Source organism: Cygnus atratus, chromosome 7 (genome assembly GCF_013377495.2).
Source record: "Cygnus atratus isolate AKBS03 ecotype Queensland, Australia chromosome 7, CAtr_DNAZoo_HiC_assembly, whole genome shotgun sequence".
Lineage (NCBI taxonomy): Eukaryota > Metazoa > Chordata > Aves > Anseriformes > Anatidae > Cygnus > Cygnus atratus.
The window spans coordinates 27602554-27724449 of NC_066368.1; the positions used below are offsets into that span (position 1 = coordinate 27602554).

Below are 121896 nucleotides of genomic sequence, written 5' to 3' on the forward strand. Positions count from 1 at the left end.
AATACATACTGGGCTGCTTCTTAAAGCAGTTTCTGCCACGACTGCCTTCCAAACATGTTAGCAATGTTCACCTTAGGAGGTTTACTGACTCAGTTTTACTTTAGAAACTTTGAATTTCTTTAAACTAGTGTTGCTAAAAGACTGTCTTGACAAATTTATAAGAAGGAAAAGGCTGAGGAGGAATTCATTCCTTGGTTATACATTGTTTCCTTCGTATTTTTCATAGAAAGAGATGAAACTTAAATTCCAGAGTATGATGGTAGTGAAAGCGATAGTCTAGTCACGAAAGGATTTTTTCCTGACGGTGTCTCTCTCTTTCCAATCGGTGTTTATTTGTGTTGCTGTCTGAATTGGTTTTGGACACTGACCTTAAGATGTTTCCCTAACTTGAGACCTCACGATGTGAAATACGGTTTCCTTAAACCCATGAAGGAAAGAAATTGGATGGGACTGGTTATTTAGATCACATTGTGCAACAAAACTTAAGGGAAAAGCCTTTGGAGCAGTTCCAGGCCAGCTGCGGCTCGTCGGATGTGGCTGACTCAGAGGACATCAGACGGTCTGTGCTGGACGGCGCTGTGCTTGCTGACACAGTGGCTTGGAAAAGGCTCTGGGGATGGTTTTTGGGAGGGAAGGAAGGGGAAAAACATGGCCTGTCCAAGGCACTTCTCGCATTGTTGACAATAACCTGTGCGATGGGTAGCCCCCAGGTTGAAATGAGCAGCAGCCTCTGCCCAAGCCGCGGTGGCTGAAGCTGTGCGCGGACCCGTGTCGGGAGCTGGTCTGTGAGAGTTGCTCTGGCTGATGGAAGCGGCGGTCTGTTGTGTGTCCGTTTGGAGCTGGCTGAAGCTGTCCCTAAAAATAGCTGCCTGCCTGTGAGTCACAAATCACCAGTCTGAAAAGAAATCGGATGAGTAGCCCTCAACCTGGAGTATCCTGGAGCCTGCCCAGATGTGTTTTGAGGAGAGGGGCCCTGTCCTGGCCACATGCAGGTACCTGTGGCCTCGGAGATGAGGGGAGACTGAAGCAGCCATGCCCTCATCAGGGGCTTAGGGACTAATTGGCTACCAGGCTGTTATCGGCAGGAGAAAGTTGTGGCGTGGTCACAAGTGTACTGGTAGTCACCTCTAAGAAATTCAATGGGCTTCACCAGGACTTATCACTGGGGGCAGCAATGCTTGCGTGTGGTTTGTGGTGGTAAACATCAAGGTATGGCAGCTAGGATCCTCTCGAGTTGATCAATTATTTCACTTTGTGCATGTTGAAGTCTTCAGTTGCCACCTGAATGACTGTGGTGGCTGGTGGGTTGCTGGGTGCTTTGCTCAGAAATAAGTTATCTTGTGCAATCTGCAACTTGAGTGAGAGCATAACCCCAAGATAACAAAGATCGGAGGCTGGTCATGAGGAGCAGCTGCCTGCCTGTCACCAGTTCCTCACCATGGTCACCACCTGTGTCCCACCATGTCTCAGCCTTGCTCTGTCCCAGTGTGATGGGTACAGTGAGAGGGGTATGGAGGGAAAATCCTTATAGGTGACTGTTGGCATCTACAGCTTCCATTCCTTTTCTCCTTAAGGATGCAGCCTGAAGCCCTGGTTTGGCCAAGAGTTATAAACCATTTCTTTGCTTAGAAAATTGTAACTCTTCAAGAAATCCACCTCTGTGTCATGCAACATCCTTTTGGTAGAGGATCTAAGAGTGTGAGTGCTTTCTTTCATTAGGATCATGGGGTTGATTGAACTATTAGGTACAAATAAATATTGCTACTAATTTGTTCCACCTCATTTAAGAAGGATGGTGGAGGGGTCAATTGCCTTGTCCCTCTCAGGTGGAGCCCCTCCGTTGCCCTGGGCAGGACCCGTGACTGGACAGGGGAGGTTTAGCTGATGGAGTAACTGCACCGTTTGCTGGAAGAAGTTAGTGTGAAAAATATTTAGCCTGAGCCTCAGGGTTGCAGAAAGAAGCCTGGCTTTTTCTGTAGGGAAACAAGTGCTTTCTAAGAACAAACAGAAAACCTCCAACCCCCTTATCTTCCAATAAGTAAAAATATTGGTGACCGTGTTTTGAAGCCTCCCTGCTCATGTAGTTGCTGGGATGACCAAGGAGAGGACAGGTGGCGGTGCTTACGGTGGCCGGCGTCCCTCCTTTCCGGTGCGGTGGGAACAGCCCCAGGGATCCAGGTGCCTGCTGCAGAGCACTCGGCAGACTCACTGCTTGGCAGAGCCACAGCTTGTGTGGGGCCTTCCAGGGCATCCCAAATGAGACCTGCTTGTATGATTCAGATCTGGGGTGTGACCTGCTTCTGCTCATGCTTATTTCAGATATCATGTAAAATAGCTCGTGGCTTAGCAGCTTTTATTGATTTTTCTTTTCTGTTTTTGGTCTATGTGTAAGACACTCATTTCAAGTCCTTCCTATCAAAGCTATCGGTGCATTTCTGAAGTTAAGGTGTTCAGGAAGCCAGTTGTTTAGCTTGGATACCTCAGTACATCGGTTTTCCCATCACTGTGTTAAGCAACTAGATAAAGTGAAATATACGATCAAATTGTAAGAACACATTTTTCTTTCCTGAAGTTGCGAGGATCTTCTCTTTACCTTCGTATGCAAAGTGACACCATAGCTGGAATTTATGTTAAAGGAAACATCCAGCAGCATAATCCATTTCACCTCCACAGACGTATTTACCAATCTTAATAATAGTGGTTACGTATCTGTGGTTCAGTTTTGCAGTTATCCACATATGTTAAGCATACAATTTCCTGTTATACTTTTGTTGGCAGAAATAGAACTGACATTTTTCACACAACTTGGTTTTTATTTGCTAATATCCATATAAAACACTAGATTTATTGACAGAAACTTTCAGAAGGACAGCCCGCTTCCCCAGACCTGACGACTATAGAAATTTCAGGCACTGAGGAAAGAGATCTACATCACTCTCCAACTCCATGACACCTCCAGCACGGTCAGTAAAGCTTGCTGGTTGCTGGGCTTTCATTTCCACCTGGAGCAGATAGCAAGAAGCAGGGCACACCCTAGATGCACTGAGTAACCTTGGGGCAGCAGCTGAGAAATCACCACAAACACTTTTATCTGAGTAGATCCCATCTGGCTGTCCCACCTTGCAGTAACCAGTTTGCCTTGAGAATTTCCGGGTCATCATTGCAGGTTTTGAAAGAGGACGTGGGAAGCATGGCAATGTTTTTGTCTGCTAGACCCTGAGAAAGCATGTTTCTGGACTTCCAAAAGTCCAGCTGCTGTTTGAGAGCTGCAAGAGGAGGAAATGAAGTCAGGGACAGACACCAGCCTGTGGATGAGTCTCTTGCAAGGGAAAGTGGGAACAGGACAGAGAACGGAGAGAAGAGGTGCAGCTGAAGCTGCTTCCCATCCTATTCACAGCATGGCCCTCCTAGCTGTGCTCACTCTGAGGTTTGGTGTTGCAAGGAAAAATTCCAGACACATTACTCATTTATGTTAGAGTCTGTTGACCTGATATTGTAAGCTGGGAAAACAGACTTGAAACAAAGAGGCCAGACATGAGTGAACAGAATGGTAATGACTTTACAGTAAATTGTGTCATTTTGAAGAGGTTAATAATATGCTCGTATTTTACTGAATGTATTAAAACTCTTAGTTAAATATTGTATGTTACTGGAAGGGAAATAAAATTTTATTTAAGTGGGAGCATTTTAATTTTATCACATTTCCTTTGATTTCCTTGAAGTCTCCAAAATTGATTTTACAGGATTTTCAAAGTGGATGGTGTGCTTATAGTTTTGCTACGTTTGCTGCTGAAAACAAAGAAAGCAGTGCTTCAAGATTAACATGATTAAGAACTAGACCCTGCCAAAACTTACACATGTGCAATTGAATGCATGCAAGTATTCTCCATGCACTAATTCAGACTACTCACATGAGTCAAGTTAAGAGCCTAATTGCATGCAGGTATTGTTTCCTCAAAATTAAGTAATTTGGTTTCTGAGGCTGTGAAGACCTGGTGTTATGCAGCTCCCATGACCCCTGAAATAAGAAAGCATTGTAAAGACTGCATAAAATGACTTCTTTTGTTAAAATATTACTGAGACGAATGCTCCCCTCTCAGCTCCGATCGATATAATCTGAATGTTGCATCATTTCATCTAAAAGAGCTGCAGGTTTATATACTTTTTCTGTGCAGAGCCACATGAAATGAAAACTAATGAGGTTCAAAAGGTTTCTGAACGTTTCAAAAAAAGAGTTTCATTTCAGTTTCCCATCTGGAAACTGCCAGAATTGAGGGGGGAGGGGCTCCTTATTTCTTCCACAAGATCCTCTTGAGATCTTTTGTTAATGTGAATTTGCCCTCACGAACCCACAAAGGGTCCATTCCCAGATGTTTCCCCACCCGCTTTTTGGGGCAGACCCGCGGGTGTTTTCCCACCCGCCATCCCTGTGGTTGGCACCAGTTAGTGCAGGGCACAGATCCCATCTTGTGGACGTGGCTGCGTGCGGCTGGGTCACAGCAGCGATGTTTGTGGTGTGAGGCAGCAGCGAGTTCCCATCTCCACGCTGGGCGTTAGCAGCTGGCCGGAGCTGTGCCCCTTCCCTCCCCAGCCCCTCTGCGCTAGGCATCTTCTGAGTCGTGCCTACTGAACGCATCCTGGTGGGAGGGCAGAGCTCTGTGCCATCACCCTGCTCCTTGGCTTCCCTTTGTGCGCCTCTTGGGAAGTAGCCTGTGGTGCCCCAAGATCATTGCCCTAGAGATGCTCCCATCCTGCCTGCTCTTCAGGTTCATATTGCTCATAAAATCTCAGTGTTAGACTCCTTGCAGTTGTTTCAGCTGGGACTATATTTATCTCTCTCCAGTGAAGCAATTTTCTTCTGTAAACGGTTGCAAATTCAGTTTGAGGCTGCCTTCTTTCCTGAGTGGTGTTCTGACTGTTCTTTAGTTCTCCTGCATCCTTTCCTGATGAGAAGCATTTTCTCAGACACCTCATAAGGCCTTGTCCATCCCCTGCTTATGGACTGCAGCTCTCTGATGACAGGGCTCTCCCTTTTCAGACTGAACTAATTACTCTATTTAACATCTGCTAGCTCCCTGGAGCAGTTAACTTTTCATAACTCTTCCCACTCTCCCTAAGATAGCTGTTTTTGTGCCACAACGCTGGCTTCTGGGAGTCTTTTATCTTTGAGTCGTGACACCCAGGACTCTCCAAGCAGTTAAATGGAGGGTGCTTGTGATCTGCTTCTGACAGCTGCCCCAACTTCAGCCAAGATCCCTTTAAGTATATATTTTAAAGGATGATTATTGATTTTTGAAGTAGCTGGTTTTGGCCTTCGGACTTGAGATATCTTAAAGTTGTTCTGAATTTTGGAGTTTGGCATGAGTTCCTCCTCCAGGGATCACAGCATGCCTTGCACATCCTAACTCTCTTTAAACTAAACGCTTAAACATGAATTCCCCCCTCAAATTATGAGACACTTAAAATGAAGCTAAATCTATCTTTGGTGCAGGCTGCCCTAGCTAGTGGCGTATTGAAGTACCTGAAGTATAAGTAAGCATTGTCCCAGGCCAGGAAAAGTTGCTTCTAGACTTGAAGCAAAGTGCTTTCCCTTCCCACATCGTGTGGACCTCCATGCAGAGTGTGTGGCGGCAGCAGGAGGAGGTGGGAGATGAGCGAGGTGTAGGGGGACTACAGGGTGCCGTGGGACTTCTCCCAGCTCACCTGTGGTGGAGCGACTCGCTCTGCCTGCCCCCCTTCTCTGCGCCGAAGAGAAAAAAGGCCGGTGCTGAAAAATGCATCTCTTTGCAGGTACTAGCTAACTCATTTAAATGTCACTTAGCAGATGTGTAGACACAACCCTGCTGTTTAAAACACACTATCTGCTCATAATCACTGCAGGGGGAGTAAAGGCAGCTGTAATGAGCCTGTGGGATCAATAATTACTCTTAAGAGTCTGGTTCTGCCTGGTTTTAAGCACTAGCAAATACAGAGTGATGCCCGAGTTAGAAAGCTGGAGTTTGACGGCCCACTTTGCCAGTGCTAGTGCTGTGAAGAGCCAGAGGAGCTGCTGCCGCAGGAGATGGGCTCCAGGTGCGTGTGGCAGTGGCTGTGGGCAGGGGAAGGTACAGACCATCCCGAAACCCACATCCTGCTCCATGGGGCAGCAGCAGTCCCAGCTGGGAGCCACGTGGCTGTGTGGCCCTTTTCCCTGAGGCAGCACAGTTCAGTTTGCCTTGGCATTGTGTGGCTCCAGAGCTGTCCCCTCATAGCTGGCACATCTACAGGTGGCAGCCGCCTCTCCTTCGTGCTCCCAACATGTGAGCCTGGCTGATTGTGCTGTGAGCCAGCCTGCCCCACCTGGAGGCTCTGACACCACCTTTGTACCCCGCTCCCATTGCAGCTCCCGTCCTGTTGTTCTGACAGATCTCCGAGCTGTTTAATTCCTCTGTGTTTATGACGTTTGGCTCCTGCATTCGATATACCTCTTAGCTCCCTGTCATTCACAGGTCACGGTCAAGTTTGCATATTCCACTCATAAATAACACAGAATAAATAATGTCACTGATAAATATCTGAACAGCATTCGCCCCAGTGCCGATGCCGGAGGAGCTGGCCTGTACCTCTCGCTGGCCTGCTGCAGCACCTGCTTAATGACTTGCTGCTTCCTGCATGTCAGCTGGTTTTACGCTCACCGTTACTGGATTAATAACTGCTAGTTCCTTGCTTTCTGTGAGCCACCTCTGTGCCAGACGTTTTGTTAAAACCTGACAAATGGCTGCTTTTCCTCCTCAGAAGTCTTCAGTTTTACTGTCTCTGCTCAGCAACTGCTAGGGCTAAAAGAGAGTCGTCATTAAAGTAATAGGTCCTAAACACGGAGCTGGCATTCGCTGCACAAGTGAAAGCTGCAAACAAGAGCCATAGGTGACTCACTAAAAGGCTTTGGCGTGATGTGTTTCCAGTGGCTCAGCAGCCAGCAGAGCACAGTGGATGGCTCAGCACATGACTGCAAAGGAAAATAAATTAAGGAGCAGGAAAGCCGGAGAGGCTTGAAGCAAGATGCTGATACAATTACAGCAGAAGTGAAACCCGAGCACTCTCTGAAGGGCTGAGTAACGTGTATGGTAGAGCTGTTGATGTACCTGACACAATACCTTTAAAAACAAAATCCTGTTCATTTCCTCCAGCACGTTTGTTTCCTACCAAACAGGATGTGTAGCAGGAACGTAATACTCAAGGCAGTGCAGTCTGCACTGGCACGTGGCCAGTGGCAGCCACTGTCTCCTGACTGGCCCAGCACAGGGGCCGAGGAGCTTCTCTCTGCAACCTGCAGCAGGCAGGACTGGCTGCGAGGTGGCCATGGCCCAGGAGCCCCCAGCCTCCCCACGGCTTGGCAGCAGCCAGAGCACTGAGAGCACCCAGGGCTGGGTGGCTGCTAGCCAGTAGCATGCGTCGTGTCCAAGTGAGATGAGGAGCAGCTGTGTGATGCTCCCTGGGGCTTGTTTCTTGGGATGGTGCATCCCTGCGGGTGGCAGGGAGGAGTATTTGGCAAAGGGGCCCCAGTGCAATGTAAGTGTGAGTACAGTGGCTGCAGTGTGAGGAACCTATGGGCCAGTATCAGCACCGAGGCGCTGCTGCTGGGCTCAGTGTAGCAATATTTCATCTAGTGTTAACCAGAAAATAATCTGCTCCTTCAAAGCTCACAAATGCTTTGGACTGAGTTTAGAGACCACCAAACAAATGGATATTTTGAAGTACTTTGGGATATTATTTGTCCCAGCCTCTCCCTTTTCTGGTACAATTGCTTTGAAGGTCTGTGGCTACTTTGAACCTCAAATTCAAAATGGAATGTCCATGGTGGGGACCCATGTAACTCAAAGTTGCTGTGAGCTTCCTCCTTTTGAAGCCACCAGGTTTTTTGCACCTCTGGCCATGAGACTGACAGCATTTGGCTGTGTTGTGCTGTCTGGCTGGAGGGGTAGCACAGGCCTTGGTCCCTGCCTGCCTCAAGCGTCACCCGTACCAAAGCTGTTTCACTGGCCACAGTATCACCCATAGAGCCGTGTCTGTCATTGGCCCGTGGTTGTACAGCCTGGAGTTTTACACTGCAATCGTATTTGAGCGCATAATTGCTTTCTCTTGTAGTAACAAATCAGGTTGGAAAATGGAGACCAAATGATAAAGTATCTAATAAAGAAAACTGAGAAATCAGATTCCAGTACATATTGGGCCTTATTAACTTAAGGAGCAGTATTAAGGCATCTATTCTCACTGTTAGTATTTTTTTTCCCAGTGAAAGCTGGAAAGTCAAACCACAGGTACTGTCAGAAGCAGGTATTGCAGCCATTGGGGAGAGAGAAGATGGAAGAAAAAAAAAAGGCCAGCTATGAACAGCCAGCTCTGGACTGTCGGTGGCTATCCTAAGCAGCAGTGGCTGCAAGCAGCAGTGATACCGAAGAGGTAACCCTGCTGCTGGGTGAGGCTGTCGTGTATGACAAACACACATCACCAACAGGGAGAGAGCTGGGTGGCTGTGGTATTTTCCAGTAAGAAATTTCAGAGAAACATAGGTGTTTGTACTGACAAAATACATCCTGGTTATTTAATTCTCGATGCAAACTGTCTTCTCTAGAAGTTGCCACTCTGAAAGTTTGCCCTCCAAATTGCATCCCTGAGTGCTCCAGGAGATGCAAAGGCACAGGCTCTCAGCAGCAACGCAGCATTGCTGCTCCCTATACCAAGCCTGAGCGCCCAGCTCTGGGCAATGTGGCACAAACGCTCCCCATGAGGTCTTGACTTCCAAAATATTGGGGGGTCATGAGCACCAGTGACTTTTTTCTGCTCTATTTGGTGTAAATAGTGTCACTTGGAGGAGGTGTCCACTGTGTCTCTAGCAAATCATGTCTTTAGGCATGGAGATCTCTTTCTGAAGGGTAGGTAAATATCACAAACATTCGTTTTAAATCTTGTGGTTTTATTTTTAGGCTTAGAGCATTAATGAGACAAAAATGTCTTTCTGATTTATGAAAGCACTCTTCCTCTTAAATGATATGCAATGTACTGATAGGAAGTAATACAATGAAGGAAAACAAGTAACAGCAAATAACATTTCTAATTGGTCCTACGTATATTTGAATATAAGTGGGAATTAAGTGCTCTGGAATATTTTTAAAGGATGATACTGCTGCTTTCTGATGGTACTTTTATATTTGTCTGTAATGACTTGTTTGTCTATTTGGCAAAGCCATTCCTAATGGGACTGAGTCAGGCCCTTCGGTAGACCCCCGACATTTTTCCTGAAAGTGAGTGCACAAGGAGACTCCCAGGGACTCCCCAGCTCTATGTTTTCTCAGAAACCAGGTTCCAGCAGGGTGCCTTTTGAAGCAGAAAAAAAACCACCTCAGGTTAAAATCAAAGGCTCTTCTCATCCCACGGGGTCCTCGGAGGACAGGTCCATCCTCCATTCTTGTTTTCAAGTCCAGCACCTCCCATGTTTTTACAGCCCTAGCCCACTCCCCCATGCCCCCAGGCAAGCCTCCATCTCTCAGTCACCTCCGAGGCTGGTTTGGGGATTCTTCCCGCTCCTCCTGGGGCACACCAAGCCCTGGGGATTTGCAGTCATCTGGTCATCTCTGCCCCTTCTCATGCTCCATCTCCAAACCAAGGGTGCCCCAAGCTCCCTGGGGAGAGAGAGACCCTGCCTCCTCTCAGGAGGCTCCATCGCACCCCAGGTGCTGCAGGAGGGCAAGGCGCGTAGGCAGCTCCCCTCCCTGTCTCTGCCGCAGGCTGGGACATGCTGAACGCCCACGGGAGACAGCAAATGTGGACCAGAGCCAGGCCACCAAATGGGTTGTGTGGAGGATTCCCTCTTTTGCAGAGTTACTGCCTGATGCCTTTTTACAGCCAAGTTTTAGAGCCTCCCCAAAGGAAGGGCATGGAAAAAGCACTGGGAGTGAAGATGACGCTGGGCAGCTGTGCTGGGTTCACACTGTGGTGCCCATTTGTAGTAGGAGATTCGTACTGGGCGTAACTATAAACTGTTGTCAATCTACTCTGGAAACTTGAGACTGCTCGGTAATATCCGGCTTTGCAAGGTTGTTTCTTTGCAAGTTTATTTACATTTGTTTCATAGTCGGGACCATGCGGAAGTTGCCACGGAAGGCAACAAGAACAACTCTCAATTTGCTGAGTCCCGGCTGAAAAGCCTAGACAGCAAATCACATTCCTATTTTTTCTCTAAATAATTCAAAGGGGGAAAAAAAACCTAGCATCTTTGTCTATAAAGACTTTGTTTATATTAAGGAAAGTTTACACAGCTTGTAGAGAATTAATCTGTAGGAAATGACATCTCTGTATCTTCTCCATCTTATATACATGGTCACCACCTCACTCCAAATCACACCGCCGCTTGGGTCAGGACTCTGGGGTTATCAGAAAGATTTCAGGTTTCAAAAAGAATTACTTTTAATGTTAGATTGAGAAAAATGAGCGGAAGGAGCATGTGTAAAGTCTTGCTTTGTATCTTCTTCAGAGGAGCTAGGCTTGGTTAATATCCTGACCTGAACAGATCCTGGGAAAATGCAGTAGGTTCGGTTTGCCCTGTGTTTTCCATCATGGACCACAATCTGTATCGGTTCCACCAAGTGCAGCTGGGAATAGGACTGGGCATCAGTGAGAGGTGGGAGAGGGCTGGCATGGGTCTCAGCCAGCCACAGCCCTTCTGCTGAGTTTGGTAGGCAGAAGCTTTAGAAAGGCACAGCTGAATTGTGGGAGACATTGATGCTTTGCGGGCACGGGAACCAAAAGGGCTGTCCGAATTGCAGAAAAGCTGGATCAAGGTGATGGTCAGGATCTGACTCCTGCTTCCCTATGGCCTGAAGGAGGGGTCAGGAAAAAGTCAAACCTGGTCAAAGCCGAATGGAGGGCTCCCAGTGTCTGGGGTCACTTTAAAAATGTAAAAAACACAGACTCCTGAATGAACTTTTCATGTCCGCTGAACCTCGCCTCTGCACATCCTGCTCCCATGGGCAGTGGGAATGACAAAATTGTGAGCTATACTTGTAATATTTTTAGCCCAGACTGCAACAAGAAGTACTGGACATCTTATGGGAGAGCACGTTTCCGCAGGCCTTCAACAATATTTGTTTTTATCCATAAAGCTTGGGTAAAAGTTAGCTGTCATCCAAGTCTCAAACATTGTGTGTCTATCAGCTGAAACAAGTATGTCCGTGCATGTGAAAGGTACTTGTTATAAATGAGCACTGTACCTAGAATAAAAAAGTACCAGAGGGCACTTGGGATCTGTGAGCAGTGAAAGCATTACAGTAAATGTGAAATTTGAGGGTGCAGAAGAAGACTGAAGCACACGGGTTAATATTTCAGCAGCAGCCATGCCCAGTAGGCTGGAAGCTTTTCTGCACAGCTTTGGGAAGCTGCTGGGATGCGAGCTGCTGCAAAGCCTTTGTGTGTAACGCTGGTGGCATTTGGGCCTCCAGGGGAGGCCAGTTTGCCATTAGCCTCCAACACTTCCTTCATGGTCCCAAGTGAAACTGCGTGTTGGTAGAAACCTTCTTCACACCTGGAAGTAAATCCCCAGTTGAGTTTGTCTGATAAACAGGAAGGAAGCAGAAGTGTCACTCCCGTGTTTTCCACAGATTTCCCTTGCCTGCCCCAGGAATTCAAGTGCTCCCGTGGACTCAGTTGGCCTTTGTAGCTCTCTTGGCCTGCCTTGTTTAACCTGGCACGGCCCGAGGTTTTCCATTCAACTGTTAGCAGGCGTTCTTGGTAGCATGCACTCTCCCCCCCACGAATCCCTGAGTTGTGGCTATCTTTTAAAACCAAAATAATAGCAATGATAAATAAATAGTGCAATCCAGGAGTCCTGTGAGAGAGGAAGATGAAGCTCTAGTAATAACTAAGGGTCAAAACATAAAGGAAAGACCAAACAGGAAATAACGGTGGGGTTGGGACACAGTGGGGACTGGATGGGACCGCGGACACTGCATTGGCAGTTGTGTTGCTGGCTGGTGGCCAAAAGAGCTGGTGGCCTCTGCCCCGGGGTGGATTGGATCGGGGTGCGCTCGGCATGTGGCCTCTGTGTGCTGGGATCGGCAGGGACCGTAACACTGAAGAGGAGCCGATGTTGTGCCGCCGTGGTGGCCCAAAGGGGCACCCCCAAAAGCGTGGCCAAGCGGTGTAGGCAGGCCCACGTGGAGACTTGCTGTCCTGCCGACCATGCTGGAGCCCTGCCATGGATTCAGTCCAGCACATCTGAGGAGTACTAAATTCACTACATTTTTTTAAGAGGGGAAAAATTAGATTTATTTTCAAGATGGATCATGATGTCTTTAACTTCCTTTCATTTTTGGAAATAAAGACTGGTGCGTGGAAGGAGGGACCTCTACCACACAAAATCAATATCAATTATGATGCTGTAAAAGACTAGGCCGTGCATACATGCTGCGGCAATGACAAAACCGCGTCCCCTTTGTGTAGGGAGTACTTAGCTCTTTCATAGCATTTGTGGCTGTAGTGGTAGTTGAGCTATTAAAGGAACAATTGATGAGGCTAGCTGACGTCAATACTTGAAAGGAACTTCACCTGTTTTAGAAGCAAAAATAAAAACGGATGTCTGTTAAAAAATATAATTTAAGGTAATCAGAATGCCATATAATAAGAGCTCTGCTGCACATAATTGGTGTTCCTCTCTTATTTAGCATAGCGGTTTGTCTGTATTCAATTTGCTCACATGGGTTGGTTATTGCTTTTGGTTATTACTATCTATATCTAATGACAAGTAAACTTCTGTTCTTTTTTCTCATTCCTTTCAAAATGGCCTCATGTCATTTTGCATTTAAAGGGAGAATACACATGTATCTGGCTGGACCAAAGTCCTAGATAAGTTTTGCAGTTGCAGAGCACTTTATTCAAGATTCAGAGAGATTGTCTGCCTTGCTTCAGTTAGCAGCTGCATGTGAGCAGGGAAGAAGTGGGATTTCACTTCAGAGGTAAAGCTCCTAAAATGCACTGGCAGCTCAGTGCTTCAGGGTTAGCGGTCTTCTCCTGGAGGGCAGGTTACAATTCAGCCTTTTGGGGTGAGCACCTGAGGCCCCGTCCTGGTTTTCTAATCTAATCTATGTCACTCTGAACTTCCCTGAGTCTCCTGAACTTCACTAGCTCAGTGTCACAGAGACACAGCGGGGCTGAGGTAGGGAGGGACCTCAGGAGGTCATCTGGCCCCGTCCAAGATAGGACTCCAGACCTGAATGGTGTTTGACGTGACAGTAAAATATAAAAATTCACAGAAGCATGAGCTGAAATGACGGGTTTTAAGTTTCCAGTTAATGGGTAAAAAGCTTCCTAAAGCCCTAAATAAAACTATCTTTTGCCCTCATTCCCTGTGCTACAAGTGTTTGGCAGGAGAAGCTTGCTTTTATATTTTCCCTTGGCCAGAGCTCTCTTCCCACCCAGCCCCACTGTCCCTGCGCTAGCCTGTTCATGTTATCAGAGTTCACCCCCTAGATGATCTGTTACCTGGTTCTCTGTCCAGGATATATTAATTTGAAAAAGAGGATCATCAAGTTTAACAGCTTTCCTTTTCTGTGCCAGCTGCCGTAATTTCTCCTGTCACCTCTGGGGATTTTAGCTGAATAGTGAGACAAAACCATGCAGGAAAGGTAACAACGTCCCTCATTTAAAGTGGGCTTTTCACGAGGAATGTTCCCCCTCCCAAAATAAAGGCTGGATTCTCTCCTCTGATGTGTAGGAAGGGCCAGCTGAAATGTATATATCCGAGTACTATATTTTGCTGAATGTTTACAGTTATGAGATTTCTGATGAGATGACTAGATGACCTCCTAAAGCCCTTTCCCACCCAATTATTTATGATTCTGGGCTGCTCTAAGTTCTCATAATGGCTCCTTTATGACTCCTTACATAGTTTACTCGCTATTGAAGTTAAATGAATTGGTTAGTAAATTCCTGGATGCCCCTTTTTATAACTCAGTTGAGTGCTGTATTTTGTTGCTCTGAAATCCTCTGGCACCTCATTTGTTCTCCATGAACTTTCAAAAATCTCTGCTCAAGGTATCGCGCTTGCCTCTATTAGCTCTGTTAGCAATCTTGGATGCTGTCATTCAGTCCTGTGGGTTTATAAATACTTCCCCAGGAATTCTTTTCATCTTCCCCTTTGATTTGCTCATGGCTCAATCGAATCACTGGTAGAATCCAAGCCCCACAGTTCTCTTTTATTCTCTTTGATTACAAAAAGGCAGCAGTAATTGGCAAAGAGACCTCAGTTTCCCAACATGGGAGAAACAGTCTTGGCTAAGGCAATCAGCTGAGACCCTGGAAGGACTAATTCCTGGTGTACATCAAACAGCTCTGTTTGTGATTGCAACCAACACACTGGTTGGAGAGCATGTAGATTATCCTTCTATAAGGGGCAGTTGTTGGTAAACTATGAGCAAACATTCGATCTGAACATCGAAACCATCATTGCTTGAAGAGCTGACCACACCTTGTTAAGTATTTTTGTTTCAAAATTCCAGTTCTGGCAGCTCAGCAACAGATCAGATGGGGTATAACAAAAATGAGATTGAAAAAGTTAGTGTTGTAATCAGAAGAATCCAAATTAGAAGTCCTTAATACCTGTAACAATCCACTGACCTTAAGTGTCCTGATAATGACATAAATCTGATCAAATCTTGACTGAACTGGGCTTAGTAAGGAATACATAGGCAAAAGCTCCCTTGAAAGTGTGAACAATTTTAGTAGTTTGGACAAAACCTCAGTAAAACAAGATAAGTAATTATTCAGATTAGTTTTCAGTGGCTCCCCTTTGTTACAAACTAATCTGTAGTTGAGTCTAGATGAACACTAATTCACCATTATATAAAGGTACAATTAAGCAGATGAGAAGCAGCGTTAGCAGCAATCAAAACATTAGAGTAAAGACAATAATAGCAGTAGTTTCCTGCTTATCAGAGGCCTTTCTGTTCAGTGAATCTCACAGCAGTAAGCCCGCTGTGGCTGGACCAGCCGTGTGTCTGGGCATGGGTTGCTCTCCAAACACTCAGCCTGCAGGAAAGGCTGTGCAGGTAATGCTGCCCCAAATCCCTTGTGTGCAGTGCAGTTGTAACAATTTCAATGTGATCCAGAGAAAAAGAGTGCTAAGGTCCTAAATCTGCGCACATGCATATGTTTACAGCCACGGGTTAGATTGGGAATGCTCAAGTGCTGAAAGCGCAGTGTATGTGTTGGTCTCTGCAGGACTGAGGTGCCCAGTCCTGGTGCAGATCCTTGACAGCTTGTTTTCCTGCCAAGTGTTTATCCTGGGCTCTGAGCGGGCCAGCGCTCCCTCCCTGCAGGGCGTGAGTTTCCCCCACAGCAAGCTCTGAGATTTCCCACAGCAGCTCCAAAAATATATCCTCTAATGAATTGTTTTTCCCACCTTCTGCAAGTGTCAATCCATGGGACAATAAACCATTTCTCGTATGTCGTGTCCCTTCTTTATAGGAGAGAGCAACACTGGCTGCTTTTCCTCTTGCAGGCTTCTCCAGAGGTGCACTCCTTGTATTTCAGTAGCTGTTCAGAACAGCAGTCTCTGTCCATGGATGTAAGGCGCAGCAGAGCTCTGTGTCATCCATCTGTACTCGCAGACCTTGAATCTTGCTCTGCAAGTGGCAAGAGTGGAGAGGGGCTTTTGTAGAAATAAACAGCACTTATTTAGCCAAATATTGTTTAGGCTTCTGAACTCCAGTAGTTACAAGCAGCGAGAACTAGATTATTAGATTTCACTGAATTGAGACAGTATCTTGATGAGTGGGTGTCTGTTGAAAAATAGTGTGTGATCTTTAGAAGAGTCAGTTGCATGGTATTTGCAAACAGCCCAAATCCACATCATTGTAGAGCTCTGCTCCTGTAGATGACAGCTCTGTCCACATGCTCCCTGATGTGTCCCTTCTGTTTGAGTCTTTCTGCTGGGACAAATGCTATCTAGTAACTATATTTTGCCGAGATCTTCAGTAAAGCACTCTTTGTCCTCCCTTCTTCCTCCCCCACAGTTTCATTTGCTTTCACACTTGCAAATGTCCCTTCTACAGCTGATGGCTTACCTCCTGTTAAAGAAAAAATAACAGAAATCTAGCTGGGAGATTCATCTGAGGGAGACTGCTGGTGCTTAAACATAGCCGTTGTACCCAGAGACCGTACTGAATGTGTGATGCGCAATTGTACCAACTGGTGTTTACAGCTGAAATATTTTCTGTGTATGTGAACAACAACAAGCTGTCCTTCTCCTGTATAAACACAATCCTGTACATCAGCAAGCAGAGACTATCCATATTCATGAACATAATTGAAGATTTCTTTCAGTTAGCCATTTAAATGGTACTTACTGCAGAAATTGGTGCTATTGTTGAAATCTGGGCACAAGAAAATGAAAGAGGGTGGATACTCAACATACTTAAACCGCTGTCATTTGTATTCCTAGAAGTATCACATTTTCTAAGCTTCCTAAAAGTGTGAAGTGTATCTCTGTTTCCCACACACATTACTCCAGAGACATCAGTCATCTGTTAAAATAGGTTCTGTAATAGTCTGAGAAATGCCTCTGTATCTCCCGTGTTTGTTTTGGCATTCATGCTCCAGGCAGATGCATGGGAGATGGGACGGAGGCAGGAGGGTGTGACGGCTGTCCAAGGGGCCTGGGATAGCTGGGGACAAGGAAGGAAAGTCACAGAGTTTGTGAGAAGAAAGTCAGCTCTCCCAGTGCTCTCATTTCTTAGAAAGACAAGTGGATCAGCAAATGTGGGGGGACGGGAATATACATATTTGTATGTGCGTGCATGTATGCATATATAGGACCTCAGGCCCAGGACATTTGCATTGGCACTGCCACAAGCTTCCCTGCCCTCTTCTTAAGCAGCTGAACAGAAGAATTACTTTCAAGGTGCCCAACAGCAAGCCCAGGACACCCAAAATCACAGCCCTAGCCCCTGGATTCGTCTGAACCAAACCAATACCCAGTGCTGGGGTAAGCGAGTGCCGAGGTGCATCCCTGAGAGCTTCGCTTGTGAACAACCAGAGCCAGGCTGCTCTGTGCATGCAGCCCGAGGGGATGCTGCGGGTTGCTGAGCTCAGCCCTGGTGTGCGGCTCCTGCTCAGCCTGGGGGCTTCTGAAGTCTTTCCCTTGAGGGTAATAGTGCAGTTAACAGGAGGATGTCACACAGGGATCAAAAGGGAGGGATTCTCAGAGTATTGTGCTCTTAATTTAATCATCCTGTGTTTTTTCCATTGAGTAAAACAGCACGTGCTAGATATTCAGTTCATTATTACTTAGAGGAACTAATAAAGATCTTGTCTGATCCTGGCCTGAAGCCTGGTAGTATTGCAGGGATTGTAGCTGGACTTGGGTTTCCCAGCGGGGCGAGTGGCTGGTGCTGCTACTTGCAGATGCTTTGTGCTGGGGGCGAAGCAGCCAGGAAACATCTCCAAGCACACTCTGTCAGTCAGTTCAGCAAACTTCTTAAAAAAATATGAAATCTGGTTTGAGTCTCAATCCACACAGACCTATCAAAGCCGTGTATGGAAAGGATGATGTTCCTATGTAATTCAGTGAAAACAGAAAGGTTAAGTAACGGGATGCACACTGCATGTGCATTTTCAAAAAATCCAACCCAAGCAGTGGCAGTATGGGCTGTGAAATAAGGTAATGGCTGTGTCTTTCTGTTCCCAGATGGCCTTTGGCTGATTGGTGCTCGGGTGTGCATGGATGGCAAGGTGCCCTCTTCTACCTTCTTTCAGTTTCATCTAACAGTGCAATTTGTAGCAGCAGCAGCAGGAGTTGGAAGCAGCAGGGAATGGCATAGTTCAGCGTGCTTCTGCTTCAAGAGGGTGCTGTTGAATTACTGCTTAGCGATCCAGAGGCCCACTGCATCACCAATATTTAACATGTCCAATTACTGCAATCTTTGTATTTTATGATAGGATATTATTCACCAGTAACGTACCTGAAATCAGAGGGACAACAAAGAAAGCAGTGAAGAGCTCTGTAGCTCTCATTTTTCCTAATGAAAGGGATTTTCTGTGCATGACAGCTTGTACACCTGATATAAACTGTAGCAAACAAACAAAATCCAGGTCTGTTGCTTGTGGTAAATCTCTGTAGATAGCATGCATACACCAAGGCACAGATCTTCTCTGTAAAAGTCCTCAGTGTTAAGAAGCACTTCCTGCAAAAATGCTTCTTTTTGCCTTGTGATAGTCCCACACATTGAGTTCTGCAGACATTCCAGACATGAAATTATCTGAAATTGGACAAGTATCTACACAAAATAAACAGCCGGAATGCACAGAAAGAGAAAAATTTGGGAGGTATTTTTCAGTCTGCAACAGTCAGCCCTGAAAATAGCAGGGGCTGGAAAACATACCTTAAGATAATGGCTTCTCAATTGTAGGCTTCAGAGAGGCGCAGGCTCTTCTTTCTGAAAGGGCTAAAGAGGAGTCGCTTCTCCTCGTGCACCCTCCAGCCACACTGTCATGTAAGTGCCATGGCGGGCTGCACTCCCTCTTTACAAGTGGACCGTGTTAGCAGAGCATATTCATAAGAAAGCAGCAGAGAGACAGCATTTCATTCAGATGTTCCTCCTAATGGAGTCTCATGGCTTGCTTTGCTGTACCCTCCTGGCTTTTTTGATGAATGCAGAGACCAAAACTAATCAGTGAAAGGAAGTGGACTTTTTTTTTTCTTTTTACTTTGCATTCTTACTATTGACTCTTCATTCTGTTAGCTGCTTCCCTCCTTCCCCTCCACAGCCCTGCAGGTGAAGGCGTGCTGCCGGCAGGTGGCTGGCACCACCAGCGAGACCCCGGGCACCGCTCCGCCAGGCAGGGAGGTGCCAACTCCTCGGCAGCAATTAAACAGAGATACCTGGAGCAAAAGGAGACGTCTCGCTAAAGGGTTCACATGTGGAAGGCTTGACCCCTGCTTTTGGGGCAGGGAATTGTGTGAATGGAAAACATTTGTAAGCTTTTAGAGATTTTTCTTTTAAATTTCATAGCTTGTGATCTCAGTGTCCTCTGTGTGTGTTATAGGGAGTGCAGGGCTTCAAATGTGCACACCCATCAGCCTGGCTGCAGGGTTACTGAGATGTTCTTCATGACTATGAAGAATACACAATATCGTGTCGTAAATGAAGGCAGTCAAATAACAAACAATATTTAGGTGTCTGAGGAGAGAATCCATCTAAGACTACCTGGGAGCCTTACTGGTGCATTAACGTGTATCCAGGATCGCCAGGGATGGTATATGCCACCAAATGGGAGCGCAGAAATTCAATACTTCGTGTGCTGCTGTAAATCCGAAGTGTGACCTGGTCACAGCCACAGAAACAAATACATGTGATGCCTGGCAGATCTGGGAGCCACAGAGAAGTGTCCCGTTTCACTGTTAGCCATGCAAACTGCATTTCAGTTCTGGCTGTGTTGTTTTGCACAGCACTGAGTAGCAGGATTTGTGCCAAATCATCCGGAGTCAGGAGGGATGAAAGCCTGGCAATCCAGGCAGGCTTGTTTCAGAGGTAAGCGCCATCTCCAGCACACTCTACTTTGAGGGAAAGCATATCATTTTGTCATAAGGCAAGAGGATGCCTCAATTTGGTATGGTGTTAAGAGTTGAGCTGCTCTAGGGGAGATCTGGGGATGGAGGAGCATGGCCCGGAGCTGGTGTTGAGGGGAGCTGCTGGCCCACGAAGCAGAAGGGGAATGCCTCTGCTGTCACTGCATGGTGGGGCGCATGTGACGTGGTGGAGAAATGAAAGCTGCCTTTTGGTGGTCTTGCCTTCAGCCTTTTCTCTGAGTGTGAGGTGCGTTGTCACTGCAGGACTTGCACACCCGGGGTTTGTGCTGGGTTGCTGATTTGGAAGCTATCCATACAGTTATTTCTGCTCATGCCAGGGCAGTGACTCAGCCCATTCACAGAAAAATGCTCAAAGATGAAACCAAATATTTGTTTGTGAAACTTGGGAGGAAACAGAGCCCCCTGCCCCTCCCCCTCCCCTTTCATCTATCACTGGTTTTAACCATATAAATGAGTTGTAATGCCAGTTTCAGCAACACAGATGTTTGCAATAAGCATGCAGTTGGGAAGTGTAAAGTAAAGATGAATGTATCATTATTATGCATAAGTAAACTTTTGTGGCCCATTTGTCAGATCAGGCTGAATTGCGTTCTGTCTTTCCAGATTACAAATGGCTTGCATTAAAGCAACAGCTTTTTAAGAAGGCTGGGAAAATGTCCTACTCCGATTGCTCATTGTAAATACTTTAGTGTAGAAACTTTGCCCGGTCTCTTCTCTCCCGGCTTTGGAAATAAAAGCTTAGGTAAAAGCACTATTATTTCCAGTCCAAGATCCTGGTGTGTGAGAGGCTGCCAGATCCTTTCCTATCAAGGAGAGATTCTCATAGCTATCAACTATTGCATCTATGACAAGATGCTCCAGTGATATATAGATGCATTTCTCCATTTATTTTTAAGTTGCTCTTAAACACATTTTCTTTGGAGCAATGTTTCAGCCAAACAAGACAGGAAGGTGTTTTTTTTTTTTTGCCTTTAAACTAGTGAACATTTTTAAAAGTGAGCTATGCTTCAGTGTTTTTTGGCACACAGAATCCATCTTAATGTGGAGTACATGACAAAAAGTGCCATGCTTTCTATAAAGATCTTAAGGAGAGTGACTGAGCCCCAGTACCACACTGTAAATTAACTATTGTCCTTTGTCAGCATCAAGTGTGCCCCGTCACGTCAAATAACCACAGTTGGCATTCTGTGTATGAGCATGGCCCATTCATTCCACCCAGCAGTGAATAATTCATATAGCAAGTTTTACCCTGGGCAAAATACACTGACATCAAGAGTCACTAAACTGTAGTCATTCACTGAACAAAATAGTTATTCATGCTTTCAATGTGAACCATTAAATCTTGCCAGTTAAATTTAAGAATGAATCAAATTAATTCATTTAACATCTTCTCAGCTCACAATAACATTGTTGCACACTTGCTGTGCTTTGCTTTGCTTTTCCCTTATTTTTTTTTCTCCCCCGAACTGTTTGTACTGGAAAATGAGATGCTGTGCCAAGCACCTTTCAGTAAGCCCTGGCAGGGGAGACCTCAGGAAAGAAGATGACCATTAAGGCCTGACACAGCACCCTCAACTTACAGGGCTTCTTGCACCACAAACCATCAGCTGCTAAATGGGGAAGCGGGTGCTGGTAGCAGGAGGCAGTAGCAGGAGGCAGAGCTGAGCCGGCCGTGACACCTCCTGGACAGCCGGGAGCTGCAGAGCAGGGCGAGCTCCAGCTACGTGATCTTTGGGGTCATCCCTGGAAAAAGAAAGGATAGCTTGGACGAGTGGAAGCATGGAGATGAGTCTTCCTGGGGTTTCTGTACAGGAAAGAGATTGGCTCTTGCATGGCAGCTCCATGTTGCGCCTGTGGCAATTGAAGAGCAAGGGTCGGAGCCCTCCTCACCTCCCATGGGTCCCTCCTTGCTGAAGGGCACTGGCAGGGTGCTCCTGGGGCTGTTGCAGGGGCCTGGGGAGGGATTTACGAGTGATTTTTCAGAATGCTGTCACGGGCTGGTGGTGGGGGAAGTCTCTGTTGTTCCTTATTGGAAGTTTATCAGAGGATGGTAAACAGTGGAAGTGAGTTTTTCATCTGCCACCACCAAGAGGGCTGGTGGGTGGGTGGCTGATGGTGGTACGGTCCCACCTAGTTGTGCGGAGTGGAGATTGCATTGTTAGAGCTGCAGGCCTGCCAACTCAGCCCTTTCCAAATCCCAAACACACAGAGGTGGAATGGGAGTGGTGCCTAATTAGGGAAAGTTAATAATTTACTCTTTTGTGAGTGAGGGACGTGATGTTTGCACTGCGGGCTCTCTCCCTGCTGTAACCCGTTGGGTGCTGGTCATTTCAGAGGTCACGGGCACCCTCGGCCTAGCCAACACCACGTTTTCTAGTCAGGCAGGGATTGATGTGGATTCATCTGCCCCCTGGCTGACCAGGTTTTCTCCCCAGCCTGCAGTACCTCTCTGACCCCGTGCATCCCGTGCTATTGCAGCTAGTGCTCAACAGCTATTTCATTTGTATTGCACAAGCTCCAGCACATTTTCTGATTACTTGCTTAATTTTCTTCCCAGATGTGTTTAAGTTGCTTCATTTGGAAAAGAGTGATGAAAAGATGCAAGGGAAAAAAAAGTGTGGTTGGCCACACGTTGGCTGTAGGTGAAGCTGCAGCTCTGGTGCAGGCTCACCCGATGCAGGATGCATGCCTGCTGCCATCACCCATCCTGCCCCAGGGTCATCGTTGAGCCTAAAGTTTTGTGCAAAATCCCGCCTGTCTTGTGAGTTGACGAGTCCTCCTTGGAGGCCATTTGCTTTAAAGCAGAATGGTTTGGTGCAAAATAATTAGCTCAAAAGTATTTATCACATCCTCCTGGAAAAATAGATCATATTCCCAAACACCTGCTTCCCTCGTAGAGATCGCGGCTTCTGATCTGTGTAACTTAACCCTGCCAAGCCTCGGCTGCTGCTTTTACTGCGATTAAGGGCGCATGTGCCTGGCGGCTCAGACTGCGAGCAGCGCTGGGGTGCAGCCGGGCTCGGGGCAGGCACGGCCGGGGCATGGCTGCTCTGGGCTGCGGGGGCTTCGCTACCACAACACGGCCAAGCAGTGTTGTGCAAAACAAGCCCCACAATTTCCGTATCAGCATTTGAGAGGTTGTCTGTCCTCGGTAGAAATGTGCTTTCAGCTATACAAGCCCTTGCTAGGAGCCCAGCTACATTTGCTGCCAGAACACAATGGTGTAGGTACAGGTTAACGGGCAGGACCAATCCGTCACGGGCTGCTTTGGGTTGAGCTTCACCTGGAAGAGCTCCCACGGTGGCTGCAGAGCAGCGGGATGTGGGTGCCGGGGTGGGAAAGCCAAGCTGTCTCTACATCCCATCCAACTGCCCCCTGTGGGAGCTGGGGGTCCTCTGGGGCCAGCTGCACCTCCTGTTGGGGGCTCAGGAGCACTCTGGGGCTCCTCGTCTCTCCCAAAGACAGGAGCTCCTCATGGGGCACTCGACATGGTATGTGCAGCCCATTGTAAAACAAAGAAGAAAATAACTCCCTCTCCTCCGGTGATCCAGTCCTAAAGTGCGATATATGCCTGAATGGGAAGCGCAAGGGGGGAGTGCAGTTTTGGGTGGCTTATCTGGGGACATGGGGTGTGGGGGGTCTTCTTTTCAGGTGCTCCTGTTTTTGAGGGTGCGAGGTATATCAGGTGTAGATTGTTCTTATCGAAAAAGGGAAATTTCCACTGAAGACATGCTCATGTTTTAGTAACTTGGCTTTCTGACCCCATTTCCTCGCAATTGCTGTGGCTTCCCTCCAAAAATCTTGCTGGTGGAGGGCAGCAGAGCCCTCGTCCTCTCCCATAGCAGTTACCAAGAGGCGGCCGAGGTTGGGGGCTGTTGAGCTCCATGCTGGCAGGAGGCAGCCCTCGGTGGCAGTTTGTCTGCATGCGGACAAATCTCTTTGGCTTGCTCTCGATTTGTTTATACCTTAGTCCTCCGGCAGCTTCAGGACCAAGTAATTTATTTCTGATTGCTGGTGATTTTTTAACCTGGCAGAAAAAGGCACGGGAACAGTCAGTGAATAAACATTAAAGCCAGACAAATTTGGGCTTGGTAGAAGGTGAACATTTTTCACAGCGGGCATAGCTAACCATCAGGGTGACTTGTGTAGCGATTTAGTGGATTTTCCATCACTTAAAGTCTTTAAATCAAGACTGCATGTAATATAATACGCTTTAAGCAGAAGTTGCAGACTTGATTCAGAGTTGCCTGGGTGAGATTTTTTGGTCTGTTTTATGCAGCTGGATGGAGCAGATGGTCAGAAAAGCTATGAAAATAACTCCCCGCAAGAGATCTGTGTTTAAATAAGCAAACAAACAAAACCCTTGAAAACGATACCCACACATACAAATGGATGAAAATTACACGTCCTCAGCAATACTGGAAAAGGAAATGTTTGTGTCTGCTACAACTGACCATTTCTGCTGCTCCAGACACGGGGTAATTCGCAGGGAAGCACTGCGCAGTGCTCCTGCTGAGCGTGGGAGGGTGACCCCACACCTCGAGCCCCGTGGTGGGGATGGGGCAGAGCCAGCGCAGCGGATCCGTGCCCCTGGCTTCTGGCTCCCTCTGGGGCCTGAGACCTTCGGGTCTCTGAGCAGCACCACCGGGCAGAGCCCCAGGAGGCGTGCAGGGCTGGCGAGACATCAGGTGGGCACCAGGGGCCTCTTGAGAGCCACCTGCCCGGCTCTGGTCAGCCTGTGTCGCCCTCCGAGCGCTTGGATCCATCTCCCCTAACAGCCAACGTCAGGAGGCAGCAGGCCTCCCGGAGAATGTCAGTGAACAGTTGGAGCTCTTCATTAGAGAGAATCTAATTAGACATTTATTATTTATGTGATTTTACATTAATGGCCTGGCAACAAGATTTATTTCTCAACATATTTGTTTCACAATGTGGTTTCTTCAGCAATCAATTGATATTTGGTTAGCTTAATAACTATCTTGTTAAAATTAAATTAAATGCTACTCTGATTTAACTGCATTAAAATAAATGTTGTCATTGTTAATGAAATGCAAATAACTATTTAAATTGTGGCAGTGCTTCACTGAGTTGCCACTGCTGGATGGAAGGAGGCTGAAGAATGTGCCAGGTGGGCGCAGGAGGCGCTGAGCGCTGGGACCCCCGGCCAGCACCAGCAAGGTGAACGGGAGCTTCCCTCCCTCGCAGCAGGTCCCAGTGGCTAACCACAGCCACACGTGAAAGCAAAGTTTCCGTATAGGAAAGCAAAATCCCCTTATAGGAAATAGGAAATCTGTTCTTTGACTTTCACTCTTTGATGTGTCCGCTGGGCTAGAAAACTTGAAGCTGGCGAGGGACTTGTGAGAGCAGAAGGGGTCTGTCATGTCTGGATTGGGTTTTATGAACGCTGAATTAAAGCGAGTGCTCTGTAAGCTTTCTCTGCAGTGTGGGATGAAGCCTGACAGAAAGGTTGTCCCCAGGTTTATTTGTTTCTGAGCATGGTGAGGTCCCACAGGCAGAAGCCTGAGCACCCTACCTCAGCAGGTATGGACTGAGACAGGCATTTATTTGCCACTGCCCACTACCTCACCATCACACCCCACTCCTCTGGCAGGCAGTGAGCATCTACCTGGAAAAAGTCTTCGGTCTGGGCTGGAAATACCAAGCCACCAGCAGGCCAGCAGCTCGTTTGCCATGAACATTCCCTGCTCCTCAGGTCTGGGGAGGAATTGCTGGGGCAGGTGGTGGGTACCAAACGCCAGCGAACTTGGCTTCTTCAGCACGTTGGGCTGTGGTAAGGGGAGGGCGTGGATCACTCCAAAGTGTGGATGGAAAGAGTGATGTGCATACAGCAGTCAAAATGTGTTACCAAAACTTTTAATTTATATGAGTGCTAAATGAAACAGGAGAAACAGCAGCTGGAGTCTTCAGGAAAAAGTCTTGACACATTGCCAAAGCTCTGCGCTGAAGTTATGTAATCTAAATTGTGTGGTGCGTCGGGCTGATCCAGCTCGCCTTCTAGTACTGGTAGCTTGTGTGGCTGTCGTGGGTGCTGGAAAGGTCTGGCCTGGGGAGAGGAAGGGGGATACAAGCCTGATATTCCTGTGTCCCAGTGTTCGGAGGGGTCTGTGCAGTTCCCAAAGCAAAGGAGAAGATGAAGACGTGGTCCTGCATGGGGACTGTTTTTCAGTCTGTGTGTGTGTGCGCGTGCAGATATCTCCTTGGTTTGTTTCCTAAGTGGCCGAGTTTGTACGCACAAGTCCTTGTTATGGAGCTCCAAGTACTGCAAGCGCAAAGTTGCAGCAATGCTGACAAAGAAATCCTGGAAATAACTGGCTGCAACGAGGATCGGTGAGAGGGTGAATTCCCACTCCTCCTCTCCAAAAGCGTGTGCACATCAGGCGTTCTGTGTTCACACAGACTGTTAATCACCCGTGCTGAGCAAAGAACAGCCCCCTAACAGAAAGCACGCTGCAATTTGTAACATTTATGTTTTGCCCACATGTATTATCAGTCTTGACAAAAGTGGAAGGAGCACCCTTGTGATGCAGAGAAGTTATGCCAGATGAAATGCAGAACTGCACCCGTATTCCCTCCACAATTCAGACACAGCCATTTCATCACACATGTGATTTTTTCTTTGCATTTCAGGATATAATGATGCAGTAGCTCAAAGCCTGGGTGATATAATAGACAGGATGAAGAAACAGGAAAGAAAAAGGAATGAAGTTCAGCTCAGTATGAAAGGTCTAAAGATTTAAACTTGGCGGGGTTTTAATAAAGTTAGATGAACAACACATGATGCCTTGTGCTATATTCATCTTCCAGCGCTTGATGTTTCACATGATTTTCCAGAAGCTTTCATTTATTGAATTTCCTGCTTAGATTTTTAGTGAAAAGCAAGGAAGATAATGAAACGTCCCCATTTTAATTATAACTTAATTGCATACAATTAGCTAAATACATCACTTGCTACAACTACAGTTAATGCGTTGTTAAATATTATTTTTACAATAGTGTGCCAAATGAGATATTAATAATATTTGGTATCATTAGCACTAGATTACAAAAATATTTGCCTACTGCATATTAGGGTGTGATATGATGCATTTCCGCATTGGGTGACTGTATAGGTGACTAAGGATTATGAAATAGCTCTCAACCCATATCCTGGATTTTAAAGCTTCCAGATTTGTTTGCTTATTTTAAAAAAGAGGTAAAGTCAAGTTCTTGATACTGTTTTTATGGCATGGCTTTCTAGAATAAGCGCATTCACGCTTACTCCTGAGCAGACATGCTTTCATAGTTACACTTAGCCTGCCCCAATTCCCTGAAGTTCAATTTCTTGGTTCCTCTCTATTCCTATCTGCCAAGAATGATGAGGGGAAAATTGATCCTGCCTTGAGGATGAGGGCTGCACTAAATGACCTCCATGGGGCCTTCCCATCCCTATTTTTCCTCAATTCTGTGTAGTCTGGAGCTGTCACGCATCCAGCCAGCTCACAGAGGAGTCCGGGCAAGCCGGTGTCTGCGCTTTGTGCACCTTCTGTGCTGAGAAAATCAGCGTGGCGCCGCTCCAGCTGTTACTCGGTGGCTTTCTGTTGTGCTGGCGTGATGGAGAGATACGAGGCTCCCTCCAGGGTTGGGCATTCCCTCGGTGCTCTGGCTGCCCTGGGCAATGTGGTGCCAGGTCAGTCCCGCAGCCTGCAGGCTTCTTGTCTGGCCCCGGGACCCTGGCTCCTCCTGGCTCTGGGGCTGCTGTGGTGCAGGACGGTGCCAAGCACCCTTTGCCAAGGGGCCAGGGCTTCGTCGGCACACCGTGTGCGCCAGCAACGCGCTGCGGAGCGCCTCAGAGGTCGCTGGAGCACAAGAGAGACTCGAGGCACCACATTTCAGCCAGGGTTCGAACTTTGCCTCTCCTGACCCTGGGGACGGCTCACTCCAGGGTTTTGGTCTGGCCCAAAAGTGATGACAGGAAGCGTTTGCAAACTTGAAATGACATTTGGCTTTCCAGGGCCACCCAGTATCTGGGCTTGCCTTTCCAGGGCTACAAGTACTTCCAGGTGTTTGGGGAAGAGCCATGTGTGAAAACATCCTTTTGGAGACCAATAGCTCTCTGCCACTTGCGCTGGCCGTAACGTGGAACCAACAACAAAAGGGAAACCCTGGAGATGGACAGACAGAAATACAGGTTCTAGGGACTAATTGGAAGTGTGGAAGATGGGTGGTTAATTCAGAAAAATAGAAGGAAGATGTTGCTTTAGTCGTGGCGAAGTTCTGGATGGGCTGACCGGGGGGCTGAAGTTGCTGGGTGCGCTGTGCAGGGCGGCAGCTGCCGTGCAGCAGTTGGATGCAGTGTTTACGCAACACTCTGACATTTGTGATTTGCTTTGAAAATAAATACGAGTAGCTGCAATGTGAGAAATGCACAAGCTCTGCTCCAGAGCTGTCTTTGGTCTTCACAAGGATCTCCTCTGGCAACAGGGGAGTTTTATCCGTGTTTCTTCTGCAGTTCTTGGGCTGGGTGGAAACCCCGGGTGTGCAAAGAGGCCGGGGAGGCTGCTTTATGATGAGCTCACACTGAAAGCACAATTACTTTGGCTTTTATGGTGTCCTTCTGTTCTTTTGTTCAAAAGTAAAACTTGAGGATGCTTGGTAGAGGGTTTCTGTATTTCCTCCCTTCTTCCTCTCTCTCAGCATCTCAAGACAGAAGTGTTTAACAACAGATCTTATTAGAGGGGAAAGTAAGGAAGAGTAGAGTGAGCAGAGAGAGGTGAAGTGAACATGAACTTGTTTCTGCAGCCTTTGACAGCTCATCTGGTGGGAATAATGAGTAATTTATGTAGCATTCCCCATTCGGATTATTGAGTGGCTAGACTGAAGCTGGGACACGCTCCAGGTCCAAATCAGATACGACAAAGGGGATATTTGTAGTCTTTTGTGTATTCCTGTATTGTATTCATTTTTATTAATTTCCTGATACTGGAAGCATTTGGGGTGGGGACAAGACGGTCTCACTTCCCGCCCTGTCCTCGTAGTGGTCGCTGGGGGTTCTGGGGCCAGCACAGCTGTGGTGGGACTGCCCTGCTGCATTCACATGAGGTCCCTGCATATCCCCACTGTGCCATCCGTCACCTGCCTGAGCCCAGCACTGCCCTGGGAGGAGAAGCTGAAGAAAGCAAGTGTTTCAGTGTAGTGTACCAGTGGGGAAGGGTGATTTTAAAGTACTGCCAAATCGTTCGCTGATGTACAAGCGAGTCACTCTGCCTCTCTGGGTCTGTCTCTGACACTCAGCTCCTCCTGCTTTTCCCCAAAACCCAGCTACTGAGAGATGTCCTGCTGCTCAGCCACAAGCCCTGCAGCAAAGCGCAGACCCTTTCCCTCCAGCTGTGAGGCTGCTCTGCTGGCAGACAGCCTGAGCGTGCAAGCCGGGGGTCACACGTGTGGTCCTGATCTTACCCCTGCAGCCAGCGCTGTTGTAGGCACCTTACCCTGTCCTAGGAGAGGATGAAGCTCAGAGAAGCACTTGGGCAGGGGTTTGGCTTCTCCAGCTCACCAGGGCACGCAGGAGACGAATTCGTTCTCCAGACAGCTCAAAGGGAGGCTGTAAAACCTTGGTAGGTAGATTCAGGGCAGAAAAGCAGTGTGCTCCCTGAAAAGCCCCAGCGAGGTGCTGAGGAGTTGGCTGAGGTGCATGGAGATGCGGCCCCGGCAGCTCAGCTGCTCTGCGAGCAGTCGCACTGGGGCCAGGGAACTGTGTGCGCAGTGCTTGCACCTAGAGCGGGCTTTTGGGGGGTCCTGCGCTGTGACCTTTCTCATTGCTCCGCTAACGGTGGGCGTCCTTTTGTGCGCTTACGGAGAAGAGATGCGCAGCAGACTGGGAAATACCTCCCATTCTGTAAAAACAAACAAGCGGAAAGAACCAACAAAATCCAAATAAACCCCTGAGAGGCCTTTTCCTACGGCAGTGACTCTGGTGTAAGGGTTTGGGAGAGCTCTAGTTAGAGAGGAAAATAGGAATTTCAGCTTGCAATATATTGTGCCTGTTTTGCTGCTAATGAAATCATATGCTACCCATTACACTTAGGGGCATATTTGCAGATTGCAAACAACCTTTTTGGGTAACTATTAAACAAATTTAAATGTGTCCTAATTACATTTATTCACAGCAGCTAAGATTCTTGAAAGCAATGTTACTTTTCCACTGTAGATCTTTATAGCCAATTTAGCATTTCCATTAGTTTCCAAACACGTATGTCGTTGAAAAAAATATACCAACAATTCCTCTGAGCCAGGTTCACTCCCACTGCAATCCTTTTACACCCTTGCATCTGCCTTTTGCAGACGTTACTTCGGTTTTATACCAGTGCAGCTAGAAATAGAATTAGGTCTCCTACCTCCAGCCAACGTTATTCAGAGTAAATCCTCTTTGACAAAGCAGCAGCCAGCTAGCTGCCAGCTCTTGGCAGGCTGTTGCGGAACCCTGGAATTGATATCAGTTTTAGAAGTTGAAAATGCACACGAGGCTTAACAGAGAGGTATTATGCATTTCTTTAAAATGAGTGAGCACACTTAAAACCTAAGGCAGCTGTCAGGATGGGCCCTCCACAGTCCCCTGAGCATTTGGTAGCTGCTAAGGAAGGAAACCGAAAATGGATCACCTATTTTTTCCACACTGATGCTAATTTACTACATGAGTGTCTCAGTATCTCAGTTTATCCGTAAAATGGGCAAATTGCTTACCTGGGCACTCCACCACAGAGCAGGGAGGCTTATTAATGTCCAGCAATAGTAGCTGTAATTGTAACAACCTCCATCAGAAGGGCTCAGAGTGTTCAAAGGAGGACCCATTACCCCGGTTTTGTGAGTGGGGTAAATGAAACCGAGAACTGAAGTGACCTGTTGGAGCTGGCTCATGGCAGCAGCCAGGCTCCCTGGGGCGCGAGGCACACGCTTGAGGCAGCCGCTAGAGACACGTTGGTGGGACAGGTGCCTTCACATGCATCTCCAAATGCACCAGGTCCATGTGAGCCTACAGCCCTAGGGAACCACCTCGCTCCCTGCAGAGCTTAGCGGGGCATTGCAGGCCGGATTGACTGCGGTCTTCTTGCAGTTTCGGGACTGGTTCTCTCTGTTGTCTTAAGCAGAGAAATATCCATAGCTCTCCCTTGCAGTATTTAGTATTAGGAATTTTGTAATGCAATTGCTTATATATTCTTCCTGACCCTGTTCTCCTTGTATCAATATGAATTTGAATTGTTTCTCCTTTTAAGCAAAAGGCTAATATTTCTTTCCATCACCCACTAACTAAACCTAGAATACCTGCAATTAACTTAAACACCACTAACAAAGCCTCTATGTTTTGCAATGAGCTGGAGTCAAGACGATGTAAAGTGACTCATGGTTTATATACACGTGTATGAAAGCCAAACTAGCCTTTGGATAGCTATGGATTCTTTCCATCCCATAAAAGACTGGTAGTTCATACTGTTTCTCATATTTTAGTTGCTGGGATTTCATGCTGATTGTGGTATTTACTTAAAATAACAAGCTATGTGAGTCTGTCCAATTCCCAAGAACCCCATTGCCACTTTTCGTTACAAGCTACCATTAAGTGACAGAATTACATTGTTCATGTCCGCAGGTATCCTGAACATTAGACCTGTATCTTGTGTGTAGTTTTCCCTCATTGTTACCTGGCGGTTGTCTGCTTGTATTCCCTCACCTCAAATCTCTACCAACCAGAAACTATACACTTGTAGAAGAGGCGTGCTGTTCTGTTACAGTGACTCAATGGCTTTGCTCGCAGTCCTCTTTTTGTGCGTTAGCAAAAATCCATTTTTCTACCTGCAGCATGAGTGCTGTTGCTGATTAAAACTTTGTAGTAGATTTTGAATTGAATCCATAGTACCAGGGTGAAGGTTAAGTGTGCTGACAGCTTGCGGCTCCCTTGCGCATTTCTTTGAAGCTGGAGGCAAGAGGGGGCATGGTGGTCGGGTCTTGGTGTCCACTTAGAGAAGGATTGGATGATGGACTAGAGTTCAGTCTCCATTTCATCTACAGAAGACAGTGTCTTACTTGCTAATACAAGCTGCTGTTGGCTTCGACCACATTCAGGTACTCAGATGAATTCTTGGCCAACTTGTGATGTAGATCTACTGTTTAGATTCATCTGTACCATCCCTAGCATGTAACTTAATTTTCTCGTTGGCCTTCACTTTTATTTAAAAAGCTCATATATTTAAAAGGGGGACTCAGCTGCGGCTTATGGCTCCAGTTGCAAATCCTACAAGAAGCACGTCCCAATAGCAAGAAGCCAGCAACAGCCACGTTGGCTGCAGCTCCTTGGAAAGGTAGGACAGCCCACACAACCACCCCACAGTTGCGCACGCTCAATAAACTGCAACACTGGACTCGCAGTCCCAGAGATTCTGTAGGTTAATTCAGATTAGAAGTGCTTTGGGGTTTAAGATGTGCTTTGGGGTTACAAGATGCATGTATCCTAGCACGGGGTGTTTACCATTCTCCTTAATGCTGCCTTCGGGAGCTGTGCACTGCCCTGTACATGCCGTGCATGGTACAGTTTGCTGAGGTGGGAAGGGCTCTTGGTGGTCTGCAATGCTTTTTTGGTGTGTCGTAGCAAGGCAAGTGGTGCTCGCCACACTTGTAGCACAGTAGTCAAAAGACAGGTTCAAGCTGTGTCTGTCAACCAAATATACTTCCATGGGAAACCGACCGGCAGGTAATCTAAACAGGATGCTTGCGGAAGATTGTAATCTCTATCAGTGTAAGAACAAGGCAGCTTGAGCTGAAGTTAAATTTGAAAGAAGCCTTAATTCGGAGCCCCGTTTTAACATGTTCTTCATTTCTTTCTTTCCAAGTTGACCAAGCTGAAACCAATCTGCCTCTAATTTCATAGTCAAGATTGTGTGCCAAGATTATGTATAAAGTGGGTCAGCTATTCAAAGCTGGTAATTTATTTGAATACTGGATTTGTACTGATTTGTTGTTATCTAAACTGACTAATGTTTCATAAAAACAGATTTCTGCATGTGGATTGCTCTGAAAGTGGCAAATCCTGCATTTGTGCTGCCACGTTGCTCTGAGGCGCTCCTCGAGTGCTGCTGGGCACCCCAGCCAGGTGGGCTTGCCTCCCCCCTGGGGCACTGCTTGTTGAAGCAGGGAAGTGCTTGAGAAGAGAGGGGGAATCATTTCTGGCATGAAAGAGGGGCTGTGCCAGCTGGGTTGAAACATTTTTAGGACATCTTAATGTTCTTCGGGAGGAGAAAAAAAAAAAAACAACACAGAACGACAACCTTTTTAATACATATTTGCAATCTTCAAGCTCCCTGAAGCTTTCTCGGGGCAGCAAACAGTTGTTCATCAGCACCGTATGCATATTGCACTGGCAAATGCCATAGTGCTGGGCGTAACAGGTGCATTGAGTTCCTGTCTGTGCCTCGCCCAGGTGTGGGTCATCTTAGCTGGAGTTTTTCTGCACCCAGCTGGGAGCTGTGCAGCAGCCCCCAGGCAGGGGACTGCAGGGAAGTCCCCTCCTGCAGCTGCCACCGTCCTGGCCCTCACCTTTCTGCCCCATAGCAAAGCCCTTGTGCTCTGGGGTGGAGGCATCTCCCTGCAGAGGGGATGTGTGCCCCGCAGCTCCCGTTTCAGAGGTACCTCCTGACTGACTGGGATGTTCCTCAGCACAGACCGGCACACAGGCTGTGGCAGAGCATGAAGACGCAGGTGGGTGCGCACTAAAAGCAAAGGGCCATTTGGCATGTAGTCATTAGCTGTTGCTGAGTGCATTAGTCCTCTTATGTCTTTCAGAAAGTCATCGTTTTATAACAGAAAATTGCCGTTTTGTTCCAAGCAGACTTAATTTCTATAATAAGAATAAAATGCCTTAATTAGGGTTAGGAAGAAGCAGACTCATGCACTCGGCAGGAAGGGTGGGAGCTGCCAGGCTCACAAGAGGATGGAGAAGGGGTGCTGGGGCTGGCTGTGGCTGCAGCATGGTGCAGGGTATGGCCCTGTACTGGGGCAGCTGCGAGGGCACCCCACAGCCCAAGGAGTTTGTCCTGGGCACCTGGTGCCGCAGAGGCGGTTTGCATGGAGGAGAGGAGCATTTGCCCTGTTTTGGCAGCAGTGCTTTTATCTTAATGCGTTAAAATCCCAGCACATCACCAATGTGCTCTACCTCAGCCTTTGGCTGCCGTTGTGGAAAACTCTGCTTTTTGCCCGTGGCTGCTGTTGTACAGCTTTGGCTCTATCCAAAAAAGAAACGTTGGTCATTTGTGTTCTGTTCGTGTGGTCGTGAAACTGGCACAGCTGATGCTGTTTGCGTTGCACGTGACCACTAGTAACACATCGTTTACTAGGCTCCTCCTCATTCAGCATCCCTGGCTTTTTTAATTAAATGGTGCTTGCACCTGTTTGGTGAAGTCCTCTCGTCAGTTTGTAGCTCAGCCTGAGGCTAGGCGCTGCAGTGTCTCTGGTGTGGGCAGAGCCTGCTGGGGTGCAACAAACGCAAAACCCCGACAGGGATGCGAAGCCCCAGGGTCGAGTGAGCTGGTCGTGAGCCGTGGGACACGGAGATGCTGCATCAATTCGTTATCAGCCATCACCACCTAGTGGCAAAAAGGCTCGGTCTGGATTCATCTGCAAACTCTGATGTCTGTTTCAAGTTTTTTTCTCCCCCCAAAAGAGAATTTTCAGACTGGGCTCGCATTTGATGGGCTGATTCTGAACTCAGAGCAGTTTTTAGGACAACGGGAAATGTCCTTTGTTGCAGCTGAATCCCACGGGCTGCCTCTCGGGCACCTCGATGGCACACATGGATAAAGTAGAACTTATTTTAACTTTTGCTCAGGTGAACAGGCCTTTTCAACCATCCAGATTTACATGTAATGTAACCCCAGTCCTGAAATCCAGGAAGACGGGGATCCACAATGTAGGTTTTCATCTACTTAGAGCAAAAGGAAGAGAAGCCCCTGTCCCTAAAATAAAAAATAAGCTGGTTCTTGTGAGTCCTTTAATGGTGTAGGTTGGAAAATGGGGTAGGAATGTTGTGTGGGATGGGGGTGCAGTGGGCACCCCTGTTCCCTTGTTGAAAAATTGTAACCAAAACTACAAAGTTGCTGAAGCCCAGTGAAAGAATAGAGGGGGACAGAGGCTGTACTGGTGCCCCGATTCCTTCTTCTTTAGCGCATGCTGTGTTCATCTGTTTTGAGTGCACCAGTTGCATCTTCCTTTCCATTTTCCCCACCTACGGTTCTGGAAACTTGAACTTGTGCCTGTCCTTCAGCAAGTGTCCTGCCAGCCTCTCTGGGACCCGGGCTCTGCCTTTTGCTTGCTACCCTCAGCTGTCCTCCACAGAGAGGAGGCTTTAGGTGAAGCCCCAGTGATGGCTGCTAACAAATTTGTCTTCCAGCGGAGCAGGACTCGGCAATAAAACCTGTTCTTGATGGTTCAGTGTGGTCACCATGGCAATTAAATGAACTGATAGAGGAGTTGCGGCTCCTTCATTATAGCTCTAATTACGATTTTAGTTTCTTTATTTGCAAATGCTTGAAGCCTGTAGGAGTACGTCTGCGGGGCTCTGCTGGCAGACCAGGCTCCCCCTGCCCTTCCTCAGGGCCCCTCAGCTCCCAGTGGGGCTGAAACACTTCCTCTGCCCGTGGGGACGGGTGAAGGGCAGGGGGAGCCCACGTGTGCACCCAAATGGCTGTAAGTCGTGTTTTCAGGGCTGCTGCATGCAGTGGAGTTTTTCAGTGTGCTTGTGTGCCTCCCGTTGCCCCAAATCTTTTGCAGGGCTGGTGGGAGCCTGAGCAGCCGTGGGAAGCCAGAAGCTGTGGTGGCAGCCAGAAGCATGCTGAGGAGCTGGAGCTGTTTGTCTCTTTGCACAGAAATGAGTTCAGTTCCTTTAAAATCCGGGTTATTTGGGGTGCTCACACCAGGCTGTAGCTGCTGATGGGTCCTTCTGCCCCAGGCTGCTCCCTGCAAAGTGGCCCTGGCCAGGGGTGGCCCTGCCATAGGGTGGCTCAGCTGCCATGGGATAGCCTGGCTGTGGGCAGAAGCAGTGCTGTCACCTGCTCCTGTCCAACAGGTGCCTGCACAACCCTTCACAGAGGGTGATAATTAAACCACCTCGTTTTTAGGAGGTCACCTCTGGACAGCTGGTAGGCCAAGCAGTCTGGCACAGAAACAATTAATGTCGTGCTGCTGTGCTTGTTTCTTTGCTTGTCTCTTATTTCTTGAATGAATACCAGGGATGCAATCAGAGGTGTTTCTTGCAAAACTTCATCCTAAAATCTATTACTTTGAAATCAGTAATTAGGCCTCAAAACATAGGTCTAAGGCATGATTTAAGGAGTGAATGTGCCAGGTTACATATGTTCTGGTAGGTTGCAGGGCACAAGATGTAGGAAACAGCCGGCAGCAACAAGCCCCCGTGCCTGCATTGCTGCCGTCCATGTGGCTCTGATCTCCTTGCCTTGCCCCAGAACACAGCAACTTCCCAGGCTTCTGGGGATCCCTCTGTGTCTTCCTTCCTCTCTCACCTCAGAAGAGCCCCTTCCTCTTTTGTAACAGGTTGTAAGGAACCTGCAATCTCCTGTGTCTGTTCTTTCACCCTTTATGAAACTTTCAAGCCAACGTTTACCTGTCCACAGTGTGCGTGGCTACAACAGATGAGGGGAAAAGGGCTTCTCCAACCAGTGACTGCACTTAACCTGTGCAGCTTGAGCCTCCTTGGAGGGACACGCAGAGGACAATTCAAGAGACCATACTGCAAAAAGTGGCTGGCTAGAGGGTGGCAGCATTAGCAACAAAACGGGAAAGGACATTTTGTTCGTGTCACAACAGGATCTATTTTTAAGAGCTTGTTGCATGTTTCATGTCATAAAATCACTTCTGGGATTATGTTTTCTGAAAAATAAATAAATAAATGCCTATGCCTACTGCAGAGAGCACTAAAATAGTCCACTCCAACCACTTCAGACAGGATGTATGGAAATAATCAGCATTAGCCTGATGTAAGAACAAATACAGGCAACTATTTGGTGACGCAGAATAAAGAGAGAGAATAGCAGGACTTCACTCAAGGAGACTGAAAGAGCTAGTGGCTTTGGAAGAGATTATTAGGGATGATAAAAGTGGTAATTTGTTTGACCTAGTACCTGGTCTAATTGGTGGCCATCCCGTTGAATACAAATACCCAGTTGAATATTTCCAGTAACTCTCCTGGAAACAAACCAAATGTGTTTAATCTCCTCTGGCAGGAGAAGGTTGTTTTTACTGCCAAGGCAGAGGGGGGTCAGATACTATCAAGTGCTTTAAAAACATGTGCTCTCTTCAGCTGGCAGGAGCATCTCAAAAATAATTGTTTTTTTTTTGTATGAAGTAGTCTAATTAAAGGTCTAGGTTTCAATTAGTCTCTTGTTTTCCTGGCCGATAATGTTACGTGTCAGTCAGAACATTTTGTTTTAAGCAAAGGTCACCTGTAAGGTTCCAGCCTGCATACGTAATGCTCTGCATACGTAGTGCTCTGAGGTGTTTTTAGTTTTAGACGAGGTGTTATTTTAAAATGTGTGTGAACTAGGCGGCCAGGTCCTACTGCATTTCACTTTGACGGGAGCATACAACACACCTAGATGTCTTCTAAGTGTCTCAAAGGGCAAAATGTGCTTCAATTTAATCTCAAAGATGAGTGGTCAGCTTTGTCAGAACATTTTCAGATTTTAGATTTTAAAATACTTTTAAACGGACATTTTCCAATTCCAGCATTATCTGCTCCCAAAGTCGTCCCAGGCTAACACCAGTTACACAGTCTGGTGCCTGGACACATTTCTCTGAGGTGCTGCACCTCTCTGAGTGGGACATGACGTGTAGGTGGGATATGCACCTTGCAGTTGTGTCCTCTTGATGACCAGGCATCCACCTTATAGATGGGCTAGTATATCACGTAAACATGACTGGGGCTGCCTACATTTCCCAGTAGACCTTCTGCCCTTAATTTTCCATGGCTGCCCCTTTCCCTCCCCACCCCTGATGCAGGCAGGTTGTCTGACCATGTGGCTTACCTTAGGAATTATTTTCGAGCACCATTCCAGTAAGAGGGGCAGGTGGCACGACGTGGGAGCTGTGTGGGGCCAGGATGCTGCAGGTGCCTCTCAGGTTAATTTGTAGTGCTCTGAAAGTTTACTGGCATTTTATCTGAGGAATAAACAGAAGCCCAAATGGGGCTATTATTCATTGTCTTTTTCTCTGCTGTTGAGTAGGCTTTTGTAAGAAACGTTTCACAAAGTTAAATGTTTGTATTTTCACAAAGTTAAATGACACAGTAACTGAGAAATATATCTTTATTATTAGAATGTTTATATTCTAAAAACCTTTATGTGGGCTTACAATCTGAACCAATTTCTCTCTAATTAACTAACCCAGCATTTGTTCAGCAAGTAACTGTAACTTAAATTGAGAAGTTTAAGAACATGCAGTGTCTTTCAGCCTTTTTTTTCTCTTCCTCCCCCACATACAGTCAAGATTTTGGCGCAATAAATAATAAAATAAACATCTCATCTGTGAACTAGTAGTTGCACTTAACTTTGACTAATAGAGTAGATAGTCATTTAAAAATAAAAATATTCTTTCAGTGTCAAGTGGATAAAGGAACATATTAATGTATATATTTCCATTCTTAAGATCACCTTCGTTATCATTTCTTCATGTTTGTAGGATGTGGGAAATGGAAAAAAACTGAAGGTTGTTTCTATGATATGGTTTTCCTAGGCAAGTTCTTGTAACACACGATCCCACCAAAACCCATGCAACACAATTGACAAATCCTCTTCACCACACAATGGCAAGTGTAAGGCCAAGTGTTGCCTTGTGACAGAGTTAAATATTAAAATGTCAGTACAACCTAAATATCCGAACTGACTTTACATTGTGACTTCCTATCGTAACAGTGTTGAGAAACTTTAAACATATATCTGATAGTTCCACATCCACTTGTTAAAATAAAAGTGAGGAATAATACTCTTTCTTCTCTCTGCTACTTTCGGGGAGCTCTGTGCACTGGCAGATGTATGACACCTGTCGTTACCTGATCTGAGCTGACTGACTGGTCCTCTTCTGCTTTAAAAATATTGCAACTCGGGTGCTTATTGCAGCAGTAATCATAGTGATACACTGTCTTTTAATACTCGGTTCTGCTTACAGTCATAGTTACAAAAATGAAAAACATTTTTCACAAATCTTTATACACATACTGTAAAAATCACCTTCCACAAAAACAATTTACATCTGTTATGAGCATTTAAAAATAATTTACGCAGACTTGTCTCATCTATTCTCTCTGTTGCTTGAGAAAACAAATCTCTTCAGTAACATCAACAAGATGTTCGTATTTGTAAACATGGCATGAGGATTCAGGTTACCAAAAAACTGTACACATGGAAAAATCATCTTAATAAATACTCTGATGAATTAAGGATCCTTTTAATTGGCACAAACCACTGTAAACACCCGTACTCCAATCCTGCGGTCATCTGTCTTCATTACTCTTGGGCTTTTAGTTGAAATTTGAGGATCCATCTCCCCTGAAAGGACTCTTCATGGAGACGAAGATTTGAAGGGGTTAGGTTATGATCACAGCCCTTTTAGGTCTTTCCCGACCAACCCAAGGGCAGGCACTGCTCAGGGCGCCACGCGCTGCGGCGTGCTGCTCCCCGCGGCTGGCTGCCTGCTGCTGCTCACTGCTGAGCTGCCTCCTGGGGTCCGACACGCTCTGCCCTTGCTGCCGAGTGACACCAGAGGCCGGTGCCAAAGGAGAAAGCTGCTGGGGTGTGAAAACTGTGCTTGAGACGCTGCAGCAACCCAAACTTGCACCAGCAGGGACCGTGGCTGCTGGCAGGACTGGGCCGCTTAACGGAGGTAATGAAATGTAGAGATGTGCCCAACTGGGCTTCCCGATGAAAATCCAGGGTAGCAATCTACTGCTATATCAGCCTTCAAGCAGCTTGAGTAGGCTTTTTGCATCCAAGTATGCTTGCACAGGTAACAGTCAATCATTGATCTTACACCTACCTAAGCTGGAAGAGTGACTATTTGGGTGCCAATTAAATGGATTCTTCTGAACTTCAGCAACAGCATAGATGGAAAATAAATTACCAAGCTACATGCTGCCACTAAAATAATTAAACGTACAGCCACAGTACTGCCCAGCAAGATAACTGCAGTTGTTTTAAATAAGCTCTATAAATAAATAAATAGATAGAAAACCCTCTGTGCAAACTTAATAAAATGTCATTTCTCTAATAGTGCCCAAAGAGGGAATGGCGTTGCTAAATAATATAAAGATTCCATATTGTATACATTTCTATATATTATCTGTTATGTTTTGGCATGGCCAGATGGATAGGAAAAAGTGGGATGATTAACTTCATTCAGTATTTGTTCTGTTGAAGCCAAGCTCCTGTGTTACTTTATATTGTTAGCCATTCCTATAGCTGTTTGCTCTTTTTACCCATCTTGGATTTTGCACTCACTTTCCTGGCAGAGCAGACTGGTTCACCTTTCTTTTGGGCTCTCCATATTTCTCTTGGGCAATCAACAGGTTCGTAGAAGCATCTGACTGGCTGCAAACTGTTTTTTTCTTCCCTTGCTTTTTTCAGCAAGACTCTTCCTTTCTGAAAGGAATGAGGCTTTGTGTCAGGGATGTTATATGAGGCATGTTGACTTCCTCGGCTCCTGAAATTAATAATAGTGATTATTAATAATTATTATTCAGTCTTGCAAAGTGAAAGCTGCCCACCAATGTCCCAAACCCATATATTTTTGCAGGCAGAATAGCCTTGCTTTACAGAACCAGGTTGAAAGTTAAGAACAGTTGCAATATAAATTACATTTCTTCATAATCAAAATCATCCCTCGCTACAGGAACTACACGTGTTACTGATGGACTCTTCGTGTACATTCATCTACATTTTAATTCAGGATATGATTCTGCTGATTTTAGAGCACTGTCACCTTGCTCAGGTCTATATCCGTGTTAACTTATTAATCTAAAGAGATTTTAAAGATATGCATATTCACAGCAACCTTCTGCAGTGAACAATTGTCCCCATGTCTTTGGAAGACCACATGGTCCCAATGACAGCAGAAAGTGGGTGCAGGAACTGTGGGGGCTTCTGGTGGGATCTGAGCACTGCCTGGGACTCTGCCAAGTGCTAGGGGACCGCAGCTGCCAGTAGCCAATAGCTCAGGAAACTCGGCTCTGCCTCTGTGCTGGCCACCTGGGACACTTTGGCTTTGCTTTAGGCTGCAGTTTGAAAAGGAAGAAGAGGAAAAGGGAACAGAGAAATTGGTGTGAAGAAGGGAGCAAAATCTTAAAGGCCAAAGTGAGCTGAATTCTTTGTTCTCTGTGCGATGGTTCAGGCCTGTCAGGATTTGATGATACTGGTGAGCTCAGGAGGAGTTACTGCATGGTGCTGTGCGGGCTGAGCTGTGCCCTCTGCTCTGAGACTTTTATTTTGAAACCTCAGTTCCACAGTTTAGCTAAGTCAGACACCTTTTAACATCATCTCAGAATGTTTTATGGCAGATACATGTAGTGTAACAGCAGCACAATGGATGTCAGACACCAGCTTGTGTTTGCCCAGATGCTGTGACTGAAGTGAAGAACAGATGTGTGTACTTGTGCGTCAGCCTCTTAAGGGTTCCCACAGGTCTATTTTCCAGAGCTCGTCATTTCTGGAAACCTATCTGTGCTGTTGTCCTGGGAGTTGGACGGTATTGTGCACTGATAAGGCCAGTTTTGGAAAAAGCTGCAGTTGTGCAAGTGCCACAGCACGAGCCCTCTCCCGTCAGGATGTGCAGCCTCACTCTGTTCTCCCTGTGCCAGCCTCCCGGCTGGTCCTGATTTACAGCAACAGCCATCAATGTTGCACTGTTTTAAAGCTACCTGATAACTTGTGCATTCTCCTCCTCCTCTCAGACTTGCAGAGACCTTCCGTTTGAATCACACGTGGTACCAGTGTGTTCCTCTTCACGTGTCTCTCTCCAAACCTGCCCTCATTTGAAGCCTGCTCTTTGAAAGACCTGCAGGGTGTGAGGTGAAATGTAGAGGTGAAAACCTCTACATTTGTTGGTATGAGGCAGTGAAAGCCAACTGACAGCACAGGAACTGAGCCTTACCAACAGAATGGCTTTACCTGGTGGCAGCTTTGTTAAAACCAGATCAGGTCATGGTTAAGATGACAGGAGGGGATTGCCTAAAAGAGCTGAACTGTATTTAAATTAAACCAGTTTGTGGCAGAGGAGATGGATTTCTGCCCCTAATTAGTAGTCAGGGTGAAGAAGGTATTTAAGATGGCTGAAGATGCAGGCCATCACACGCTGAAATGCAATGCTGCTGGCTCTCTGTGTGGGCAATGTTGCTTCATGGAGAGTGGCAGCTCCTCAACAGAGGTGACTCCGAGATGCTGAACTTTGAATCACGGGGTTGTGTGGGTTGGCAGGGACTTAAAGCCCATCCATAGGCAGAGACACCTCCCACTGCATCAGGCTGAGATTTGCTTTCATACCCAGAGCAGACAGAGCAAAATAAACCCTCCCGACCCCACTGAGCATCTTCTCCTCCATCCTCTCTGCTTTGTAGGACAGGTTGGGCTATATTTAATCTGATAATTCCAAATAAAGGCTACCACTGAATGCTAGTTTTGCCGGTGTCTTTTAAAGGAGAACTGTATCAACAGGTAAACAGAAACCTCTAAACAATTTTACATATGCCTTTGAACTCCCACTATTTGTCAGCAACTAATGGATTTTACCAAACTGTGTTATACTCAGGCCAAAGACTTTACCTTGACAAAACAGCCCATATTAGTTCTACTCCCAGAACAGCTGCTTGAGTAACCTGAGATGTTGCTAGCAGCCGTACTTTCTCAGGACACTTGTTTGCTTACATGTGATTTTTAAGTTGACAGTGTTAGCGTCAGTTAGGAAATGACAACTGTCTCTCTCCTACCTACAGAATGTTAAAGATATTTTCAGCTGAAGCTTGACCTGCATTTACCGAAGACGTTCAACAACTGTAGCACTGCAATAGGCTATTAAAGTCAATCAGAAAGGAATCATTTATTTTACACAAAAGTATTCTTCATTTTCCTTTAAAGAATATCTCATTTTATTTTTGATTTAGCAGAAATCTTTTGATGGAGCAGAAATCTTGATTTAGCAGAAATCTCTTTTTCTTCTGTTACATCTCATAAATACAGACCCCACTAAGGTACAGAATTTGATCCAAACCCAACCTGATTCAGGCTTTTGGATCAATTTGAAATGCAAAAGCAGCAATTTAAGCATGTCAAGTTACATCTTTAAGTAAGAGAAAAATAAAAAGACATACATACAGGCATCTGGGTTTCTTATTTAATGAAATGTCTGTAAACTGCAAAGAAAAAAAAGAAACAGGTGGTAAATATTAATATTAAATTACCAAGTAATTAAAGTATGGAGATAAAATATATGCAGTCTTCAAAGTCACATTTCCATTCTCACCTGCTGTTAGTACAAGAAAAATGTTCATGAAAGAAACCTAAGGAAAAAAACCTTTTTCAGATTGTTATTCCTCTAACTTACTTAGTTTTTAAAATTTGTTGTTAGTCGTTGGACTTTTCCCTGTTATTTTTGTCATAATTATAATCACAGTAAATTGCTAAAGAAGTGTGGGTTGAACAGAGATGCTTCACTTTAGATTAAACAATATGGTACAATGAGAAGTAATTATTGTGTTTAAGATAATTAATAAGGGACAGTGCCTGAATAAGCTGTATTAAATTAGTTTTCTCTCAGAGCCTTTAATTTTGCAGTGATGTGTTTCCTTTACACGAGCAGCTAGAAAACCTCCACTACCAGCTCTTGTCTCTGCCTCCAGCAGCACTCAAGGCTGGAGGGCAGGAACACCAGTGTTTCTCTCCCTCCTCACCCCAAATCTCAAGACTAGCTAGGAATAACGTATCCTCAGTGCCAGCAGCGTGAACTTTGCACAACTTCATTTATTATGACTGCCTGATTGACAGCTTGGAATCACTTTGTCTCATCCCTCTTGTAGTGGAGGTCAGGAAAGGAGGCATTTGATGCCAGCTCAGCCTAAATCGGTCTGGGTACCTACAGGCTTCTTTGTATTGATCTCCCATCAGTGTCACTAGACCGAGCCTTTGAATATCATTTAATGAAGTCACTGAGCCAAGCAAATGTTCCCTCTGTCCCTGGTATTGTCCGTGCTTTGCAGATGGACTTTTGCCCAGCCTGACTTTGCTTGTCATACGTCTTGGATGGGAGTCTGGAGCCATCCCGTGCTGTGCTCTTCTGTAATTACCCCCTGAAGGTCAGGCTGGTCAGTATTTGGATGGGTGACCTTAGAGCAATGCTGAAGTCACTCAGAAAGCAGGGCAGTTGCCTCAAAAACTACTGCCTTCCCTAGGGGACAGTGCTGAGCCAGGGACTCCGGTAAACACATCGAGAGCATTGGAGATTTAATACTGAGGCCCATCTTTACACCCCCCTCAGCGTTCTCACAGACACTGTTTGAGGTGTCCTACACTACATGTCAGTGCATTCACATTGATTTGGTTCTTGCCTATAGGTCTTTGTCTTCCACGTGGCTACGGAAACCTTTGCTTTCTACCACTACAGACCTCTTTAGTGCTGTGCATGATGAAATGCCTCTCATCTCACCTCCATGAGGATGAGCAATTACTTAGCATAGGCAGTATGGGGTATTCACTGAAACTGGAATGTTCTGGAGAAGTCTTGGATAAAACTTGCCATATAAGTGTAATGCTTTGTAGGGAGTTTAAGTAGTAATAATGAGGGCTTTTAAAGAAATAATGTTATTTTTAAAAGCGTTGTTCAGACAGCAGTGGTTTCTAGTCTGTGGAGTCTAGTCTGACAGGCCTGTGGGAATCCATTCACTCTTCCTACACGTCTACTGATAGGGAACTACAGAAAGCAAGCTGAAACCTGCTAGCAGGTTTACGTGTCTGTTACAGGGATTCACATCCTTTCTGAAAATCTTTAGGGATCTCCAGAAAACTGCCAAGTCAGTAAATGACACAAGGGAAACTGTTTCCAGCAAAGGTAACATCAGCAATAGCCAAAGCTGGAAAAAAAATAATATCTGGCAAGTATTTCATTATTTTCTGCTCTCCTTTTCCCATCTTTGATTACTGCTCTCATCCTTTCTGTTTCTTTGTTCAAAAGGAAATAAAGTCTGGCTCAAATGGAGTCCAGATGGGATGAACTGAGCTTCTACATGTTGTTCCTACACCCTTTTCCATGCTGCTGCAGACCTGAGAGGTGCCCAGAAAGTGTTCTCTGACCAATAAGACTACCCATTTGGCCGTCCCAAATCAGTGCAAGACCTACCCCGCTTTTCATTCCCAGTTTATCACTTGCAGTCTGACCGCGTTAGTCGAAGTTCCACTGCTGGCTCTGCAGGAAGCTATGACAAGCAGAAGGAATGGGTATGTCTGGTCACCAACAGCACTGAGGTTACCACAAGGCACAGTGCCTTGGCTCTGCTTTTACCTTTCTCTCCTTTGCTGGGTTAGCTGTCCTGCCAGGGTCATTTTTTCTGCTGTACAGTCGCCAGGGCCCATGAACAGCCAGCTGCAGCATCCTCACAAAGGAGGAAGGCAGCACCAGCCTTGTTTTGTGTGGCTTCGGGTACCAGCAACGTTTACAGCCATCGCTGCTCTTCCCATCCCCAAGGCAGCGGTACCTGACTGCAGCTGTAAGGGCACAAAGCTGGAATTCTCGTCTGTCTGCTGCCTTTGTTCATTACCCTATGATTTGGTTACAACTGCAGATTGTTTTCCACACCACCCGTTACAGTGAGGATCGAGAGCTCTAAGCTGCAAATAAAATTCATGTGAGTGAGACCCAGAACTTTTCAGGTTTCTATAATGAGACTCAAAATTGTTTGAAACTCACCTTTTACTACTTAACACGCTCTGTGTGAGGCATGACAAATATGAGAAGTGGCGGTTTAAAACATAAACAAAACATAAGTCTAAAGAAGCATTTATAAATCCAGATCTGTCTGGAGTAGCAATTAGCCTGTCCCACTGAGCCTACTCATACTGAAAGTCAATCACTTTCCTTCTGATGGGGGGTGAGAATTAACGAAAGGACTGTGCTGGCTTACCACGTGGTTGCTGACATCCGTGTGGTTGCAGGCGATCTGCTGGTTTTGGTAATACTCTAGCTGTCTTTCTGCCAGGTCCACGCGCTGCAACAGGTTCTCAATGAAGTGCTGGAGCCTGGCTTTTCCCCGCACTTCTTTTTCTGCCGCTTCTTCAAGGAAGTGGTTGAAAGTAACAACTTCTCTGTAAGACAAAAATATCACAGAGAGGCAACATGTAAATAATGGGGAGAGCCCTGGTCTCACTGCTGTCAGAAAAATACTGATGCTTCTTCTCTTCTTCATGGTGCTATCCCATGGTAGCTAATTACTGTCTTTCCCCTCCATTAAGGGATTTCAATCTTTTTATGGACACTGACTAAAGATCTGGAGCCCTGAATGCTGAATTTAAGTTTATGGGCAGTGGGTTTGGTTTTTTTGTTGTTTTTTTTGTCACACTCAGAGCTCTTGGAAATAGTCCATAGATCCCGTCAGTCCACAGACCGCAGGGCAGAAACGGTGTTATCATTACGCAAAACCATTCGCCACTCAAGGTACCTGGGCACAGCCATAGCTAGTTACCCGAAAACAGATCCACCTTCTCTTTTCCTATTTATAAATGTGCCTATCAGTCCTGAAACATGGAGAGGAGTGGATGAAACCCCAAAATCATCTTCCTGGTTCATCATAATCTTACAGTGGTAGTTTAAAATAGCTGCTGTGGTAGTTCCTAACTTAAAAGAGCTACTGTGGCCATTAAGCTCCATTTTGGCTGCAATCCTGCAAGTACTTCAAAGTGCAGCGCTATGAGCTGGAGCTAGTGGGAGCACAGGAGATAAAGGGAGAATCTAGAGATCATTGAGCAAGGAGTAAGTGTGTGGGAAGACCAAATTTTAGGTCAGGAGTTTAGAAATGCTTCTTGTCTGGTAGCACAATTGGAAGCAACAGATAGCGCTGCCGACTGTGAAAGGTCCCAGCTATGTATGGAGACGGAGCTCATTCTGAAGGGCTCTGCATACTCGTGGTGGTAAGTGAGCCACTATTTGGGCCTCTCATTTCAGGAGTTCTGGGCAGGAAACATTTGGATACAGCCAGCCATGTATTACAGAAAATGGCAAATCTGAGCATGCAAGATTTCCCCAGTTACTAAATGCCTGGATAAACAGTTCCTGCTCTGCCAGTGAAGCCATGTTAATTTTTGCTCTGTACAAAACTCAGGGTGTGGGAGTTGGAAGAATCAACGCTTGCCAAATGAAACAGGGCATGATTGTTCGGTAGAAATACAGCGCCTGAGAAAAAAGCATTTTAAGCCGAAACTAGGAAACATTTTGTAGCAGTAATAGCCTTTCAAAGCTTTGCTTGTTTATAACAAATCCAAATGTTCTCTGCATTTCATCAAAGATTGTTTTAACTCAGCATAGTTGTAGATAATTATTTTAAGTGAGCTGGTTTTGTCTTACGAAGTTAGGCCTAAGTGGTCAGCTATGGAAATCTGCCACTTAAACTTCAAGCTGCATCTGCCTGCTCTAAGCCATAGCAGAGTGCATCAGTAGGCTGTTTACATGGCTGATCCTAGTGGCATGAATGAGCTAAAGACCAGCACGTATTACTTGGATGAGCACATTCATGAAGGTTAGTTTCTATGAACTTACCCACGAAGTCTGGCTGAAGAAACTGAGAGGTACCTTGTTTGTTAAACCCCCATTTCAAGGCTTTGTAGTTTCTGTGACTGCTCAGAGTGACTTGGTAATAAAAAGCCACTGAAGGATGCCGAGGAGGAAGCAAATCTAAACTCAATAAGGTCACACTGAGGGCTTTGTTCTCACATCACTTACAGCACTAACTCCTTTAACTTCATGAAGCTACTCTGGATTTACCAAGCCCATGGCACTGCCACAGGTTACTCTTTTGCAGTGGACAGGAAGCTCAAAGGACAGAAACTTACCAGGTTGGCTCTAAATGCCTCCTTTGGGGAAGGAAGGTGAGCTGCACGCAGCCTTCTAGCAGAAGCGCTGGGGCAAAGCAGGGACTGGCGAGCCTGGGACACCACCAGCACGTCCCTGCCATGGCCATGCAGCCAGCTTGTGTGCTCCGCTGTAGCTGGAGGCCACAAGCATCACATCAAGGGCCTGGCATTTGTTTTTAGAAGGCTGATAGTTTCATGAATGCTAATATTTGTAATGGCGCCAGTAAAGGTAATTAAAAAGCATTCATTAATCTCCTGCTCCATTGCATAAATATATCACCCATGAATTTTCCTTTCCTACAAACATGTAGTTAGTGAGCTGCACATAGGGAGATGGGGGTAAACAGGATTTTTTTCTGGAAGACTTGGATCACTCTCAGGAGAACAGGCACATAGACTCAATAAATTCCCTAGTATTCTCCTTGCTTTCTAGACTACTCAAGGTAACTTGGAATCCTACAAGCCACTGTTTGTAGGAACTGTTACTAGCAGCAGTTGTACCATTTTGTTATCCGTAGGATAGCAAGAAAAAAAAAGGAAAAATGTATCCATCGTTTTTCTTTGTTTGTTCAGATGCCTCGATACAATCTATGAATCTGCCTTTAATAACTTTTATATAAAACTTTTCCTTTGTGCTGAAATTGTACAACCACTCCATAAATTCCTTCTGTGAAGACAGGAGCCAGAATACGGCCACCCACTAGGGCTCAGTCTCACGCCTTGTTCTGGTAAGCAGCACTTTTGTTAGTTCAGGTACTTTATTTGTTTCCACTTTATTCAAATCTCTCCGAACACCACCAAGACCCGAGGAGCAATTGCTAATAAGCCTACTTGCTCCACAACCTCTTCCTCAGAGAGCTCACTCTGCGCCACTGCTGTGCCTTGGTTACCCGAAGGAAGCTCCCAGAAGAATTTTTACCCTCCTCCCCCCAAGAACAATAGGGAAATGGCTCAAAGAACTTGTGCAGCTTCTCTGCAGCCACTGCTTATCCGTTTAATTGCCTTTATTGTCTTGTAGTGTGCACAGACGTTTCCTACCAATAGTGATAACCCTCTCTCTCCAGTCCTACTTCTAGTATCTATTTTTAATAGATGTGATGATTTTGTGCTTATCTTATTTACTTTCAATTTATTTCTCCGGGCCTCTGCCAAATTTTGGGTGAATGTTATGCAATGATTTCCATCTTTTACTTTGTGCTCTGATATTGTGGAAAGATGGATCTTCCCAGCAGGTCAGCTAATGACTCCTAATGAAGTTGAGGGAAGGTGGGCATGCGAGTATTACAGGGCCCACTTGGTGGAGGTATAAAACAGAGAGCACAGCAGCACAGGCCTGCTGGGCTCAGTATCTTTACAGAACAGCCTCATCAGCAGCACTCACCTGAAAGAGGACTCATTTATTAAAGTCTGGCTCAGATTGGAAGCACTGCTCTTTCTGTTTGGAGGTCTCTGCTACCCTATGCTGATCATTCTACATCTGGAGTGCTGCTGCTATATTAAGGAAAGGTTATGCAGAGCTGTTAGTTCCCCTGGAGCCCCTCTGCTCTCAGAAGCACTTCTTTCCCACTCTCCTCTGCTCCCGTTTGCTCTCTGCTCTGTCAGCCTGCAGCCTCCTGCCTCTTCTCATTCAGCGCCACCCTGGTCCTCGCTGTAGCACCATAAGCGGTAGGTCCTGGCACTGCATCCTCTGCGTGGACTAGATGATGCTCAGTGCAGCTCGGACGTCTGTAAATTTCTGTAATGGGCAGCAGAGTGATTTATCCTGTTTGCTTACAGTATGCAATACTAATATTAACATACGTTGTATAGCATAATGGTCTGTTGAAGGACTATGACTGGGCAGCAGGGAGAAGCGGCAGCTCTGTCTTGGGTGCTGCAATCTCCATCATGCAGAAACTTTTAGAAGGAGGGACGACTGCTCCTTCCCAGAGAGCACATTTAACTGGCAGCAGTTTGTGGCATCGGGGAGGAAGAACTGGAGAGAAAGACAAACAGACAAGGGAGATGTCTGAGAGGAGCAGGAGGTGCCCAGACTGCCAGACAGACAGACAGAGAAGAGCTCTTCCCAAACGCAGTGTCAGATGTGGTAAATAAAGTTGTAAATCATAGCAGCCTAGGTGAAATTTATTCTTTTGCCTTCACCACTAGATCACAGGGTGGTCCCTGCAGAACTAGTTAGCTGCAGTTCCTGTTTACCAGGGCAGTTGCTGGCGTGTGGACCCTGCGGATGCCCTTAGTGTTCGCCTGGCTTTCAGAAGAAAAACATGTGATACACGGAGTAGATGCAGAGGTTGGGACAGCTCCAGCTCCTTAACAACTGACAAGGGATAATGGTTTCACACATTGCAACCAAACCCTCCTACAGATACATATCGCTGGTCCCAGGACTATTTACAGCAACTTTGACACCTGCAACTGCTTCGTAGGTGGAGACAGGCATGAGGCTCTGGGCAGACTCTGCACCCAAGCATCAAATCCCTTTACAGAACTGCACTTTGCCTAAAATGGATAGAGAAACAAATTATTTTGTTATTTACCTAAAGACGGGGAAGTTCCTACCAAAGCAAGTTTCCATTTACTTGAGAAATTATTTAAAATATGAACATTCATTAAGTATTAAGGCTGCTGACCGGATCCATCATCCCTTTGGCTTCTCTGCCTGAAGGCTGGTATCTGTTGCTCATTAGGCTGTGGTTTCACATTCCTACACCACTACCAGCACATTTGATTTAAGAGGTTCACACCTCCTCCTCTCAGAAAGTTACTGTCCTATCAGTTGCACCCATTTGCTGGGTTGTGGTCTAGATCTGAGCCCTGAGCTTACTGGGGTGACACTGTGAGGATTAAAATGCTTTATTTCCCATACCCATTTTGTGGGCTAGTCATGCTACACTTGAACCAGTGCAGCTGAGGGGGGAGCAATGGCTTGAGTGGGAAGATAAAAGGACATGGGGAAGAGGGAGCAGGACCCCCTGAAACCAAGGGTGGAAACCCAACAACTAGTTGTGGTCATCAAAAGCAAAACTGGTTTGTTGTACAAGTGATACTCATATTTAAAGGCAAGCTGTTATTTTAAAGAAGCACAAATTGCAGTGATCTTTAAAAGCCAGCTCTTAATCCCACTGTCAAGCTGTTATTTGAACAAATAGTTCCAATAATTGCAAATTTCAGGTGAAGCCAGTGGAAAAAATAACCACTCACCACAATAGCTATTCTGAAATAACCCTTTTATTGCAGGCTATGCCAGAGCAAAGGCATGACCAGACGGTCTTAAAACAAATGTAATAGATTGATTAAAGAAACTACTGTCAGAGATATTGACAACTTACTACATGTATGCTCTTGGCCTATAATTAGGAGGCAAAGTGAAATTAAGTCACCACTGAAGACTGTAACTTCAAATACCCTGTTTAGACCTACTGAAGAAAAAAAAAAAAAAAAATCAAAGTCTGCCATGTCATTGTTTTTACATGACTTCCAGAAACAAGCCTCTAGGTGTCCTCTAGAAGGAGTTCATAACTGGTTTTATTTTCAATGGTTTTCTTGCTATCTTATTCAACACAATCTTATTCCCTTTGGGAAGGCTCCTGTGTTAGCTTTAACATCACAGTGCTCACACTGAGTTGCATTCTCCTTCATCAGACATTGAATAATCCCTTTCAGGGCACATTTTCTAATTAAATCATTTGTTTGCTCAACAGCTCTGCTGAAGGCTTGACGCTGTGGCCATTGTTCACCAAAACTGTTCAGGGTCCAACTAAGGCAGATTGGTAAACTGGGACTTGTCTTTAGTAGCTGTGCTTGCTTCTCTAGGACATCCTCTGCTCCCCAGATAATAATAATAATAATAATAAAATAAAAAAAGCTTTGGCCGTTCAACTTTCTAAGTTTGATGAAAGTAAGTGACACAACAGCACCCGCTCCAGGACTTTTCTGTGCCTAGAGTACTACTGCTTTAACTATGTATTACTATAGTTAGTGTGGTACCTCCACCTGTCCTACCCTTCACAACTCATCTCCATATCAGTTGCTAACTTTTTCTCTAGAAAAGCCTCTAAAGAAGAGTTTTTGTGACCTTATCTAAGAGTTGGACTAGAATTTCTTTCCTCTTTACAAGATTTCTTTTTTAAACCCACAGACTGATCTCGAGTAGCCCTATCTCAGTCTCTGAGATCCGTAAGTGCATATTGGTAATAACCCTTTTCTGGTTTTCACATGCACCCTATTCCTGATGTCTGATAGTAGGGACAACCGTTCAGAACCCAAAGGAAGACTGCTTTCCTTTACTTCCTTTGAAAAAGGGTGACAAAGATATTTCTAGGAAGAAAGTGTTTTCTTTTTCCTCTTTCAAAGAGGACAGAGGAACAGGTTTTCAGCTATAGCGGATCAATATCAATACTACTTCTGGAAAAGTTATCCATATTCACAAGGTTGCTCATAGAAAAAAAAATACAGTTCAAAGAAACTGGTGAAAGCATTCGTTTCTGAAGGTCAGCGAGTATCAAAGCAGTCCCTAAGGGCTGCCTTTGACTTTTCACAATCTGCAGTGAGAACTCCTGCTTCTGCAATTTCCATTAAGCAGTCTTGTTTGGCTTTCTAATCATCTGGACTTCTTCCAGAAATCAAAGCCAAAGCTGAGATCCTCCTTTTTGAAGGAGAAAGTCATTTCAGCACACCAAGTAAGTAAGTTTCTGAACACACAGAGGGATGAATATATAGACAGGTCTCAAAATTTACCAGTGGTCCAAGCGAAAACCAAACAAGTGACACTGTCACTACCAGAGCCATGAAGATCCTTTCTTTTCCCCCCTCTACCGCTACATACCATGAAGAGCTTCCCTGCTATTGACACAAAACTAAGTGTCCCGGACATTTTTAGAGACTCAGAGTCAAAAAGCTGCCCATAGAAATATCAGTCCTGCTTTTACAAAGCATTATTTATATCTACCTTCCTTCTCAATTTCCTAATTATACAATGATGCTTGAATTAGGATGCCGTACCGTACAGTTTTCTATGGCTGTATCCCTTGCTATCCCCCAAGATGGGAAATGCAGAAGCCGTTAGAACAAGAAAAAATCAGTTTTTCTGTGAACTCTACCTGTTCTCACACCCTGCCTGATCTCCCAGCCTCCTCAGAGTGCCTTGACAGTGCTCTGTACTGAAATGGCAACGCAAGGAGCCAAGAGGTCAGGGCACCCTCCCTTCTATCCCCTTGCCTCACCCCAGCTCCAGATGCAGGGCAGGGAGGGGGCGAATGAGCCCCAGCCAGCGCTACAATGAGGTGCTGCTGGTGTTGCACGACTCCTCTCCCACACGCATTCTCAGGGATTTTGTGTGGGGCACAATTCGTGCCTCATTTTAGATATCCCAAGTTCAGCATCTTGCCTACAACATCTGCTTACCTGAGGTCCCTCCCTAGGCTGCAGAGGGAAGAAGGACCTCCACAGAGCAATTCCTCCCACTCTTAGATACTCTTCTAGAAGAAGTAGGATGAGTCACGCTGTGACAGAGCCCATAGGGGGAATTTGGCTAGATGGGAATATCAAAACTACTTCAAACTGTAAGTTACATGTCTTCACAGCCTCCTTCCAGCATCTCTCTCTCAGTTCCACTATTACCTTTAGCTTCATCTTGAGTCCTTGAATCTTCTTGTCCATGAAGTTGACCTAATATTTCAGAAATCAGAAGTGCTGAATATCTATCCCCTCTCCTGGATATCAGTTGCACTGTCTCACTGTAGATGACTCCTACTGATGGAGGAGCCATCAGCATCTTTTCTTTTTAGTCCTTAGACTGCAGGAAGGAACGATGTAAGCCCTCCAAACTTCCTACACTGAACTCCTACACCACCTTCCTTATTTCTTCTAAGATCAGCGTCATGGCAACTAGCATCTCCCTTTGTAAGCTTGTGAATTAGTTTGGAGGCACTCCATTACCAATGCTCTTCATTTGCATTCCTCTAAAATAAGTTGTGCTGCTCCAAAAAGCCTGAAAGGTTTCAGCAAGTGCTGAATAGACTAAGTAGTTCATGTATAAATAATATATTAGCTATCACTACATTTTTAATGGATGCATCATGAGCATATTTTTAAGATGGGCTGGGTTAGTCAGAATGACTCTGGCGGCTGGTTCCCATGCCCTCTAAGTGACTCCAGTTTCGTAGTGCTGTGTCTACCTCAAACACCTACTTAGCATGGCCTTTTAGCACCATCTCCAGCAGGGCTTTGCTGCGGCACAGGAGAAGGCCATCTGCCTGCACAGGCACCCCCTCAGGCAGCGGGGTGATTTCAGGGAAGAGGCACTGCTCAGTTTTGTTACATATTTCCTCCAGCACTTATCCAACCTTCTTTAAAAGGTAAGAGATTAGAGGTGTCAGTGTAAATCAGATTACGTGCTGATGATAGCTTACACTTGCTTCTACCCCATGAAAGCAGGGTCGCAACACAGGCATAAGAAAATGTAAAAGTTAGTGATCAGAGAGCTGCTGCTCCCCAAAGCCACTGCTCAGAGGAGCTGTGCCTTACCTGCTGGGGACACAGCCACGGGGGCTACGTCTCTAGAAATGGAGTCACCACCCGGGGTTGGACGCCAGGCCCATTTACAATCAGCAAGTGACTGAACCGTCCCCTTTCTGCTCCCCCCGAGGCTTTCACTGCCCCAGGAGCGTGGCAGGCCCGCGCCAAGCCACCAGCTCTCGCTCTCCACTTACTCCTCTTTCCTGTGCAGCTCCTCCTCGGACTCGGTGAGGCGCTGCTTCAAGGCCGCGATCATCTCCACCGCCACGTCCACCTGCCTGCTCAGCGCCCGCTCCCGCCGCTGCACCTCCTGCTTCTTCTGGGAGAGCTGCACGAACGCCGCCCGCACCTCCAGCAGCTCCGCCGTTTTCTGGGCCAGCTCTTTGGTAAGCTTGTCGATTCGCTTCTCTATCGTCTTGTCCACGGCTTCCACCATCCTGTTGAACTTTTCCCTGACGTGCGCCTCGAAGGAGGCTTTGGGGTCGGCGGCGGGGAGGCCGGCTTTGGACGCCTGCTCTCCGGGCGAGCCGGCGGGCACATAGCCGGCGAGGCAGGGGACGGGCCTGTCCGCCTCCGGCTCCAGCCGCCCCTCGCTCGAGGCGTCGCAGAAGGCGGCGAAGGGCGCCTTGCGGCTCAGGGGGCTGCCCTGGGCGCAGGGCTCCGGCGGCGAGCCCGGCCCCGCGTCCCCCAGCGGGAAGAGCAGGCTGCCCCTGCCCGGGGCTCGCCGCTCCTCGTAGCCGTGGCCGTGCTGCAGGTGCGCCCGCAGGGAGGACAGGCTCCGGAACCGGCTGCGCTCCCCGCAGCGCGGGCAGCGGAACGGCAGGCACGGGCTGCCACCGGACAGCGGCTCCGGCCACGGGAACCCGCCCTCCTCCGGGCCGTCCTGGTGCATCCCTGGCCAGCCCCGGCGGGGCGAACTTGGGAAACTTCGGGGGGCGCCGCGGGGCCCCGGCTCCGCTCGCCTGGGCCGCCCGGGCTTGCGGGGCCGGGCCCCGGCCGCGAGGTGGCCGCCCGCGGCCGCGCTCCCCCGGCCGGAGCCGGAGCCGGGAGCGGAGCCGCTGCGGGAGCCGTTTGCAGCAGAGCCGTAAATCAGGCCGAGCGCCGCGCCGCGGGGCGGGGAGGGGCGGGGCGGGACGGGACGACGGACGGATAGACAGACGGACAGACCGCCGGGCAGCCCCACAGACTCCCCACGGACCCGGGACGACCCCTCCCGCGGACCGGTCTCCCGCCCGCTTTGGGCAGCCGGCGCTGTGCCCGGGGCGCTGCCGGCGCTCTGAAGCCAAATTTAGCAGCCAGGAAGAGTTTCGCGTCTAACGCTGCCCCGGGGCGCTCTCCCGACTCAGGGCAGTGCATTACCGGCGGGTTTTCCGTGCCCAGAGCGAAGAGCTGCTGTGGGTGGCAGCCCGAGCACGCTGCCCCGCAGCAGGGGCATGTGCGTGCTGCTCGGCTTACTTTTCTGTACCACCGATGTGTGCCTGTTCTTAGAAATCTCCAAAAACATGAGCAAGGCTGACTGACTGTAGAGTGACAGCCTTTCTGAGGGAATAGTGAAATACCGCTCTGCTAAAATCTAGTGCTTCAGGCCATGGTGGTAACATGCTGCAGACTTTTCTTACTACAGTGGGAGAAAGCATGGCAGCAAACTTTAATTCTGTGCTAATGTATCTGTTCCTTGAGTGCAGCGTGCAGGAGGAGTCCTAAACACTGAGAAAATCCACTGCATTGATAGATGCCTTTGATGTGATGAAGACGTTCCCAGTAAATGATTCACCAGATGGCACCTCAAAGGAAGTTACTCGAATTGCATTTCAGAGCTTCAGTTAATCTCTAAAGTGTGTGGGCTACCATCCAGGCTGCAACTTTTTGCACAAGTTATTTGTCCTGTATAACCTTGTCTGAATGTGGCCATTTTCCCTTCTTTTCTCATTGTACCTTGTAGGTTGCTACCTGAGGCACCATGCAGATCCAGAAGAGCTGATTTCTCCCTGCCAGCTGACAATAATGTGAGCCCTCATAGAATCACGGAATGGTTTGGGTTGGAAGGGACCTTAAAAATTGTCCAGCTCCAACCCCTCCCACCAGCCCAGGCTGCCCAAAGCCCCATCCAGCCTGGCCTTGAACACCCCCAGGGATGGGGCATCCACAGCTTCTCTGGGCAGCCTATGCCAGTGCCTCACCATCCTCGAAGTGAAGAATTTTCTCCTAATATCTATTCTGAATCTCCCCTCTTTTAGCTTAAAATTGTTCCCCCTTGTCCTATCACTATATCATGGTCCTGGGGATAGAAAATGTTGATGGCTTTGAGGGAGCCAGGTGATATTCCCATCTGGATGTGTGGTGCAGTCATTTTCTGAGTACTCGTCGAGGAACAATCTCCCTGTGATGCATCAGCAAGTGTGCATTTTGCATTGGGGGACATGCATCATCCATTACATGTCTGAGCTTCATTCCCTGTGATTTAAATCTGGAGTGGGTAGAACCCAACACTATCACTCACACAAGCCCAGATTTACACAGCCATAATGTATGACTCATCTCTGAAACTTTGCCAAGTGCTGGGGGAGCGTTATCCAGTTTATTTGTATGCATCTCTTTCTTTCAAGATCCCTTTAAACACTTTTCAATAAGTCTTCCAGAGTTATAAAAGTTATTTAAATAAAGCTAGCATGTAACAACCTGCCTGGTGCTGCATGGAAGGTGGGAGTATTGAGAATATACGGCTTTTTTAGGTAGTGATCTGTACCAGCCATGCCTGGTCCCATAGTTGCTGATTTTGGCTGGAAAATTATATGTTGACCTCTTCCTATTTTGAGGGTGCTCACAAGGTTAAAAATCATATTTCAAAGGTGAAGTAAATTTTGTTTGGCTGGTAATTCCACTTCAGTGAAGGTGGCTGAAAAAAAACAGTTTGCTTTTCAAGAGTTACTCTGGTTGTTTATCTTGCGATTTTTTCCCCATCCTAGATGTGGAGAATAGGTGAGTCAGTTTTGTTTTTATTTGCAGCCACTTTCCCCTTCAGGCTCACAATGCTGAAATGTTTGCGGGGGCTTTTTCTTGTGGCGTAGAGCTGGATTCACTACTATCAGTCTGGCTACATTCATCAGCCTCTGCTTTCCCTTGTTTGTTTACAGCTTTGCTTTGAAAAGGGTTGTCAGGAATTTTTGTCTCTCCCCGGCATGCCCACACTCCCCTCTCTGGTCTTTATGGCGTGATCCAGCCGGTTTGCAGGAGACATGAATCCGTGCAGCGTTTCCTTGTGGACGTTTTACTGAACTATACGTAGGTATGCAAAGATGCACGCACACAAGGACACATCCGTTACCACTGCATACAGATGGGATTTTGAGTTTGGCTCTGGCAAGTACCACAGTCGCCTTGTTCTGCTGTAAAAGCTGTGCTTGAAATAGGTATGCCTTTTCAGTTCAGCTAATTTGTATGCTGGAAAGTGCAGTGTTTTTCGTGGTGTTTGAGCATGAACTACAAATGCACATGTTACTTCGAGATGCTGAAATTTATCTGCATTTAATATTTATCTCCTCTCTCTGTTTGTTGAAAGGAAACAAAAAGTTAGTCTAAGGAAAGACCTTCGACACTTGTATGAATTATTTTAGTGGCCTTTACCGTAGTGGTGCCTTGGACTGGGATTCATATTAGCTTTGTGTGCAGATAAATTCAGGATGTATCAAACATACAACAAGGTTTATGTTACTGCCACAGGCACTCATACCACCTAGTAGGAAAAAGACTTTCTGCGGTGCATTTCTAGCATAAGAACTGGGGGGCGCAGCCCTTGCAGCAAAAGTGAACCAAAAGGAAGAGAACGGGAATGTACACGTGGTTTTGTATGGCTGCTCAGTGCTGGCCAGTTCGTTGCCTTCCCCTTGTTAGGGGAGCCTTAGATCTGATCATTGAAAGTCAGTTTACTTTCTTTTGATTTTTTTTTTTAAAGTAAAATCTGTGTTTCCAAATGAGTTTTGCTGTCACGGCAACAAGAGGCCACATGCTGTGAGGGTGCTCTCGGTCTGGTAGCAGTTGTCAGGCCATGCTTGGCACCAGCTTCCAGCCTTTCTGCAGAACTCCTTAGCGATCCCGTAGGCCACCCCTGGCTGGAGCTGAGAGTTGTTTCACTTTGCTCTTCTCTACCCGTACTGATTCATGCTTTTCTGGTTAAAAAATGAAACAAAGCATTCTCTTGTGTGTTGATTTGCACTGCTTCGTCCATACCCAGAGTTGTCAGGTCATGGTGGTTTGGGTTGCCTTCCAACAGGGTTACTGTGTATTGTGCTCATTGTAACACGGAAGATTTGTATGGGCTCAAAAGCTACAGCTGGCAAACTATAGATGCAGCACCAACTTGTGAGCCTGTTCCTGGCTGTGTTGAGGCACTGCTTGGTTTTTCGCAAAATACTTCCCCTGCTGGGGCCTTCTTTCCCATGTGAAGACGGGGACATCCTGCATGAGCGGTCCCAAACATGCTCCAATGGGCAGCACATGCTCTTTGATGGCAGCTCCGTGCTTGAACCTGTCCCCATGCTGGAGGCTGCTCCTGCTGCAGGCAGAAGTCCCGGGGCACTTGAACCCTGGGGAGGAGGCCCTCGAGGACAGGAACAGCCACAGTTTGCATCTCTTTTTCCTAGGGGGATGAAAGTCTGAGCTGTAAGTTGCAATGTGCACCAGAACGAGCTGAGCCTTTTAGCGAAGCTACCTCTCCCCTGCTCCCCATGCTGGTGCTCTTTTGAGATCCTCAGCAGTGCAGCAGCACCTCTGGCTGCACCAGGAGACCTCAAGGTCTGGTCTGCGGGCACAAGTAGCAGCAGCTGCACAGGGTCAGAACATCCCTGGTGGCAGTGAGGGACAAACCTCACATGGCTCTCCAGCCGGGACAGGATGTTTTATATGGCCACAACACGCTGGGCTTGCTTAAGCCAGCTCTGAGCAGCAAGAGAATTATAGTCCAGGTACTAATTGTGGGATTAGCTAGCAGATTTATGCATTGAAAGTTGGTGGAAGAGAGCCAAAAGGTAGAGAGTAATTGCTGTTCCTAGAGCTCTTTCGAAATGAGAGGCAATCTGCTGCAGGAAGGGGGTCATTCCTTTTTGGTTGAAGCTGCCCCACTCAAAAAAAGAGAGTGAAAGACAGCAAAAAACATGCCAGGGTATCATTAAAGAAAGATTTCTCCCTACAGCAAAGCCTTTCCCTCATTGGGACTTATTAAAATATAGACATTTTCTCCAAAGAAGAGTACAAAGCACAGCATCAAAGTGGAATTTCAAGCTATTTCATTCTGATGGTGTTCTTTCTGCAATGGACACCAGATGGTAAGGAGCACTGCTTTTAAAAGTTCATACCAAATGCCTTCCACGTTTGAGGAATTACACGTGAAATAAATCACATTGATTTCCCAACTGAAAAAAGTGTCCAAAAAGGCCATAAGAAGGACAGGGAATTGCCATTAATACCTAATTAGCTCACTTTGGTGCCTAATCCTATGCACTGGGATTTTAAAAGTTTTCAGTTTACATAAGCAGAGACATAAAAAGAACAGCGTTGAAAGGCTGCGGTGGCAAATTCAGTCCTCTGCCATATCCAAGCGCGTGGGAGAGCAGTCCTAAGCCCTGCAGGAAGCAGTGGGTCTGTGCTTTTCTTTCCCCTGTTCTGCCGCATCCCCAGCATCTGCACTGCAGGCAGAGGGGGCTCTTCGCCTTCTGCAGCGATGTCTGCTGTCCAGGAGGTGAGAGCCAGCTGCTTTTAAAGCAGTGGTATTCCCTTCTCCTTTATCGGCATAGAGAGGAAGCGCAAGTGCCTGTGTTTAGGGGTGGTTCCTTTCTCGTACTTGTTTAAGGATCCCCTTGTGCTGTGGAAGGTAATGCTGGGGTGTTTTTATCTGCTTACAAATGCAAACTAGGGAATTGTCCTGGTGGGTGGCAATGTTATGCTCGTGCATCTGTATCAGATACATACCCTGGCTATAGAGAACATGCTGAGGAAGAGAAAATTACATTTCTCCAGGAGGGAGAAAGTGTGGCAGAACTATGTTTCACCTCTTTTATGGACAAAAGATCCATTAAAGATCATGTGATGGCAGCTCACATCAGAATTGTCAGGGATCTGTCTTTAAAGTAGAGCCTAAATCAACAGATCATGAAAACAGAGCAGAACAAGCTGACGACTGACACTGATTCAAACACGCAAAGCCTCCACCTGGCCCTGCAGAGATAGACATCAAATATCACATAGGAATGCAGAAGATAATTCAGACCTGTGTCTTTAGTATCATTGGAAAGTATATTGATTTTATCGGATGCTTATGGACAGCTTTTTTCCTCTTTTCTCCTCTTTTTGGATATTATACAAGCAATTCATTTTCTAGTTTGCATTCCATGTAAAGGTCTGGGGGGACCTACCATTGGCCTGCTGGCAGGAGGACGGGTAGGCTGGAGGTTCCTGCACCTGGGCAGGACACTGAGTGGGGGGACTTAATGGGGCTTTCAAAGCAACTGGAGAGGGGCTTGTTTAAGCCAACGGGCTTCCTATATGATGGAGAGAAGGAGGACGTGATCTACAATAAAGGGGTGGACTTAAAAGGAAAAAGGAAAGTACAGAATGCTTGCTAGTTCCTAAGCATGAGTGAGATGAAAAGAGAGTGCTTCTCTCTGGTGTGTTAGCTTTGCTGGCAATGTTCAGTATTTGTGTTGTAGTCAAGCAACAGCCCAAAGTGGGCGAGAAGAGCAACATGGCTGCACGGCTGGTTTGAAGTGCTTTGCCACTTCCACAGTAGACTGCATATGTTATTGACAGAAATTTGTTAGACACACAGGGTGAAATTCACCAGGGCACATGGGGCCAGTGTGAAGGCATGTGTCATTTGTCTCTCATCGCAGCCCTGCTCTCATCCAGCCAGAATGTATTGTGGGAGCATTAGGGCTCTCGCTTGCTGCAGAAATGCGCCTTTTCTTACTTCTGATATATGTAAAAATAAAGTCTTGTGTAATGCAAAATTAGTTCATTGTCTTTCAAAGGACATTTTTTTGTTATAATGAATACTACCTTTTGTGGATCCTAAAGCTGCAGTGCTCAGAGCAACGTGAAACATTACCTTTAATACTTACCGCTTTGAAGGCATGGACTGTGGGCAAGTGAGTAGGTTCAGCTAATGGTTTTATGCACAAAGCAGATTCTTTTCAAAAGAAGGCTCTGAAGGCGATGACATTCTCATTCATAAAGGTTAAAAAGTGCAATGAACTTCTGAGGTCTAAAAATAGGGCAGGTAGCAAACAGGCAACACTGTGCTCTAGCCAATTCTACAAGAAAAGTATCCTTGGAAAAATTGTATAAATAAAAGGTGCAGCCCTGGGAACTGCCATTGCCACACCTGCAATGAAAACATGAGAACACATAATTTGAAGGATACGTGACAGCTGATATATAACAAGATTACTGAAAACAGATGTTTTCACATAAACTTCTCTTTCAGGCAGTAGGTTCTGAAGGCTGTGTGACTAGATGATTCTGGCTCAGTGTGAGACTGGAAACTGAACGTGTCTTGACCAAAGGAAAAAATAGTAGTATTGCGGTGGGGTGCATTTTGTCTTTTCTTCAAATTTCTTGCACCCAGATGGGGGTTAGCTACATAATTTGTAGCCACAGACCCTCCCACACAGAGCAGGAATGAAACCTGAATTGATCCCATCCAAATGGGGCTTGTTCTCATCTCCTGAGTAATGGGCTAATCCATATGTTAAACTCATGTGAGCCTTTCCAGAAGGTGAAGTATTCCCCCGTGCTTCTCTTCAAGGCTTGCCTGAATGCTGACGTTCTACCCAAGATCTGAGCTAGGGCACATTTTCAGCTTCCCATTCTCTGTTGAAATATTTTATCCTAAACAGGCTATTTAGTTAGATCAGTAATTTTAGTTTAGAAATGCCCAGAGGTGAAACTATTAGTAACAATGGAAAGATTCTTCCCTTCTAATACAGGCACAAAAGTCTGAATGCTCAGAGATGTAGCCTGGAGAAGGCTGCTTGCTTTCTAGCCAACGATGGAAATGAGTGCCAGTAAAATTCAGTTAGCTGCACATAAACCAATATGGTGCCAATTATACGTGGGAGTTATTACCCTTAAAATGGTAAAAGATGTTTTTGTTCTCCACCAACTTAGTGATGCTAGTTAGTGAGATATTTTAGAAGGAATGTCGAAAAATTTGTGCGACTGGGGTGCTGATGAGTAAAACCTGTTCATCAGATTGGCGATGTGTGTGCTGACTGCACGAGGGCTGCCACCAAAGTTCTGGGTGCTTCAATGACTGTCAGTGCCAATCGTCTATTTAAATGAACTCAGCAAGAGCATTTACTTGTCTGCGTGGCCAGCAGATGTAACACACGTGTGTGCGAAGGAATGCATCCCTTGCTACAGGTGTGGAATGAGGCATGCTGTTCCTGCGTGTCTGGGGAAAGACTTGGAGAGGCACAGAGGGCAGCCTAGGAGCTGAAGCCCCCTTGTGCCTTTTGAAACTCTCCTGGGCTGGCGTTTTACAGGTGGAAATTGGTACAGGTCTGGAAGAGGCTGTATGGCAGAGTAGCGGTAAATTAAAAAAAATTGAGAAGGTAGTGCGAGTGTCCCGAGGTATTAACAATAAAATGAAAGTGGTCTTTGTGTTAGATAATGGCTTGCTTTTGCTTGTGTTTTCCCCCACAAAGTCTAATGCATATAGATGTAAGTAGGACGACTCAGAGTTGCAGAGATTGCTGATGGATGGGGTCAGGGAAGACATTCCCAAATAGGGAAGGACTAAGAGAAAGCGTAAATTCATTTGTTGGTTAAAGCTGCTTATTGCGGATGTTATTGCACAAACGGTGTTTGCACAAACATATCTGTGAGTTACCTTAAAAAGGTGATCCTCGGTGTCCCAGATCACACCTGGATAACTTCCAGCCTGGTTTTGCATTAGCTGCTTAAAGAAGCTGTTATGAAAAAATTATTTGCTGTTTGTTGATTCCACTTTAAACAACATGATTCCACTTCAATGATACTGTACAAACACACAGATAGCATCAAGTGCTAGAAACGGCTTCCAAGAACTCAAATTGGTTTTTGAAATAAGGCAGTAAATATATGCATGTGTATAACTCATACATGCATCCAGGCATAGCTAGTTATTTTTATTCTTCCAGATTAAATTGTCTGTAAAAACACGAGGTGCTATTTATTGTTACCATTATTTGTAATTTAAAATGCTAACAGTGACATGAAGTGTTGTCTCAGCTCATTTAACAGACCATGAAATGGTTAGAAGGATGATAGAAATCTCCAACAAACCAACCTCAGGTGAAATGTAGTTACTTATATTTGCTACTCAACCCCTGTTTTTTCATAGCGGTGAATAAAAATGGGTTGTCCTATTAAACACATAATGCTATTACTAGCCAAAAATGTTTGCCTCTCACATTGAACAGAGCATAGGCATAGCCCAATTTAATTCCATTCCTTTCTTTTGACTTCGAAAGTAACTGAAGTAACAGAAAAAATAGCTGGACACATCCTACAGTGAAATCGTAGTGGGCTTTAGGAACGCGTCCTGCCCTTCACTTTGGCTGTGAGGAATTCACAGGACCTGGTTTGCTTTGCAGGAACTTTCTGCCCTTAGATCTTTGTACCTCAGGAAAAAGATATTTTGGTCCCTCTTATGTGCAAATGGACAATTTTGATCAAACAGTTGAGTGATTCAACAAAAAAATCGTCACCTCTCTAAAAGGCTCCGTCTCCGACCCGGGTTTGTTCCCCAGAACAGCCTTATGTCCTTGTGCCAGGTCCCAGCATCTGCAGTGCCGTGACAAACCCTTCCTCTTTCATTTTGTCTCTTTTGGGGTTTCGTGGAGGCAAGCTATTTCACACTTCTGTGGCACTCTGAGGGGAGAGGGAACGCTCTCCAGACTGCGCCAAGGAAGCAAACCACAGCGAAACAAACAAAGCCAGCATACAGCCCCCTGCCCTCCATCTGGCCTCCTGCCTCCTCAGTACACCACCAGGAGAGCACTGCCTGGCTCAGACTATGGGTGGCAGGACAAAGCAATAGCAGAGCTGGGAGCTGGGGCAAATTTTGGTGGAGACACGGGGGCTGGGAACTCTTGCAATGGGAAACTGGCAGTTCTAAAAAGTTAAATCCTTTTTTTTTTTTTAATCTCTATGGATGTATTTCTTTAATATAAGCACTTGAGCAGATGATTGCTCAATGGTTTCTTGTGATCTGTTTTGGTGAGAAATAGGACACAGCTGATGTTAAAACATAAGTGATGTTTTCCTTGAGGACCAGAGGCTTAAAACTTCTGATAGAAATTTCCACCTGCAAATGGTTGTTATGTGCCTTTTAAAAAGTATGCTGATAGTAATGATACATTATTTGGTTTTAACTGAGTTTTCTTGCTCTGAATTTCCCTTAATCCTTCCTGTTTGGGCTCTTTCTTGGTCTGTCTTGCATGACAAATACAGCTAGTACCCAACTCAAGACTTAGAAAAATGCAGAAGAAATCATAGCTTTATGGCAAGGCAGGAAGAATTATAAAACTATACACGGTTATAGCCCTAAGTATAACTGAGAAACTATTGACACAAACCGATGGCATACTGATGAGAAACTTTTCTCAGGGCAAAGTAAGAGTTTGCAGGAAACTACAGATTCCTACCCATGCCCCTTTGAATATCCTCCCTGAGACAGGATCAAAACAATCTGTGTGTGTGAAGTGCAAAGAAATAGCGTTTGATTCACTGTGGTCTTACTTTGCCTACCAGACATGACCTACTGTGCCTCAGTTATTTGGGATGACAGCTGTCAGCTCGAAATGTGCCTGCCAAGGGACGGTCACTATTTACTGCCTTAGCAATACTATGCAGAGGGATCGTGAGCGCCTCTGGCTGCCCAGAGGGTAGCTAATGTTGCTCAGCCTTGAGACCATATAGCTCTGCCACTTTTCACTCCTTAGATGCCTGTATACCAGTACTTGGAAAGAAAACAGCCCAAACTGCAAACTCATTTCAGGCTGAGACTGTTTGCCAAGAGTTGTGGTCTGCAGAGATACTCTAAATTGTATGAAAAAAAAAATAAAAAATGAAGACCATCTGCAAATACCCTGTATCCACCTTCAGACAGCAACCCTGTTGTTGAGCTAGCTGGAGGATCTCTCACTTTTATTGGGAGATTATTATCAGAAGCAGCTTATGTCTGCTCTCCCACACATAGATGGTTGGCCTCTGGATAACAAAGGGAAAGGGATTTCTGTCACATTTTTCTCATGTAGGAGTTTATCTTTAGATTTGCAATATTCTCAGAGCACTTATTCCCTGTTTCAAATTCAATATGGCAAATCATTTAAATGGTCCAGTGACTTTCCACTTGCCCATACAAGATCAATTAGGAAAAATCGTAACAGACCTGAAGCGAAAAACAGAACATAAAACGCTGGGTGAGATTCTCCTGTAGCACAAAATAGCGACTTCACCAGCAGGCTGCCCAGCCGATGTCCAGATGCAGCTGTCTCAGACTGGGTATTTTATGCACCAAATGTCACCTGCAGTAAATGTATCAGAAATCAAAGCAGGGTTTTGTACCCAACAAAGAAACCCTAGTATAAAGATATGATATGGAAGTGACAGAGTATAAAACCTCTTAGAAATCCTTTTAATACTGAACATCCTTTCAATATTCAACAGCAGAAAGGACCTCTCTGGGTTTACATAGGACTATCATTTTTGTGTGACCGTAATTTCTGTGTATGCGTGTGTGTGTAAATGTCCCCCTATTTGCAGTGCATCCAAGTGGCCAATTTCAAACAACTAATTTAGGTCCTTCAAATGCTGTGAAGATAAGAAGCCACGTAGAAAAGAGAGACCATATAGATTTCTAAATGTCAGGAAAGGCTGCAGAACTCATGCTTTATTAGACACTGTGTATATACACTGACTTCTCAGCTGGAGGAATGCTTCGAGTTAAGCTATCAGTCAATCACCTGTGAGGATCCTTGTCCAATGGGATACTTCTTAGGGGGATGGCTTTACACTTATGTGGGGACCACATCTAAATTCACTTCAAAACCACTGCCCCTGGTCTCACATGCAGAAACTGAGGAGTATGTGTGACTGGTCTACCTCAGCTAACCATGCATCGTAACTTATTTATGCGTGAGCAGCTTTAAGACATAGAGGATCATGAAACTGTGGTTTGAAGTCACATAGTGTCATTGATTTTTAATGTTTTCAGGTTTGATCTCAGAAATTGTTTTCCAAATGCATGTGGTGATGGATTTTTTGCAACTCATTATTTCTGTTACAAAACTTACTTGGGGTGCATTTATACCACATACGGTGTTTTTAAGAGACTACAGTATTTTAACTGGGAGGCACTTCAAGATGGGATTGACATAAGGAATACTGGGTAGAGCCAGTTTCTGGACTATTATGTGGAAAAAGGAAAAACGATTCCTCGTGTTTTTTCAGCCATTTACTGTTTATTTTAGAAATCCTACAGGAATATAAAACTATCAACAGAATAGTTCATTGAAGCACCTGGCATAAATGTCTTGTTAATGGTGCCATAAATATTATAGGAAAGCATTGTACAGAGAGGTGACCCCAGTGCCATTCGGAGCACTACAGCAGCAGCAGGACTGCAAAATATTAAAAAAAAAATGGTGCAGAAGGTAAAGAAACTCTCAAGGTAAAATTAATCTGTGAACACCTGAAATAATAAGTGTTTACACTACGCTGCTTTGGCCTCTGTGTCTAATTATCAAAGAAAAGTACAGATGATGCATCTTAACTAATTTATGCACTTGCATGTTTTAGGACATCTTCATTGGCTACTTGACTGCCTTAGAGAAGATGCCTACTTTAGAGTGCTCAGGTAAAATAGAACCTTCAAACTTTTATCTTGCCAATGTTTTCACCTTGGCAGGGTTAGGGAGTAGCTCCTTGTTGTTGTCTAGATTATTACTTTTCACCTCATCCAGTCAAGGCTGCAGCAGACGCACAAAACAATAAAGCAGTTACTTTATTTAGTTTGTTTTGCGGGACTAAGTGTTGTATCCAGCTCAGTCAATGGGAAGACTAAGTGACCTCAGCAGGCTGAAATGAAGGAATGAGTTAAGGCTAACAGTTTTGCCTTTTATCTTAGCCCTATCTTCAATTCAATTCAGGTAAACACCCTAAATTCCAGAGTTTCTGTCCATTGAACCAGACTACAGGGGTCATGTGTGATGGCAGTCAATGGTAGCAGTTTGCTTTTCAGTTTAAAATGCAGTAAGTAGAAATCTGTTATTGAAAGCCTTGCAGATTCTTTTCCATGTGCCCAGTACAAATCTTCATGTATTTCCATTTAGGAGAAATCTAAATAGGAATTGAATAGATTTCTACTGGCACACTCTGATGATACTCAAGGAGTAGGTGTAGCAAGCTGTGGGAACTAAGAAATTAAGAAAAATATTGCAGTGCTGTCAAGAGTAGGTGTAGACATTTTGTACCTGCTAAACTAAAATGATGGGCCTAACATTTAAAATAATATGCTGATGTAACACTCAAGCAGAGCAGTGATTTAGGCAGACAATGATCTTTCCTCTGCTATCCAGTTTCCCTAATACTAGAAGGAAGCTAAATGCTTTGCAATGCAGAGAGTGGCAAATAAAAGGATGGTGTGAAGGTGTGATTCATCTGAAAAAATGCTTCACTTAAGCAACCCCAGGAGGCAGAATATAGATCCCCCGTTTAATTCACCCCACCTGCCCCTGGCTTCTCTGTGCCAGCGCAGCAGCCCCAGTGCAGGCTGCTCGGGGCTCTCCCTGTTCGGCAGGTTGTGCCTCTGCTGTCTGTGCCCCTCAGCGGAGGCTGGCCTGGAGAAGAAAACACGGGGGCAATGCTTCCATTGTTGTTGTTGCTGTCTGCGGGGATTACTCTTAAATTAGGGAGCAGAACAGCTGCCAGCTGGCTCCCAAGTCTCTGGATAATAGAGATGGCATTAAGCCATCTGCACTTGGAGTCAGCGTGCGTGCTGCAACGGCAGGGCAGCCTGGCTGGAGTGGGAGTGCGGAGGGGACGTCTCACCCATACAGCTCCTGCAGGACAGGAGGGCGGTTTAAAGCCTCGGTCTCGTGTTCCCTGAAGAGGAAGGACTAGGAGTTTGGTGAAACGTTCATTTTTTTAATCAAGCATCTGACAGATCAAATGAATCACGAAGCTTGATTTTATAAAGAAAAAAAAAAAGTACTAAGTGAATGCAAGGGAGGACCAAAGCAGAAGCAGGTGCAAGTGTGAAAAGCCAGGCTTTGCAGTAGCATGTTTCTAACGTAGTGGAAAACTGGGCACTTGGACCAGCTCAAGAGCAGATCCGCAGCCAGCTTGAGAAGGCACTATTCACGTTAATTAGGGCTGAGTCCTACCCGTGTAACTCCCACTGGTTTCTTAGGGGTTCCAGCTCAAGTCATTGTCAGTGGAGATGTGCAAGGGCTGCAGGCACAGGCTCTTCACGCCACTAGCAGCCACATTTGGGGACTTATTAAGACTAGGATTTGCTGAACAGACTGTACTGCAAAATCATTCTAATTAGCATCTAAAACTCTTGGAAAGCTGCCACAGATCCCAGTGAGCTGTCGACACCACCGGGGAAAAAATTAAAAAAAAAAAAAGGGCTTTAGAGAGGCTGGCTGCCTGAGGCAGGCCGGGGCGTAGCTTGTCCTTTGCAGCAGTGTTGGCGTGGTTTTATTTTTGACTTTTTGTTAACATTGCAGCCAAACACGGAGGCAGGAGCCTTTGCGAGGCTGCGGGGGCCGAGCGGTGCCCGCCGCCTCACAGAAGCGCCGAGGGGCGGGGCCGCCATGACGCGGCCGGCAGCGGCCGTTGCGGGGGGCGGGAGATTTGAACGGCGGCGCCGCCGGGCACCATGAGGCGGCAGCGGCACGGGGTGGCGCGGGCGGAGCCGGTGAGGAGCGGAGCGGAGCGGGCGGGACCGAGTTGGGTCTGAGCTGGGTCTTGTCCGGACCGGCCGGTCCCCCGGAGGCCCGTCCCGGTGCCCGGCCGGTTCCCGGTTGGCGTCTGGAGGTCGCAGCCCGTGCCCTGGGGAAGGCAGAGGCTGTCCCTCGGGCAGCTCCTGCTACGGGGCCGCGCGTCTCGCACCTGTTCGTCACCTGCTCCGCCCTGCCGGGGGAGAGGGGAGGCCGCGAGGGGAGCTGCAGGCGGCATACGGCAGAGCAGTGCTGGGTCACTTCTCCTAGCCCAGGTGGTGCGCTCGTATTTTTAGAAAGAAGCGGCGGGGGAAAGCTGAGCAATGTTTTTTGGTGGATGTGGAGAACTTCATATTCTCTAAATCGGGCTGCGAAGTCATGCCTTCGGATGGGATTGGAGTGGCACAGCTGTTGAAGCTATGGCCCAGCAGCCACCTACTGCTAGCCCGGAATGTTTCACGTGAGCCTGGCTGAGATGGGGCTCAGGCAAAATCCATCGTGTAGCTCCCAGAGTTACCGTGCTGATGCATACAGGTGCCCCAAACTGGGAGGGTTCCTTTGCTCACCACAGCTATGTACCTGGTGGTGGATCCGGAGAGGAGCCACGGTCCGTGCTGGGTCAGTGCAGGAGCACGTTCCCTGGGAGATGTCAGGGGCAGGTACTATTTCCCTCTTCTGAGATGAATTTCGGCTTTATAACAGCTGATGTATTAGCTTAGGCTTGAAGAATGTGTAATTATTTCTTAGGGGCAGTTGTGGGTCTTGCTTAGCTTTTCTGAGTTGTGTAAAATTTGACTTGGAATGAAAGAAGACTGGCGAAAGCTATTTGCTTACCGTTCTGGGATGAGAGCTGAGAACAAGGGTGGATATGGGTGCAGGGGAGGCAGAGGTGTTGGCTCACCACTCTATCCTGCGCTGCCTGTGGTTGGAACTTTGGGAAGCAAATCTCAGAGGCGAAAACGAGCAGTTTGTTGGTGCTGTTCTGGGTCTCCATGTGTCAGCCGTGGGGAATACCAGTGGAGCTTCCAGCAAAACCCTGCAGTGTTAGCTCTGGGAGGCATTTGCCACCAGACAGCCCACTGGTGCCAGAGGACATCCGTCATGGTTTTCTGTGCACGTCCCAAGCATTTCTCTTGGGCCTGAGCTGGAGAGCTCTTCATTTTGGAGAGTCCTCTATTCTTCTGTGACATCCTCCTTTATGGTGGTGACTAGTCATTGTCGTGTTCTCACTGTGTGACTTAATTGTCTTAAACACTGATAAATTCAGTAGAACTTAGGTTTGTCCTGCTTTGCCTGATCACACAAGCCTGGGATCTTTATGATCTCAGGGGAAAAACAAAAACAAATGCTTCATATGTTGCCCGAGGAAAATGGGAAACTGGGTTTGTGTTTGTGGGCTTAGTGACTTGCTGGCTTTTGATGTGGGGTAGAAGAAGCTTCTGCGTGGCACTGGGCCCTATTTTTGACAAGCATGAGACGCTATCTGTAACAGAAGAGCTGGGAAATAAAACAAGAGCCTTAACCTGCAAAAGGATTCTGAGGTGGCTGGAAGTGCAGAGCATTACAGCTTGAGCTGCGCTGTGCTGAATGTGGCTTACGGACCGGAGCTGCTTTTTCTTTAGGGGTAGCAAGTGGGGGTGGTTTGGAAGGAGAAATGCTTTGTGAGCAGATGGAGGAGCAGCTGAAACATTAAATATCTTTAGATGATGGCATCAGGCCTTCAAAAACAATAAAACCCACTCCTGCAACGATAGGAGGGAATGGGTAGTGACTGTGCAGTGAGTTTCCACCTGCCTCTTGTGACTGTTATAAAGGGTCACTTTCTCGTGTCAAAGGCAGCTACAGACAGAGTGAGTCCGCAGGCAAGAAGAAAACCGTCTGCCTTGCCCCGTTCATGGGCTCTGGTGTTCTCTGGTACTTGAATTGTGGGGAAGTTAGTTCCCCTCTATTTCTACCCTGTTTTGAGGCTCAAAGGAGTTGCCGGTACTTTTCTACCAGCTGAAATACTGAACTTGTAAATTCAGTTTATTGTACTGGTTTCAGGCAATTACTTATAGATCCATCCCCAGAGCACTTGTTTTGACTTCAGACGTACTATACAAATGAAAACTGACAGTGCTTACAATTCCAGAGGTTGCTGGGGCAGTCTTCCTCAGTGTTGAAAAAGCCTCAACACTGATTTGCAATGTGTTTGTAATGCAACCTAGTGATGTAGTGATAGCATGCTGGTTTGTACCTGTCAGAAATACTGGGGTTGGTCAGGGATGGCCACGTAATGAGGAAATGGTTATCACGGTCATCTGTGGCATCTAGCACACCTTTGGGAGACAGCAAACAGTCTGTGATCCTTCACCTTAATTATCTTCTGGCTCGGTGTGGATAGACCTGTTTGAAATGGCAAGTGAGGAATAACGCAATTTAGAAATACCCCATTTCGCTGAGAATAAATAGAAAAAAGTTGATTTTCCATAAGGTTTAACAATACATTAAAATATATTTCCTTCAGAAAAACCCTGATGCAGAATTCTAGTGACTGACAGGCAAGTTTGTCTTATTTCATACTTTGGAATGAAAAAATCAATGGTTGCGTGACTGTGCAATGAGGCAAGGCATGGTTCTTCTGTAATGTTGAAGTTACCACAGCTATCTGACTTCTGGTTCATGGCCTGAAGTAATCAGGTATTGAGATAGCCTCCTGGTTTCACTTCTGGTTGACATACAATTCAGGGAACACCTATAAGTAAAAAATTATGTTTTTCAACACTTTTCAAGATGGCCAAAGAAGTAAGAAGATTGAATTTCAGATTTAAAGTATTTCAGATACTGTCCTGAAGTTAGAGACTATTTAACTAGGGATCACTGTAAAAAGTGGGCTGTTATTTTATAAGCTTTGTTCAGTTAGGACTCACAACAACCATATGAGAGGACCATATTCTATTATCCTGTGAATGACACATTGAGGCACATTCATTTTTAGTAAATTTCAGATGCTATGGTGAGTTACTTTTAGCACCTGGTTTGGAATTTGCATGCATAATATGTATAACAAATCTGTTACCTCCTTTGTTTGACAGTACTCTTGTATATGTCTGAAGAGAGAATAATCATTTTACATTTAGTAACAATTTTAATGGCTGCATATAATTGAGCCTAGGGCTTTCTATCCCAGCTGTATAATAAATAGAGCTCCTTAAAATTCAGAGTAATGTCAGCTGGATTTTTATTTAGTCTCTTTTTTTTTGCGCATCTAGGAATATGACATCCAAGAGAAGATTAACTTTGAAATCCGCATGCGAGAAGGCATCTGTAAACTACTTGCAGTGAGCACGCAGAAAGACCAACTTTTGCAAGCGGTTAAAAACCTTATGGTTTGCAATGCTCGTATACTTGCATACCAGGCAGAGCTACAGAACCAACCTGGAGAGCCAGTCTCATGCGGAACTGAGGGATGGTGAGTAAAAGCTCTAATTCTAATGGAGCATTATGAAGCGGCCTTCTGTGTGTGTGCATTGTTAGGCAGCCTGTCTAGGAAACTGGATTTAAACCCTTCCTTCTGTCTTCCCCCATGCATACATTCTTTACTGTTGCTTTAAATCATTACTTTATAAGATCAGTCCAATATCATCGTTTTTATTTTAGAAAACTAAATACAGATCATCTTTTTTTGGATAGATTTTATCATTGACATTGAACAGAGGTTCAGCATGTGAATATCGGGTAACATAATAGACACTTTCTTGATTACCTTTAGCAGACCAAAAAAAAGTGTCTAACCTAGCCTGAGGGAACAAAACAAAATTATCTAAGTCAAAATACATGAATTTCTACTTTTCTGTCTCTCTGCTGTTGCTAAGGTCTCTTTAATGATGGAATCATCATGGTTAATTGGTACCCTCTGCTGGTCACTTTGTTAACTACATCAAAGTGATAGAGTACAACTTAATATGAGGAAAAGGCAGTTTAATTAATAATGTTTTTATGTTATATTTCTTGAATGAGCTAAAGTATACATGATTTATTTGAATAACTTATTTTTTTGCGTAATGGAATAGATTTTGGATGCAATGTTAAGAATTGCGGTGCACAGATGTTATTACTTTAATGAAATACTATATTGCAATTAAGCATAGAAACTCTTCAAGTATATGTGCTTAGCTCCAGTGAATTGTATCTGTAGGAATAATCCTGCTATTGTTTGCTTTCAGAAATGTAGTTCTACAGAAGAAATTTATTGAAGGAGAGAATTGTATTTTCTGACTACATCAACAGTTATTATGAAAGATGCTTTTTGAAAACTAGCACTTGTAACTTGTGGTATTCTGTAATTATTGCGGTTGTATTGCTTTTTTCCTATGAAGTGATGATCTTTATAGTGATTCATATTTTATATTTTTAATAATGGAATAATATCAAATACACATTTACACAACTCCCGGTCTTTGATGCCAGTGACCACAGGATGGTGATGACACATGTCAGGAACAGGGCAGAGATACTTGGAGATGTATCTGAACAGCTGCATTGTTTTCTTGAAGTCATGGTCAGCTGTGTTGTTCACTTGACTGGTCTCAGCTTAAGGCTCTGTCTTAAGGGGTCCTTTGAATTGTCACAAAGGTCATTTGGAAAGAGATTCATGCCCTAGGGTAATTTATTTACCATTTAGATCTTACCTTTGATTGTTAATAGTGTGTTTACAGTTCTTTTTTTGTATATGGTGCATAGTGGAATTTTGTTAAAGCTTAATCCAATTAAGATGATGATGGCTGAGAATAAATTCTAGAAGTGACTCGGGTTTTCAAATGAAGTTTATTCTTATTTCTTGTTACATGTGTCTGCAGTCTGTGAGTTCTGAAGATAATCCAACTGCCTATAGAAGTCAAGATATTGGTAGTGATTAGAAAGTTTCATTTTACCCTTTTTAGTTAGGTGTTGGGAGCAGTGGCAGATATAGTGAGTAACAAAAATTCTTCTCTATAGATTGTTTTGATGCAATTTAAGGTTCAGCTTGAGGTTTATACTCTAGCTACTTAGTAAACTGTCTGCTTCACAATATTAACAAAACACCTTATTGTAATTGGTCTCTGTTAATAGAGGATGAGACGCTTCTCTGTAACCAACGATAGAATCATAGAATATCCCGAGTTGGAAGGGACCCATAAGGATCATCAAGTCCAACTCCTGGCACCGCACAGGTCTACCCAAAAGTTTAGACCATGTGCCTAAGTGCACAGTCCAATCGCTTCTTAAATTCAGACAGGCTTGGTGCAGTGACTACTTCCCTGGGGAGCCCGTTCCAGTGTGCAACCACCCTCTCAGTGAAGAACCTCTTCCTGATGTCCAGCCTAAACTTCCCCTGCCTCAGCTTAACACCGTTCCCACGGGTCCTGTCACTGGTGATAATGGAGAATAGGTCACCTGCCTCTCCACTCCCCCTCGCGAGGAAGTTGTAGACCGCGATGAGGTCCCCCCTCAGCCTCCTCTTCTCCAGGCTGAACAGATCCAGTGACCTCAGCCGCTCCTCATATGTCTTCCCCTCTAGGCCCTTCACCATCTTCCTCGCCCTCCTCTGGACACTCTCCAACAGTTTAATGTCCTTGTTGTACTGTGGTGCCCAGAACTGCACACAGTACTCGAGGTGAGGCCGCACCAGCGCAGAGTAGAGCGGGACAATCACTTCCCTCGACTGACTAGCGATGCTGTGCTTGATGCACCCCAGGATACGGTTGGCCCTCCTGGCTGCCAGGGCACACTGCTGGCTCGTATTCAACTTGCTGTCAACCACAACCCCCAGATCCCTCTCTGCGGGGCTGCTCTCCAGCATCTCGTCGCCCAGTCTGTACGTATAGCCAGGGTTGCCCCGTCCCAGGTGCAGGACCCAGCACTTGCTTTTGTTAAACTTCATGTGGTTGGTGATCGCCCAGCTCTCCAATCTGTCCAGATCTCTCTGCAAGGCCTTTCCACCCTCATCCGAGTCCACAACTCCTCCGAGTTTGGTGTTGTTGGCAACTTTGCTCAGAACACGTTCTACATCCAAATCATTTATAAAAACATTGAAGAGGACTGGCCCTAAAACGGGGCCTTGAGGGACCCCACTAGTGACCATGCGCCAGCCAGATGTGGCCCCATTTACCACAACCCTTTGAGCCCTGCCCGTCAGCCAATTGCTCACCCATCGTACGATGTTTTTGTTAAGTTGTATGCTGGACATTTTGTCCAGTAGGATCCTATGGGAAACCATGTCAAAAGCTTTGCTGAAGTCCAAAAAGATCACATCAGCTGGTTTCCCTTGATCGGCTAGATGGGTGATCTTATCATAAAAAGAAATCAAATTTGTTAGGTAGGACCTACCCCTCATGAATCCATGTTGGCTGGGACCAATGACTGCATTGTCCCCAAGGTGCGCTTCAATAACTTCAAGGATCATCCTCTCCATAATTTTACCGGGCACTGACGTGAGACTGACAGGCCTGTAGTTGCTAGGTTCTTCTTTCTTGCCCTTCTTGAAAATTGGCACAACATTTGCCAGCTTCCAGTCCAATGGGACCTCTCCAGATTCCCAAGATCATTGAAAAAATAATTGAGAGAGGTCCCGCGATGATGTCAGCCAGCTCTTTAAGCACCCTGGGATGAATCATATCTGGACCCATAGAATCGATAAACTAAGTTGTTCATTCATGTGTACAGAAGGAGTAAAGTTGATAATGTATTTGATTCTGTTGGAGCTGGAAAAGACAGGAAAGATGAATTTACTTTTATTTAACCTGAGTGTTAAAAGAAGCTTTGGAGTAAGATCTTCTAGGGAATTAAGAAAATTGATGGTGTACCTTCCTTCCGTATTATCCTCAAGAATCTAACGACTTGTATCTTAAAGCAGAGAGACCGAATTTGACTTTAAAGAAAAGCCTTTGAAATGAGCTATAATATGGATCCCCTGATGTTTTTTAAATGCTTAAAGGGTTGAGTTACAGAAACCTAAATGTGCGGATCTGAGACCTCATATTTTTTTTTCCTTCTTTTTGGCAGGTCATCAGGCACTGGGACAAAAGACCGGGTGGCATGCAGAGCAAAAGTTGCTATATCAGGTAAGTGGCTGGGTTGTCAACTTAACCGTAGCAGCCAATTGGTAGGGCAGTAACTTGTAATACAAAATTATACAAACAAGATGATATTTTTGAAGTGCTTTTGTGGTTCAGGGGTATAAATTCTCTTGTGCTTTAAGGTGATTTGTGCTTTTAAGTCACACACTTGGTTTTAAAGATCCCACCTAGCATTTACATTTTCCTTTCAGGGACTTTCACAGTGGGAAGTGCTTTTTTTTTCCTGTCTGTCACTAAACACTGAATACCTTTCAAAACTAAGTAAGTGTATGTGTGCTGAATGTGCTGAAAACATCCTCTTCCTCCTCCCCCTCCCACCCCTCCCAACAAGCTTTTGATATGATCTAACAAACTGCAAGTGGAATTGTAACTAGTATGCAAATATCAATGTTATTTAGCTAGTGCAGGTAACTACTAGAGCAAAGGTATAGTGGTATGGCTTCAATGCAAATCAGCAACAAGTATATTTACTAGTGATTTCCAGTAGGCTGATAAACAGTTTCCTTGCCTCGTCTCAAATTTCATCACTATGAATTTATCACTTTATCTGTGCTATGTTCAGCATGCCTGTAGTTGCTTATTATGGCTGCTCTGCTAGCTTTTCTAACAGATCTGTTTGTGCTCCCTGAGCTGCTGTATTGAAAAAATAATGTAGAAGGGCTCACTGCTTAAACTGTTTAAGTTCATTCTGCATATTTTGACATGTCTCTAAGAAAGGTAACTTCCAGTGGAAGAAGAGTGGTGATCACATGGTACAGTAATGTTTTCTGCCAGCACAGCTGTTTGCAGGATGTATATCTGTCTTTCCTCCTTATGGTAGTTGGATGAAAGCATCTGTTTGCCTGTCTGTGCTATGGTTGTACCTGTCATTGGATTTATAGAGTTATCTGCTGTAAAGATCATATATACTTCTGTTATCTTCAGAACATCAGAATTGCAAAAGGGTTTTTTAGTTTAAAAAAAAAATCAAGTTGTGTAGGATGTAAAATACTAAGCTAGTTTTGATGGGACAAGAGGATATGAGGGTGAAATATTACCACCTATGTGCAATCTTTTAACGATTTTGTTGTGTTACTAATATAGTGGTTCTCAAACTGGAGGTTACAATCCTGAGAAATGTGCCATAGATCATGGAGAAGAGGTATCAACTACTTCATTCTGAACTCAAGCCTGTGCGTGCTGGGATGCTGCCATGCCTCTTCAGATGTCAGGGAGCCTGGCCAGGTCCCACTTACAGCAGGAAAGCCTACCTGGCCTCTGCTTAGAGATTTATGCCTTGTACACACTGTGTGTGTCTGAGAAGCAGAGAACTGTTACATGGAAGTAATTATGTATGCTTAACAAGGGCAGGAGCCTCTCTGTGAGATTCCTGATTGGGAATCCTGGCATGATGCTGATACATGTCCGTTCCAACCACTCCCCCCCGGGTTCTTCCTTGCATCATCCTATGACCCATCATCCTGTGCCCATTTAGCATGCCAGATCAGGCCCTGTCTGTTTCCACAGCTGCAGTACGTTCACATCTGTGATGTCCCATTATACATCATTCCCTGTCTTTCCCATTCCTTGTGTAGAAAATTGAGCATGCTACATTTCTTCTCTCTTGTATGCTGACCCTCAGTGGATTTGCAGCTGGGGTTGCTCTGCATGTTTGGAAGGCAGACACGCATATGCATGCGCCTGCCTTGCTGAGAAGGCAGTTGTGAGTACAAGCAGCAGGAATCAGGAGATATGAGGACTGAATTGGCTGGGAGAGGTTGGAGATGAAGAGTCAGTGGTAAACTATGTAATATGAAAGGGCATGTAATTTAAGAATTGAGGATACAGAATGGATTTTTTAGGGGAAACTAATCCATTTACTTATAAATATATTAGTGTAACGTGATTAGTATGCATCAGAAGCTTAGATAATTAAAAAAATAAAAGTGTGATCATGTGGCCAACACTGAAAGTTCAGGAACAGCTTTTTAGGAGTACTGAGGAATGCACTCCTACGGAAAGCAAATGTATGTCAGATACTGAGTGGGGAGTGCATTCCTTAATACATAAATTTTCATAGTCCTTTTATTCCCCACATTTGTGTAAATTATGTAGTTTGTGTCTTCCCAATCAATTATTTTGTCAAAAGACAACACATTAAATGTTGATCAAAAAGCATAAGCATAATTTAGTTATTCCGTGAAGTTCTAATAAATGTCAGAAGGAATCATTAGCGTAAAACCTGATAAACCGTAGTGCTTGAATGTATCAAATCTGAATCCACATGGATTTATAGCTAATTGTAACTGAAATTAAGATGTGTGAAAATAGATCTTTGTTTTTGATAAATGGCAGCTTTTTCAATCCATGGGTGAGTTGAAAACTGATTTTCAAGTAACATGTTAAACTTGTTCATGCAATTGACAATTTATATCCTGATGATTTTCTGACTAAGGTGTAAATTTTTCAGCTAGTGTGCTATTGAAAGTGACATACAAAACCAATCTTTAATCAATTACTGTAACTGTTAACAAGAAATATCAAGCACATTAAAACTGTCATTCAAGCCATGCTATGGATAAAGATGCTAAAAGGCTTTTATTGTATTTCTTTATTTTCACATATTTATACAAATTTACGACCTTTGCCTTTTAGGGAAGAAGTGTTCTGTGCTTTGTCTCTAACAGAAATATTTATATGTATATGTAGAGTTTAAGAGAGACTTCTGCAACTGTTTTAAGGAACCTATTTTTATCTGTTTCCTTACTCTAAAAATAATTAAAGGCTTTAAAAAGTGCTTACTATGCAAATACATCTTTAGAAATGAAAGGCAGTTTCAGAAAAGGGTGACGCTTTGATTTTTAGGAAATTGTGGTGGTCTAAAGCTGTATACTGATAGTTCACTGTGAAAGTTCATTAGATTTCATGAACACTTTTAAAATTAGATGAATTAGCAAATTTCAAAATGTAAATGTCATCTTTAATGAGATGTCCCATAGTAACATAATCAAAATTAGCTTAAATTAATATTTTTCCTTTAATTTAACTTCTGAAACAGTGACTGTGTTTATGTAGCTTTACTGAAATCAATGAGAAGTTGTGTGTGTAATTCCCTGTGGGAATACATGACAAATAATCTGTTGGAAAAATAGCATTACTGTTTGGCATCCTAGCATACTGTATGTGGATTTTTCCATTATCCTCATATGAGCAGTGGAGTCAGCAATGCTCCTGCATAACAATATCGAAGATTTTTATCAAAAGACAGCTGAGGTATTGCTGTTCACTGCTGCCATCCTGTGTCACTTAATATATTGCATATACTTTTAAACAACATCATGTTGTACTTAAGAAACCGACTTTGGATTAGTTGAGCCCCCACTGCATTTAGCTTGTAAGAAGGGACAAGTAAGAAACTTTGGATATAAACTTGTGCCCTCAAAACTAGAGAAAAATATAACTCAGTGCTGTATTGGATTGAGTAGATAAACTATAAAGCTTGTCGAAGAAAATACTTTCTTAATATTAAAATGACAGGCATGATTTAAAATAATGTTTCTGTAATTGCCTCTTTGCTGCGGTCCTGGTATAGAAGGATATTTTCTATTTAAAAAAAAAAGTTTCTATGGTCTTTTTATGCCAACTAAGACTATTCTAACTGGATATGTGATTGCAAGTGGTATTTTCTCTGTGGTTAGCAAAACAAGCCTTAAATGCTTGCAATATCAGTATCCTGATTTTTCCATTAAAACTGGAAGTTTTTCCTCTTCCAGTTGGAGGAGTGGTTTCCAGCACCAGGCAAGCAGAGTTTCAGTTTACATCTTTGCATAATAATGGACTAAAATACCTCTCAAAACTATGTTACACAGCAATTCTGAAATGTTATTTAGGGTACTTTCAAATTAGGTTTAAAATAGTCTTTATGCTAGCATAATTTATGAAAGAAAATGTCACTTCAGATTGAACTAATCTATTTTTTTGATGTTGATAATAAAATTGAAATAGTTCTACTGTTCATTGGGTAAAAGGTCCTGTTACCTCCATAACACTAGGAAAAGAAAAAATAAACTTTTTGTATTTTATTTTGAACACAGTTTTTGCAGTATTGCCCAGACCTTAATTTCCTTGTCTTTTTTCTCTCTTTAGATATCCGAATACCATTAATGTGGAAAGATTCTGATCACTTCAGCAATAAAGAAAGTATGTAACATAATGAACTACTAAGATAAATTTACAGGCATAAGCAATTGCTTAAAACTGCATGGGGAAGTCCGTACTGACCTCAGCCCTGTTTTTTTGATCTTTCTGTAGGTCCATATTTTACTCTGCTTGTTGCATAGTAGCTCTTAACTTGAAGTTGTTGATTGTAGCAAGCTGAGGTAGTTCAAAGTCCTATGGTTCTGTATAATTAAACCCTAGTTTTTTAAAAAGTCCTGCAGAGGAGACGTTCCAGAGGAATCAAAGCATAGTGATGTTATTAACTGGATAGCTAATAAACTCCCAATTAAACATATTGTTCTATGCATTGTCTGCACTTGAAAGGGTATATTGGTGGTTGTTTCCAGTGAGAAATTTAAATGAAAGTTGTCTGTTAGTTTTGAGTGGATTATTAGATAGTCTTCAACTACATGCATTTTGCTGTGTCATGGAGATTAACCCCAAATCCGTTACAGCTGTCATGTGGCATTGATTTCAGTTTGATTTTCAATAGGGTCGGAGGGGCTAAGCATGGCAAAATAGTCTAATCCTATATAGTACGTTCATAAAATGATACTGACTCTGTAACAATTTTCTTTTTTTCTTAAATGAATTCCATTAAACAAAATGGAATTTCTACTAACGTTTCTGATGTTATTAGCATAAACTGCCACTAGATATCAGACAAAAAAAAAAGTTAAGCAGAGGTAGGTATGTGAATGTTGTATCTATACAGTAGCTTTAAAAGTTCAATTAACATAAAATCCTATGATATAAAACTTATGGTGGGAATAATTTGAGGGCAATTTCTTAGATGTTCAAATTGCCATTTCTTCTTTGTTGTTTACTGGAAGCATTTAGTATTGTGATGTGTTATAGGTGTAATAAAACATTTATTGGACTCTTCCCAGGATCACAGCGCTACGCAGTGTTTTGTTTGTTCCGAATGGGAGCTGAGGTTTTTGATACAGAGGTGGCTATTGTGGATAAAGCAATAACAGATATCTGTTTTGAAAATGTAACCATATTGTGAGTATAATTTCTCTGTGTTGAATAAAATACAAATATCCCTGTTTACTTTTGGAAGTGTATATGACTGAATATGGTTGGCTGAGGTCCACTAAGTTTTCCTGTGAGCAAAGGAATCAGTAGAGTTTCTGTTAATTTCAGTGGGTGGTGGATCCCCACCTCCGTAAGGTTTTTTTATGTAGAGAATGATCCTGGCTGTAGATATACCACTTGAACTGTTTCTTTTCTTTTGTTTTATTTTTTTTCCCATGCTGAGTCATTTTATTTAAAGATAAAACAAACTTGTAACTCATGGACAAAATCATATAAATATGAAAAACGGAAAGCACTATAAAAATAAACTTCCGTAGGCATGAATGTTGCATCCAATGTTTTAGGTATTCTGTGCAGCAGGCTATGGTCTCTTTTGATGTTCCCCAAAGTCACAGTTTTCTTAAATCGGATGTTACTTTCCACACCTCATGTTCTGTTATACCTATTTGAGCATGTGTTACATCTACAGCCCTCATAGTGGAAGAATACTAGACAGGAAATTACTTATCTTTAAAGGTAACCTGGAAAGGAATAGAAAGGTGTTCTTATTTACTTTTATGTTACTTTATACATTTTAAAGAGTCTTGAGAGACACTTAACTATTTCTCTTTTTCTATTTTTTCTTGTGTGCTGCTTTATTTTTTATATTAGCAATTTAGATTCAGTCTCCTGAGGGAGACTGACTGGAAATCTAGAACTACTGAAACTTTAAATCAAGATCTTGAAAACTGAGTAGTTGAGAGAGCACGGATCCATAAATCAGACTTGCTCTTTAATACTTGTTCAAGTTAAGAGTAGGGGCAAAGATTTAAATTTGATTCTTGAAAGATGCAACTGTTCTTGGAGAAATGACCACTATGATTTTCTGTGAAATACAGTGGGAAAAGTCATTCAGACTTCCCTTGTATGCCCAGAGATAAAGGAAAACTTACAAGAGCCTTTAGGATAATTTCCTTATGGATACGTAATGAATGATTTGTACCTGAAAGATGAGGTTAGGCTTCTGGTTTGACTAGGCATGAGAATATGAGAATTGGTAGAATTGAAAACAGACAACAGGGTGTGGGCAGATCGCAGCAGCAGGTAATTGATGCTATGAACGACAAATGTGCTGGTTGTGAGTGAGATATTATTAAAAATAAAAATCCCGTGAAGAGGCGAGGGTGCAACTATGATATCGCTAAAACAGTTCAATCTGATTTGGGATCAGAGGCACAACAGGTTTTCAGCCATGTGATTTTTGCATAACAGTAGAGGGCAGATTGAAGTGTGTTTGCATGTCTTGCCTGTGTATTTCCATAACATGATTTTTGTGTTTTTATTCCAGTTTTTAACCTAAACATTGAATTTCCTGTTTGCAATTGTTTATGGTTTAATTAAAACATCCATCTCATGACTTCAGCAGAAAGTTACTGATGTGTACTCTAGTTTTGAATTACATTTTAATGAATATCTTTGTCTGAATCTGATATAAATCCTTCCCTTGATTAGCAATATGTTATTTAATGTATATATTGTAGCAGCAGCATTCCTTGGCTGTGTAATACTAGGTTTATTAACAAATACTCTGAAACTTACTCCTCACCTCCTTCAGTGATGAAGCAGGACCAGATTTCCAGGTGAAGGTTGAAGTGTATAGCTGCTGTACAGAGGAGTCTTTATATGTGACAAACACTCCTAAGAAATTAGCAAAGAAGCTTAAAACATCCCTCAGCAAAGCTACAGGGAAGAAACTCAAAGCTGCACTGGAAGAAGACAGCGCTGAGTCCCTTTTGCTCACTGACCCAGTCATACAGTAAGACCTACATATGGATATTATGATTTTTATCATACTTTTAAAATAGAAATGGGCTAAATATATTGTCAATATTTGGAAAATTGCCAAGAAAGTGATTATTTTTGTACTTAACCAGGTGGAAAAAAATTAAATAGGAAATGAGAAAGTAGGTGTGAATTCCAACAATGTAGCTCAGCCTTGGGGCCTGGTTCTGATCTTTAACCATGCAAGTAGACTTCATCTTTCTTCTGTACACCTGGTAAATCCACTATTATTTGCAAACTCAGTAATATTTTGATCTCTGGAAGAAATCAAAATTGTGTGATCTGTCTGCCTGCGTCCCTCTGTGTGTCTACCTGTTGTATTCCTGCCCTTTCCCCTTTACTCCTTCCCGCATATCATTCTTGTACCTAGGTAATTTTGCTCATTCTTTACAGGACGGTAGACATGTCTTCAAGTTACAGGTTCTGTGAAATGTCAAAGTGTGGTGTGTAGGCAGGAGAAACCTTTCTTGCACCCTTTCCTCTAATGAAGCTGACAGGGTTGTTTGCTGTGTCTGGGCTGCTGCTGAGCACGTGGGGGCCTTTCCACTTGCTGGCTTTTCAGTGAAACTGTGGACTGGCTAGGGTATTTCACAGTTGCTAGCTGCTTAACAGAAATGTCCTTAATTGACTTTAGCATGGAACATTTTAAAAACACTTACTGGTTTCTCATGTTCATAGAAATATGTGCTTTTCCCAGTAATTCACCTATGTTTCCTTTAAAAAAAAAAATCTTAAGTCTTTCATGCATTTTTAATGAAGTTAACTGCCTACTAGTATTTGCAGGCTATTTTAATTTCATTGTGATTTAAGCAGGCCAAGTACCTAAATTGTAAGTACTGCTAATATTGTTTTATTTTTTTTTAATTTTTAAGAAGGTAATTGTTACAAGGTATTACCTTTTCTTTCTTCTTCCACTCTGGTGGCTGAACAGTAGGGAATCAATGTCTAATTCTTACCAGGTGTTGAGAAAAGTCTTAGTCTTGCTTTATATATCTGTTTGCCTGGATTATAAAAGGATTATTAAAGCATAGTCTTTGTCCAGCTGATATTACTGTGTACTGATATTAGTGTTTTATTGAAAAATCCACATCCAAGAGATCTTAGCCATAGAGCAAGGCAAATTTTATCACTAACTTTCCAGTGTGTTCCACCTAATGACAATGTGTATTTCAACGTGCATCATCTTAGGTGGATGTGCTTTCCACAGGCTCCAGCTGGGTGATGGCGTTAGGTACAGTTTGTTTAAGATATAACCACAAGCTTATTTGCTGGCCATACTTGCTTGACTATAGATCATCTGTTTGTTGAGGAAGAAGCACCAGTAGACAGTCTAAACAGCTGCCTCCTCCCTTGGGTTTTGCTTTGGGTTTCTCAACTGTAATTTATTATATTTTGCTTTCCTCCATCTTTGTTTGATTTTTCTACTGTAAATCATCATCTCACAGTGACTGTTATTTCTTAACAGAATTGAATGAGTAATGATGTGTTTAATAATGGCTTTGCTAGCTGATTAAAAAAGATTCTCGGAAAGCAAAGTGTAAATGCAGAAAATAAGTTGTCAATTTTTTTGATAGTCTGCTCTTGGGATTTTTATTATTAAGGCCTTGGTATGTAGCACTTAATGAGTATGAGAGATTGCATCTTTCAAGTGTTCCCAGAGAATTTTACTGGTCCAGCAGGTGAAATTAAACCACAACAACAAAAAAGGGAAATTTCTGTATTTTAAGAGCACCTTTTATCTGTAGATTCCATTTGTATGGGCCTTTTCTTCTCAGAGCACACGTGGGATGAGGTGGTCCCTTTTCCAGAAACTGTGATCCCTCTGTGTCAAACTCCTTGGCTTAGAAGGCTCCCTGTTTAGTGAGGAGACTGTTGGACTTGTTACTTCTTGGAAAAGCTTGGTGACAAAATGCTTTGAATGGTTGCTTCAGCTTGTTAATATCAGTTATATTATTATTCTCTCTGTTTTTAGTTATCTATCTTTTCATTTTTATGCGGTTTTGCCTGCTTCATTTTTCTGTTATTTTTTATTATTATTATTTACGTTTGTTGTAGAAGAAAAATGCTTAGTGCAGCTATACTACTGAATTCTAGCAGTTGCGCTTGGACAAAGTCATCAGAGAGACTCCTTGCAGCACAAATTTATTCACTTGCAGAACTGGATTCCACATGGGCTTGTTGCTACTGCCCATTACGTATTGTCTTCCTTTGGGCTAGAGGCATGGCTTCAGTGTCCTATCTTTGAGCTGGAAAATTCATGTTGATATTTTGCTGGAAGAACATAGTCTGATCTAATTGCAACATCTTTATATTTGGGTGCTTTTTATGACCTGAAGATTATATTTATTTTCACCTTTTATTATTTAAGATGTGATTGGAAGTTGAACATCTTATGCATTTTTTTGACTTGCAAATCTTCCGCTGTGTATATCTGGATGAGTAAAATAAGACTGGGGTTTTTAACAGTAAGATTAATATTCCAGAACAGGTTCTGGAATCTGAGCTGTATTAATTAATATGCATTGATAATAGGGTGATATAGATATACCTTGTGCAAGTGTCTGCTTAGCAACATCAGGGCCTCTACCTCTTGATCAGTAAACAGGTTTAACAATGAGCCTTTGCCATAGGCAGGCTGGGGATATTTTTTTTTGCAAAGTTATTAAGTGGAAAAATATTACAGATATGCAAAGCAGTGTATGAGCTGCAGCAGGCAGATTGTTCTTTGCTGTACAAAGAAGCTGCCATTTAAGGCAGTTAGCTACTTCTGTGAAAAGTATAGGCAAAACACACTCAATAATCCTGATTAGCCTGTTAAATTTGAAAAACAGTTGCAGATAAAACTTCTAAATTATATTGAAGTTGGCTGAAAGGAATGACTGTTATGTTTCAGAAAGAAAATGTTACTGTGAAGCATATTTTAAAAGTGAAGTAGCTGATTTTTTTTGGCAAGGTTGTTGTGGTAATTAGTCATGCTTTAGAAAAAATAACTAAAATCAGCACAGAAGTTTTATCTGTGAGAAGAAACTGAACCTTTTTGTACTGCTTAAGTAGACTGGTAGTGTATAGCTTAACTGGATGGCAAAACATAACAAGTGGAGAATCTTTTGTTAGGGAGCAGTCTAGGAAGGAATATATTCAAATGCTGATGAGTTTTTGTTCAGATTGCCCTCTTGAAATGTTTCATAGCAGTGGTTCTTTACCCAGAATGTGAATTTAATTTTCTATTTTTTGCCTTGAATTAGATGTGTAACAGACCTCCCTGCTAACGGTCTTATTATTTTTGCCTCTTCTTTCATTGGGGTTAGGGCTAGGTAGGCATCTGCCTTTTTCCTCTGCAGAGCCAACGATTTTAAAACAGTATGTGCTTACTCTGCTATTAGGAAAGAACATTTGGAAAACATATATATTTTTTTTAGTGATGTCAGTTCAGTACTCTGTTCTCACCTTTTGCTCTAAGCTATCTTATGCTATACAGAAGATATTTTAGGGATTTAATGCTAGATCCTGTTAGGGGGAGTAGTTAGTGATTCTAAGTGGTTTGTTTTCATGTGAACTTTGTTTAAACTGCTATTAGCCAGGTGGAATTCTTACTGCATTGCTAGACTGTAAATCTGTTACTCTGTCTGAAGAGTATTTGGGGAAAAAGGTTAAACGTACCAAATTTATACTGGTTTATTCTAAGAACTGCATACCGCATACTGTGCTGAATTGCAAATGTGATTTTTTAAATCCGCCCCCCCCCCCCCCGGCAAAATCTAAAACAAAGGTATAGCATTCTGAAACCTGTAAGCACAATAAGTGATAGTCCTTCATGCTACAAAACTGGCTGTAGGATTTCTACACAGATTTATTTTCTGCATGCAAAGATTCAAACTATTGGATACTGTTAAGTGTGTGTGTGTATATATGCTTTATAAAAGTTGTTTATATTTAATCTACACAGTCAAAGTGAAAGAGCAGAGTAACATAGAAAAGCAGTATAAAACTTCTTAATTTTTAAACCTGTTTTTTTAAAAAGCTTGTCATCAGTTGTTCTATTGGTTATACTAATTTTGAACCTACTACCAAATTTGGTTGGTTTAGGCCTAGGAATAAAATCTGCAAACCTATTAAAAGTTGTTTGGTGTCTGACCAGAGAAGAGAGATGCTTCTAGCATCCTCAAGGTGCAGGAGGCGTGGAAAGCACAGCCCTTGTGCCTGGGCTTGGCAGCGACTGGTGCACCGGTACACCTGAGCCAGCTCGGAGGCAGTGGCAACATGAGCCATCTCCTCCCAGGTGGTGGGTCTGAGGGAGGTGGGCATGGGAATTGCTGAGGGGACCGAGCTGATGAGGCCTCATGGGGTGGGAGGGAATGGGCTACCACGTGGGTGTGGTGGTTTTGTTCAGGTGGGCAGCTGAGCTCCACCACAACTGCTCTCTCACTTCCCCCCCCAGAAAGGGAAAGGGGGAGAACACCACAATGGGGTGGAGGCAAGGTCAGAGATAAGGATACAGGAATCAGCTGACCAGACTGTGGGACAGTTTTCATTTACAAGGAAAACTGGAGATGTGGGAGTTCTGTGGGAAGAAGCTTAGGGATAGCAACCTGTGGTCACCAGCAGGTGCTGCCTTGCATCTCAGCATGCCCCTGTAATCAAATGTGTTCTTGGGCACCTCTAGACTCCCTTTAATTTCCGCCTGCGCCATGCAAAGCAGAAATGACTTAATTGTGCCTTTTCTTTCACATACAGTGGAGCAAAGTACAACTTGTTAGCATATACCACTTTGGGGCTGGAGAGTGCTGAAAATGGTTTCAGGACCCACAACCTTACCATTACAGGAAATGGTAAGTACATATGGTACCAATTTAAGGAAATAAAACAGAAACATTCTGCATTTCTCTATTTTGTAAACTAAAGAGTTTAAAGAGACTATTTTTCTTTATATTTAATATAGAACAACTTTAAATAAAATATTTAACTGTTCTAAAACAGGCATCTATACACAGCTGAATAAACTATAAGTTGATAAAATTTCAAGTCCAGATGAAAATTTAATTCATTTGGGAGTTTCTTCTGTCATTTGCATCTTGATCGTATGTGAACTGTAGACATATACAAATTATTTCCCCCTTCCTCACAACTAGGGAAGGGTATCAGAGTGAAGAACAGCTTTTTCCTCATCAGAATGAATTTTTTTTAAATAAAATAAAATAAGCTTCAGTTGAGCTAGGCTGTTTCAGGCCTAGATTTAGCACAGGACATAAGCATGTGTGCTTGCAAATTGCCTTGGTCGCTGCCTTTCACTTCTGGGACAGTACAAATTGCCGCTGGCAGCAGTCAAGCAAGGTGCTAACTTAGGTACTGTGATTATGCTGCAAGTGAAGGTGATATTTTAAGTAGCAAGAGTACAGTTTTTTCGTACTTCATCTGTTATTTTCTTAAAGGATAGCCCTTTCTGTAATCCACCCTCTAATTTTTAAACTAAGACACGGGCCTTTGTAGCTGACTGTCACTTCTGGGAACTTCATCTTTTACATGGGTAGATTTGATCCGGAAGAGAATTTAATTCTTTACACTTCATTCATTCTGAATAAGTATAAACTTGAAGATTTATGGGACATTTGTTTCTTGAAGGTTTAGGTGAAAAATTCTAAGTATCTCTGATATTAATTTGTAAGCCTTTCTTTATTACTCTTTTCTACTTTTTCTTCTTCACATTTCTTTTTCTATCATTAATTTACATAACTTAGTCTGGTGAGAAATGACATACCTGGGTATTTTGGTTCATTACAAGCATTTCTAAAACATGACTAAAGACAGAGTCATGTCAATGGAACGTTGCTTTACCTGCTTCTAATTACAGAAGAGAATGCCTTTGGCATAGCAGAGCTGAGTGAGGAGAGAGGCTGCAATTTATTGGTAATTCCTTGGAATCCTGAATACTTTTCTAGTGCAGAAGACAGAAGTAGATACAAATTCAAGTCTTAATAAACAATCTGGAGCAAAGTGCTCACATAAAAAGCCGTGCCCCAGTTGGGTTGGGCTCAGAGATCCTACTTGGATGAGGTGGCCAGTGTGCTCTATCTTTCAAAGTGTTTCTAGCTCTGAAATTAGATTTAGAGCTAGATTTCTTTTGTAAGAATAACTTGTTCTTGCAGAACACTATCTCCATTTTTACTTGAAATTCTTTTAGAGCTTCTGATGATTTAAAAAAAAAAAAAAAAACAAACAACTTACTAAAGATCAGTCTCAATCTAATCTTAAGGGATGAAGTCTATTTGAATGTAAAGTGCTTATTTATGCAAAAATGGGTGTAAGAAGTTAAACTATGTATTTATGGGAAATATTCAGAACTGTTTTTTTGTGTGTGTTTTTGTTGTTTGCTTGGTGTTTTGTTTTTTTTTTTTGGTCTGGTCTTTTCTCCCAGAGGAATCTTCTTTTTGGCTCCCCCTGTATGGAAACATGTGCTGCCGTTTAGTTGCACAGCCTTCCTGTATGACTAGGGACATGATGGCAGGATTTTTGAATCAGCAGGTAATAAGATCTTGTTTGTGTTTATATCCTCTTCTGTTAATGGCTGTCACTTACACTCCGCTGTTAAAGCATTTGTTTTTTCCTGGAGTGGTTTCTTGAGAAGCATATTTTTCTACCTGTCCTGCCTCTAGCAAGGGAGGAGATTCTACCTGACAGTCACTATTTATAAACAGCATCTTTTTGTTCACTGTTTACAAACAGTGGCTAATAGTCAAGAAATAAATGTTTACTTCATGTGCTTATCAGTAAAACTATTTAGGCTATTAAATACAGATCAAGTACAGTTGTTTCAGAATCCCTTTAGGCTGGTACTTGACAGCAGCAGACCTAATAGTCCCATTGCTCCCACCCTTGCATGTACCTCTCGTGTAGTTGGTGAATCCAACTGGGGAACAATATTTAAATTCATCCCTCCAAAAATGATTCATGTGAACTCAGTTTACTTCTCTGTTTCGGTTCGTTGCACAACTAGGCAAACAAGATGGTGATAAGCGGAGGGGCTGGTTCTTCTTCGGGAGTACTAAATTATATGGTCTAAACTGGTCATGAAACTATAATGCATCTATGAAAGCTGTTCAAAAAATCATTTGAGAGTGTGGGATCCTAGACAAATATCTTTGAATATACTGCATACTTCCAAAGTGAAATACTCTTTTTATTTTTTCTGTTGTTTAATAATGTAGTTAATAAAGGTGATCTTTTTCTTACTGTAGACACCAATTCTAGGCTTCAGTCTGTGTGAACCAGTAGATTCTGTATTGTGAGTGTCATAAGACAATTAATCTGGGAAAACTGTAAAATACCAAAAGACATTTAAACTATTGCTAGCATTTAAAAAAAATGGTGATTCTGAAGTGTTCTGCAACAGAAGGCCTTTGTTTTAAGAAAGAATTAATTCAGTGTAGAGAAGTATTTTTGATCACACAGGCTAATCTGTGTGTACCTCATACTATGCTCTTAATTTGTAGTTTATGGCTGGCAATTCTCTGCTTCTTCTCTTTAGCAAATGATAGGAAGTTTAACTAGCTGGAGGAGGCTGTACTGCGTACTGAGAGGTGGAAAGCTCTTTTGTTATTACTCACCAGAAGAAATTGAGGCTAAACTGGAGCCAGCATTGACAGTTTCCATCAACAAGGTAAAAATGATTGTATGTGGGGCTTTTTTTTTGTTTGCCTGTGTTTTTCTATAATTATTATTTTGGAAGAGGTTGGTTTTTGTTTTAAGACATACACCTACAGTCGTTTTGGCTCTAAGCTGCTGGTATGCAGAAAGCTTTATAGGTAGGATGTCAGTGGGATATGCTTCAGTGAAATTTGCAGTCGCTGAGTTTTTTTGCAAGGGCATTAAATGTCTTAGCTGTGGATATAAGTTCCTTCTATTGCGCTAAACTGTTGAACATAAAGGTGAAAAGGAGGATGTTTTTCCTTAGGAAAAGTGATAACTTGTTATATGGCTGTTCCATTGTCTGCAGTCACTTAGCAATGTTCTGGGAGGCTTTTGTCCTCAGCAAGGTGGAATTTTAACAAAACCTTTTTTGTTGTTTTGTGTTATTTGGCCACAGTCTTAATTAGAGGGAGAACTGGAAAATTGTTCAAAATATTTTAGTGCTTTAAAATAAGCTGCTTTTCTTAATACTGTTTTTGTACAGGGCACAATAACTTTGGACGTTCTTTACAGCATTATTACTGGGTTTTGTACCCTGATAGGCAAACTCTGAATTTAAAACTTAAAATGTTTCTATTTGGCTAAAAATGTTAAGTATTTAATTTTAAATAACTATTTACATATTTAATTTAGGAATGTTACTGTAAGGACCTTTTAGAATGGAGAGCATTAGAGTTAACAGATGCTTTCAAAAACTGTTTTTGGTGCGGTCATCAAGAGTTAGTATCACATAAGGATGAGCAGAGGAATTTAACGTAAATTGCAATTGGCTTAGCTGGATTCATCTTGCATAAGTAGACAGAAACATTTGGGAACTGTGTTAGGCATGGGTTGATCTGGATTCTGGTGCTGTACTTGTGTGACCGCTTGATGCCAACGGTGACTCTGAAAGAAGCTCTCCCCCTTCCCAGTCTTGTTCTGGCTGCTGTGCTGCTGTATGCTGGGCAGGCAGTAGGGCAGCTGACTGATGAATTGGAGTAGGGAACTGATGTGGGTTAAAATTAGCTCAGCTGGGGGGAAGGGTTGGCTTCAACCATGATTCTCTTTAATGCATTCTTTTATCCAGATCTCTACATGACCACACAAGCATTTGTACGCGGAAGGAGCTGGGGCAGGATTGGCAATGTGTAGGAACATAAAGTAACAAAGAACTGCTTCTTACAACAGTAATATCAGCTCTTGGTGGCTTTAAAGTTCCTGGAAACTGTGATTGCATTCTCACATAGAGTAAAATCTCTATATATACCAAACATTTAAACTAGGGATAACAATATGAACTGCTTTTGTTCGGATTTTTTAATGTGCTATGTTTTAAATTGATTCCTTAATTAAAAACACCTTTCTGCTAGTGCCTTATTTTAACAAAGCCATGTTTTTCTTTCAGTTCATTAAAAAAGTTTACACCACAGTACATATTCAAGCAGTTTCAGTTGCATACTTCTTCAATCACTTTTAATTATGCTAGTCAAACTTTGTCATAACTCTATCTATTTTCTGGTTGTTCACAATATCAGTTAGGAAACGGTAAATTTTAGTAAAATATAGTGTGACTAATTCCATAGTTTAAAATGTAACAGGAATATTTTTTAAAATTATCTGTCAGGATATCTCTCTACCCTTTCCTTAGGGTTTGCTGCTTTGGTCTATATCCTTGTTTTGCTTTTCCTTTTAAACTAACCATATTCTCCTAAGGCGTTTTACTCCTCTGAGTTACCAGTACAGTTAGAATCTAAAATCCAGCTTAGTAAGTTTTTGCTGGGAGACTGTTTGTATGTTGGCAGAGTATCCTTACAGCTAACATGTACGAGGTACATAAATCATGTATCTCTTACCATTTTGCAGAAATGTCAGGCTGCTGGAGAAGGAGACTATGAATCCTTACTGATATTAAAGCCAGAAAAAAATGCAATTTAATACATTTGGATACTTCAGTACTTAAACAGTTTCTCTTGAAAATAATGTAATGGCTGTAGATTTTTGATTCTTTTATTATGAAACTGTCTTACAGATTAAATGAACACAAGCCAATCATATGGGCTTGTCTGCTACATGTTGTTATTGAAACAGCAATTTCAAAACCAAAGTTGAAATTGAAAATCAACTCTAGATGTCCTAACTAAATGTCTTCTATTTGCATATGTGGTACTGTCATTTGTAACGTGAAGCTGGTCCTTTACATGTAATTGCAAGATACTTTCTGAAAAGCAATGAAGTCATCTGGATTTATGAGAAACTCTCTGGAAAATATTCACACTGATAACCTTATTTCCCATCCCTTTGAATTGAGACTTGAAAAAGCTATTAAGACCACCAAAGTCATTACTTCAACTTCAGATGACTTCACTGCTACCACTGTTGAGCAAGAATGGCTCTGCAGTTCCTATTATGCAAGTGTTACTATTATTGTTCCAGCCAAATGTAATAATAACATTATATTGCACAACTAAGTAGGAAAAGAGAAATGGCATTTTCTGTAGCGAAGAAAATTTGCTGGAGTCCAAGTTGAACAAGAAATGTTTCTTATGGTCCAGTTCCTAAGATTTTGTAGCTTTCTTTAGTTTTAAATGAATAATGAAGGCTTTGCCTACACATGATAGTTTAGCAAATAGGTGCATGTACCAACAGTTCACATTTGTTGCTCAGTATCCTGTTGTGGCTCCTTCATATATTATAAAACTCTTTTGTGACATATATGTGAAAGCTTCAGGAATTCTAGGACATCACTTCAAATTAACGCAGGCCCATGATTTCCTCCCTGGCATGTTTTGCAAGTGCCCTCTTTGATCTGGTGCTGTGCAGTGCAGCAGGCCTAGAGCTATCTCCATGCTTGTACTAGCTGTTTAGGTGAGCAGGGTGAGGAACAAATGTTTTCAGCCTTTGGCTCAGGTTTCACAGATTGCTAAACAGCGTAGTAGGAGTGAAAGGAGAAAATCAACCTGATGCTTTTGTAGACTTACCGCAAATGACAGTTCTTGTTGGAGCACCTGTTCTGGGTTAGGTCAGGTAGAGAAATTCGTTGGAAAATGTAGTGATGGCTGTAGCAGTATAACTTCAAGGGGACCGTGTAGTGTTTTTAAGAAACCAAGAAGTACATACACCATGGGACTGGAACAGAAGGGTGTTGGTACAAGTTCTTAACAATGTGAGCATTTAGGGAGCCAGGACAATATTTACTATGAATATCAGACAATTCCAGCACTGGTGCATTAAGAGCATCCCTGAAACTATCGGTGTTGTGTGTACTAATGTTGCTGTCCTACTGTCTGACTTAGACAAGCCTTTGTACATGTGAAAATATAGCACAGATTAGTTAAATGCCCCCAAATATCTCGTGTTGTATTACTCAGTCTAGTTCTGCAACTGCTTGAAAATGACTGGATGTGGCAGGGGAAGCAGATACAATACCCAGATACCACACAGTGGACCTTGTAACACACATGCTCAAATTAAGTGGTTAGGAAACTGCTTTATGGCTCCCTGGTGCTCCATGGAGTGCTGGCTGGTCATATAATGTCTCCTCCTCCTGGTATTTGGCTGCTGCATTGCACTGACGATAGGTAGAATGATATAGCAATATATCATAATATTGCTCTTCCATTTTACACTTATCCCATAGTACTTACCATCCAGTGGAAACGTGGATGTTACGGTAATACAAGTTCACAAAACAATGAAGATGAAAGGAGGGAATAAAGCTAATCTAGTAGATTTGGTCTTATGCATTATTATTTTTGAAAACCATAATTTTTAAGTTAATGTTACAGCAGAAACCAACACATGAACAGATTATTTTTTGTTTTCAGTGTTGTGTTTTTATTTCTTGATTTGTTTTTTGGTATTAAAATCATAGAAGAAATTTGCTATATCCGTTTTGGTTTGTTTAATCTTAGAGCAGATGCACAGAACTGGATTTTAGACTATTCAATATTTTTCTCAAGAACTGTAATTTTTTTGATGTCTTGAAGTGATCTTTATAAACTCTGCTCGTCAGTGTTTCAGGGTTGGCTTAGCAGGAAATGGCTGCACCTTAGCAATAAAAAGCTTCTTTCTTTTGTTTTTGTTTAACTTTGCTTAACTGATGAGCTTTCCAGAGAAGTGTCGTCAGGCAAAGAACTTTTTTATTTGCAGGGGAAAGGTATAGACGAAGGCTTGTTACTTACATTATGCTTAAACATAAATAAATAAAAAAAAAATCATCTTTTTCCCCACCTTCAAAAAAAAAAAAAGTATATAGAATGTAAGATTAGCCTCAGCCTCCCCAAAGGAGTCATTTGAGTTCAAGATTCAACTCAGTTTTCCTACTGCAATCAGCTGCTTGTTCTGGTCTTTACAAGAGCAAGAGAGCTCAGCTGGTTAGCAGACTTGCTTCAGTTGTCTATAAGACTGCGAAAGGTTGGGCAGTTTTATAACATGGTACCTTAAGTCACTTTTTTATTTTTTTAAGTGAAGCTGGGCTCATGGTGTAATTCACCCAATTCATCAGCCCATTACTGTAATGCCATCTTGTATCACTCTTTAAATATTCAAGTATCAGGTATAGAATGTTGCATGAGGATTTATCTCCTTTGAATAATAACATAGTTGTGGAATAAAACCTGCAGCAAACATCATTAAATAAACTTGTATGTGTATGGTATGCTTGAAGTTCTTACCTGTCAAATGTTAATCTATTTGATTTAATTTTTTTTGCTGGTATCTATGGTTACCTGAGTTAATGGGATATAGAGCACTTATGGATGAATTACTTCATCTCCTATTTTTAGACAGAAGAATTTAAATGAGCATATCCATCAGATATGCTACAAGCAGCTGTTAGTTATTTCAAACGTTTACTTCAGCAATGCGTTGAAAATCTGGGGAATATTCTATAGAATAATTTTGGGTTTTCTGAGTATCGAAACTAGGCATATCCCCGTGGGATCCAGTGTGTAAACTTAATTTCTGTAAGTGTATATTTGACATCTGTAGCAGACTTTTGACATTTGGTTGAATTGTGTAAGAAGGAACATGGCTGATCTGTCCCCACTGTACCTTGAGGAGTGCCCCAAGGCCACTTGGAGGTCAGTTTTGCTGTCTACCCAGACACTGAATGCAATCCTGGCTGTAGCGGTCGGCTTCCTTTGAAACACAGGGCGCTTTGCGTGCCACCCTTGTGTAGCACCTGGCTGTTGCATGTCCTTACCGTGCAGGAGGCTTCGGGGCTGGCTGGTCCTAGGGTGCCAAAACTCATCATCCTAGTGGGATTTGGGATCATGCTGCTCTCGTGGGCTATGCTAGTGTTATAACAGCCCATTGCTCATTTGGTCTGGTTGAAATGTATGTGCAAAGATATTTCAGGGGGTCTGGTTTCACTTTTGTAAATAAAGTGGTGTTAATTATTTTCATTTGTTCATCACATTGTGATGAACAGCAGTGTTTTCTGGAAAATTTTTCAGTTGTGCTCTGTGAGACTTCTACTAAAATCTTTCGGTATCTTACACGTGAAAAATACATAAACAGTTTTTTCACTGAGTCAGTGGTAAGTGCTATTTTTTACTGTAGTAATGCCATAACAAAGAAACTAGATACTATGAAAATACCACTGGATCTAGTCTAGATGATAAAAATCAGTTGAACTATGTACCTGAACAGAAGGGAAAATCTCTAACAGTGCTGCTGCATGATGTTTGTGATATTAGTTGAATGTTAGAACTAATGATTTGTTAGTTCTGAATGACTTATCATTATATGTTTTTAATTGTTTCTATCTAGCTCTCTCTAAATAAGGCAAAACTAAATTTTGAAATGACAAATAGGATTTTTTTTTTTGATACTAGACCAAAAAATTTTTTTCATTGGAAATCTGTTCAGTAGAACTGTATGAATTACTTCTACAAATGCTACTTTAAATGTGGACAAGTTATGTTTCTTTTTAAATTACCTGTCACTGTAGCATTAGCCCTGAACGTCCTGATTCACTGAAATGCAAGTAAAATAGATGTATGTTTAGAATCCATTGCATAAAAAATGACCCACAGGAGTATGTTAGGAGATCTAACTGTAAAAATATGATTGTCCAGATGAAGATTTTGGAGGAAAGGAGCTGGCTGTTGCTGTTATAGGTTATTCACCATACTGCTATGAAGAAAGATGAGCTGTGTGAGTGAGATGAGCTTGTAAAGGCAGAGGGAGAGGAAACAGAACATACATTCTGTAATTTAGACCCAGACTGCAATAGTTCTGCTCCATTCTCGTATTTTCATATATTGTGTCATTTGAATTGTTTTATAAGAAAATATTTTCATAAGCAATTACTGACCTTACTTAGTTCTTTTTTTAAATAAAAAGCCAACTTATACCCCCATTACACTGTCATTGGCCATAAGTTGATATGAATGAGCTGAAGCAATAACTCATTACCACAGTTTGTCGTTTGTAGGAAACCAGAATTCGAGCTGTGGCTAAGGACTTCAAGAGAAGAACTAATAACTTTTCTGTTATCAACCCTGTGTCTGGAGAGGCTGTGACTCAACTTTTTGCTACTGACAGTAGGGAAGAACTTCATAACTGGATGGAGGCTTTCTGGCAGCACTTCTATGATCTGAGTAAGAAAGCAGGCAGCGCTGGCACTATGCCCTTCCAGAGGGATGTTACGTAACATCAAAGGAATCTTTGAACAATTTGAATTGGAATTGCCTCATAATCCTTTGTTTGCAACGTCGAGAAGAAAAATGTTCTTTGGAATAATATTGGGTGCTGGTCTAAGCCACTGGAAGACAAATATTTAACTAAACTGGTGTCCACATGTTCAGCCTGGCTTTTTGCAGGAAACCAGTAGTAGAACATGTCCATCAGTCTCAAATGAACTTGGCCCCTTTTAGCAATGTTCTGGATATTTTTAAGGACTGCTAAATTCTTACCATCTCTTCCTCCACTGTAGCTGGGAGGGTCCACCTCTACCTGCGCATCCTGTCAGTGGTGTGGTGTGTTGGTTTTGTGGGATTCAGCATGTATGAGGCCTGGAAGTCTTAGTGGGAATTGGTGAGGGTGTAGGATTCATTTGGGGCTTTGGATAGGATGCAGATTCAGCTAGCCCTTGAAAGTAGGGACATGTATGTTCCTTGCCCAGCAGCATTATGGATTAATTAAACTGCTGTTTGCTGCTTTAGGGATTACTTGATTCTGTTGGTAATTCTAAGGTTTTGGTACCCCTTGCCACAGGGGAGCATGCACACCTAGCTGAACAGTATGCAAATACGTACTGCTTACTTGAAACTGGTAACAGCTGTACCTGAGGCTCTGTAAAATTATATAAATGAAATAAATACTCCAATCCCTTGTCTTTTTTTTTGTGTTGAATGCTACAATGTTTGGGGATCTTCACTGGTTAGCTTCCTGAAAAAAAAATTAAATATCTTACTGACTTTGGCTAACCTCTGGAACAACACTGTTCTTACATGAGAAAAAATTTTACTTCTTGGTATGACAGTGAAATGCTATTGAGGTGGTATATCGTGTTGCTTGTTTAACACTAAATATTAATTAAAGGAACTATATATGTTAACTTGTCTTCATCTTTTTCCTCTGCTTTAGTAGTTTGACTCACAAATTTCTTAAGAGCAGAGAACAACAGTCAGATATGCTGTTATTGACAAAGTACAGTTGGTTCCTTATAGTCCTTTTCATCAGGGCAGAAAACAGAATGAGGTAGACTAATGAAATACCAGTGTTTAATCAGAGGCCACACCAATGAAATCAGTGAACTGAGGTTGTAGGACCTTGGTATTTTATTTTGTATTTCTTCTACTTTTTAGCTCTGAGTTACAATGAGAAGAGGCTCTATCAATTAAAGAAACACACCAAGCAAAAACTAGGGCATCCTCTTTAAATTAGCTGTGGAGTGGGGTAAAAAGAACTAGTACTTATTCATTATAGATAGAATACCCATGGATTTTTTTTAAGACGTTTTCCTTGGGTTCAGAGAAAATGGGTCACTTGGCATTTAAATGCATTTTTTCTTCACTGGTTTTAAAAATCTCTTAAAATTAATGTGCTCAGAAAACTTAGAATGATTGGTATGAACAAAGTAATTTTACTGTGTCTTGTTTTCCTTAAGGTCAAAATCTATTAATAGAAAAAGAGGTTTCCTTGTCTGCTAACAGATAAAAGGGAAGTTATCCTCTATTAAAGACAGAACTGTTCCTTTACTTTAACAGTTGGATAACATCCAGCTTGAGTATACTGGTGTTCATCCCCTGATAACTTTAACGTTAAGGAAGCTTATAAAGGGTGATAAAAAAAAAAAAAGTGATGAATTTATACTGGGGTTGGAGATTTGAAGGCAAATTATGATATTTAATGTTTATAGTATAACTACTGCTGAGATGCTTCAATTAAAGGTAGTACCTTACATATAAGCTACTATACTATATATAGTATAGCTTAGCATGCTGAGAGTTGGTATGAGATCAGAGTTGAAAATACTGAAAATGCATCCTGAGTGTTCCTGCTAAGCGAAAGTAAATGCTTACTGTTTAGCATTTCTTTGGAGATAGTTTCCTAACACAACCTAACGACTTCAGTTTTTTCAAGCTGAATTGTTTAAGTTCCAATCATTGTTCTCTTTTTTCTCTCAGGCCAGTGGAAACATTGTTGTGAAGAATTTATGAAAATTGAGATTATGTCACCACGGAAACCACCTTTGTTCTTGACAAAAGAAGCGACCTCCGTCTACCATGATATGAGTAAGTGGGATTTGTCTTTTCAAGTTGCAGGGTAACAGAAACAACATTGTCTGTATTCAGATGGCTTCTGGTGTTGATGTTGAAACACTGAGTTCTTCAAGGGCAATTCAGACAATGAAAGATCAACATAATTGCATGCCAAGGAGTTCACATTAAATCTGAATTTGTAATAGCACAAATAATGTTTTTTTTTTTACCTTGACTCAAAAAATCTGCAATCTGAACTCTAACTAGGGAGCACTGAACACATTCAAAAAAGCCATCACTAGAAGTAAACACTCACCATGATAATAGTGTAAAGCTCAGAGAATGTAAAGGTAAAATAGTCTCCCAAACAATAATGTCTTTAGTTTCATGAAATTAATTTGGTGTTCTTAAAGCTATTTAAAGGCTTAGCTAACTTAACTTACCTAATTATTTGGTCTGTCATAATGATGTTGAAAAACACACTCAGAAAATCTGTCTAGCATGTATTTGAAACTACTGTTTTTGCAGAGCAAAATGGTACACAGCAGGATTACTTTAATAGTTTCATTACAGAAATAATATTTACAGACTAGAAAAAGTAGGTCACTTTATTTTAATGAATCCATTGCAGTATTGGCTAAGAAACACTGTACAACTTTAAATGCCTGACTGCTTGCTGCTTGAGATTGGAATTGTGAAGATGCTCAAAATGCCATGTGGGTCACCGAGTTACTGTGCATCAGAGCACTGAACAGTCAAAAAAGTCCTCTCTGAGCTATGAATGCAGAACAGTGAGGGAGTAAATCAAATATATTGAAGTTTTACAAAGGTAATGCTGTAGCATAATTCTGCTCATACTCAAATACATTGCTGTGGAGCAGAACACAAACTCTGTTTCATTCTTTATATGCCAGTGTTTTTGTGCTTATTTACAGTATTCATATGTAAAACCCTGTGTTTAAAATTGTGTTAAAAATCCTTAATGTGTGACCTGAAATAGAAAAGATATTGCTGTTGTTTTAGAGGCTAGCATTACTGCAGTGTACATAAAACAAACAAACAAAACTCAATATGAGAGATCAGAAACGGGGCAAGACAGTCTTAAAGCACATGAAGAAAAATAGTAAATGTAAAGATGTCCCATTTTCTGCAGGCTGGAGGCACAAGAATATTCAGTCATAGATGTTTCCATGGGCCTTTTGTGAAACAAAATTTTACAAATACTATACAGCAAAATATATCTTATCTCTAGTGTGTGTGTGTATATATGTATATAGTACCTTGTTTTTTTCTACTTGGTAAGAAATACCAATGCCTACCCTGTTCTTTCAGTTCCAGCTGTCACACAAACAGTTCCCTCACGTCACCTCAGCCTTCTCTAGGAGAGCATATGTAATCATTTCCATTTTTTTCCATTAATACTCTTAGTAGTAGTCCAGGCTTCGTGAGACGTAGTTAATAGTTTTCTCTTCTGAATAGTAATAATGAAATAGGGAGGAGTAAAATCATTGGTAACATTTTAATCTGAGTTAATTGCTGTCCCTTAAAATTACAGGCATTGATTCTCCAGTGAAACATGAGGGTTTAGCTGATATCATACAAAGAAAAATTGGAGAGAGTGATGGCGAGTTCCTGCTTTGCCAGCAAAAAGAGTCTGCATCTTCCTTATGGGCCTCACTCTTTGATGGATCTCATGAGATGGTTGTTCAGAAAAACATGCATCCAGCCCCCAGAAGAGATACTGCAAGTCCCAGTGATGGCAGAGGGAAGAAAAGAAGAGCTCCACCACCACCCTCTAATTCACCATACAGTACAAAAGCACAAGTGGACACACAGCAACTTGCCTTGCAACTTGGCAAGGAAAACTGGGAGAAACCTGACAGCGCACCTTGTAGTAGTTCTTTGGATTCAAAGTTATCTATGGTAACACACATGCAGACACCTGTTGCTGCTCCTCGCAAAATTGGGCCTTGTAGAAAAAACAGTTCATCTGACCATGGAAATACCATTTCTTTGGTTGCCAAGACAGTCTGAAACTAAACCAGTACCAACCCCTAGGCAGAAATGCATCACAGAAATGCTAGACCCTAGATCATGGTTGTAGCCACGAACATAATAATTAGCTTAAAAGAGTCCCTGGAATTTTAAGTTCCTCAGTCTTAATACTATAACTTTTGAGTGAAAATAGATTTTACCATACAGCTTGTAAGTACTGAGTTTAAAGTCTTTTTGGTTTAGTTTTCTGTCTTTTAGCCAGGATGTTACTACTAGCTGCATTCTCAGCTGTACTCATTATTGCTAACATCTAAATAATTGCACTAGTAATCAGGAACGGTTTATATGAAATAATGATGCCACTTCTGAAACAGTGGTTTGGTACTTTTGCCTTGAAAAGTTGGCAGTATTCAGGGTACCTCAGTGTCCCTGCACCAGGGATTTTACTGTTGCTTTCTACCAGTCCCTCAGCTTATCCCATCTGCAGCTCCTCAAGCTAGTTCAATTGGGAATTTCACACATTCAGCGCTAGGCTCGCAAAAATGATTTTCTTGGGCTCCATGCTTGGTTTCACCTGAAATATTCTCATATCTCCCTCACTGTTTGGGAACCGCTGCTTATAAGATAATGTACTGTGAACAGTTACTGCACGCTTCTGAATAGCTGTATACGAATTTCAGAAGCAGTTCTATCAATTTAACGTGGAATCTCTTCGGTGCTTCCTGGTGCATGCGCTGTCCGAATGGACCAGGATTATCTGTGTACGAGCAAAAATGGACTCCATCACTTTGGCTTATTTTGGAGTAACGCAAACATGTAAAAGCAGTACTGCATATGAACACTCATTTGGGATTTCATTTTTATGGTGTATTTTTTCTGATGAATGGGGCTCTGTAGCATCACTTCTCCTTCATGGAACCTCTCAGCTGCTCCTGATAGATAGCTGGTTTGTAAACGTGACTGTTACTAGTAAACATGTAGGTTTTTTTTGTTCTCCCACTCATCATTTCTGAAATAACAGAGAATAAGTACTTCAGGTGAAAATACTGAACTTTGATGTTCTTACATCAGACTGCCATTTTTGTTAGAAGCATGAGTTATTACAGTTCCTATGGCACCTGCAAAACATCTTTTGCATACAGAAAAGGCTTCTCTGCTGGATTCACAGTTTAAATATCCAGTCCTTTCCTTGCTTGATGCATTTCCATCAGAAGCTGGAACTTATCCAGGAGCAAAGGTCTACTCGCAGATTTCCCTCTAGAGCCTTCATATTCAGACCAGAGTTGAGTCATATCAGCAACTGTATACATCCAGTTCATTAATTCTTTTCTAAAGTACAGATGGCTTTGGGAGCTTTACCATTTCTCCAGAAGATATTGTGTGCATGGTTGGTTGGTTTATCTATTTTTTTTGTCTTTGCTAAGCTGTTGGCTATACAGTTGTAAAGGTATCTGCTGGATTTCCTCCTTAGTTCATTGGCTATTTGGGGGTAGGACTTGATGGGCAGGTTTCATTTACAAATCCCTTTGCAGGATTAGAGCCCTCTGTTTCTAGAATGCCCTTGTTCCTTCTTCATTTAATCACGTTGCATTTTCCCCCTGAAACAACCATAATAATTCTTACAACAAATCATGCTGTTACTTAAGTGGATGGTTTGTGAATGGTTTATAAATAGGAACAGAAAAACTGAAGAATAACTACATGATTATGTAAATTAGACACAGTCAACTAAGTGGACTGTGCAACTCTGAACAAGAAAGAGGAAAAATAAACACAGGGGAGTGGTGCATATTTTCCAAGATGCAGCAGCAGTTTATTTAACTTTAAATCTAGCCTTAAATGTTACTGTGCTCTGGAAAGAAAGAATACCTTTTTCTTGGTAACCTCCTTCCACTTAGTTGCTATATTTCAAAATAAATCTCTTAAATATATAAGGCAAGAAAGCAGCATAATGAGGATTCATTTTTAAATTCAACAGGCTATTAAATTTCAGCGAGCAGTTTCCCTATTAAATTCAGGAGCTTTGTTTTGAACTACAACACACACATTTTACACAGGCATTTAATATTAAGTCTTCAAGTGATGAGAATTTACTCATACCTCCTGTTGCAATAGTTAATTACCCCAGGTACATTTTTCACTTGATTTTTTTAATTTGCATTTCTAGCTCCACCTTAAGTTATTTTGGTCTTTTTATGCCTTTGATTGCTTATATTGATCTCTGTAGTATCAGCTTTTCTAATTGCTTGTGTGTAGCTATAAATTGTGATTATGTCCCTTTTAACCTTTTCTCTGATGAGATGTACTGAATTCCTTAACTTTCTTACAGCAATGAATGCTATTGAAGACTAATTAGTCTTGACGTTCTTCTCTGTACTTCTCATGTATTGAAATATTTTTGTGTGACCTCTGAATTAGATGCAACGTGTCAATAGCGATCCACCAGGACTATACAGAGACATAATGTGAACCTCTTACTCTTATTAATACCTCACTACCCTATTTCCTCAAAAATCATATTATCCTTTTTTTTTCTGCGGAAGAGTTACCTGGGATGCTGGCTTTTATGGCTCAAGTCCTCTTCAGCGTCTTTTGAGAATGCGGTACATCATCCTCTTATTATCCTACCTTATTTTTTCTTATAAGCGTGCACTGTATTTTACTAGCATTAAAATACTGCTTATGAAGTGATCCAGATTGCTCTGTATAAGTGACCTGTACTCATTCTTTACTACTCCAATGGTCTGCAAGTCCTTTGCAAATTTATTGCAAGTGATTTTTACAGTTTCTTCCGGATCATTGATTTTTAAAATTGAATGCAAGGCAAGGTTTGTAGAGAGAGCTGATAAGTTCTTATTAGATTGGTGACATGGATGAGGGGGACAGAGAAAAGCAAACAGACACACCATGGAGTTCATGTCTCTTTTTTTCCCAGAGTCTTTAAAAAATTGAATAAGATGGAAATTCCAGGACAAACATCTATGCTTCTTGCTGATTCCCTATTAATGCTGCAGTTTGAAATTACCCGTCTGTCTTCAATACAACAGTCTATATTGATTTTTATCTAGCATGGGTATCTTAAAGAAAATGACAAGTTCATCTGCTTTCCACTAGGTGCCTTAGGGTTCCTGAGGATAACACCTCAGTACAGGTGTCTCTGCAAGCTTACCCTATCAAAGGGAAAAATGCAGTATGTTGTTCAAGACCTATTCTCCATGAAGCTGTGTTGATTGACATTACACATCTATCCTTAAATTAGTCTCATATCCATTTCACTGTATTGCCCAGATCACCACTAAGCAAACGAGGCCATTAATTACCCTGATCATCCTTCTTCAGCACAATGATGTTGTTCTTGCAGTCCTGTGAAATGTCATGACTGTGGTGAGACTTGTTAAACTAATTACATGTTTAGGCTCCTACTGCTGGAAAGGCTTCTGCTACCGAATGTAGATGCTGTTATTTTAAGCAACCACTCACTATGCAATCCCTATTATGAAGCATCAGTTGACTTCAGGTTTCAATATTTATTGTACTGACTTAATCGTTTTTTTTTCCTGATGTGTTGCCTTTTATTAGTGCCTTCGAATCTTCTGTGCAGCAGGCTGGTTTCACTGATTAAAAACTGCATGCTACTAGCAAACGTTGATCTTAGCAATACAGTAAAGTCAATTTGAGGGAATACGGTTGTACTCAGTTTTTGTCTACTCAAGAGAACATAAATGCAATAAATGCAGCAAATTTTAGGAGTATAATTACAAGGTATACCTGTGAGGAAGCTTTAAGGTTTTTTTGGCTTTTCTGTATAGTGACAAATTACAAGTATTTCATTATTGCTCCTGGTCCCTTTCTTATTATTACGTAGACTTGTTCAGAAATTCGACCTTCTCCTTTGTTTTTTTCCTCAAGTTTTACAGACCGTAATAAGGATGAATGTTCAAAACAGGAATTCAATAACCAAAAGTCATTTGATTAACATCTCTAAACAATGCAGAAGTAAGTCACAAAGGAACAAGTGATATTAGCCAGCCTCCTGCTGCGATGAGGCTTATAAGACAGCAGAGGCCTGGGGCTTCTCCCAGCCATTGCAGCCCCATTACCCAACGTTCATGTTTGTGCAAGCAAGTCAGTGCGCTGCTGCCTTGCAGCAGTCTGTGGAAAACCAGTGTGTGTTCAGAGACATTGCACCTCTTGTGAGTGGCTCAAACTACCAAGTGTAGCACAGAGAAGACATCAGTAGACTTGTGCATCTTGCTCATCTGCTGTGGCTGAGCAACATGTGAAGAGGTGCTTTTCTAAGGAACACATCAAGCCTGCTCTGAAAATTGTACCTGTTTGTTCTCTGCTGGAATGAATTAATTTCTTCTTAAAAGCAATTAAGCAGTGGGACTGCGGTCTTGAAGTAGGGTGGAGAAAGTAGTCAACCTGAACTTTTCTGTTAGGAAGCACAACTTAAAAGCAATTGCTAGTCCGAACTTGAATGTAAATTTCACAGAACAAGAACAACTTCTAAAATACTGACTGAACAAAATGTGGTTTAGCAACTTTTTAGGTTGTACCTTGTGTCATTTGCTATTCACTTGGTCTTGCAATGGGAGGCAGTACCTTTTGTTATTTTGAAGATGTTAGCTTGAAATGTTTACATTTTTACTAGTTTTGTGACTTTTTTCCTATGGTAATCATATTAATAGTCATTTTACAGTGCTTTATACATATCTAGAAATACTGTCCTAGTATTCAGAGTTGATCTGTAATTAGTGTAGATTGCTGTTAATAGAAAAGTGCAGATTTGGAACCTAATGTATTGTGAAATGTTAGAACAGGAGTCCTAATTTTTTTTTGCTGATAACATAATGTATTTCAATTAAAATGTGCAAGTGGAATTAAAAATATTTCTTTAAAAAAATGTTAAAAGGTGTTCGGTATAATTTTCTTCACTTCTAGAATACATCAAGATTTGCTACAGTTTATAAACCATGGGTGATGGCTGTTCTAAAATCAGAGAACCTATAGCTACCTTCTGAAGAGCTCACATCCTACTTGGCCTCTAGGCTATTTCTGACAGCAGCAAACAACCTTGCCCTTGGGTTTGTAAACAGGAGGAAGAGAGGAAAAAAACACTTGGCAGCGAGCATTAATTACTCAACTAGTAGTCCGGTCTATCCAGTATATTTGTGTGCAGACATCTAAAGTGAGGAGCATTATCTGAGGTGCACCTTGTTTGCACAAATGCGCCTGTTTGGTTTTAGCTGCTGTCTCACTTCTAGTGACAGAAGGAAGTGTGATGAAGCATCTTTTGCATCATTCAGTTGGCTTCTGGTCCCAGGTTGCCAGGTTTGTAAGGTGGTTGTAGAAATTGAGCCCCTGACACTACTTACACCGTTCCCCCCCCTTTTTTTTCCTCCTTTCTTGCATAGGGCAGTCTTGTGGTGACTCCTTTCCCCCAGGACAGAGCTCAGCGTAACTGCTTGTTTAAAGCTAACTGTACCACTCAAGTAAACTATAATTTGGGCCTAATTATCACCAATTATCATAAAAGAACTGTAATAAACATAGAGGGAGTTGTTAGATGTTTTAATTTTAGAATATTTGACTGATTTATGAGTCCATGAAAGAAACAAAGTATGATTGATAATTGCAAGGCAAGCCAATGCAGTTGAGTGTTTTAATGAAGATCAGGGTACAGCTAATGTTGTAGTTTGCTTTAAGCAATCCTAGCAAAGTAAGATATGATGATGTCTTCACATAGCCATTGCCAAATGGTTATATTTTAATCTTCCCATGCATGTATTATATATTCAGAGAAAAATCTGTTTGTGAGACATCAAAATAAATTGCTTTTCATGGGGAAAAAGCAATCTTTCAACATTTTTATATCAAGATAGCTTTCTAAATGTTCTTTATGTACCTCCCCAAAGGGAGAAAAATTATAATAACTAGTGAAGTGTATTTTACTCTGTTAGAGCTTTTCTTCAGCTTTCTATAAACTTACCCAGTGGTGACAAAATGATTTGGAAATGATGGCCTGTCTCGCTTGAGGTTTTTAGTGATATTGTCCAACATCGCCCATGCCAAAACAACAGGGAAGTTGCAGAGTCGCTGTTCAGACACAGGTTCTCCCTAGAGCTTAGTAACTCCAGCCTCTTATAGGCATTCGCAGGAAACCTTACGTCCTGTCAAAGTTTCATGGCATATATGTGTCCAGATAAATGTGTAGAAGCAGTAAAAAGTTAAAATGTCTATATTTTTTAAATTAAATTTTGGCATAATTTTTGCCTTGTTAAACTTGCAGTTTGGTGATATGCCATGAAAATTTTCTTTCTGAATTTTAAAATTTTACATTTTCTTTCACTAAGAGGGAAAAAGTCAGTAATAGTTCATTGTCTACTTTTTTTTTTTTTTTTGGTCACTGTCTATAATGGTAGTACCAATATATCAATAACTTTTTTTTTCTACCCTGAAGGCAAATGGTCCTAGTCTTTCTTTGGATTATATTTTCCATTTTCTAATTAGAGTCTATTTCAAAATTCCACATGTATTTTGATGATATCTTTCTTGAGATCGGTGCCCAGAGCTGAACAGACATTTCTAGCTCAGGGGTACTCTTGAATTACAAGAACATAATATTTTAAACAGTGTTGTCTACATTTTAGATGCTCATTCTGCATTAGTGAAAAACAAATGTTTCCATTGATCTGTGGTTGGAATCATCTGTTCTTAAATAAAGACCTTAGAAAAGAAAAGGAAAAGGGATCCTAGTGCTGCTGTAGTGAACTTAACATCTGACTTACAAATTTCTCAATAGCGGGAAAAAAATGTGGATGTGAAGCTGGCACAAGTAAGATGCTTTGTCCACACAACATTTGTTTTTCAGATGGTAGCAGCTGCTATGCTTCCTTTGTTTTCGAGCAATCATTACTCTTTAGTCCCTGATGTCTGTATGCAAGGGTTGAGAGTTTTTAAAATAAACTGAGAGCAATTTAATGGACCTTCTCATGATGTGAATGTATCAGCTGGAGTCACGAGAGCTGGAGTACAGTGCTGCCAGACTTGTAGCCCGTTTAGCTGGCTGGTAGGAAAATCTGGTGCTGGATGCAGCTCCTTTGATGATACTGTGGGAATGCGTTTCCTCTTGACTGCTCCAAGGAAGTACATAACGTGTGGAGAAGAAAGGCATGAGAATGAGCATGGTCTTAACATCTTTTCTCCCATTGCTCCAAATCTAATTACAGCAGATTTCCCTAGGGAGTCAGGAGGGGCAATTCAAACAGGAATAACACAGTAAGAGAGCGTTGAATCCTTTGTATGAAGTTATATTTTGATGTTTTTCCATTGAGCCATTTGCTGGGGCCATGATTATTCCTGCTGTAAATCAGTCATGTTGCAATGCAGCTGCCACGGGCTGCAGCACCATACACTCCGTTAGCATTGCAGTAGGAGCCTCTGCATCCTGTTGGCCGCTGAGGAGATACAGCAGCTTCGCACGCCAACTGAGTGTGCCCGTAGGCTGCCTTCCTGGGGAAACCTCAGCCACTGAGGATGTTTTCAGGCAGGGGGATGCCAGGCGTGGGTGCCCTTACCTTTGCTCTGAGAGCAGGCAGAAGTAGGCTGCATTGACATGACAGGTCAGAGCTGGACTCCAGCTTTTTGGTATGTGTTTAATCTTGTTCCTGCTGACACAGCTGAGGTAACTTTAATACACTTCTTGCTTAAAGCTAGTTGTTGGGTCTATGGCAGCTTTCCATTTCTTTCTCCTGGATCCAGACCTACTGACAGAATGCAGAGGATGTCTGCTCTTCTCACCAGCATGGCTTTTCCTCATGGCATGGGTAATTGGAATGGGCATAGGGCAGGCAGGCTCTTCAAACATGCAAGAAGCTTCACTCAACGTTAGAAGACATTTAAATTGTATTGAACAACTGAAAAGCTTTTTATTAAGGACAAATCCTAATAATACTACTTCACACTGCTCCAGCTCAACCTGGATTTACTATGCCATGCCTTGGAAAGGTCAGTAATTTTTATTATTTTTAAGAAGAGTTCATTTGTATGTTTGATACATCACTGTTTACTCAGGGTACATTTACAAGTGTATACATTCAGTTCAGGCGCTTGCTCATAGCATACAAGAGCCAATGCAAGGCCATGGTTTCTCAGCTCCTCACCTTTTAAATGGGAATGATAGTGATGGTAGTTTCCATCACACTTTCTGAGGTATTATTCCTTAGTGGTGCTAGATTTGGCACAACAACGTGATGCTTCGTGACCATGACTGAAATACTGCTGTCCACAGAGACTCCCCTAAACTGGGAGTGTGCAGCAGCTGTCTGACTGACGGGCTTGTGACAGGACCATCATTGTCACTGCTGCTTTTTCCGTGGAGACCCTGCAGTTAACAAGGTTTTGATGGAGCACAGCTGGAATGCCAGTGCTCCCTGCTACAGCACTTGCCCTCATGGCCTGGGATGCCTTCGTCACACTGCTGTGTTCAGCTGATGCCACAGTCACCTCCTGGTGCTTTGTCACCTCCCAAAGGCACTGGTCATGCACACATTTCCTCAACAGGCCTGTGTTTTTTTACCTGCTTCAGCCAAAATAAATAAATAAATAAATAAAGGTGAATTTATTCTGTCTTCGAAAAAGAGCAAGCGATAACACAAAGCAGTCTGTGGTAGAGGGATGCCATGTTGGTCAAGTGTAATGTGACTGCTGTTACCACCGCTGCTTCCAAGTTGGGGCTGCTGCAGCAGCTCCAGGCTCCACTTGCAACTCATGTTAAGCTTCCTCTGACTTTCTTCCCTGCCTCTCTTCAGATTTTAAAAGGGATCCAAGGGTGGAGGAAAGCTTTAAAAGGGAGAAGAATTGAAGTTCTCCTCATTTCTACGGACATTAATCGAAGACAAATATTTTTAATGTAAGAACATGGCAGTTTTGTAATGATGACTATATGAGGAGTTGCATGCAGCCCACAGAAACCCGATTAGGATGCTTTCAGACAAGCTATTTGACATTTTCTCTGACTTCCAACTTAGCAACTTTTTCAGCTTTTTGTAGTGACAATACCCAGAAATGAGCTTGTTTAGTCCCTGTACTATCTATCTACATCAAATTAGATACAAGTTCTGGTTTTGATAAATGAAAGCTGAAAAGAACATCCAAGCAAACAAGCTTTTCCACACCCTCTGTCTCTGTCCCGGCCCAGCATCTCAAGGTGTGATGCTCATTTCGTGCTCTCTGGAACAAGACCATGGCTGACAAAGCCGGATTCCTTCTGGCATTCCCATTCATGCATTCTGTCAAACAGCATTTCCTTTGATTTTATCAAGACCGTCTTGACTGTGATCTTCAAAGCAATTAATTCAGTGTTCCATGATTGCAGCTGCTGAATAATTGTTTGTTAGAGTATTTTCTTTCCCAGGCAAGAGATGTAAAATAGTTGCTCTACTCAATAAACAACTTGTCAAATGTGATTAGTTAATGGAACTGTAATCACGCAGTAGCTTAAAGGTAAGGATTTGGTAAGTGCTATGTGAAAATGCATATTTAAATTAAAGCTATAGGAGAAGATTTTCCCATAGGAAATCTTGCTATCAATGCTGAAATAGACTATTTACCATTCATAATGATTAACTATAGATCATTAATTAAAGAAAACAAGAGATTAGTCATCAAGCATTTCAAATTAAAGATGCATTGATTGTTTGAGTTACTTTTAGGTCAAGCTGGGAGATCAGGTTAGCACACGGGTCCCTGTGCCTGAGCTGGCCTTCCCATGTAAACCGCTATGCAGAAGGACAAGCCTGTTAAAATTAAGGCCAAGATTTACTGGCCAGTCTTAAGCTCCAAGAGCCTGAAATTTGATCCTGTGTTGCTAGTCATCAGCCCGGTAATTCTCCGTCTCATTCTTGGTAAGATGCATGCTGAGAAGCAAGACACAGCAAAACAGAGGACTCCAGCCTGATATTTCGTGGCAGAGAGGGAACCTCTTATTTTTGGCAAGCAACCGCTAAATTCCAAGCTAAATGCAGTTACAGTGAATATGCATTAAAGCTCAAAAAGCTAAATAATTTGCTTGTTCTCATCTCTCAATATGGAATTTACCTTTCTGCCAGTCTTTAGAAGAAACCACAAGCAAACCTACAGTGGCATCTGCTGAAAACTGAAGCCCCATGACAAGAAATCTTGCAAAGTCTTTTTTTTCACCACCTCATTTGGGAAATGTACATTCAACGATATTGTTTCTTAAAAGAGAGTTCCTTGCCAGAAAAAACAAAACAAAAAAAAAAAAAAAACTTTTTTTTCTTTTTGGTTAAAAGCTGTATCTATTATAGAAATTTAATTCTCCATTTGGGAATTACAAGCAGTAATACGATAATAATAGTTGTTGGTTACCACATGGTAATTTCAAACTATTCAAGGCAGCTGCCTTCTGCTTTCTGTGCACTCTCTTAGCATCAGACTCCGATATAAAGCGAAATTACCTTAAACTGTCTGTCAGATTGGACTATTCTTTTAACGTTATTTAGCTGTTACTTACATTATGTAATAGCAACTGGGGGAATTTAATTACTAAGTCACATATGAAAAATAAGACTTCAGCTTGCAACTTTCAAGTATATTAAGTATATCAAGTATATTATTTCAAGTATATCAAGTATACTACCTACTAGTAGAAAATGGGTACCAAGGCACATAACGCTGGCAAGGGAGATGCCAAGGCCACCTCCCCAGAAACACACATGCACAGTCAGAGGCTGTGGGGATCATTGCTGCTGGTAGACCAAAACCTCCTCTTTTTTTGTTTGCTTTTTGGAGGCCGGGGGAGGCAAAGCTGTCATGAGCTCAGCAAGAGCTCACCTCCCCAAGAGCTGCCAGGATGAGACGCAGCCACCTTCCCAAGGACATGGCCGTTTTGGTGGCCTCATATCACAGCTTGTGGCCCACCTTTACCTCAGGGGAGGGAAGATGCCAACGGTAGGCATGTTAGCCACCATTAGACTCGTTTCCTCAGGTCCCTGATGCTCAGCTACCCTTCACAGACCCTTGAGTTCCTCATTCCTCTCAGCCCCACCTCGGTGACTCCCTCTATGTCAGCTGTGGTATCTAAGGACACTGGTTACCTCAGGGAGTGTTTCAAGGTACTGATCCTTTTAAAAGTGTGCAGATTAGCCAAATCATCACATAATCATGTGCATAAACATGCATAAATGCATAAAATCATATCATCATCTGATCACATATATAAAAATACTAACTGCAGGACTCCAGCAGCTGGTGTTAGATGAGGCAGGTGGCCAAATATCACAAGGCTTGCAATAAGATCCCCAAAGCCAGCGCAACCAAGATTAGCACCAGGTCACTCCTCCAGGTAGCTGCATTGTTCACGAGGGTGTGTGCCAGGGTTTTCCTTGAAGGCCACTTGCTGAAGCAAAGGCCTAGGTCACGTCTGTGCCTGCACGCTGCTTGCAAGCCCCACTCATGCTGGTTAGTATGCAGCTGGTGCGGTTCACCAGCTCTGCCAAACAGAGCGTTTTAATTCTCCCTCACTGGAGAGAGGAAACTTCTAAACAAGAGCATGGTTAATGAAAAAAAAGCAAACAAAATTAAAAGAGGGATAATAACAAACCTCAGTGAAAGTGAAACGATGAAGATTTATGAGGATTTCTATGAATTCCTCACATTCATTCAACCCAGGACTACACAAATTTCAGCATGCTGCATGCCTGCTAATGAAAGCAGCCGTGTTTGTGCATTCTCTGACACCGCCTGCGTGCCGGATGCTCGGTGCAGGAGGCCTGTTTGCCAGGACAAGCAGCCCCAGGCCCAGAAGCGTGGGACCACTGAGCAGAGCTGGAGCGTGCGGTAAGGCACCACAAGCATATCTGTTTTTTCACGATTCTGCATGAAGAGACCCTCTGGACCTGCTGCCAGTGGTGGAAATGAGACGAAAGATGCTCACCACACAGGTAAGTTAGCTGTTTTTTTTCTATGTTTTTTTTTCTATATTTTTTTTTTTATTTTCTATGGCTCAACAAGTGAGCCATAGAAATGTATGCCAGGGAAGTGAGGTCTCCTCCATGCACATAGCTGCCTCTCATTTGCAAAGAAGCCAAGCCAATGAAGCCTGCTCTGGTCAGACTTTATATCTGCTTAAGTGCAGATAGCTAGACACACAGGGAGTGAAATGAAGGCACAACCAAATCCATGGCTGAGTACAAATTCTCTTTTCTTACCACACTCAAGCTAGATAAATCAAAGTTTCCCTGGGAGAGCCGACTAGATCACTTTCAGCAATGTTCGCTGTAGCCCAGAAGAGCTTTGTCAGGCTGTTGCTTTCCTCCTGTTCTCTTCACAGCGTTGATGCTGTTGGTCAGTGAAATGCTGTGCCAACACTCAGTCTTCCCATGCTCCCACAGTAGTAAGCACAAGCCAAGCTGCATTAAAGGTGCCCTCAGTCTGCTTGAAATTAAAACTTGTTGGAGTACATCTGCTTTAACACATCTTTTTTTCTGGAGAGAGTCCAGTGGAGGACAAGTGCCCAGGTCAGCTGCGAGACATTTGCAGTGAACAGTCTCCACCCAAAATTCTGGCCTTGAATGACACCCCTGCACCCCCATGGCAGCAGGAGCAGCTGTTTGAGCTTGAAGAACAAAAACGTCATCTGAGTTCAACAGCCAAGCACAGGCTTTTTACAGGCGTGCTCTGAGACCAACCTCTGCTGGTGTCTAGCAGCTCAACTTTGCCCTGACCCCTTGTGCTTGGCCTTCTCCACCAAACTCTCTGTGCCACTGCGGGTGTTAGCAGTTGGCTAGTTTGGTAGTGCAAGCGGGGAGAAGTCATGTTGTTCACAGCACAGCTCTTATATGGTTATCTTTGTACTTTTGGTCAGAGAGCTCTCCTACATGGTGTGTTTCAGGATAACAGGTAGAAGTGTAGATAACAGGTAGAGATGGGCAGAGCTGTTACCCAAGCACAGAAACGTCTCACACTTTGCAAACAGGCCGATTCTTGTGACCACCTAGAAGCTGCCAGTGGCACACCCCAGAGGCTGCTCACCTGGCCAGGACAACCGTGTTGGTGAAGGGATGCTCACCCGGCCAGGGGCTTGCTCATTTGCTGGCTGCATGCTCTGCACTGGCCGACCTGCGGGCCCTGATATACATGCTGCAGCAGGGTGCTCCTAAGAGGTCCCCGCTGGGCTCCAAATGGCCTGGGACATGGTGATGGGCAAGGACACCACAGCATTGGGTGCTCTGCTCTGTATGGTGCTCTGCTTTGACAAGTACAGCCTGCTTTTGGGAGCTCTAATCAGCCCAGACAGGAGCTTCTCTGGTTCATGCAGCTGGTTCAGAGCTGTGGAAGCACCTACAGATGGTGCTGGCTGTACCGGAGGGCAGCGTACTGCCACAATGAGATGCAGCTGAAGAAAAGGGTTGTCATGGCTCTGTTGTGCTAGGGGACGATGGTCCTCTGGTGGCACTGAGCTCAGAAGGATGTCAAGGTCTTGGGGCAGCCTTGCCCTGCCAACCCTACTACACAGAGAGGGCTTCCTGAGAGAAAAAGGAAGCCGTCAGAACAGGAAAGATTGGAGAGCACGTATTCTTGGTGGACAGAAAGATCGGCCACTGATCCGTTAAAAAAAGAACGGTGGAAGAGACTCTTTAGCTACAAAAGCAGTAGATAGTTCCTGTTGCTATTGGCCATAAACTTCACAAGTGTGTGTCTGTGTGAGGAATTCATGGACGTTACTAAGAAATCGTCACTGCCGGTGGAGCCAGGCCAAGTTATTTTCCATTGTTGAGGTATTTCACCACAATTTATTACTTTGACCTTGCTGTCTGTACTCTTGGTTTCCCCTCTCTTTCTCAGCATCCAGAGACTACCAGCATCTTGCTGTGCCCACTCAGATTGCTAGTAACTTTGGGGAAGCTGCTGGTCTTGCTATGTTCCTCTAGAGCTCACACACAGCTCTATCAGCTCGTCTGAGCCACTGTGCAATGAGGCAGCAAAGCAACAGAGCATACAGCAATGCTGTGTAATTAAAAAAACATGTTGTTTTGGGAAAGAATAAGAGGCAATAAAAATCAATAATGTATCCAAAGCCAGCTACTTCAGACTGAGGAGGGGCTTGGAAGAGCAGGGCCAGCACAGCCCTGGCACAGTACAAGCCTTGGTAGCAGGAGGGCAGAGCAGGAACGCGGCTCCTCCAGCTGGCACAGGGGAGTTGGAGAGGCTCCAAGTCACCTTGTTTCTTTATTTGAAGTATTCAGTGCGCAGCTGTAATTCCATTGCATCTGTTCCATATGGAGATTCAGCCTAATTCTAATAGCTTGCACCTCCTGCTGCCCTCCTCGGGATGTTTATTACACAGCCTTAGAGGGGCCCATCCGAAAAGCTACAACTGGACAGTGTTGGGAACCGCTGGTCTCTGTCTTGCCAATTTCAGTCTTTTGATTCACACATTTCCTGCAAAAAGCACCCCTGAAGCAAGCAGGATGGATAATCAATAGGTGCTATAGGCGAGTTATTTAGTGGACCTCCGCCTGAACTTGGATAAATCATTTGACCTCCTTCTGCCTCCATCAATCCTGTTGTAAAAGTAGCTTAATGCTGGCTCTCAATGAGGAACAGATGCTCCTCCTGAGCAGAGCTACCCTGCCTCTGTTACAAGCGGGGTGGGATAAACAAACAAACACACGTTCAAAGGAAGCCAGCGAAAAGCACAACAGAAAGCAGGGGAGTCGGTGTCTGCCTCTGCACGCGCTGGCGGTACGCAGAGGGCTGAAACCTGGATGCATTTCATGCCACACTTTACATTACTGGAAAAAAAATCCCCTACCCATTGGCATATATAACGTCTTTTTGACTTAGTGTCCCTGCCTTCCCCTGCTTCAGGGGCCAGTTTCTTTACCGCTGCAGTTCATATCCTTCTCTTTTGCTTTTTATAGCTGTTTTATACAAGCTTGGAAAGGAATAGCATCAATAGCAGCCTTGTAAGAGGTCTGGTTCGGCTCTGAAGCCTGTCCACACTGGCATGGATTTGGCTGATCTCATTGAGGTAGACTCATAATGTGGTGGTTTATTGTCAGGTTTTATTTATTTCAAATTTATTTTACGTCAGTTATTGGTTAATATTTGGTTGGGTTGCAATATAGCTGCAGGTGGGAAAAATGTAATCCACCATCTCCATCCCTTGCTTTCATATCAGACAGAACTGTAGCTGAATGAACGATCTGCTTTGCCTGATTCAAAACCTACCATAAAGGAAAAAAGCAAAGTGCAGCACTTTTTTCCAGACACCCCTCTCTTATTCTTCAGCAGGGAACAGAACTTTACTGTGAGATAAAGTCCTGAGACAGGAAGTTCGTAATGAAAAAGCAGGTGGAGGCTCAGCCCCAGCGTGATTCAGCAACACATTCCGGTTTCTGCTGATGGGTGATACTTCTTGCAAGTATCAAGAGACAAAGTGTTTGAGAGAACACAAAGTTTTTACCTTCAGGTTTCACTTTCCGCACAGGTTACCTCAACCCACGGCTGCTTCAGGCACATGTTGCATTTGCATTCATCAGAACTACACCCAGACAGAGGTTTGTCCCTCTGCAGGTACCTTACTTGACTCAAAACCCAATAGAGTTGTTTTTTTTTAAATCTCTTTTAAGCTTTGTTTTGAGTAGTAAATGCTGCAAGATAAAAGAACAACACACAAGCACAGTATACAGGCCTAAGTGGGCTCCTAGGAATGGCGATACTCGACATTTCCTTATGAAAATGATTGTCTCCAGTCTACAGCTGAGACAAAAGCTCAGGAAGCAGCCATGGCCAGCCTTTGTAAGGCACAGGGACACAGCTGAAATCTTCAACATGGACGCTGCCTGCTGCAGACTGTGAGCTGTCTGACTGCCTATAGACAGCAGCCTTCACACATGATCTAAAAACAACCTTTTAGAACAACCTGAGGAAGAGGAAAGTACCCTTAATGAGCCATAGTCGAGCCCATCCTTGTAGGAGCCCATCTAGGTATTAGAAGTATTTGGGAGATTATGATGACAATATGGGAATGATGGAATTTGGGAAATTCTGATGAAAGCAAACACTAATGATTATGATATGTGTGATGCGCTGCTCACCACCAAGCAGATACTGGCGGTACAGAACGACAGACTGCACCTGGAGCCCTGGAGTCCCTGCGCATTAATAACCTCAAGTCCAACTGCTCAGCACTGCATGAAGAAACTGGAATAAAGCCACCACCTCTCCCTCTGGTGGGACAGAGGTGCTCGGTTTGTAGCAGCAGACAGGAAGATCCTGCTCACGGCTGTGCCTGCAGCCCTGGCGTGTCCCCACTCTGTCCCACAGCCCTGCAGCAGCCTGAGCTGTGCGCTGCTGCTGCTGCCTGCCCCTGTCCTCAGCTTCTCACTCCCCAGCCTACATCACCAATGGCTTTTTCCCCAACCCTAGCCCCACTATAACTGTACTCAGTCAGGAAGAATAGAGCCAAATTCTTCATTTCTGAATCGCAGTCACCATGAGAAAACATCACCAGCTCCTTGTGGAAAGCCATGCTTGCAGAAACAGCAATGGGCCCTCTTACCTCATTTCTCTCATGGAAGATGCTGTGTTCTCAGTATCTGAGAGGTTAACAGATATTCTCTTTTCTGCATTATTTTGTATTGCTCTCACTTTCTTACTTATGAGACATTTAGAAAATGATTTTTCCCGTCATCCATCTGGCACGAGCCAAGGTGTAGGACCCCTTCTACACATGCGGCAGTGGCACTGAGCACACGTACACTCGCTCTATATGTTAGTGCTGTATATAAATCAATATTTTTCACTCCCTATTGATTTCTTTCTCCATCAGAAATTCAGCTCTCATCTAGCTACAGTTCCTCAAATGCCACAGGCAGCTGGGGGACGCGGCTGGGAGGGTGGCAGCGCCCTGGCAGCAAAGCCCAGCAGCTGCAGGACAAAGCAAATACGCTGCAGCACTTGGCCATACGAATTTTCTAAGCTTGGTTTCCTCAGGAAATGCTGCTTATGCAGTCATGGTGTGTTTCTGTGAGTGCCTGAGCATTTCGATTTGTCCATCAGTTTCTTCCAAAGAAATTTTAAAACTAGCAATACCGAAATACCCTGGTAAACGATCCCAGCCCCAGGGGCGGAGGAGCAGCTGCTCAGAGGTAAACATGTTCCCATTTGGGCATTAGGAAAATGGCCAGGCTGCCAGAGAGGGGAGACAGCTTGTACCCACTGCGGGGAAAGGTGAAGTGCAAGAGCAGCCCTTACAGGCACCAGCGAGCCCACGGAGGATGTCCCCACAGCTCAGCTCAGGCTGGTGCTGAGGAGCTTGCCCCTTCTGAAGTGGCAGCACAAAACCCACCAGGAGAAGGCAGCCCATCGGAAAGTGACCACATAGCCATGCTGCAATCTGCCCTGCTTGTTCACAACTCCGCAAGCACGGAGAAAAGCCTCTCCCCACCAAAACCTCACTGTCTCACTGTTCCAGGTGAGCACTGAGAAAAACATCTACCTTATGTTCTTCAAAGGAGTTTCCCAGCCAAGACAATGGATTTGCAGACCCAGCAGAAAGCAATCCTCTGCTCTCCTTTGTTAATTTTCTGGGGGAGAGGATGGGGAGGGTAAGGAGACCTGACTGGGACTGGCTGGCAATTGGGCTGGAGCTGTTTCAGATTCATGTTTTCCCGCATTACAAGAAATCAGAAGTGGCACAGATTTTTTGTACCTCTTTTGTAGGTCACCTTCAATAAAAATGTTAATAATGCTTGCTATCTGTATATCTGAAATCTAATACGGTAACTCTGTAATTCACTGTCTTTATCGGCCTTCTTTAATGTATAATTTAATGCCTGTATAACTATTTTGTTTGGGTATGACTCTCAGAATTACGACTTTAAAAAAAAAACCTGTATGCTAGTTAACTACTTTTTATGGAAAGTATTTCTTTCATGTTATTTTAAAACCATGGAGCCTGGGGAAGAATTTTATGGACCACAGAACCTTGCAGGGTAGTTAATTTCTGTTTGAGCTGGTTTCTCTGCTATTTTAAAAAGTGCCATCAAGATCATCGCTATTTCTCTTGGTTGGGTGCCAGCTGACTATTCTGCAGTTGCAACACATCCTTGTGCTGCTAGTAAAGTGGGCAAATAGTAAACATGGGAGCTGAAAGTGGAGCTGGCGGCACGGCACCTGGCAGCAGGGCCGCAGCAGGGCCACAGCAGGCAGCAGGGAAGGGACGAAGCCTTCACCCACTGGGATGAGCAGCCCTGTGCCTTAGTGTTGTGATGCTGGACAGGGGACAGCAAAACACAGGGTTTCAGGGAGGGCCTTGGGGAAATCTGACTCTTTTCATGAGTGCCTGAGCTCAGGAGGCCCAAATAATTGCAAAACAGCCATGCAACTAAAAAAAAAAAGCTAAAAACACCCCACCATTTTTTTCTCCCATGTTCAGATGGGCATGAACTATTTCAGCCAAGAAACTGGGGAAATATATAACAATAAAGGCAGCTCCTGTACCCTCTGCCACTGGGTCCCATCCCAGCTCTCCCACCGGCTTGGAGCTGGGGCTGCAGGAGCCCACATCGCCCCATGAAAGCTGCTTTCTTCCTGCAGGCAGTGACTGGGTCTCAGTCACGTGTGTGCTGCAGACTCAATGGAGCATGTGGGTCCTCGTTGTGTTTGTGTTAGATCAGAGTAAATGCTCTCAGCTTTAAAAGCAGTAATTGGGTGGTTAGATGAGCCCTAGGCAAGCTCAAGCTATGCACTAAATATTCTGCCTTTTGTTTCATAATGAATTATTTCGTGTATCTAAGCAAAGCATTTTTTTTTGTCTTTTCTCTGCAGTTTGTTCCTAGCCTACTTGTGGGTGTGTGTTGAAATCTTTGCCTTTTGCTTACGAGGTCAAGTGCTTTAATCAGGAGCAAAAAATTCGCATGCTTTAGTCCTAAATTCTCTGAGTGGCTGCCAAATATAATTAGAAACAAATGGCTTTATTCCTCATTTGAGAGCTCCACAGACACTGGAGGTGGGGGGGAGCTTTCTTCACCCAGCTGTGTTTTGGGGAGCTTGCAAACACAAACACCGCCATGGAAAGACTTGGTAAGAGGGGAACGCTCTGCTCAGAGGCATTGAGCTGGTGGAGCCCAGCCATCAGGAAGGCGTGCGATGGCAGTGGGAGGCCATGGGGGCAAGGACCTGGCAGGGTTTGGGAACCTCAAAACGTGCACTGGGCCGCAGGACCCGGGGGGGCAGTGGGGCCACCCTGCTGGGGCACCATTCACTGAGGAGGCTTCCTGGGCAGCTCCTCACTAATGGCCTCCCCCAGGGCAGGGCTGTGTCTCGCAGCAGGAGCAGTGTTACTGGGGCACAGAACGCACCGGGGATAACAGGACATGACTTTGATAGCATGCCCACTTGACATGGTGGCATAGATACTTGCTATTGAATTTCAGACTTTTTTACACACACAGCATCACAGGATATCAGACCTCCAGTAGGTAAGCCCCAACTAGATACACAGGTAATTTATAAATTAAAAGCTCTTACTTTGTTCTAAGCAACACCAGTTAGCACCATTCACTGCAGATATTCCCTTCATCTCAGCTGAAACACACCTAGACTGCCTGCAAATTCAATTACAGCACATCTAGTTGTATCCTTGAACCATCCACCTGATGAAAGTGCAATAGTTTCTCAGATGAGAGTATTTTGCACCTAGAGCAGTTTCCAGAAAGTGTTTTCCCCTCTGTTAAGGGGCCTAAGTTTGACCTGTGGGTGCAACCATCCAAACCAGAGCTCATGAGCACCATGAGCTTCCTGCTCCGCAGGAAGCCTGGCAGGTATTAAGTCCTTACTGCAGTTTGTCATGGTGAGAGGTTTTTTGCTCAAGCTTCACACTGCAAAGCTTCTCATGTTGTTACATGTTAATTAAGCAATTCTTTCACCTGCTCACCCAACTCCCCACCATGCTGTTTCTCTTGGCATGAAACACAGTCTGTTAGACCACCTTTAACATTGTTTGCAACCTGACCCCCAAAGACTTACCTTGTAGCTGAGGGTTTCCCTTTGCCTTTGCCTTCTGCTCAC

General features: G+C 43.6%; 1 protein-coding gene across 2 annotated transcripts; it reads left to right on the forward strand.

Annotated features, from left to right (window-relative positions):
* Nucleotides 1-675: 675 nt before the first annotated feature.
* Nucleotides 676-106703, forward strand: RTKN2 (rhotekin 2). 2 transcript variants are annotated; one of them, XM_050711978.1, is made up of 13 exons: nucleotides 676-992; nucleotides 54497-54671; nucleotides 72521-72720; nucleotides 76293-76351; nucleotides 80492-80545; nucleotides 81454-81571; nucleotides 83199-83399; nucleotides 88160-88254; nucleotides 89838-89944; nucleotides 90948-91079; nucleotides 97527-97692; nucleotides 99724-99831; nucleotides 101354-106703. In XM_050711978.1, exons 1-13 carry the CDS (start codon nucleotides 952-954, stop codon nucleotides 101830-101832), a joined length of 1935 nt encoding a protein of 644 aa, XP_050567935.1. In that variant the 5' UTR covers nucleotides 676-951; the 3' UTR covers nucleotides 101833-106703. The 2 variants fall into 2 exon arrangements, with proteins under 2 accessions (XP_050567935.1, XP_050567936.1); XM_050711979.1 differs by lacking the exons at nucleotides 676-992; nucleotides 54497-54671 and adding an exon at nucleotides 69177-69247.
* The last annotated feature ends 15193 nt before the right edge of the window (nucleotides 106704-121896 follow it).

What these genes read in the sequence shown, in the direction of transcription:
- RTKN2 (XM_050711978.1), top strand. Translation starts at nt 952, where the DNA reads ATGTGTTTTGAGGAGAGGGGCCCTGTCCTGGCCACATGCAG. An exon ending in TTTTCTGGGCCAGCTCTTTG is followed by an intron (nt 54,672 to 72,520) that starts GTAAGCTTGTCG and finishes TTGCGCATCTAG; the next exon opens with GAATATGACATCCAAGAGAA. An exon ending in TCACTTCAGCAATAAAGAAA is followed by an intron (nt 80,546 to 81,453) that starts GTATGTAACATA and finishes GACTCTTCCCAG; the next exon opens with GATCACAGCGCTACGCAGTG.